The sequence below is a fragment of the Lipophrys pholis genome (assembly GCF_963383615.2).
Source record: "Lipophrys pholis genome assembly, chromosome: 12".
NCBI lineage: Eukaryota > Metazoa > Chordata > Actinopteri > Blenniiformes > Blenniidae > Lipophrys > Lipophrys pholis.
Window position 1 is genome coordinate 12,067,072 of NC_137641.1, and position 118,743 is coordinate 12,185,814.

General features: G+C 40.4%; 1 protein-coding gene across 1 annotated transcript; it reads left to right on the top strand.

Moving 5' to 3' along the window:
- Positions 1 to 10,300: 10,300 nt before the first annotated feature.
- On the top strand, positions 10,301 to 96,080 carry ank1b (ankyrin 1, erythrocytic b; the record flags this gene model as incomplete). The annotated part of the gene is made up of 43 exons (XM_080477709.1): positions 10,301 to 10,426; positions 52,257 to 52,358; positions 56,655 to 56,753; positions 57,035 to 57,133; positions 58,172 to 58,270; positions 59,752 to 59,937; positions 60,297 to 60,395; positions 60,562 to 60,660; positions 60,894 to 60,992; positions 61,457 to 61,654; positions 62,176 to 62,274; positions 62,883 to 62,981; positions 63,296 to 63,394; positions 63,607 to 63,804; positions 64,346 to 64,444; positions 64,658 to 64,756; positions 65,054 to 65,251; positions 66,121 to 66,219; positions 67,022 to 67,120; positions 67,235 to 67,333; positions 68,400 to 68,492; positions 68,696 to 68,768; positions 68,956 to 68,976; positions 71,526 to 71,649; positions 71,830 to 71,893; positions 72,947 to 73,059; positions 73,920 to 74,144; positions 75,158 to 75,312; positions 75,581 to 75,792; positions 77,783 to 77,987; positions 78,121 to 78,217; positions 78,350 to 78,578; positions 80,115 to 80,243; positions 81,521 to 81,640; positions 83,286 to 83,370; positions 84,456 to 84,530; positions 85,434 to 85,565; positions 86,473 to 86,631; positions 87,152 to 87,223; positions 92,751 to 93,405; positions 94,922 to 95,192; positions 95,567 to 95,638; positions 96,012 to 96,080. 43 exons carry the CDS (start codon positions 10,301 to 10,303, stop codon positions 96,078 to 96,080), a joined length of 5,844 nt encoding a protein of 1,947 aa, XP_080333835.1.
- Between the last annotated feature and the right edge of the window lie 22,663 nt (positions 96,081 to 118,743).

Genomic DNA, 118,743 nt, shown 5'->3' on the forward strand with positions numbered 1-118,743 from the left:
AATCACAAGTATAACATTTGCAAGAATTCTCAGACATTTCAAATGTATGATTCCAAAAAGGCATTAACAATGATATGCATCCATCCATCCATCTTCTATACCGCTTGATGTGCAGTCCTTAGAGGCATGGGAGAGATAAAATGTACAATATAAACAATGAAATGTAAAAGTTAGATTTATCCAATAGTTTGAACCGTGAATTTATTTTCAGTTTGACCTAAATATTTTGATTGCTTTTTAAATTAAAAATTGCTAATTTTGCAAATTTCATTTTCAACTATGGGGAAGAGACCCGGGGTACGTCCGAATTGTCCCTCCTAACTCCTTAACTATCGACTTTACCTTAACCCCGTGGATGATGTCACGGGGTTAAGGAAAGGTGTTAGAGGGCTTCCTAAAGTAGTTAGTGAAAGGCAATCACGTTTGTGTGGCAGTTGGACAGCGCCTTCACTTAGTGACGTCATAATAATGCGACGGCGTCGCAAGTTAGTGACGTCCACCATGCTAGGGAAAGAACTACAAGTTTCCAAAAATGGACTACAAAAAGCGCATTTGGGTTTTATATGGTTTAAAGTTGTTCAAGGCCAATTATTGCGTTGGTAAGTTACATGATCTGCTCCCTTTTTCCGACATCGTGAGTTTCCCTGAACGCTCGGATGAGCGGGTCCCTTTAAATGCTGTCGCCGCAAGGAATTGTGGGGCAGCATGATCTCGCCTCCTTTGCGAAAGGATGCATCAGTAGTTCCTAAGCTAAAGGAGGCTCTAAAGGAAGCAACGAGCCTCCTTTCCTTACCTTATTGAGAATTCAGACAGCACTTATCATGGCCGCCACACAAAACACTTCTGGGGCAACGGAAAAGTCGATAGATAAGGAGTTAGGAGGGACAATTCGGACATACCCCAGTGTTAAATTTAAATTTAATTTTCTTAAATTAGCACGTAACGAGGTAGCAGGTGAGGCTAGCAGTTCTTCTGCCTCACGGTAGGGGGCGGTCGTGAGTCCATACACTCATGTCCTACAGCTGCAGAGGAAGAAACCGAAGCTAAATCCTGTCAAACGAGCAGATCTACTTTTTACCAAAGGAGGATTATACATTCAACATAAAACTATTTTCTAAACTAGATTTTCAGTTGAAGCATGAGGAGATAATTCAAGTGATTTTTGTCCAGAATGACCTGCGGATGAACTTCATTTCTAAGTAAAGGTAAGACCACAATAAAAAAAAAAAATATGGCATGTGCATCACATGGTCTACGATTTGCACATGCTACCTGTTTTCGTTCACTCTTTTTACTATCTTAAAACTTTTTTCATCACTTTTGCTTTCTTTCTTCCTGGTGTGTTGGTGAGTTTTAATCTGCTCCGTCCAACATGTAGTTTCTTTCCCGCCTCCAGACTTGCTGGATTGTTACAGTGATCAGATGATCACTTCTTTGTAATTATTATTTTTTCACTGTCCAGCCTTTCACTGTTTTCATATATATTTACCATTTGACAAGTAAATACTAATCTTTCCTTGTGCATATTAATATTTACTTATTTAATATTTAATTGTTACTTATTTGACCATACTTATTGACAATATCCTATTCTGTGCGGAGCAACTGTAAAGAATTTCCCTCTGGGTTTGTTAAAGTTGTGGAGCAGTGGTTTGTGCTCTTGCCTCACAGTGAGATGTTTTGGGTTCAAATGCTGACCTGGTCCTTTCTGTGTGGAGTTTACATGTTCTTCCTGTGTGCGTGCAGTTTTTATTCTTGGTTCCTCCCACAGTCCAGAAACATGCACATGAGAATAGTTCAAACTATAGACAAAGATACATTTCAAATCATTTTAAAGGTAAGTTTGATTGATTGTGTGATACAATTTGACTCATTCTGTGTCCTAGTTTCTGTTGACACCCTGATGATGTCTTTATCATGATATGTTTTGCTCACAATAATAAGCACAAAATAAAAAATTGATATCTTGACAGCCCTGATTTGGACAATTAAAAACTTTTATCAGTTTTATTTGCTCTTTTGAGTTTGTTTAGTTAGTTTCACTTAATCTGAGTGTGAAGCCTGCCTAGACTCGAATGCCTGCTTACTTTTAGTAGCTTTTGCCAAACTGGATTTTTGAACTGTGTGGTTTGTATAAAGTATATACTGTATACAGTGTGTTTGCTTGGAGTGTGCTTGGTGGTCAGCGTTCCAGAACATGGGACGAGGACAAGTAGATCACGGGTTACCTGTCGTCCGGTATTTCTCCACCTGCGCCTATAATCAAGACACTTTACCAGGCCACCACTTGGGAGGTAAGTAGTTTTCTTATGACATATGCATGTCCTATTTGGGTATATTTTGTAAAACGTTAGCTTCAGTGGAAGATCCTGAACAGACATTGAAATTAGACACAATCCTCCTTTCGCCTTACTCTTCTAAAACTATAAGTCATTTCAATATTGCCTCCGTAAATATGGCTAGTAGCTGCTCTGATATGAATGAGTTCAGTACAGGAAACCTTTAAGTTACAGTATTAATCTAAAAGTGACAAATGTACAAGTTACTTTTACTTGTTTCTTCTTCACAAAGTATTTAAAAAAAATGCAATCCCAATAGAAAATCAAAACAAAAAACAGACTTATATTATAGCTCTATCATTGTGTAATAAAAACTGTAATATAAGTTGTAGCTGTTGTTTGTAGGATGGCTGTTGATTTCACAGTGTATTATCATTTTCTATTATCTTACCTGAAAAAATATATCATTTAAGGTTTGATTTAGAGCCTTATTGCCAAATGCTTTAAAGCTACTATTAGAGTTATTATCAAGAAAGTAAACCACATCATGTCATTGTGCCATAGTGCAGTGTCATAACTGCAGAGCAAACGAAAAGGCCTTTGTTTTAGTTGTTGCGCTGTGAATCTGCATTGGGACCCTTTTAACATCTAAGCATGCTCTTTCTTTCCTGCTGTGCATCACTGATTAGAGCCGGCAGTGCAGATCTTTAAGCAGCTTTTGTGTTGTTTATTTCTATGCTTAGGCTCCTTAATAAGTCTCAGTACCATTATATTTATATTTTAGTGTAACTCCATGGCAGTTAATCTGCGTGATACTGAAGAAATAAGAAGAAAAATAGGAAAAATATTCTATTTTGACATTTTCTTTACATGTTGGATAAGACTAAGTTCGTTGCTACTCTATTACATACTGTGTACTTTATTTCACCTTGAGAGTGCTTTCTGTTCCTCTGTGGTATACCACATGTTGAAACTTTGCTGACACCTACAGTTATCAGTGTGTCAGTGTGTAGAGTACTATGCATAGCGGCAATGAAAGAAACAACTATGAGATGCGACTAAAGAGTAACACTAGTGGAGGCAATGAAGAAAAAGAAACCACATTTATTTCTTCATATAAAATGTCACTATATGGAGAAACTAAACCTTGTATTAAACCATTACATGAAATAACTCCCACAGTGTATGCCAAGTAGTCATTTTTGGCTGAATTCTGGACTTTCCAATTACTAAAAGGTATTTTTGTCAACAAATGTGTGTATTCCTTTTATTGATTCCTTATTCCTCAAAAACTGGAGAAGAAAGATTCCTGATGGAGAAAAGGCATTCCCATGACCCTGAGATCTGTCCTGCCGCTGTGCCTGCTCCCCTTGAAGCTCTCTGGTGCCCCCCAGAGGCCAGTTGCACACCATCGGGTACACTGTTCTGTGATTTTACCATACATCCACTTCCTGAGTAATAGGTGTAACGTGTCCGCATATAAAGGTTGCATTTACCATCACTGTGTTTACATCATCCTAGATGCATACTAAAGTAGTGTAAAAATACTCTGATCTTTTTTTAAAACCACTTAAGAAAGAAACCTAATTAATAAATAATGTCATAGAGGCAGAGTGTAGAAGCTGTTGTTGTCCTTTAGGACAGCAGGTATGGAATCATTACATGAAGGTGAAACAAGAGACGTGTCCTTCGTTCGAGCCTCTTCTGGTTTTAGAAATGGCCGTAGACTTGATATCGGACGCAGCAGCACTGGCTGAGCCCCAAAATGCTTTCCCTCTTTTTTTTCTTTTTTTATTTCTGCTGAGGGAAGTGCAAGTCATTGTCAAGGGCATAGACCAGCAGATTCACAGAGTCCGCTTTGGAGTTGGGCCAGATGGCGTGTGACACACCGGAGAAAGACACTGCGAAACAGTGGGTTCATTTCAGGGACGTTGAAGACACATCACCACAACACTGATTGGTACTTGTGTGGGCCAGTGTGCGGCAAAATATGGATTCCAATATGCTATCTCACCGCGAGTATATCTGCAGGTTAATTTTGAGTGAGGGGGCTTCTCCCTGTGCCTGTTTTCACTGTTTACTGCAGTTTCATCCCACGTTCCACAAATATGCGATTGAGGTTGAAGAGTGACAGCTGGATGTTGGTAATGTTTCCCCTGAGATGGAGTCACCAGCTATCCAGTTTTCTTGCCTTAACCGATTGACAGATTAAGATATGCAATTGAGAATGGATTGATTGATTGATTGATGGACTCAAGGTCATATTTTATCTTTGTATCTCAATGACAACACTCAGTTGATGCACAGAATATAAATAAATATCTATCCACAAACCTTTCCATGACCTTGTATATACAGTATGGAAGCAGATATTTTCTATTTTCAGATCATTACAAGTCTACAGCAGAATTAGTGTTGTAGACCTGCAATATGAAGTTAATCCTATTTTTCAAACTCTACAAGTATTCTTATCAGGAGGCGTCAACATAAAACCCGTGGGCCAAAAACTGGCTTGTAAGAGGTTCCAATGCAGCCCGCCAAACCACCACACAAATTGAAAAATTTTCAAAGAAAACTGATATTTTTACAACTTTCTTAAGAGTAACAGACACAAAAAAACATAATGATGCATAATGCAACAGCTGTAAGAGACAGCTTTTGGAACTTTCACTCTATTTTGCACCAGAAGATATCCTTAAAATTTGATTTATGTTGAGGTTGTAGTATGTTTCTGTCGCAAATATTTGTTTTTAACAAAAATATATTGTCATTTTTTGTATTCTGCGCCACGACAAAGAAAAACTTTAAAGCCCCCAAATTAAAATGTGTTTAACACATCTGATCCACATAGTAAAAATCCCTTGATTTAACAACAACAAAAAAACAACCTCTGATAGCAGTAACATCTGGTCACCACCCGATGGCGCAACAACACAGTGAATCCGGGGTGTCCTGAAGACGCGGTTGTAGTTTGGGGCTTTAAATAGCATCGATCCACTTGTGAATCTCAGGACTGTAAAATCATGAATCACCATCCTCGAGAAACCATTTAATCTACTCAGTAATGTAGAGCGTGACATTCTGGCAATAAATATTACACTTTCCCGCTGCACCGTATAGATGGATGAACCATGACTTCACTGTTGCTGCTGAAAATGAGGATCATGTATAAAATCACTCTTGGAGTTTCTGGTTTAGTTTGCTTGTCCATGCATACAAAAAAACTTCACCCATAAATGTTTAAATTGTGTGAGCGTGCTCATCATGGGGAACTTGAATTTTCCCAAAAGCACCTGGAGGATATTTAGGAGCATATTTCTATTTTGCTCATTAAATTTGCAACATGTCGTCTGGAGATATTAGAGCAGCTTACGCAGCAGAGAGTTTTACTGTGTTTGCTTCAAGGTTTTCAGTGTAATCTTCAAAGAAGGTTGGGGTAAAAAACCGTTTACCTGGGACTTCATCCAACTATGTAAGTCAAAGCAAGGTGGAGTTGAAGGTTATGCCTGTCGACTGCAAGACGCGTGTGTTGAATTATCTGGCTCTCTTCCAAATCGCAGCCAAGAAAAACCATGAGAGATCAGCAGAGGGGTGTTGGGGGGAAAATGGCGGCTCACAAAGTGTAGCAGGATGATACCTTTTTACAGGTCCAACCAGAAGGAATCCCAGATTGTTGCAGAAGCGTTGGAAATCAGAGGAATATGTTACCCCGTTTTTATTCAGCATGTTTCATATCAGTTGTCAGGTTCATTATTTTTCAAAAGATAAATACAATCAGTGGACGTGTCCTCAGGCTAAAACATTTATTATTAACATCTCATCCTTCTTTAATCAAGTCATTAAATTCCAGTCTTTTATTTTAAGCTTGTGGTTACATTTCAAAACTAGAATTTGGACATTTCAAGTTACCGTTTGAGAAATATACAATACAACAATGTAGTGAAGGTGGACATATAGTGCATAATGTAGTGATGACACGGTGTTCTTGGAATCTGTAAGAGGGAATGGTTCTCACATTTAAAATTAAAATGATTATTTCAACTACTGATAATGTTATTCAACTTGAACTTAGATACTGACAAGACAACAGTTATTTAGTTATATTGATGATCTTGGACATAGCAGTTATTCTTTATAAAAAAAATAGAAATTATTCCATATCTTTGATGGTGTTTTCAGAAATGTCTTTATATTTAGCTGACTAGTTCGCTTGTGTAGCTTTATTATTATTATTTCCTAAAATCTGAACGTCTTTCAGAGATCAACATTAAAAGAAACAAGATAATATTAAGGAAGTGATAAATGTTTGCACTGTACGATAGTGTTTTTAACAATGGTGTAATAGTGTAGATTTTTTTTTATATGGTGTATTTAAAGTTACCGTCTAAGCAACCGTTTTTTATTGAACTGGCTTGAATTTACCGTTGCGGGTGTGGAGTATTTCTTGTTGGCTGACTTTAGATGTTTTGCCATATAACACATTTGAAATAGCACGAGAACTGCACCGTCGGTTCAGCGTTAATGTGAAATATAAGTGTAAAATGAGTCTGCCTATGTATGAGCTAGGCATTATTTGATACGGGTGTCACTTGAAGCCACATGAGCCACTAGCAGATACTGTTTAGATCAGCTCAATTACCGTGGCCTCCTTTTTTTCTTCATTTCATATCTCAGCAGCATATAAAATGTCATCACAGTTGACAATATTTCTCAGGTCACACAGATTATTTGCAGCATCATCATTATCTATATTTAACACAGCAGTTTGGCTGAAGAGCTAATGGACCCAGGACTTGCATTGCTATTGTTTTCCTGCCTGATAGAACTGAGTACCATCTGCTCCGTTTTATTGTCATTCTTTTATAATGCGCGTGACGTCAGTGTTGGACCGATCCACTATGTCCTGATAATAATTGCAGGCAAATACAGTCCGAGTTTTATCTGCAAAGCAAACCCAAACAAGTTTTACAGGGTTGCAAAACCCCATTTGTGTATATACGATGGATTTCCTAGAGATCAGGTGTTGCTATTGAATTTTACTAAAGACGTATGAGGCTGGAGTTTGAGGGCGTTTCAAGCCGACAAAGATTTATAAGATGTCTCAGATTGACTTATGCTTTTATTATCTAAGCCAACAGCCACTGACAATAACAGCTTATAGTGTGACAAACATGAGGAAGTTAAATCAAAAAATACAACTTACTGTGTGACAAAAGGATGTGCGGTGTTAAGACGTTCATCTTCCAACTCTCTGAAAAACCTAATTTAGAGTAAATTTAAGTAACTTGATGAGGTGTCATTTTCATATTTCACATATTGGACTCATTTAAAGCCTGAAATAACGTCTGTATTTCTTACTGGATCAACGAAACTTTAGCATTTTATTCTGTGACATAGAATAGGTGATTTAATATCCCACGGGTCGGTTAAGAATACAGAGGATGTCTGGGAATGTATGTAATTACACTGAACCTGGACTTTGGTACTCCCACCAACAGTTTTTACTCAAACCTTAAAGATTTTTCAATTACATTTTTTGTTTAAAGCAAAGCTCAAAGGAAGAACTTTTTTTGTGGCGTTACATGTTGAAATATAAATTAAAGCTTAGAGGGTTATCAGAAGTATCTGTGTGGGTGATTGCAGTGATTCCTCTAGATCTATTAAAGTGTTTGAAACTTACTTTATTGAAGTGATTGAAAAGAGTTTGTAATTAAACAAGCATGATACCGACAGAAAAATACAACATTTGGTGCTTTATGCGATAACACACGATCCACCCATTTGTTGTCATTGAGGCATGTGCTATTTCTGATGATAACATGTCAGTGAGTCTGCACTTGATTTGAATTATAGATAACCTCCAACAAATGTGACGCTCCTCAGTTCAGTGGCTGGTAAGCTGAGAGCGCCTCGTCACAAACTATTATCTCAAAAGAATTGGGTTAGCTTGCACCAGTTCACTGTCTTCGAGTGCCTATGACTGGTCATCTAAATTATTTCTGCCTGCCAGCAACCGTTTGACACGTTGCAGAGGGAAACCCTGTGGGAACATCAATCCAAGGCTCAGAAACCTTTTATCTATTCAGTCTTCATGATCCGCACGTAGCCCTCAGTGGGTGCGTGCACCTCCTCGTGGGTAATTCTTATGTGGAGTTTCCAATAATTAGTCTGGTTACCCTGACAGCTGTTCCAGGAAAGGCTACGGCATATGCTTTACGACCTCGAGTTTAACGGCACGAGGCAGAAGGAAATTCAGTGTTGTCACTGAAACTATTGCAGTAAATCCAACAAACAAACAAAGACCTAAGTTGCGTCGAGGTGCACAGGCAGCAGAAACAGTTATATATGGCAATCATTAGGTTATCTGTTTTTGAATATGGACACGTCGCCTTGCAATTGATTTTTAAGTCCCGCCTTTTGGCTTGACACGATTGAATAGATGGTGGTGTTAATACGCTGGCAGGTGGCATCCATGAATATGAAATGGAGCAATTCCTAGTCCGGTCACATGCTCTCTTTGTTCAAAGCTGTGTTGCTACATCGTTTTGCAGAAAGATGATGTTGCAGTGGCAGAGAGAGGGAGAGAGCGAGAGAGAGAGAGAGAGAGAGAGATGTCAGTTCCCTCTGGTGATGAATTGTGGGCAACAGGAGGCAAATACACGATATGACTGGAATAAGAATGAATCAGGATGTAGCGTGCGGACAATAACATGTAACTGTTAAGATGTCACCCATTGATATGATAAATTCTAAACATTTCACATACAGCCAAGGATTTGTTTCAAATAATGAATTATATTTTGAATGTTTCCATGTGGTTGGATAGCGAGACAAAACCTATTAGAATTAAGTGTAAATGGTAATTAAGAGTATTGACTTGAGCATAATTGGTGTCTCAGACATGACACTGTTCATTGATCAGTGTTGAAACTCTTGTTTGCTACTAAAGTGCTGCATCAAATATCCCAGCATCCTCTCCTGAAGTGAATGGACAAGCAGGAATGCAAGGTGGAAGGCGGGAGAGGATATGCAGTTTTCATGAACCATTCATGTCGCCGTGTTTTCCTCCTCCTCTGCCCCTGACACCACAGCGTAGGAGAAGTAGGCTGGTGATGGGTGTTGTGTTCCGGCGCTGTGCTTCAGTGTTTCAACGCCACCTTAACGTCGCCTCTTGATGGCCAACAGATGACCGAGCTGAGCTGACATGGTGTATATCAGAAACCCATTTTCATTCTACAGGCTTCCATTTCTCTCACCCCTCTCTCTCTCTCTCTCTCTCTCTCTCTCTCTCTCTCTCTCTCCAGGAGGGAGGTGCCGCGGCCGAAGAGAGAGACGATGTGAGAAGAAAATAATTTGAAGAGGCATTCCGCTTCAGCTTTGGCACCCCTTGTCTTTTGTGCCCCACTTATGCAAGGTGCCAGCTCCTGTGAGGAGAGGATCCTCGAGCCGAGAGCAAAGCAGGAGAAAGACGTGCAGCGGCGAGGAGAGGAGGACATTTGACAGATAAGAAGGGAGAGCTCTGCAGCAGGAGCCCCACTGTGCTCAACACAGAACTGCGTGACTGGGCTCTGCAAGCAGAGGGAGAGGGAGGAGAGAAGGGTGGAAGGTAGGAAAAAGAAAGAAGGGGGAGGGGAGGCGGTTCAGTGCAGTGCTAGCTGACTGGATGAGTAGCAGCCGCGGTGCAGGCAGCAGCATCAGCACCACTTTAGCTGTAGCATCTTCCCTTCGTGGCTGCCGGAGGCTGCCTGGCAGGGTGGCTGCCGTGGCACCAGCGTCACCCACACGCGAATATCTGCTCACAGGCGTCTTCCGCCGCTCGCCTCACTCACACGCATGTCGTGGTGGCCACCAGAGAGGAGGAGGTTGTAAGTGACGGGGGCGGGGGTGCTCGGGGGACAGAGGGACACGGGAAGAGGAAACTGGGGGGGGGGGGGGGGGGCACCGGCGCTTAGTGCAAACGAGAGGAGGGCTGGAGTGGCGACGGTGACTGGAGCAGCAGTGGCAGCAGTAGCAGTGGCACCATGGCGCAAGCCGCCAAGCAGCTCCGCAAGACCAAGGACCTCGCGGAGGCCGCCGCCCAGGAGCAGAGGGAGAAGGAGGAGGAGAAGTTAAAAAAAAGGAATCGATCCAGGGACCGCAGGCGCAAGGTATGGCTCAGCCGTCTCCAGACACAGGGGAGAGGACAGTTATTCCTACATCCATCTTTCTGACTGCCTTTATTACAGCTTCTCTCACCCACTGAATCTGTTGTGCTTGATTGGTTAGGATGCAATTACACACGTATAATTACACAGTTGGTCCTACAGCCTCAGCTGGTGCATGCGCCTGTGTGTGTGTGTGCGCTCGTTATGTGTGCGCGCGTGTGTGCAGGCTAACCAGTCAAGCACATATGCTCTGGTACAGGTTGTGTTTGCTCGCTCAGCTATAGGGGAGAGGAAAAGGGCTGTTGTGCCATTGGAGGTGTGCCAACAGTTAACGTTGTTGGTTAAATAACAGCAGGTGTCTTGTTTTTCTGCTTGACATGGGTGCTGCTTATTCATATTAATGAAGTGCAAGTTCTCTGTTCTCCACATACGTGTGTTTTGCTGCCTTCAGATTTGCGCTGGAGTTAGATGTGGTGTCTTCCCCCCCATATACCAGGTTTTATTCTTTTCATTTGGGGAGCTGTAAAATGGAGGGGGAAGATGGAGGTACACTCTAATAATAGAGGCAGTTATAATGCACCTTTTGTAGCGTGTTTGTGCTACGTGCATTGCTCTTGGACAGATCAGTGGTCACATTCGTGTTGACAGAAACATTTTAAAATAGCGTCATGCACCAGGCATGCTAAACATCCTGTAGATACTTCTCTCCTGCACTCTCCCACTCTTCCTTTACCATTAGACGCAGAATAAATTGAGGTTTTACCGCCTTGTTCTCGGTGTCACCAAAGTGATGTATGAAATACCGATTTTTTTCAGGAAAGGTGCTCAATGAACAGATTGTAAAACCAATCCCTCACTGAAATTTACAGCATTGCTCTGTGTTTAGAGGCTATGGCCAGCTCTCAGCTGTTTCCTCTTCCTCTTGCAATGCGTCTGTGATGTGGAGTGGCAATAGAGAACATACAGGGCTTTATGTGTTTGATGTGTGTGTGTGTGTGTGTGTGTGTGTGTGTGTGTGTGTGTGTGTGTGTGTGTGTGTGTGTGTGTGTGTGTGTGTGTGTGTGTGTGTGTGTGTGTGTGTGTGTGTGTGTGTGTGTGTGTGTGTCTATCACAAGAGAGGATACAATAGGAGGACAGAAGCAAAAAGCGACATGCTGGTACAAATGGATTCAGCTAAAAGAGCTTGATGGCTCATGGAGTGGGATCCCTCTCTTCAAGTTATTTCATGTCCTTTTGGGTGTAAAACAATGTAAAGCTGAATTGTTTTCTGTGTTTTAACAAGGCTGTACGGAAGCTTGTTGCAGCATGTTTTACTGGTTTAGTCTCGTTAAAGAACCTATATAAATGATAAAACTCTGGTGCTGGTCTTTCAGGTGTCAAGTTGAGGCGCGATCTTTTTCAAAACAACTGACGAGAACAAAGACCACTAGTTCAATAAAGTTTTGTGGACAATATTAATATTTAGATTTTTCTGGATTGTTGCTACGATGAGGAAGTAAAACCATTGTTGATAAGCTCATGTGTGATGGACACAGGTGTGAACGCTCTCTACAGGTCACTGACGGCGGATGCAGAAGATAGAAAATAGGTCACGTTTATAAAAGTGACAGCCAGACAATGAATGTGGAGGTTGGTGGTGCAAACAAGCAGGTGGGAAAAATCGCAGTTTGACACACTTCACATGATGAGAGTTTCCACCCCCGGTGGTGCGTTGGGTTCTTGCGGGCATTCTTGATCTAACGTTTGAGGGACCTGCATTGAAATCCGGGCTGCAACAGGGAGGGAGTTCCACTCAGCCCTGTGAAAGAGAGCATTGAAATAGAGACTACGATATGATGAGATGAATGAATGACTGACTAAAACTCTGCTATGAATATTGGAAAACATGTTGACATGCAAGTCACTGAACTCAATGTAAAAATATTTTGGGAATTTTATTATAAGCAAGAATACTTTGTAGCTATGTTAGATTGATATTTTTCTTTAATGTGATATTATAGAACATTTTTTAAACATTGTGCATATATGTTACCAATGTTAAACAATTACTCTGTAAAAAAAAATACTACAGAGCAAGACACTGTAGCGAGAAGTCACTATAACTAATTATTCCAGAGATTTAAGTGAGGAATATTAAGTGAGGAATATTAAAGCAGTATGGGACTGGGGCAAGTCATCACATCAGCTTGGAAAAGCTCTGTTCAATTTGATTGTAGTCCCTGCTTAGGTTTTTTGTTTGTTTTTTACATTGCTGTTATCTGACTTCTGACATTATGATGCGTCTGACTATTGTTTGCAACATGCTATGAACAAAATGGTACTAAATAAGTCATTAGATGGTTCAGCTTGAGGTTTTTATTACCACCGGTCAGAAAGTGAAAAGGGAGCTCACTGAGTGTAAAGTGAATCACTGCTGCTTTTCCTTGGATATAATTTTAACTTTGAAAGACGGTGAACGTTGGCTACATGATACCAAACTTATCAAACTACTGACTGATTCTCAGGTCATTAACCTGTGTAACTATTTCTATAATACTGCCAGTGTTGGTTATTTTATCGATTATAATTTCCTTACCATCATACCTGACCATTTTCAGTCCAACATCTTGATTATAAAAGTAACACATTGCTCAAAGCCATAGGCAAAAAGTTAAAATATTTTTACCTCCTGAACTTAATTTTAACATAGTTGACGTGTGTGAGAGCGAGCTTGTTCGTCTCTTTGCTATACTCTGACAGCAGTAATAAAGCAGCGCTGCAGGTGGCAGTCATGTTTTCATTTGTTAGTGTCATGTGAAAACTCGGAACTTGCACAGTCCCAGCTGGTAACTATGTCAGTTTCCCACTGCATTAAGGCACAATCATTTCATATTCAAACAGATTGGAGTTAGAATAGTTGAGATATGGCGTGTCCCCTTTTCAAATCACATGACAACAACAAAGATGCAACATCACAACATCTCCAAACCCTGCAGAAAAGAGAGCAACACCCTCTTCATGTTATTATAAAATGAGTGTCTTGGAGTAATGCTTCTCAAAGCTCAAACATTCAGCAGGAGTTTAAATGTATTCTATTCCAATGTTTTGCAACATATTGAAAATTAGTAGTGATTTGAAGGTGAGTTAATGTCAGTTTACTACTGCTATTGTTATATTGCATTGATGCCATTGTTACATATTATCTGATATATAAGAAGTCCCGTTATTAATTGAGGAGATTGATATCAGGACTTCTGTTATAATGAAAGGGAGTTTAGTGAAGTAGTAACAAAGCTGGTCTGAAGTGGAGGACATTATTATTGTTAATGCTGCTGGAGCAGAACCAAGTAATTATTTGGAGGTTTTATGCAGTTTTTTTGTTTTTGTTTTGTTTTCGTGTGCAACAAACATTTCTATCCAAACGTAGGACTATGAAATGAATAAAATGAAAATATATTTTACTCGTCACTACCACGATACTTCAATAACAGCATATTGTTTTCTTACTCAGCAGTCAGAACAGTCTGTTTGCCATGTAGTCATATAAACTTCAATATACCCGTCAATATATTTAAGCATTATTGTTCCTAATTGTATCCACCACAGCATTATATTCAGGCTAAGTGAATAACACCGGCCATTTCTTTATCATTGGCACATGTGGGATTTATTTGGCAGTAAGTGAACATTTTATCTTCAAAGTTGATGTGTTTGAAGTGGAAAAAACTTGGCAACTTTAAGGATTTAGTGAGTCTGACACAGGCGAAGTTGCGAATGGTAGGCAGCCGGTTCAGGACATCAACAAAAACAGCAGCACTTGTGGGAAGTTCTCTGTCTGCCATGGTTTGGTTCTATTAAAAGTGGACCAATCAAGGAAAATCACGTTTGCCAGTAACAGGGGGAAAGACACCAGTCCAGCTGGCCCAGGCAGTGTGATCCTAGCAAATATTAGTAGCCGATATTGATGTATAGCACAATTTGCTGCAGAAGTAAATTCTGATTTGGATAGAAGGTAGTGGAGTTTGTGCTTTGATATGTTAAGGCAGTAAGAGGTGTGTATGAAGTGTGTATGAAGCATATAACAACAAAAATTGCAAGATACCAGTTCCTTTTTATCATTATTATGAAGGATATCTTTCTCCAGGAACTGTAAACCACTTGCAAAGCCATGTTCTTTTAGTTAAACTTCTGATTCCAATCATGTTTACTGTTTGCCTGCCAGACAAATTAATTATAAAGTATATTTTTGAACAAGAAAACCAGCATATCTGTGGAATGTGTTGAAATGACAGATTGAATGAGGTCACTTATATCTAAGCCTGTGTTTGCTTCCAACTTAGAAAGGGACAGAAAGTCACAGTGAGCATCAGCATTATTGTCATCTGCTGCATGTTACAAGCTGCAGGCACATTTCATTCTGGCAGACTTTATAGCGAAAACCCATCTCTCCTTTACTGCCTCTGGCTGCCTGGCCTTTATCCCTCATGTTCACCTCAATCACCGACCAAGGCTCCTCTCATCTCTATCTTTCTTTCTTCCTTTCAGTAGATTGTTGCGACACACCTACAAGAAGTGCAGAGGCAAGTCACACGGGACTAAGAGGGGAAGAGAAGACGTAGGCAGGGCTTAATGTTCAGGGAATCTTAATTGGCTCCACTCGATGTAAATCAAACTTGGCATCATGGGATTGCGCTTCCTTACCCCTCCCTACACCCAAAGGTCATCCACCACCGTGCCAACAGAGATCCGATCACAGCTCAGGGCAGACTGGACAGTAATGCAGTTAGAAACCCCGAAAAGAAAGTTGCTCTGCTGGTTAAAGCTAATGCTACATCTGTGGAATGGCTCTGTTATCTTCTTCTCAGTGTCCTAATTCTTAAAACCCAAAGCCAGAGGTAGAGGAAAGCTACTTAAAAAGCAGATGTAATTGGTAAGGTGAGCAAGTGCTATTAGAAAAAATGAGATATGGAGATAGTAAAGATGACCCAACTGAGGGCTGGAACACAAAACCAAAAGAAAATAATAATAATATCAATAATGATAGACTGAGGTTGTTTTTTTAAAGTGTATGCTACTTATATCCACCCCAAATTACAATACTCTGTCTATTCTACTCCCTTTTGAAACAAGGATATCACAACTTCTGTCTTCACAACTTGCATCAGAGACTTGACAAGTTTTTACACTGAAGTGTTCCTGCTACACCCACGATTCAAACACATTTTATCAGTTTCCATAGTATTATTCTCCTTGCCTGTTAGATCCAATACATATAAAAAACATAGCCACAACTAATCGGCCTTAATGCCAAGGTTCATTCACTGGATAAATAGGCCATTGGCAAACTACTGCCTCAGAATTGGTGTCATTGGTTATATATACCCATATTACTTCTTCAAGTTGCATTTAATAAACCTCTTAGCAAAAGTTTGACAATAGGTCCTTCTCACTCAAGATCTAAACCAATGCTAATGTTGACATAAATTGACTATACTCTCCAATCAAACCTCAATCTGCAGCAGCAGCACCCCAGTTGTTAACATTTTATAGAACAAAACTAAACCCTGACCGAGTTCACAGGTTAAACCAATCACAAATACCAGTGCTACAGATCTCAGTTTTAATCACGTATGGAACGGATGACAATACAGGCCAGAGGCGCAGTGATGAGCTGCCCAGTTTGAATCACATTTGTGCCAAATTACAGCTTAACTGAATTTAGGCAAGCCGGCCCTGAGGGTAGCAGTTGTTTTGGAAAACTGAATGGACACTCCTTGAATTATGTTCAACCCGGCTCGTGAATCATATGGCCACGACCTCCAAACATCAGCAGACGGAGCGGCAGAGACGGGGAAGACAAATCTGCATAATAAGAGAAGCAAGGCAAGCAAAGGGAGGACTGATGTAGAATCTACACTATGTTCACCCTTATCTGAATAATAAGGAAACATAACCTTTGAAATAAACTGCAGAAATGTCCTTTCCTTAACATTTTGCATTTCTTGATAACATTTACACCACACACATTCACATAACAGTACATTCAGTTATTTGCCTGATAAACTAAAACAAAGCTGTGGACTATAAATGAAAAAAAGTCTTTGCAGGCTCCTCTATGCACATACCAAAGGCTTGGGTTCAAAATTATTAACTCAATCATTGTAAATTATTAATATGATATGAATGAAGGTTTTACTGGTGGATGTGTGCTCTGAAATTGATGTGATAAAACAGCTTGAGAAAAGATTTATCTTTCCGATAAGAGTTTTAGTGCAATGGAAACATTCACTTCAGGTACTCAGGGTTGTGCAATATTGTAAGATTCACATCTTCATCTCTCGCTCAATAATCGAGTGTCATCAGACAACAGAGAGCACATGATCTGGACAAAATGCTAAATATGGTGAACGCATTTCACTTATGTAGGGCTTTTTTCAGCTTTGGCAATACAAAACTTAACATTGTTAATCACATCCGCCCCTAAAAACACATGCTCACACACCAGTAGTGACAAATACAGAGCAAGGCACTCAACCTACACTTTCAGGTTTAGTGTGTTGCTCAAGAACACTTCATTATATGGATGGGATGGATGATCTAACCCACAAACTTGCAATTGAAAGACTAGAATCTGGACCACCTTTGGCGTGACCCGTTTTCTCGTGCATAGAAATAAAATACAAGAAGTTTTGCATGATGTGTAAGATATGTGTACAGTATATGTAAGAGTAGGATGCAACGCAAGGTTCAGGGTTCTAACTGTAAAGTATAATTTGGAAGTTTGTGCTTGTAATGGTCTAACCACTTGATTGTAGTGTGGTTTTAGCAAATCGAATTAAGGCTGGAAAAGTTACGAGTTGTGACGACTACCTTGTTTATTTTTGGTCGTGTCACAATAGTACAGAGAATAGTGGAAATATTCTATCGGCTTTTTGGAATGGAAACCAGGATTATGCTGACTTACACGTTGGCCCACAAAAATTCAACCTGCGACATTGTGAATTGTGAATAATCAGATCAGCTCAACAAAAGTAAACTGAAATGCCTGAAAGTTGATGACAAATCCAATCCAGCAGCATTAATCCCTAAGATGCACTTGAAGCAACTCCACCATGACAATAAAATCAATTGTAATTTCAAAATGGTTTATTAGAAAAGACATTCTATAATTCCTGCTTATTAGTGAACTAATTTGGTTGGAAACAAAGCTTCACTTCGATGATAATGAGCAGATCTGTTGTGCCGACCATTTTGCCTTCTTTAACTGGGGTATAGATGCTTGGCTATGTCAGAATAACAACGTGTGCTAGGCGTGGAGCTACGTCACTGCAGGAGCAAATGAAACTGCTTGGTCATCTTCAAATTGCACTTGTGATTGTGTGCTCCATTTTTCCGTTCTCTGTAACCAATGGGATAAACCGATCTGGGACGTGAAACCTTTTATCGTAGTAGCCCGGGCTGCATCTCCTCGGGGCCACGCAGTTCCCCTTTTCCTGCAGGCTTGCACTTAATACAATGGATCCGAAGATCTGTTAATGGATGGTGTGTGCTCTTTGCGTCTGTGTGTGCCTGCTCGCGTTTTCAAAGGAGCCGCATGTGCGTGCACTCCCACTTTTATGTGTGCGTGCATGCGTGCATGTGTGTGAAATGGCAGGCCTTCCGGATATCTCATTACATTTTCATGTAACCTTATGGATACCCAGCGGTAATTAGCCCAAACTCTCTTCTATCCCTTTTCTTTTCTTTGCCTGTCAGCCCACTTTTGTTCTCATACAAAACAACACATGTGATTAAGGACGTCAGAAATATTTTTCAGTGATGCCTAACTTAGTTAATTAAAAGTTGTGTTTATTATATATATATATATTTATATATTTTTTTTAAAAACTTACCTCCTGGTCATAAAGCTCTATATCCGGAATGGGAATTAATTTGTTATTTTTGTAAGTCTGACCATTGCATTTCACAACACAACATTTCTCCTTGAATCATTACACCTCTGATCAATGAGACCCACATAAATGTTTAACATTGAACCAATTGACCTCACAACAGACCTTTTAAACCTTCAAAATGCTCAAAGCATAATACATAATTGACAGTTTGTACAAGGGTTATGTTTTATTTGTCTTAAAAACTGCCTAAATCTCTTGGCATATTGCAGCAGTAAAAAAAAAAAAAATTTAAAATTCTTCTTGCTTGTTTCTTGCGTGATTTGGGTAAGATAACAGTAATCTGAGGCACATTGTGTGGGCTGCTGCCTTTTCATCCCCTCTGAGGAAAGGGAGGGCAGGATGAGCCAAGGTCGAGCAGAGCAGAGAGCAGCTCTCCGCCCAGCCCCAAGCAGCCAGCCACAGGCTATATTTACCTGGCAGCCTAGGATTACACTGCATCTGAGGCCAGCACCACCCATCTATCTACACACCACTACCATGTGCGAGCTTGAACACCGGCTCCGATACGATATCTGATGTTGCTCTGGATCTGTACCTGCTCAAGCAACACGCAGCAATTCAGAACAGAAGCATGATGGCTGATATTTATCAGACCTCTCTGAGGGCTTATCTGTGACCTGGCTGTGTCGCATTCAGTATTTTGATCTGGAGATCAGCATGCCGTGTCAGACGAGCCGATGATCATCAGAGAAGTAATATTGCTTCATTAATATGGAAAACTTTTCGATTTATTGTTCGCTGTCTGGAAGTGTATTCCTATGATCTAGATTTTGTTCTTTACAACAAGATGACGCACCTTTGTACAAAGTCAAGTCAAGTTTGTGAGCATCAGAGAGAGCAGTTAAACTTTCCTTTAATTGCCTGAAAGACCACAACCTTTATTTGATTGACTGAAATGAAGGTTGCCATAGTGATGGCAACACACAGATTTCAATGACATTTTGCTGAGCACATCCTGCTTTGTCTGTCAGAGAGCTAACTTCTATTTCCAAACATGTTCCCCATGAGTATCCTGAGGTAGCTCGCCACATTTTCACTTGAAATACAACTTTTCTGAAATGCTGCTTCTGTACATGCCCACCACAGCTTTCGCAAATGGTTCTTCTGCACATGCACGAGTAGATGGACAATAACAACAATGGTGGCCTCCAGAGTGTCATGACTCCCAGTCCATACTCTCCTGGGACTTTGTAGCTTTATAGTTGACAGTCAGCCATAATAGCAACCAACATACGGATGTCCATGTACATTCATTCATTCATACATACATGCATGTACATGCATACATGTACAAACATTGTTAATGTTTATAGGGTATTGTCCTCTGTGCACGTGTGTGTGTGTGGTTTCATTACAAAAACAACCAGGGCCAGCTCGTAGCCTGGCATGCTTACTACATTATTATCAGCGCTTCTGCCGTTTCCATGTTAACAGACATCATTTTTGAAAATTTGCAGTGTAAAAGTGAAACTTTTCTGAAACGAAAATGGAAAAAGCATGCGTTTTCACTGAAATGTCATTGTTTGAATGGTGCCTGCAACCGCCATAAATGTTACATATGGCTTTGCAAAACAATTAATTTTTTATTTGAAAGTGGGCACCTTACATGTACAATATAATCCATTTTGAGAAAAATATAGTTTGGCCCTGTATTCATTATAGTTCCTCTAAAATTAAAAGGAGAGACGCTTGCCAAGAAAAGGCCTCTGTATGACCGGCCATCCATTTTCTGGTGCCCCCAAGGGGAAACCTGTCTGCCACTTTAAAAACGAATGTTTTAGAGTAAAAGCTGCATGTGGCAGCCACTAAAAAAGAGATGGGTTCACGATGAACTGGGATTTGTTCATTTTCATGAAAAATAACATCCATTAATGATGTATCCGGAGACTCGAGGCTTTGCTCGCTCTGAGCTGGTTAATATTAGAATTGCAGATGTCAAAATGAACCATGACGAAACACTTTCTACAATCTAAAACCGATCTGGGAAACTACCAGGTGTTGATGTGTCACCCCAGGGGTTTGGCTTCACTTTAATAAGATGGCAAATTGTAAATCGGAGATGGTTTGCAGCCTTTCCTTAAGGCAATCGAATGGTTTGCTACAAAAATATTTACAAATATGTTGAAGTGAAGTCAATAATATTGACTTTACATATCATTTCATTGCTTTGTGGGCCTACCTCCTCCATTGAGGCTTAATTGCACTAGTCTGAAAATGCTGTTGAACTGGATCCCATGGGATTGTACCTAAAAAGCTGTTAACCCAAATCAAATCTCGGATTTGGGACGACTTTTCTAATTTGAGGTATACGTGGTGTACTCATGCTGTTGTATGAATGTTATTCGATTGATTGGATTGATCTGTAGTCTGGCTCCCTGTGAGCTCCTCAGGAGTCACAGCTCATCTGCCAGCCTGTACCTGGTAATCAGAGCATCCATCATCATTGTAAGCAAGGCCAACCAATGTGAAGTACTGGCATCCAGAGGGAGGGGTGACAGCTGTAAATCTTTTGGCAAAGTTTATTGCGACCCTGAGGTCAGCCCGCAGGTGGTCTCAAGTGACGGATGTTGCCATGGTGATTACACGTTGACGCCACACGTTGCGGGATGATGAAGAGGCGAGACAGATGAGGGGAGGCCTCCCGATTGGCGATGACATATCGGGACATCCACAGATTACCCGCCGTACCTAAAATGCTGGAGGCAGGACAGCTTGTTTCTTCCTTGTCATTCTCCTACAGATCTGTTTGCGGCAAGATTTATATGGATGCTGAGTGTAATTTCAGCTCACAGTACATCTGTTACAACTGAGCTAAATTAATAGCAAAACAGAGTTAAGAGTTAAACAGTTATAGAACACGTTGGGCTTCAGTGATTGACCGACACAGAATAAAAGTGTAACTCTGACAAAGGATCATTGGCACAATCACGCGATTGCATTTAATTACAAAGAGTCATTAGAGGGACAGTGAAAGTGATGCAGACTGGCACAATGCCACACACACACACCGATATGCAGACAAAGGACACACACACACACACACACACACACACACACACACACACACACACACACACGCACGCACACACACTGACTAAGAGCCGAAGCTGGGCATTATGTAATGGAATTAGAGCTCCTCAAGGTCCACATGGATCATGTGGCTAGCAGGAGTGCACTAATGCACTGAAGTAGCCATTCTCAGTCACGCCCAGACTCCATCACTTTCTTTTGCTGGCCTAAACACATTTCACAGTACATGTGCTGGCTAATGGACACAATGCTGGAAAAATTAACAATTCCATGTACTGGAGTGAGATATATTCATTATTACTTAAACAGTATTTGTTCGTGCTGGTAGACATTGTGAAAATGTGTTGTGACTTTTGGTTTTTAGTCCAAATTGACTCAACGTTTAAGTAAAGGATTAGTTAAGGAAAGTAATAAATGCTATATTTCATAGTCTTGTCTTATCTTGCCTTGGATGGTACTGTTGACTTGTGCTGGGTTTTGGAAGCAAGTAGTTATCTTTTGAGGATAAAAAAAAACAACACACTAATAATAAAAAATGAATAAATAAATGTTTGTAAAGCCTGAGTGGACCAAGCCGATTAGCTTAAACCTTTTGAATAATTTATTATGGCGAGATATGCAATTTTGATTAAGTACAGACATTGACCATAACACTACTATTATATATTAATATAGTATTTGTATATATTCATATTAGGCAATCAGTTAACAGCTGCAGTGAAACCATGATTCAATGGCATCTTAAGTGTTTTCTATACATTTGTGTTGTCATTAGATTCACTAAAGGAACAGTTGTGAATTGTTCAAACAGGGTCTGTCAAATTTAGTTTTGTTTTCAACATTGTTTGGTGGCAGAGGTGGCTTGTAACAAAGTATTTGTACTAGACAAGCTATCAGAGCTGTCCAGTTTTTGTAACTGATTTAACCAGCATCCCCAAACAGCTGACTGATCACACCAATGACAGAATGCTGCCTATTTCTCTCATGTGTCTTAACAAACTGTGAGTAGACTCGTGACACCACCTGGTGTTACAGTGTGGTATTACACAATAAGGCATTTCTGGGCTACAACGTGAAGACTCAAGGCTGTTCATAATTATAATTTTTTTAAATTATTGTGTATAGTGTAACTGTAAACAATTAGATAAGTCTTCAATCAAGTCATACTGTTGTGCAACACTGCCCACAAATTTGTAAGTAAAGTTTTTGGGAGTTTAATATGTGATGATTTAAATTTTTTTGATCAAGTAGGAGTTGCGTCACTTTTATTACATCTACTGAAGCATGCAACTGCGCTGGTGGTTTAATTGGTTTTCTGTGCGTGCATGCGTGCGAGTGTGTGTGTGTGTGTCCTGTGTCACCAGGATTGCTGTCTCATAGCAGATGGAACGGATGGTCTCCCTTCTGGTTCATCACTCAATAAGTAATCTTTGCTGGTAGACAGCCCATTTGTCCACATGTGCACATCAAGGTGAAATTAAAGGGATTAGGTTGAAAACGAACGCGTACTGTGGGGAAAAATGGATTGGAACGGCACAAATTCTAACATCAGCAGCGGCCAGTCAGGCTGCCATTCATTTGCTCGTCCCACTCCTCACTCTCTGATGTAATGGAGCTAACATCAGCAGTGGCTGATGGCAGTGGGGCTAAGAGTGCGACAGCAGGGGGAGATGGCTACAAGTCAACTCAAAAGCAAGTGATTCTCCTCAGTTGACTCGAGATCTTCGTCATCTCTTTTCCACATTTCCTCTCGTGCTCTGATTCTTTCTTCTCTCTGAGTGTGCGTGATCTTGCGTTTCTCATCGGGAATATGTCATATTACCTCTAACATGTATGTTGGAGAAGAAGGAAAAAAGAGAAAAAGATGCCAATCAGCTGCGCTCTTTGTTTCTCTGCTCTTTCCTCCTCTGCTGTCTACTGTACAGAGGCATTGAAATGGAAAATCCACACTCCACTCATATAAATACTTCATCGCTAATTCAATTTTTAACTCAAGATGGAAGGAAGGAAAATGTAGCAACTGTTTGTTCATTCAACGCAACCTCATTGCTTCTTCCCGTCTTTGTGCTTATCCGAGCTGCTGGTCTCTTTTCTTTTTTTCCCCTCTGGGTTCTTCCATCTTGCTCTCCTTTTTCCTACTCCCCCTTTTTCTCATGTTCTCTTCTTGCTCAGTCTCCCTTAATCATTCTGTCTTAGTTTGTGTTTTATACATACTGACTTCTTGTGATTTTTATTGGTTATGATAAGTTTTGCTGGCTGAAAGTGATACGAATGCCTGTAAATATAATACTTTAAACAAGAATTATGTAGCTCTCCTAATTGCAGTAGATAGTGAGATCACTCTGACAGGAGTAGCTTAGACTAGTGCCTCCATTGTAACTCCATCTGATCTTTGAGAGTGGAGAAAATAATTGGGAAAGTTTATAAACTCCCACTGAAATCTTTCACATGTAGGTTAGAAAAGATGTTTTGTACACTGCGAATAATTCCTGCGAGCTGAGCCATTCTCTCAGCCTACTAACTCGGTCTGCTTAAAAAAAAAAACTAGTTTATTATATTCTATATTACTGCAACCTTGCCTTGAGCATTTCATGTGTAAAATTTGTAGAATAGTTCGTTGGGTTGATCACGGAGTAGCCCAGTTGAGTCAGTCACTAGTTACTTTGGCTCGGCAGTGAAATCAACAGCTCTGTACTTTAGAGTCCGCAGTCATGCTGCTGTCCTCCTCCAGAAAATCTGTCAAATGTCCGCGTGCTGAGTCTTTCTCCTTGGAATCCCCTGCAATGCTGACAGCAGCAAGTAAGAGAACAAAGCCCATTCGCGTCACTTCCGTAGTCCACGTCTCGGAGCCGGCGCGTGTCCCAGAGCCACCTACTGTCACCCTCCTGTCAAGACGAGACAACTTAGCCGAGACAGCAGGCGTCTGAAAATGTATTCAAAATTAGGGTGGCTTTTATTTGGCAATCACAAACTAACCTACTATTAATAAATTAGTTAATACAGACTTATATTCAGGAGCTTTCAGGAGTTTAACATTCAGCGAGGTTCTCAGCTCAGTTTGACCAGATTTAGCTGTCAACACAAATTCAAGTGTTAACAGACCACAATAAAGCTGAAAGTAAAACAGTTATAAACTGTTTTAAAGGCAAAGTACTCGGACTTTTAGCACAATTTATAACAAGGAGTATATAGTGTGTATGTATAAATTAAGCAAACAGCAATATGTGTTCATGGTTGGCCATCAATATTGATTTTATAGTGTGTTTTGTTTTCACTTCATTTGAATCAAATTGCCATATTTTCTGGACTATAAGTTACACTCTTTTCAGTTGTTTGGCTGGGTATAGGACTTTTATTCAAAAGCAACATGCATATCAATCTATGGCAGTACATAGAGGACCTATGACTCACTTGACTTTACTGTATATTGGTTTTTTTTTGTGTCCTCAAAGTATGACCGCTAGCAATTTAAACAAGAGTAAATATCCCATTAACATTTTTAACAAGTTTGCTTGGGTAAAATAGGTGACATTTACGAGGGGCTGGAGTATCTTTTTTAGTGTGCATTCAGATCCATTACCAGTGGGAAAATAAGAGGCTTCAGGGAGCATCACTCAAAGCTGAGACACAAACTCACTCCATGCGCAAATGAGTAATGTTTTATCTTATTTTTGCCTCAAAACCTCGATCTTGACTCGGTGTCCGCCCTTTTAGTCTTGGTCTTGTCTCGTTCTTGGAATGATTCCCTGGTCTTGGTCTTGACTTCGTCTCGGGTTAGATGGTGTTCACTACAATGCTACGATTCGGTGAAACAGCTCCGCCGCTCGTAACTGTAAATCGCCAGTTCTCACTATTGATAGATAGATTTGTTAACATAACAATTTGTCTCTTTTCTTCACTCTCACAGTAGCAATAAAGTGGCAGCAAGGCAGGCGGCCATGTTGCTTGTTTGTTATTGTCATGTGAATGCAGTAAACAGCTAAATGGGACTTATCTAACTGGTGAATTGGAATAGTTTTCAGGATTTTACATGGTCACTGCTTTGTCAGTGTTCCAGTTTTATTTTTCATCAGCCTTCTAAATTTGTAGCTTTATCAGTTTGACGACACACTGAGAGGAAAGTGTTTTCTTTTTATGTTAATCATTTTGCTCATCAGGCTGAAATTTTGAATGATCTGGTATTTTGAGTTGTGCAGATAAGTTTCCTGAGTAAATCATGCAAGTACTTTAAACTTTAGTTCTTAATTTACTTTCTTGTGCATCAATCCAGAAAAAAAATATATCTATTTTGTTTTTTAATTGAGGAATTGAGAATGTTGCTACAGTAGTACACCGTCCCTGCAGCTCTCCATAACTGACAACTAAAACTGCCAGGATTATTATTCATACATGGCCAGGATCAGAGCAAGATCACTATAAAGTAATGAATCTTCTCTGAGTGCATTACAGCTGTGTCGTATTGAGCTGTAAGAGTGTGTTGCTCATGCTTCACACTGTTAACATAATGCTAATTCACTGCTTAGTGTGCAGATTCAGCCTCATTAGCAGACATGGAAATTTCCCTCAGTGGAAAATCCGATGCAAACCATTTGCCCTTTTCCCCTCTCTTCTATCCATTTGCCTTTCTCCATCTATCCACCTCTCCATCCCTTCATCCTCCCTCCTGGCACTGTGAAGATATTGATCCAACATTGATACCTGTCACTTGACTAGCTGTTAAACACATGCAAAGATTCTGCATCACTTACAGCAATATTTCTCTCAAGCTCAATTCTCTTCTTTCCTGTGCCAGGTAGACCGAAATATCCATAGCACACTTGAGCGGATTAAATAAACCCCGTGTCTCCGCCAGAACAGCTTGTGAGTTATAAAATAGCTTTCGAAATAGCTTGTATTGTTTTGATGATGTTCAAGATTGCGGGAAACACAGAAATAAATGGAGAAGTGGTGTTGCTTTGAGGCCACACAGTATTGAAGAATGTATTCATTATTTCAACCCTTCATTTATACTGTTTCCATACCAACCTGAAACCCTGAGAAGGACTTAAGTATGAAATGGCACAAGGATGATACAGAGTCTTGATTTTAATATCTTCTCATTTCATTGTGTTTTTAACTTGTGCTTCTAAAGATTAAGAGTCGGGAAACTACAAACGGGGGGGGAAAAAACGATTCATCTATACATGAATTCATATAATATTGCATGATCCCTGCACAGCTGCACTGTTGTTTAAGAAAGAATGCCCTCAGACAGACTGTGGGACAGTAGCATGGTGGTGCTGATGCTGACAGCCTGAGGACAAGGTTTAGCAAGCTCACCGAACCACTGACTCTCACACTGTGATTCCATTTCCTCCCATTCCAATGCACATGGGCACATATATATTTCCACACTGCTGTTCTCTCGTGTCTGTGACTCACTCCAATGCAGCCATTCTAACACGTTTGTGGCTTGTGGCATGATTGTAATGAAGCTCCAAGTCTGACTCGGCAGTTCTTCAGGCCGTATGACTGAGTGACGGGGTGGAGGGGCGCGTGTCCTGCTGGCTCGGCAGCAGCGGTCCCATGGGGAAGGCCAAGGTGACAGGAAAAACACACAGGCTCTTAAAATGTGCACGCAGCAGCCATGAAAACCACCTCCATAATCCTGTAGTTTAACTGAGGCTTTATCAGTGACATTGCTATTCAGAGGCTGAGCTCACTGATGTAAATACAAGGTGTAAAGTAATCGATTACATTACAGTTTGCATCCTCATTTACACTTTATATCCAGGACATATCATTTATCTCAGTTTACAAACCCATCAGTATTTTTTATAGTTATAAATAATTTGACTGTATTTTATTCCATTACTTCTACCAGCAATGGCACCACACTCTTGGCTGATTGATAATAAAAGAGGTCAATCACAGGCATTAAGGGCTTGTAATGGCCCTGTAATATCGCTCTGATCTTCTGCTTTCACTGCACAAGTCAAATGCTGTTGCCAATTCATTATATAGAGCAATTTTTATTTGCTACAGATGTTTTCTGGATTGGTAGAAATAATGCAGTGGTATGTTTGCCATGGTTCTTACATGTTTTCAGGCTTACATTGAATATTATTCATGAAGACAGTGCCGAACCCCTAGATTGTCCTCAAAGCTGCGTGTCTCTGCGATAAACTTAACAGGTATGTGTGATAAAAATGTTTTGCATCACTTAGCTCTTGGTTTGAAACTTATTCTATTAGATTATTAAATTAAGAGACAGATTGGCATTTGCTTGTTTTGGAAAATTACATTCCACCTCTGAAATGTTTCATGAAGTATTCCTGTAACACAAACCTTTTTTCAGTGATTTTTAACATGCCTTTATCTGTCACACCAGAAGTCGTAGCTGTGTGTCTGGATTCTGACGGGAAAAAATATGAACCACAAAAAAAGTATAGATTAATGAAGATGGAATAGTATTTTCTCGATCGAGTCACAACACTAAACAAACAAAGTAAAACGTTATGAAGCCAAGCAAATTCAGGCCAACAAGAAAGCAGAGACAGAGAGTCAACAGTTTGTTTGTTTTTAATTCAAGAAGCAGTTTGTGCTTGACCCTGAGACCGCCTCAATAGTCCATTTGAAACTGGCCTGTTGACTCAAAATCAATTATATTATTTCAGCTTAGTCATTATAAAGAAAAAAAATGAAAATCCACAAAACATAATTACTGTACCCTGAATATAGGAAGAAAACTAAACTTACTAAAACTTAAACAGTTGTTGTTAACATTTTGAATTATTGAAAACATTACAAAGATGCACGCATGGGCACTTACCAATGAAATATACCAGCGTGGGAAATCTAACAAGTGCAACTTTGTCTAACATATAAGTTCTTGTAATCTACAATTTCTTTTAAACAATCTCCAGTGTAGTCAAACTATTGTTGCACCGATGTCCAGCACTGATGGTTTTGCTCCAGCCATCGTCGCTCCAATGCTGTGGTTCCACCTGCTCCTCCCACAGCACGTCATCCATTTGAGAAGTATTCAAGATGCAGCACTTTTAAAGCCGCTGACCAGCTTATTAACAGCCGTGTCCAGCACCTGCTGGATTCTTCATTTCGCCCGTAAGATCACAAAGTTGTTTGCGAGTTGTTGCGTCGGGTTCACAGCTCATCCATTTGTGCAAGGCACGGTCTGACCCAGTGCAAAATCCTACATCGAATTCACTTTCCTCAAGTCAGGCACTTAAAACTGTATGTACTATAATGATGTCGATCCTGCATGTGACAGATGTCATCAGGCTCCAGCTACCCATAGTCATACGTTTTGGTCGTGCCCATCGTTACTTTCTTATTTGTCGCAAATATTTGATTCCATTTCAATTTGTACCATGACACAATTTGAACCGACAGCCCTCACAGCAGTATTTGGGGTTTTGCTTCCAACTCTGTCTCCCCCTAAATACAAGGCAGACTTCGTAGCATTGGTTACCTCGTTAGCTCGACGCCTAATCTTACTAAAGTGGCAGTCTCCTGTTCCTCCGTCTTATTCTATGTGGATCAGGGATGTTCGTTATTTTCTTAAGATGAAGATCAAGTGCACGTTAAATGGTTCTCTGGTCAAATTTACCAAAAGCTGGTGCTTGTGTGTGCATGAGATGGCTATGGAATGTTTTAAATTTTTGGGATTTTTTTGCTGTGTGCATTTTATATTTGACTTGATCAATCTATGGTGACCGGAATTGGAGTGTACTTGGTTTCTCCCTTTCTTTTTATTTTGTTCTTTCTTTTGCTTTTGTTTTTCTGGGTGTTGTTTGTTTGTGTGTTTGTTTTGGCATATCCTGCTATATTTGACACAGCGTTGATGTTTGAAATGCCATTATTTGCAATAATTGTATATGTAAAAATTCAATAAACAAACTTGAGCAAAAAAAAAATATATATACTGTATATATATATAACATTATATTATTATTAGTTTTTGGTTGGACCAATATTTTACTACCACAAGTGCAATTTAGTCATGTACAGAGCTTTCAAGGGTATTGCATTTCTTCATGTAATTAGATTCTTCCACAAATTACATTTCGTTGTGAAATTTCTTTTCCTGTTTACAACTGACATCTCGAGCTCATGTGGGCGAATTGTTTTGGCGTCCTGCGGGACACTTATCACGTGTTTAATACACGGCACAGACAACAATAATCAGCAATGGATGATTGATGGTGCTCTGAATGAAGTGCAGCTTTCTGCAAATGCAGCATGTCAGCTTGTCTAGCCCTTATTTTTAGCTCTCCCTGGTGCACAGGGTTTATTATAGCAGGAGCTCCGGAAGGAGCTCAGTGGCTTCTCATTGTGGCGTCACGTGACAGCAGCCATTCTGCTGCCCACTTAGTGTCAATGTTCTCCAGCTTCATCAGGATGCAAGAAGATTTTGAGCTTTTAATGTGGAGTTTACTGTCGCATGTTGCCATTTGGGGTTGTAGGAACTCTCATATGCTTGAGTGTGAGGGTCCTATGAGTTCAAATAAAGTCATTCATGGCTATGTGGCCTGCATGGCTGTGTGGTGGTTAGCAACCTTGACTCACAGTGAGAATATTTCAGTCCAGGCTTGGGGTGATTTCTATAGAGATTTTGCATTTGCCTTTTGAGGTTCATTGGTGACCCTAAATTGCCAATTGGAGTGAATCTGATAACTATCTGTTTCTCTCTCTGCCCTGCCTTTAGCCATTGTCCCCTGGAATCCACTTCAGCAGGCTGTGACTCCCAAGTTGAATAAAACGATATAGTAGATTAAAATAAGGTGCTATGTATCTGTCTTATTCACTTTTCCTTAGAGGGTTCAGTCGTGTCACTTAAATATTGGGCCATGCATGCCCTTTTTTTCTTATTTCACATATGGTTCAGATTGGTAATCGTGAAGTATTCCACCTTCTCTCGTTTTCTCACTCTATTTCTTACCACTCTCACTGTCTTTCCTAATTTACATTTTATGAAAAAAATCAGCTTCTTCTCATAACACGTAGGCCATTCTGGTAACTTGAATGATGCTTCAACCTCTACCAGACCTTGTGCTGCGGGCCTGACCCTCCTATCAGGAGCTTGCCCCATTGATAAATAGCTATAATGCCGCTCATAAACTTGCACAGGATGCTGAATCATGTGCAGGTGGCTGTATTGAGTGGCCTCTGCGACAAGTCACAAACTCCTGAAGTCCATCACAACAGCAGGGGCAATTTGTGGCAGAGTCATTACTCTCCTCTGGAGGCACGTTGAAATGATTTGCCACTTTACTGAATCTTCCCCTGTACATTGTGATTACGTTTCATCTGGTTTATAAAGAAAATGAGAAGAATTATATGTCATCTTCATCTTACTTCATTTTGAGCACAATGGGGGATAAAAAGAATACACCAGATTAAATCATTTGTCTTCAAACCTCATGGAAAAGAGACTTGATCAAGGCTTGTGCTCAGTGCATGAAGACAGTGCTTTAAGTAATGGTTGATGTTATTGACGTACCATTGCTATCTTTAGAAGCCAACGTGGTCCTAATACTCATAGCATCTCTCTCTCAGCATGAGGGTGCCCTCCTGCAATCTTTTTCCTTTCTCTTCTCTCTTTCTCACGTTCGTCCTCTGTGCCGCCTCCTGCACCGACCTTCATCAGCCCCACCGCGCCCCCATCACTCTTCCATCATGCTGCTTACTGATACAAGTCTACTACACCCGCTGGGTGATTAGTGATGACCCGCTGTCAGTAACACAGAGATGCACAGTAGGGACGGCTTGCTGAGCTCAGACGCCACCCGGCAGCAGAAACATGGGTAGACACATATATTTGTAAACACTCAAATACAATTAAATGACATGTATATATCAAAAGTAATAAAAGTAGTTATTTTTTGCAGATGATACAAATATTTTCTGCGCAGGGTGTGATCTACAGTTAAAAATGAATACAGTCAGTGGTGAAATGGGCAAACTAAAAAAATGGCTTAACATAATAACATCATCAAACTTAAGCAAAACTAAATTCAGGGTATTTGGCTATGGTAAAAGGGATGTATATGCACAATTACAGGTAGATGGTGTGGAAATTGATGAGAGTTCATGAAAGTAAGTTTCTTGGTGTTATAAATGATGGTAAAATAAATTGGAAATCTCACATAAAACACATTCAAAACAAAATATCAAGAAGCATTTCAGTAATCGATTAAGTAAGACACATTCTGGACCACAAATCACTCCACATATTATTCTGTTTACGGGTGTTACCGTATCTAAATTACTGTGCAGAGGTGTGGGGCAACACTTATAAATGTTCGCTTCAGCCACTGTCAATTTTACAAAAAAGAGCAATATGGATAATTCATAATACTGGCTATAGAGATCATTCAAGTCCACTCTTCCTAAAAGCAAAATTACTAAAATTGTCTGACCTGGTAAATTTTCGAACAACACAAATAATGTATAAAGCAATACACAACAACTTCCTTCAAATATTCAAAATCCAATTGTAACTCCCATTTTTTAGCAGAAATGGGAGTTGCAATTGGAGAGGGGATTGAAAGTTAAAACGAATGTTTCGCACAACACTGAAGTCCTTTTGTCTTTCTATACGTGGAGTGAGGTTGTGGAATAGTTTGAGTGTAGAGCTCATTCAGTGTACAAAGCAATTGTGTTCACAAAGTACAAGGAGGACGGGCTGTAGACATAGGTGTAAGGATGATTTATTATTTATCTATATTTCTATTGACTAGTTTGTTTTTGTTGGGTTAGGGTTAGGCTTCTTCCTACCCCTTTTCGGATATGTTGTTATGTTTGTTGTTTGTTTGTGTTAGTTTATCTTTCTTTTGTTATGTACCCACATGTCCGAAATAAACTACAAAGAAAAATATTACTGCACATATCACTCCACTTGAATGGCCCAACTGGTAGCATGACAAGTTGACAGAAGGATGAAGAATTCGATTTGTTCTGTTCTGTTTTCTTTTACCTCTTTAATGCACACATACCCCAGATTTTTGGGGTAAATGTTCTGCGTACGATCCATCCTTTCACCCCATCTCCTCCAAATGCCCATTCTCTCGCTCATTGGAGCAAGAAATGACACGCCCTGATATTTTATCTCCTCCAGTTTATCTTTCTGTCACAATTAGCACCACCAAAGGAGGTCATATGTAGGATGTTTTCGTAGCTTGTTGCTTAGATTTATCAGGCCAATTTCACACTAGGATGGCCTGGTATTGTCTTCTTCTACCCTTTATTGTCCTTGGAGTGGTGGATTGCAAGATGTTGATTTCTCGAGGTTTGTTTTTCCTTCAGTTTGTCATAGTATATGATTTAAATAAAGTTTTTTGAGCAAGCAAGAGAGATAAAGAGCAAAACAAAGGAACAACTCAAGCTTATCCATATTGCTTAATTTATCCATAAATAATGACATGATAAAAAAAAAAGTCTGCTCTCTGTTTATGCTGTTGGCTCATTTCCCGCTCACGCGTCATTTGTTCTACTTTGGGGATCTGTCTGGCCAGAAGCAACTCTGCTTACCACCATCATATGTACCGCACTCAAAGTTTCACATCTTGGTGTATTTTGTGGCTTTCAATTTGTCCACCCCACCTTAAATGTGAACGTTTCCTCACTGGCAAAACCTTTTGGCAAGTTTTCTTCTAGAATAATAAAGTATCATTCTTCAAACAGTGGGGGTGAACTATAGATGTCCAGTGGTTCCTCTTTATGGCAGTAGTACTCTTTTGATTAAAAGTTAATCCCGTATTCTGGATGTCATGTTTCTCTTCATCACATGACAAACTTTTGCGTCATTAACCTATTCTGAACTGAAATCACGATAAGCTTGTGTGTTCTTAACTGACTTCTGGAGAGGGATACTGGATGAGGTAGATATAAATTTCAAGCGAGCCTCTTTGCAGTTGGCAGTTCTAAAATAAATAAAGTATATAAAGGTCAATGTTGATATAGATTTATTTTTTGTCCGTTAAGTCTGTGACTTTCACTGCACCAGAACAGGTAAATGGTGCCGCGGTCCTAAATAAGGCAGCTGTAATGAAAAAGCCCTGGTACTAAGGCTCTGTTGACATGATGTTTTTAAATAAACATAAAAAACTTTTGTTGTGTTTTTGGTGTCTGTTTACATGACAAATGTGCTAAAGGCCACTTTTTGAAAAACGGCTCCCAAGGTGGAAGTTTTCGAAAACCCTCCGGCTCCATCTCTATGTAAACAGGAGAAAACTCACCTTTTCTGAAATGCTGCTACTGTGCATGTGCTCCACGGCTTTAGTAAATAGTACTTCTGCACTTGCGCCAGTAGATCAAAAATAACAGTAATGGGGGCCTCCAGAATGGCATGACTCCAAGTTCATTTTCTCCTTGGTCTTGGTAGTCTTATAGTTAGTTAGTCACCAATCACATAACATTGTTTGCTTAAGCTGCCGAACATGACATGGGTTAAAAAGAAACGTTGTCATCCAGACAGGGCCTAAAAACCTTGAATAGCCTTCTAAAAATAAGGATGAAGTTGGTCATTTCAAGTAGACTTTATTTTGACAACTTTTAATTCTTTTTCAAAAAGCAACAATAAATGAACATATGATATGATGAGAGATCCTGAGTTGAGCCACTCCGACCAGCAGGATATCTTAAACACTACTCTTGAGAGCGCTTCATCACCTGGCAGGACCATTTTCGACTGGAAGATAATCAGTCAGTGAGGCCAACTACTCTCTCTATCTGAACTATGATGTTTGTGAGACAGGTGTACGTATTTTTACCCAGTCACACTTTTCATCACCTCATAAGTTATACTTTATTAAATTTTAGGCATAGAAGAAAACAAAAAGAACCAGTTAAAAGAAAATGTTTTAAATGGTAAATATCTTTTAAATTACCTTCAGAAGATCTTTCAGGCATTGAATTGAGCACTGGGTACTATCTATATGACCAGTGTCACCTGTTGACCGATGAGAGGTTTGATTCAATTTATTCAAGACGTAGAGGACAATAGACATAAAGAAATATATATATAATACACAGTGTTAAAGTATATTTTGGAAAATACACACAAGAGTGTTGTTGTGCATGATGCCTTCAAGCTAAAAAAAAGCCCTGACATGTTGATAAAGATCTTAGATATAGCATCCTTCAAACATATAATTAAATAAAAAGGATGTTATTAGTCATTTGAAAGAAAATGTTGTTGTACTCTAAACATTTTTTAATCGTTAGATGTTTATCTAATGTTTATCTCCGTATATGGCGAGGTTCATGTTACCAAGAAGTAATAGATGTGAGGTCATCATGTCTTCTGACTGACAAGACATCTTGATGACCCAAATGCACTTTGTGAGATTTTAAGTTTACTCTGCATATATCATGGTCGGCACAGCGCAGTAGTGATTTGCATTGTAAATTCACAAGAATATTTCCTGCTTCAAATGTTTTTTCATATTCTAAATACTCAGTGCGGTTGGATAGCAAAACAAAACCTATTAGAATTATGTGTAAATACTAATTAAAAGTATTGACTTGAAGATCATTAGTGTCTCAGATGTGACAGTTTATTGATCACTCTTAATACTGTTTAATACTCATCTGCTACTAAAGTCAAACATCCCAGCATCCTCTCCTGAATTGATGGGAAAAGGAAAAATGCAGAGAAGAAAACAGCATTTGACAAGATGGTGTTCAGAGGTTACCTGGACATTAGCACCACAAAGGTCAAATAATTAAATGCTTGACTTCAGAAGGTGAATGCATACTGAACACATATTTATTAGAATTACTCTTTTGTCTGTTTGATGCACTGATACATTTCCACATGCCGCGTACACTACAATGTATCTGATATTAGCTCTTATTGTCTTTTGTGGAATCCTACACCACAGTGGAGTCCGTCAGCCTCTCCACATAAGTATACTGTAGTGTTTGTGTTCCAGCCTCAGAAACGAAGTGATGGTACTAAAAGTTTTTATACCTCCTGTGGTTTCGCAAAAGCCGTCAACCAGATGAGCTTTTAGGGTCCGGTGCGGTTGACACGTGAGATATTGTTGGTTGGCATATGTAATTTAAGGAAGGCATGTTCGGAACATCGTGATTAAAGTGTGTGGGCCTAGAAAAGGCTGATGAAATTGACACTTTTGGGCGAGAGCCAAAACTCACAATTACTTTCATTGCAACAGTTTTTCAGTCCTTTGGAAATGCTACTTTTAATGTCTTGTTCTTTTCCCAACTATGAGATTCAAAGTGTATTATTATGGAGGACTAAAGCTACCTAAAAATAAAGTTGCTATTGCATTGATTCAACTGAATATTGCAGCTCTAGATTGTTCCACCGTTTCATCGAAGGCTGAGCCATGTGATTTGTTTGTGTTGTTTGCACAGCACATTGTGAGTGTGAGCAGACACGTGGAGGCTTTATGTGTGTTGGAGTGTGTACATCCTGCAGTGAGGAACATATGTCAACTTCTGTGACCGCCTGTTGGCAGCGGGACTGAAGATGATGGAGCATGTTGCATTGTGGGTGTGTTTGTGTGCTGTGACAGACATACTGTGTTTGCACAGTAACGTGTGTTTGTGTGTGTGTGTGTGTCTGTACGTGTGCCTTTGATTATTATTTGGGATCCACGTGCTTTCACATACAGATTGAGAGTGTGTGTATTTGTCTTGTGGCTGTCAGCACGCTTGTGTGAGTTAGTGTGCGTCAGCTCCACAGCCCTCCACCGTCCTGATTCATGACACGGGTGATTTGGTAGGCAGTCAGTCAACGTCCCGAGCGGCCGGCAGCGCCTGCCCCCCGCGCCGACCTCCCTCTGCCTCTCGGCACATCTACCGCCTCCTCCCAGGCCACAGTCACAGATACTCTGACATCGACCACCCAACAGCGCCTTAAAGTACTGAGTCATACTGCAATGACCTTATCCTGACTTTCCCGTTCAGTTTTGTGGTCAATTTAGTCGTACGGTCCGATGATCCAGTTGTGGTTTTGTTTACCGTGATGAACCTTTGTTTATGTGCTTTATTTCACTTGAGATTTACTTCTTTATTTGTGAGTCAGGCTTTTTTCTTCTTCTGTGTTTCGCTGCATGAAGAATAGCTTCTATTGTTTTTAAGATTCTGAATTTTGACAGGCATTTGTGTTCTTACCCATAATTATGAGTCAGGAAACATTAGCATATTTACTCCAGAGAGAAAGGAGCACTTGTATTATGTCGCAAAACATTAAGATACTTCAAAAGTGGAAAAAAAATTACTAAATAAATGTTGTCTTATTGCTTGATCTCATTGTGCTCCAGTTTTATGCCAATTCGTGAGTTACTGAGCACCACGAGGAGAATATACAATACTAATGCTCGCCAATTTTGCAAATTCACTTCTCACTTTCCAAAAAGACAATAGGAGTTCTTCACAAGTTTCGAGAGCTCTACATAACAAATGTTCATGCAGGATAATCTTCACAAGCCAATAAAAAGTTGTTAGAATTGAAAAGCGAACTCTGAGATCCTGTGACTTGGTAAATCTGCAAATTGAGCCGCTTGAGTTTGACAATTTTCATATAATCTTAACAAAGCTGTAGAATCAGGACAGTTTGTGTTCGAGGTGAGGGTGAACTTCCCTGGTCAGTATTTTTCCGAGTGCGTTTTGTTGTTATCCTTTTCTTGCTACCTTTAAAGCACTTTGAATTTCCCTGCTCCTGAGTACTTAACTTGACTGCATTCTCCTTAGGAAAGACAAATGAGCAGAACTGAGCCTATACATAGCACTGACCTAATCTGGTGTGGATTCAGTGGTAACGTTAACTTTTCTCAGAAAAATTGCAAAGGTAAGACCAAAAAAATTAAATCACTTACTCTTATATAAAGAAAACTTCTCCTTTTGCCCTTTTACTGACATCCTGTTCATGCTTTGAGCTACAGTAATGGGGTTTATATTTTCATAATCTGCAGAGTCTCTGCTTTCATTGGTTGTATGCTATGTGAGTTTGGCATAAAGTGGCAGAGAATTGACTCTATGGATTTTGGGTTTTAGTACTTCCATGGATTAGTATTTGTATATTTGTATATGTGAAATGCCGTATATATTCCTGTAATCAGGGTTCTCCTGTTTTATCGGATGTGTGACATCACTTTCATGATATTTGTAGCTTTCTTCGATTTGAAACGGTAAAGTACCAAAGAGCCGTAAGTGAAATATTTAAGAAATCATTGATATGACAGTCTTTTGTGCCTTTCTTGAATACTCAGTTCATTTCTATTCAAAATGTAAGCTTTGTCACTAGTTTTGGACTCATCGACAGAGCAAGCATGATTCTTTTCAGGACTTCGTCTCGATAAATAGTATGATTAATAATTCTTTATGTGTATTTCACCACATTGTTCACTGGGGGCACATGTATGAATATTGTGTTATTATGCAAATAAGAACAAGTGTCACTTTCAACTTTTTGTGTTCATGCAGATATACCATCAGTCACACTGATTTGTTTTACACCAAAGTGGCAAAGGCAACTCCACATTACAACTGATGATTGAATAACTGTCTTCAACAAACGGTTTTTGGTGTGTTTAACATTACACACAATTTGACCGTCACTCATTTCATACAATGATGCATAAACATAAATAATTAACACTGCATCAAATATTAACCACTGAACTCGGCCCATGATGCTTTATGGGTTTGAAGTAAGTATCGAAATCTTCCTGGGAAATTTGGGATTTTGTGCAATAAAGCTGCATGAATAAACAAAATTAGTACTTTCAGTCACTAAAATTCTAACTTATTCTTTACAGCTTCGGAGATAAAAATGATGGATGCTTTATGACAGGGAAGAGCTAGAGAATATAAAGCATTACATGCAGTAGAATGAAAGAACACGTTATTCCAATGTACTGTAGAATATCCTGAGACTGTACCAAAGCCCAAAGGCGATGGCATCGACCTCAGTGTTGGCCTGAGATCACCTCAAAAAGAACAGATGACAGATGGATGTGGGAGGATGGAGTGATAAACTGACAGAGCTGAAACGAGGAGTGCTACAAGAGTGTGTCATCTGCTGGGACGGCAGCACAGAGAAGCTTTTGTTTCCCCAAGTGTGTGATTACAACATAATGTGTGTATAACTGAGCGCGTGTGCTTGTAGAAGAACAGACTCGGAGGTTTTAGGTTTTAAAGTGTCTGGTGTGGTTTGTGTAATATTGTGTCCCTGTTGATAGATTGATTATTGACACAGACAAGCTGTATTCACTGAGTAAATATTTACACTTGCTGCTTTAATTCACTTGGAAACTACTGGGTTGGTGTGTGTGTGTGTGTGTGTGTGTGTGTGTGTGTGTGTGTGTGTGTGTGTGTGTGTGTGTGTGTGTGTGTGTGTGTGTGTGTGTGTGTGTGTGTGTGTGTGTGTGTGTGTGTGTGTGTGTGTGTGTGTGTGTGTGTGTGTGTGTGTGTGTGTGTGTGTGTGTGTGTGTGTGTGTGTGTGTGTGTGTGTGTGTGTGTGTGTGTGTGTGCAAATCTTCAGCTTACCACACCAGGAAATCTTTGACCTTGCTTCATTGTCTTTAAGCAACAGATCACATCCACACCAGCCCCCAAAGGTGCTGTGCAGCATGACCTCTGACTTCCCCCCGTCGAGGGACCCCGAGTTGCAAACAAAATCCCAGTGTGATTCCGTTGTTCCCAGACCTCTGTCCATCTCCCCATCACACACTGAGGTTGAGACATGTGACATCTCTCACATCCTCCTTCTTTCCCTGTTTATTTCCTGCATCTGAGCTCCATTTCTCAACGTCCACACCACTTTTCCAGAGCATTTGTTAGCGTTTCAGCCTTTCACTTCTACTGAGGCAGCCTTTTCATCCACTGAATGCAGGTCTTTTAGAGCTGTACTCTACTGTGTACACAAAGGTTTGTGACGCTATTCAGCATTCTCCTTTTGAAAAAAAAAAAACGTGAAAAAAAGTGCAGTCACGCAGAGAGAAACACTGTCACGGTGTACACGAGCAAAGATAAATGGCATAAACAGAGACCTTTGGGGCAAGGAATCAACATTGTGAACAGCGACATGTGCAAACTTTTCTCCAGACCCTTTGAGCTCTTTCAATCTGCCTTTTCTGCACTTCCTCTCTCGTCAATCCCTTTTTTCCTCTCACTATTGCCCCATTGCTCTTTCCCAACCTCATATGCCTTCCTTTACTTAACCGTCCACCTCTTGTGCACTACATGTCCTTCCCATCGTCCTCCTTTTTCTTTCCCATCATTCCTGCTCCTCCCTTTGCCGTCTTCTCCCTCCTGTCATAGTGATTGTATACTGGCCTTATGGGAGGTATAGAGCAGCCGATGGTCATGTGCAGCTGAGTGCTTTGCATTAGTTATGCACACATGACTTTCAGACATAGTGGCTCCCAGGTACTCTGTGTCTCGCCATCTTTTCTCAGCATCTTTTTTTATTTTATTTTATTTTTTGCCTCTTCCCTTTTGGAGTTTTTTTTTTTTTTTGGTCGTAATGCACCATTTATGAGCTGCAGGGTTTGCTTCTTCCCTTTTTCTATTCATGAAGAGCTTTTGTCCATTAAAAATGCAGCTTGAGTCACGTTGAACACTTCAAATGTATTCGTTTTGAATCATACTGTTTATTTGGCATTGTTCTGGGCCTGTGGCATATTTGTCAAAAACTGAGCATATGTTTATAGAACTCCATATGTTTACTTCCTCACCAAGGGTTGTTATCCATGGCTAGCTTAGCTTTCCATAAAGATGTGAAGCTGGAACCATTTATTGCGATCTCGCAATGTATTAGGTTTGAGCATTTAGAATAATACAAAAAACAAACATCCTAGTGTATCTGTTCATTATTTGGCATATAATCTGAGTAGAGAAATAATCCACATTTCTAAAGACATGCAAGCTTTTACCAATTTTCAGATTTTGCCACAATAACAAAACCAACTGTTCACTAATACTAAACTTTATAAATTCATGTGTAACTATGGTCAGATGCGGTGTGTGTGTGTGTGTGTGTGTGTGTGTGTGTGAGTGCCGGAGACTAATGTGGTGGTGACGGGCCAGAGTGGTGATATGTAATAATACAGGTTTTCTTTTTTTTGCTTTAATACTTTTGATTTACACTAGTAAATTTACTAGTAAAACTAGTAAAGTCATTTACACTAGTAGGCAAGATGATGAGTCTGGTGTCAATTTACATCCAACTTCTGCTTCATTTACAGTTTCTGGATGTATTTCTCTGTGTTTTTCACTACTAGAATAAAAATAGGGATGAAAATGAATACATTAAACCTCCACGACATCTTTCGTTGTTCCAATATAGTACATGAGAATCAAACTAAATCAATATCTGGACATTAGTACGAGCCTTTTTGTTTCTGAATGGTGTTTCGAAATGAGATTAAACAGTGCAAGAAGCATACCACCCCTGCTTATTTCTATTGAGACATTTCAAGTCAATTAATGAGCAGATCCACCCACCCCTGAAAGCTTACTGAGCAATTACCGATGTCTTTGCACACATGGAGTGTGAAACTTACAAATAAGACCCATTTTTAAAGCTGTGCTTCCTCTAAATGTGCTTCTTGAGTAAAATGTGATGCAGCTGTGTTTTTATTGTGTCTCCCTGAAAAATTGTATTTTACCATGAACGTATTGGAATGGAGATGTATTTAAACGAAAAAATCCAGGTCATCACGGCCACCTGGATTTTCTCAGCACTATTTCCATTGTGCCATTTTTATAGACCTGGCTTCTGGCCTTTGGCTGAAGTTTCTCTCATATGCGTTTCATTTTGAGGTATAGTGACCCACAGCCAACGCTCATTCACCATACTCAGCAGTGGCAGAGTAGGTTTTAATTGAGCTACTCTGTGTACTTAAAAGTCCTGTTCGCTTGAACTCCTTGATGCTCCACTCCTTCGTGTGTGCTATTATAATGTCTGTTGTGCTGACAGGGAGCTCGTCTTTGGTTCGGGTACTGAGACGGGGCAGAGAGCCCAGAATGTCAACACGGAGTGATGACGTCAGGAGCAGACTCTCAGGGATGGCTCTACCCAGCATGCTTTGCTTGTAGCATTTCTGCAGTGCTCATAAATATTGAAAAGGTTATGAAAAGAGAGATTGAGAAGAGAGAGAGAGAGAGAGAGAGAGAGAGAGAGAGAGAGAGAGAGAGAGAGAGAGAGAGAGAGAGAGAGAGAGAGAGAGAGAGAGAGAGAGAGAGAGAGAGAGAGAGAGAGAGAGAGAGAGAGAGAGAGAGAGAGAGAGAGAGAGAGAGAGAGAGAGAGAGAGAGAGAGAGAGAGAGAGGCTTATTGAGAGGGAACAGGAGGCTTCAGAGAGCTGATCGAGGGTAAAGGAGTGAGACAAACGAGCTAAAGGAATAATGACAAGAAGTGAGTTGATGGGATGCATGGCAGAGCAAATGAAGTGTTCGTGAACTGAGGAGTTCAGGACTGCCTTGCCCTGTCATTTTATAGTCCCTTACTGTCTCTATTTTTTGTGCTTTAGGTAGAAATACAATGAATAACAATAAAAACATTTTTTAAATGGATGAGAGGGAGAAAGAGGCAAGTAGAAGTGCAAGTAAAGTGCAGAATATACTCACATGTTCAGTCCTAATATAAGGTCCACCTAAACCCTAGAAGTGCACAGTGTTGTAGCAAAAAAAAAACTGTAAAAATATTCTGTCGTTGCATATTACACTTTGATATGTATTCCTGACTCACAATCGCCACAGCAGGCGAGGCATGTATTATTAATGGCATACACATGGACAGAACGTCTGTATACATGCAGTTAGGGCCTGTTTCTCCCTTTGTCTCCATTGTTTCCATTTTCACCATTCGTATTCTGCTGCCCATGCTGTCCAGTGTCAATGCACAGTACATGGGCATACCTATGCAGTTACACACAACTGTACTGTATTTGTATATATTGATTTGAAAAGAAGAAACGCTATGATTGCAATGCTTTGCAGAAGCAGAGGCCGGACTGATGCTATAAATATTTCAGAGGCTCTGTTTTAGCACAGCGATGTAGGAGACAACAGGAAGATCCTCGTTTTGATCTGTCACATCATCCCAGTGAGAAAGAATAATATTAGACGCCGCAAAACATTTTCATCCCAGCAAATCATTTAATCTACTATGCACTGTAGGAGTGAGCTGATTCTTTCTTAGGAGAAATGGAGCAAAGCTTCCCATAGGCGGCCTCTTTGTGGACATGAAGTTGCGAGGCAAATAGACCTATGTTAGGTTTACTCTTAGACTTTGGTGTTCTTCATTTTACAATAATATATCCCAGTGCTGTTTGTTGGGAATGTGACCGTGAAGCCTGCATTGCATTCCTGCTGAATTATAATGAGCATTTGGAGTAAGCGACAATTGCTTATTTCAAACATGTTCATGAATATTTCTCATTAGTAAGCTTTGTGCAAGATAATTTACTTGCAAGTGAAGTAATCTGATGTTCCAGTATTTGTCCGCTTTATGTCAAAAGCAAACGGTCTTTCTTTTTGCAGCTTAGAGCTTCAAAAATAATAATAAACAATGAAAAGAAGAGATGTGGCTTTCTTGAGTGGCCGTTTCTTTTGAAATGGAAATTTAATGAGAATTTTTATCGAAATGTGTTTGTGACAATCAGATTAGATGACAATGAATTGCACGTGCAGACTTTTACACACATTTAGCCGGGCAATAATTTAATGTGCAAGCAGATGCAGGCCTGTGTTAGTTTGCATTAAAACCTGTTTCATGTTGCACGATCCATCTATCTGTCCGTCCATCACTTCCACCCATCCATCAATACTGAATCAACTGTTATCCCGTAGAGGCTGCAGGACTCTACTCATTTTTATTGTCTGGGCTGGCACTTCACCTTCCCAGGCTAACGCATGCTCTTAAATTGATATCCAATGGGATTTTAGATTATTCACAATTAAACCCTTTTATTTTCAATATACTGCAACACCTTTCTTTCTTGATTTTGTGGTGACTGTAGCTACAGCATCTTTTACTGGCTACAGCCTATCAATGAACTTTGTGGAGAAGCGAATATAAAGTTCATTAAAATAGGTAGCAATGTACAAAGAAGTATCATTTCAGCATCCTTTAAAGACAGGAAATGCCTTTGTATGCCAGCATATCAAGAAAGCTAAACAACACTGTTAATACATGAGGTAAAACTCAGTAGGAATCAATAGTCACATTGAAGTTTTTCAACCCATTTTCTGGAACAAAACTTGTGTTTCACAAAAATCTGTTCGAATCAATAACGTATTATTCGATTGTCTATTTTCTTTTCATTTGAAAACATTTTCACTTGTAACTGTTTGACAATGAAGACATATTCTAACAGGAGACTGAGTGCAGATGGAGCGACAGATAAATACAGTTATGTGTCATCTGCATAAAGGTGATGATGAGTTTTATTGGTTATCTTTTCAAGTGTTAACTGGAAAAGAAAAGAAAATCACAAGGACCCCTGAGTATAACCACAGTGTATACTGTATGTTGGTTCAACTACATATCCCACCTTCCTCCCTGGTTTCATATGGATTGTGTTTGATTCCACATTACACAGTTTTTTTCTTGTATTATAACCCATATATATGATTGGATTCCACATGAGGTTGACTGTAGTCATCCACATAATGAAGTGTTTAATTTTTCAGAAAACACTTATCAGGAGGTTGCAATCATACACTAGCTCTGATTGGTTAAATCGTTACAAATAAGATTAAGTTGACTTCATTTTGTTTTTAATTAATATACAAATTTATGCAGGCAGAGACAGGGAAGGAATAGAAAAGACAATATTGTGACTCTAAGACTAAAGCCCCTGTCAGTTACGTCACATTTGGTAACAACATTATGCTGATCAGCAATTTTCTGGTGCTCTTGGCTCTTTGTGGCGACGACGACACTTTACACTTGCAGCCTTGTGATGAGAGAATTAGAGACGATTTTTAAGAGCTGTGTGGGAAAGGAAAAATAGTGCCAGTAATGTTGTAAGTGATAAATTAGGTGGCTGGTTATTAATTGTGCCCATGTGTGTCACGTTACGGCTCTCACCAGAGATTCTGGCTGCTGCGAAGGTTCCTTTTTTGATGTGTGGTGAGGAACTCATTAACACTTTGCATCATAACCAATGTTCGGGGTTGATTTCTCAGAAGAGCAACTACTGATATTGAGATAAACACTTTTTGGGCACAATGTTGTGTTGTTATGCAATATCTATCACGAATCAGTTAACACTCTCACACACACACACACACACACACACACACACACACACACACACACACACACACACACACACACACACACACACACACACACACACACACACACACACACCCACCCACCCCATGTGCATATATATATATGTGTATTTTAAAAAAATTTTTAGAGCTTCTGACTTTGGTTACTGTAGTCAACAACAAGGTCCTGCTATCATAGCCTTAAACAAATCATATATGCTTTGTGTATAAATCCATCTGTGTGTGTGTGTGTGTGTGTGTGTGTGTGTGCGTGTGTGCGTGCGTGCGTGCGTGCGTGCGTGCGTGCGTGCGTGCGTGCGTGCGTGCGTGCGTGCGTGCGTGCGTGCGTGTGTGTGCTTGCATGAGATTCAGTCTTCTGTGGTGAAAGTGGGTCTTTGTTTTAAACCCATGAGGGTTCATTACTGTGATCCATCTCCCTCCCTGTTGGTGCCAACGCTAACATACTGTGGCATCAATGCAGCTATTTTTAGTTTTGGTGCGCGTGCTCAGAGGTAATTTGTCTTCATATGTATTTTTTTCATTATGTGAATGAGTTAGGTTTTTTTATGCTCACAGTGACAAAGAGCCCTTATTCTTTTTCCTCAACTCCATCTAGTAAGTGCTTTACTGTCTACAAGCATTCATCCCAGTAGACTCAGAATGTGCTGTCTCAGCTAATATATCATGGGTTTGGATCTCTTTTCTCAGTTCTCGAGCTCTTTGAATACTGTGATACCTTATGCTTTAACATACTTGATTATCTTTAGCAAATTTTTTTTCTTCCTTCTATTCAATCCCCTTCATTAGAATATTTTGAAAGTCCTCACTATTAATAGTCAAAATTATCTCCATGTTTACATCTTAGTCCCCTTAGACGAAAGCTATTGCAACATTTGTTATATTAAAAACAGGTGTATTGTGTTTCATGTGATAATTCCTTTTTCAAACAATTTTCAAAGTGTACTTTGACAATAAAACTTTAAATATCTGACAATTCTTTATTTGTAGTCTTCAACCATCAGAACTGTTCAACAGTTTACCTGAAACTTAATTATTCAAAAACCGTGCTGGGAAAAAGCCCCCCCCCCAGGGAAAGCTACCCCATTTAGAAAACTGCTGTTCTTTATGGTTTTGGAAAGGTCATGAAAATCAATCTAAATGAGAGCCAACAACTAAAGCAGGAAAGTACCAGCTGCAATCAGTAAAAAAAATATTGGTGTTGCAGTTCGTAATGCATCCAAACCATCCAGTGGATCTGCATGTACTGTACATACTACCTCAAGTTAAGGAGTGAGTGAGTATGCTGAAGAATCCCACAGTCCAGATGATTTTTGGTATCCCTCACAAATTATTTGTCATGGGAGTTCACCATAGACCCAAATCATCCAGCAAAAATCTACCAGTTGAATGGGTGTTAAAGCAATCTTTGAGGCCCAGCCTTAAGCTTTTCGGCCAGCATGGAGACATTCATGCTTGTTACTGCGCTGTCATCTTTTACACTCTTCCTTGTGTTCTTTTTAACTGGTGAGTACTGCTGACCCAGTCAGTCACAGTAATCTACTGTGTATTCTTGCAGTATAAACAGAGACTAATCACGTTTATGGCAGATTGAACTGACTGCAGAACTGTGAAATATCTGAATATTTGTGGATAAACAGGCCCTGCGATGTATGTTTGCAATACAAGTTTGCTATCATTCTGTAGAGATCTACTGTGATTCCTTAATGCACCAATCATATTGTACCAAGCACCGTCATCCAAGCATAGAAAGCTGGTCTATTTCTGCCAATTTATTATTTTCCAAAAGATCTCACTGCACAGTATTTCAACATGCGCCTACTGAATTAGATGCATGTTGAACTGTAGGATGAAGTATTATCTTCAAGTAACATGAAGCCTCATTTCAAAATCAGAAGTGACATGAGCTGTCGCCACAATAAGTACACATATCCAATGTGCTACCAAGGACTCCTGTCAGAGAAGGCCCGCAGTTAAGAAACTCATCTAATCCTTCTTGGAAAGCTTCGGGATATTCATGGCTGAGCACGTATTCTCACTCACACAGGTCTTGATTACCTATAGACACAGAAAGTTATTGTAGGAAAAGAAACTGTAGTGCTTAATGCAGAGATGTTTAATTGAAGCGATTAACAGCTTCTGTAGCAGACTGTATTTTGTTACAATCAACCTCTCTCCGGCATGAGTCGTATGGTTTTTTTTTTTGCCAATCTTTTTTTTTTTTTTTTTAAATGAGGTGTTACTCATCTTGTTTCTGTCAGTTGTGACAGACTGTGTGTTTCCCAGCATGTGTGTTTGTATTTGTGTGAGTGTGCATATTTGTGTTGTGTGTGCAGCTTCTTTTTTTTTTTTGTTTGCCTCTGTAGTAATATCCTAAGCCTTTTGTCACATCTACATGTTAGAAGAACTAATCTCCTTGTGTCACAGCATATGCAAGGCTACGTGTCGCTGGGAAAAACAGGAAATCACGTCTCATTTTCTGCGGGTTGCACACAAGCACACAGATGGAATTGTAAAGGGGAAAAGACATCCTCAGATGAATTGCTGTCAGTCTACCACATTAATTATTCAGCAGAAATGAGGCATGTAGCACAACATTAAAGCAACTTCTTCTTTAGAGATACAACAAGACTGGAGCATGTAAGCAGGTCACAATTGCACCTAATAGTATGTTTGGGCTTACAACTGCTAATTGTGGGACTTTGTTTAGGTTTATTTTTATTTCTCATGAATATATCATGTGTCATATGAAAAAAGATGTGGATTGATAAAATCTGCTTAGTCGTCTTAATGTGTTTTTATTGTTATTGGGTGTCTCACTTGCAGAAAGTGTTTATTATTAAAGGTGTCATTAAACAGCATCAGTATACGTAATTAAATGTCCATATTATTATAAAACAATGCTACTTACACCTATGTTTATACTACAGCACAAAATAAAATAAAAAGCATAACGAGATTTTTTTCCTTTTTTTGTTTTCTTAAATTTTTATAACAAAATATAAAAGAAATGTGTTGTTGAAGTGTGAATGTAGGACAAAAGCAGATACTCGACTTGCCTGCTTTGTATGGTAGCCCTGGAGGGACATGGAAAAGTAAAAGATTGTAAGATCCTGAGAATATTCGCAGATTCACACAAAATCCTTAACTGGGTCTCACGCAAATCTGTAAATCTTTTCTCCAGTGTTGGTTGCGTAACTTTAAAAAAGACAAAAACGTGTGAGTCATGTGTCTTTGTTTCTCACCGTGATGTCTGACTTGCCTTTGGTTAAAATGGAATTGGATATTTTTTTTCATCTTTCAATAACTTTTAAATGTTTTGCACCAAGTCTTAGTGTTAAGAGATGCACTTCGTTAGCCACTTGGCGTGTGGTTATGCTTTTATTGTGTCACGATTTAGATTGTTTCTTGAAAATTCCGGTATACATGTTTAGACGCTGGGAAGCCCCGAGTCACCTGTTGCATCTGTGTCACTACCATTTCCAGAATCATGTTATGAAACAACATGCTGCTTTATCTGTCTGTCTCTGCCATTAACCGTCTGGTCTTGTGTTGGTGTTTTTTTTCTGGGCCCCACTGTGTGTTGTTTTTTTAGGCTCATGTGGTTCAGCGCTGACTTCTCCATCAGGTCAGTATGTTGGCCTCTGAGAGCTTCAGACCAGAAGTTAGAATCATGTCTCTTTACCAACTCAGTAAACATAATGCTTGCAGTCGACGTTGTGTACACTTTTGTTTCCTCCGTGCTTTGTTTGTGTTTGGCCATCAGCTGCAGTGAGGCTGCAAATATGTCCACTTGTCTTACATGACTGTTGAATAATTCCACACACATGATATGTCGGGAACTGCTGAATATTTTTCGTTTATCAAATAAAGTGAATGAGCTGCCAGATAGATTTTCTTCATTGATAAAAGTTAGACTTTAGAACTTTGTCGAGAGTTAGGAAAGCTGGTTTGACTGTTTGTGCTCTGTGGCGTCTGTGTGGTTTTCGTGACTCTCTTCTTGTGCGTGTTGTTACTGTGCTCTGGAAAGCTGTCGTGCTGTGACCTTTAACTTCTGATCTTTGTTGTGGTTTAGATTTGTAGAGTGTGCCTCTTATTTTTGACAGATCAGTGTTTTTTTGCCTCTTTTTTTTTTTTGCTCTTTCGTATCTATAAAAAACGCTTCTGCTTTGATTTTTTTTTTATTGTCTCCTGTGTGTATTCTAATGATCTTCATGTACATATTGTTCCTTTATTCTCCTATTGAATGAGTCATTATAAAGTTCTTGATTACTCATGAAAGGACCATGAATAAGGCCTGTGCTATAAAACACTGTTTGGCTCACAAATATTTCACATCTATAACTTACACCACCATACATTTAATTTATCCCCAGTTACACTGTCACGCTTCATTAGTTTAGTAATGAGTATCAATGGATGTGGGTTTTTGTGTGTGTGTGTGTGTGTGTGGGGGGGGGTGTTAGATGACGTCACTTGAGGTGCCATTTCTCTCTATGTGGATTCACTTTGTACTTAGTGACAAAACTCATTTTAGTCAAATGGAAGCAAATACAACTTAAAAATTATGACAAAGACATCACATTAGCCTCTAAAACAGATGGAAGGAAGCAGCAGAAGAGGGAAAATCAGATTTAGGCTCAGGTAGGTTAAAGGCAGGGGGTATTTGTCCAGTACTGCAAAGCAAGGGCTTTGAGTAATCTGATTATATGCTGGAACTGACAGGATGATTGCAAATAAAGCACACGACCAGAAAGTGAAAAGGTGGCTGGAGCAGTTAAGAAAAAAAGGAAAAGAAAAATGAATTTAATCCCGACCAAGAAAGCAAAGTGTTACAGGATGAGGTTCAGCTGCATGGTGAAGCAAGATTTTAAAATTTTCTGCTGAATACACTCTGCTACACATACAAATAAACACACACACACATACAGCTTTGTTTTCACTACCTCAAGAGACAGTACATTGAACTTTATTGAACTTTTTAAAAAATATGCTAGTATAAGGACAAGACCCTCAATTGCCTTACCTTAGAAAAAGTGCACACAGTGTATATTATATACACACACACACACACACACACACACACACAGTGCAGATGATGAATGCACAAGGAAAACTGGTTCATGAGGCTGAGTTGTGGCGCCATGGGGAGGAAGGAGAGGGATGCAGGTGCAGACTGTGAGCTGTAAATAACACACCACCGCGCAAAGAACAACATCAAAGGTGTTTAGCTGTGAAATTTGAAATTGCATTTCTTTCTAAAAATTAAAAAACAAAAAAACAACACACATCACAAAATGGATATAATCAGCAGAACACTTTCTAACACGGCAGTGTTACTAATACAAACCTCAACTATCCACAGAGTGTAAACATGTATACTAGCTGTGCCATATTGTAACTTTTTCTTAGTCATCACCCGTTTCCTAAATATGAAAAATTCTTAGGAGACAATGTGAGAGACACCTTCAATATTCACAGAAGCAACATACTGGATTAAGTGGAGAGGCTCATGCCACTGACATCGGCTGTTTGAAGTCCTGTTGTTATGGAGAGTAAAGTCTGGCTCTCATGTTCAAAGCAAAGACAAGAGATGCTGAATAGATGGTACTACTATTCAGACACTGTGTCAGGAACTAAGATGATGGATAAAAAAGGAGGGAAACAAATCAAAAGCTACTGAAGAGGATGCCAAATATATTTGTGTAATATCTGCTCAACAGTGGTTTTCAAAATGCCAGTCAACCAGGCCTACGGCCACAAGTGTATATCTGAGCTGGGTTAAACGGTGAAGGATTGGATATTAAGGTAATGCCACTTTTGCCCATTATGTGGCAGTACTGAACCCCCAAATTTTATTCAGTAATTACTAACAACTTCATCCACTGCTTACTCAATCAGTCTGTTGTTTTTCTGACTGGACTAGACAGACCAGCTGCTTTATACACAACACTAAAGAGGCTGTGGCTGGCTGGTTACCTACCGCACAATGCAGAGTCATCACGGAGACATATAAAAACACTGTCGGGCATTAATTTGCTGTGTTCTGTATCAGATGTAGGTTGATGCTAAATTAAGACCATAATGTCTTGTTTCTTGATGCTCTTATATAAAATTAAAAAAAATTGTAACTTTAAGGGAGTAAAAACAGCCACCTAAGGCTCTATTTACACGACAACATTCTCAAGTGAAAATGTAAAACTTTCCTTGCATTTTGGTTATTCCTTTCAATGACAATAGTGCTCAGAGACACTGAAAAAGCACCCTTTTGAGAACCGCTCCCAAGGTGGAACCTTTTGAGAATGCTCCAACTCTTGTCTCCCCCCAGAGGGAAACGCCGCTACTGCGCATGCGCGCCACATACGCGAGTCGATCGACAATAACAACAGTGGCATGATTTCCAGTCCATATTCTTCTGGGACATTATTGTTTTATAGTTTAGAGTCACTCTGTCTATACTCGCCGTTGTTAATGTTTATAGCCTATTGTTCTCTGCGCGTATGTGTCGTTGCATTACAAAAAAGAAGCCACAGCGTTTCTGCCGTTTCCATGTAAACGGACGTTTCTAGAATGTTGACACATAAATGCAATAGTTTTCTGAAACTAAAAGGTTTTCTATATCAACGTATTTCGCAAAAAAGAAAAAGCATTCAATATGTGTCACACTGCCCTGCCAATCCAGAAGCTAAAGAGCCCCAGACCTGTTTTGTTTGTTGGATGAAATCTAATGCTCCACATGGCTCAAAAATAATACAGAACAATCTTCTCACATATGATTTGTGAGAATAGAGGAGAAAAGAAAAACAATGTTATTCAGTGGAAAAGGGCAGGCGCATCTTTCAGCAATGCAGCATAATTAAAGCACTTTGCAGTAACAGTTCAAAGTGATGTGTAATTTTTCTGGCGATGGGGTGGAGAGAGGGTCAGAGAGTCCAGCACGACCACGCAGCATCTCCTCCTCAGGGCGTCGGAAACATCTCATTGTGCGGGTCAGCTGTATTACACTATCGGCTGATGAATGAATTCAGAGGTGGGCGTACAAATGCTGACACTCACCGAGACACAAACCGCAGGAGCTTTTTCCTGCCGGAGATCAGACAGGCAGACAGCGAAGCTCGTGGCAGAGTGTGCTGTGAATGTCTGCCAAGATGCAAGTGTGGGCCAAACTTGACTGTAAGCAGTCTGACATTTTAAGCCTCTTACTGGGGGAATGAGAACGAGTAAACGTATCATATTTCCCACATGTTGCCTTGTGACTTACCTAAACGTGGTGTGATTTCATTATGTTGAATTTAGATATGTAATCTGACTGGGATTTTGACTGTGACTACAACCTAATATTGACTTATGGATCATGTTTGATGAGTAATAGTGTCTAATTATAGCATTATTGCATATTTTAGGTCTATTTATGCTGGAGCAAAAGGTATATGAAGCTGGTAACCTTGGTAGTGAACAAGGACAGTACTGAATGTTTCTTTTATTTTTTCACCTGAACTACATTAATGTTCTGAAATATGCTTAATAAAGAGCCCTGAATTGTTTAAATATTTGCTTCCTTCTCAAAGTTCCGTCTTGCTTTTATTGATTTCAGGCGGACACAGCCACCAGCTTCTTGCGCGCGGCTCGTTCAGGGAACCTGGACAAAGCTCTGGATCACATCAAGAATGGGATCGACATCAACACAGCCAATCAGGTGAGAGGGTTTCACACAGCTGCTGTTCGTGCCTGTGTGTTTGTATGTGACTTTGGGGGTTAATAAAAAGAAAGAAAGAAAGAAAAAAAAAAAAACACCCACAGACTCCAATTAACAAAACACAAAATTACAGAGTGGCTCATATCAAAATCAATTACAATGGTTGTTTAGTGTTCACGGAGCCCAAAATAACAGCCGGCACAAAACCACCTGCATCAGCACAACAGTAAATCAAACAAGCCCTGATATGTTCTATTTTTGTCACACAATGGTTCAGTCAGAGTTGGAGAGAGTGCTGTTCAAGTAACAATAAGAAGACTCATCCCAAAAAAAAATTTTTATATCTTATTTTGTAACAGTTTTTAATGGCATTGATAAGATCGGAGGAGTCGATGAAATTGATCTGGATAAAATATCCACTTTCAAAACACATTTCCCAGACAAACAATAAAATATAAATATAACACAATGGCAATGAAATTTCTAGTCAAATGTATAAATAGAGCTTTTTTTTCTGTTATAAGAATAACTTATTGCCAATGTTTGAATATCAAAATATTTAAATGTTGGTCATTAATCGAGAAGTAACAATGTTGATGACATGGTACTAAATCAGAATCAGAATGACTTTATTGTCATTGCAACAAGTACAACGAAATTTCTTTAAAGCTTGGGGAAAGAGAGAGACCATGAGTGGTGAGTAGAGGAGAGAAAAAAAAGCAGATTTCAAACTGTGGTCTAAATCAGTTTTGAGACTTCAATTAACCTCATGCAAATATCTGACTGCTGAAGGAAACTAGAGTACATGTAGAGGAACATACATGCTCTATACAGAAAGACCGCAACACCCATAATCAAACTGATTATATTTTTGCTGCAAAGCCAGGTTTTAATCACTGCACCACTGTGCACGTCCGGATTTGATCCTAGTACCACAGTTTAATCACTGAACTAAAACAATGAATGAATTAGATTTCGTTCTACAAATAGAATGAATGAATTACTACACAGTGTAAGTATATGGACAGCAAACCAAGAAATAATTAACATCTTGTTGTCAAGGTTTAAGAATGTGGAATGTCACTCATTATAATAATAAACACTTTGCATTACAATATTATTCATCACACTTCATCACTAGCTTCCTTTTTCTCCCCCCAAAAACATACAGATGAAGAGTACCTGTTAATACAATTACTTGTAAAGACTTAAAAAGCTCTTAAATGAATGCCAAAAGCTTCTGCCTCTTTATGAAAATTCCATGTGGACGTCATAGTTACTGCACTGTGAGCAAGAAAGGGGCTTTCCCTTGGAAATAAGGTCCTGATTATAAAATGTGTTGAGTGAAAAATTATTTTCATTCCTCATACAAAGTGCAGGCTGTACGGAGTTCAGAGAGGAATACTGAAAAGCACCTTCTGCTCTAATTTCACAGTCATTTTCAATGGAAGGCAGGTGTCTTTGCAGAATCACAAATGGTGTAAAATAAAGGACCAATAATGAAATTAAATATTCATGACCACGAGATCCCCTTATTATTAATCATTGTGTAAAGTGGTGCATATAAATAATTAAGCATATTAGATTATCGTGCCCTCGATCTGCAGCCCTGCAGTCTGCTCCCTTACACCTTGTTGCATCATAACCCAACAAATCCAGGCGATTTCTACCCTTCAGTTATAAATATGTGTATTAGCATACAGTTTCAACAGAGGGCAGCCCTATTCGGGATGATAGTAAAGTAGGAAGGTGTTCAAGTAAAGTATAAATGCACAAGTGCTGCGATATGTAGACCGAGTCGTGTCTGCGAATGGCTGTGGGGCTTTCTACAGGGACACATCTTGCTTTGACCCGACAACTAGTATCTGACATGCAGCAAAGTGTTCAGCTCATGGATTTAAGTATTTAGAATGGAAACTTCTTGTGGTGAAACTAATTTAGCACAAGCAGTGATACATATAATCCAGAAAGGAGGTTATACCTTATAGCACATCGAACTGTGTTTGTACCACTGACAGACAAAGAGAAGATGCGGTCAGATCTGATAACAATACAAGATATATACTGAAATAAAAAGGCCATTTATTCAACTACAATTTAAGGGAGTTAATATCTGTGCATTTAGATTGCAGTCAAAGAATCGACACTGATAAGATCTACTATAATTGCATTATAAACCCACAGTTTTATTTCCTCATGTGATTCGGTTCCCATTCATTTCTTGCTTTTTCTTTATTTGTACCATTTTTTTCTCTGAGATGATATTGATGGCTTTTTATTCAGGTTTGAGGCAAAGACAGAGATGGTATTTTTATATGTGATTGTGTTGCAATAACCTGTCCGTGCTATAGCTCCAAAGCTGCAGGCTGCTGGTGATGCTCTCACGTTCTCTTTCTCTCTTTCTACCTTTCTTCATTGAGATGCCCATCCACCAACCTCCGACTTGTTGCTCGGTATCACCTCAGCGATTCTGGACACATAATTGGATACTATTCACAAATGCTGCTGTTTTGCAGAAAGGGTGTTGTTATGCACTGTTGTTCATTTCTTTCCTCAATTTTAAAAAAAGGAAACTTGAGTCTGGCCGTGTTTCGTCTGCGCGACAGAACTCAACACTTTAAATCTAGCAGTGTGTGTAATTGCTCCTGATACACGCTTCACGCATGCCCACGCAGACACTGTGCTACCCATTTGAATTGAGTGACACTGCAGTATGATGAGAGGCTTTGGAGGAGAGTGCAGATCCCTGAGCCTCCTGCTGGTCGGATTGGTTACAGCAGGCAAATTGGAGTTAGGACTTTCATTCAATATGTAATCTGAGCCACAAACACAGAATCAGACAATAAATCCCCCAAACACACACACCCACACACACACACACACAGACACACACCCCACCCCAGTGTACCCAACCACCCATCTATCCCTCGACTCTTTCTTCTTCTCTCTTCTCATCAGCCCCATCATGCTGTTCATTGTGTCAGAATGGGAGTCCTCATGCCGTGGCTGTTGGTTTATCAGTTATTTTTAGAGATACAATAACGAGATGGGTGGTGTTCGGTGCAGCTGGAGATCATTGGCATATGTTGCAGTGCCCACAGAGGCATCACACTCCTTTTCTGATGCTCTTTACCTGTCAGGTAGTTTTGTACTTGTGAAACATGGAGTGAATTGACCACACAGGGGTGCAATATTTTATACTACGATATGATTCGTCATGAATTGGACGTCTTGTAATCTCTATAACATCATTTTTAATAAATTCATGTCAATACCTCAGGCAGAGAGTACTAATGATCACAGCCAAGGAGAGAACAAGGACAAAGGTGGTTGCCATGTCAGGGTGATTATAATCATCATTCATCATGATCACTTTCTAGTTACTTACACCTCAGCCTGCAAGGAAATTAAATATTGTTTGTAATGTTGCAGCATTTATTTAAATGGGGGGGGGGGGACTATTAAAAAGATAAAGGAAAACAAATACGATTAGGACAGCCATCAGAAACATTGCAGGTGCAGCAGTTTGTGAGGCCGACACCCACACAGTGCTGAGACAACTGAGGGTGTCACGTACATATTAGTTTGCTTTGTTGTGCGCTGACAAGTCAGGACTGCAGAGGAGCTTAGGATACTGGTAGTACAGGAAAAGGACGCACCCAGCAACCCTCTACATTTCAGAATATTTCTGTTTGGATTAGTAGAGATTGGGATTCCGCCAGAATGTGCGGTCGTTCTTGTTGCCATTATCCCAACATGAATACATTAAGCTCGCAGCCTCTCTGCTCTATGTCACGGTGTTTCTGGGGTTTCTGAGCACCAGCCGTGGAGAAGCTTAGATCTCTGCGCCTGGCCAAACCTAAAAGCTCTAAAACATCCGCTGGGATGCTTGTGCAGACACTGATGAGTGATACTTTAGTTTAAATAGAAATTGCCAACCATGTATATATCCAGCAGGTTCATGAGCACATATAAGAAGAATTGCAGCATTTACAAACATTTGCAAAAAAAAATAAAAAATAGACGCAAGGGACCTATTGTCTAGAACCTTTCTTTGAAAGTAATACAAAAGCTGATTTATTAAATATAAAACTGAACCCTTAAATTAAGATATTATTCTGTTTAGGCAAGAGTTCAGTGTATGGATTTCTATTATTTACCAAATATTTTGAATAAGTATGAGTCTTGTGATCTGTCAGATCTAACCTGCCCACTAATACACCTTATACTTTTTAATTTCATTTTTTGAATGACTCTGTCTTATGTCTAACTAAATTTCTCTATTTTGTCCCGAAGAATGGACTCAACGGGTTACACCTGGCCTCTAAAGAAGGTCATGTCAAAATGGTCTTGGAGCTTTTACATTCTGGCATCGAGTTGGAAGCAACGACCAAGGTAACATGTCATTTCTGCAATGAATAATTCCCTTGCTTGTGGCAACACTACTGTGTTTAGTTGTTGCTCCCCACTGTGAACCATGTCATCTGGGATGTAGATAGGAGCTACTGTGCTACTTCCTCCGTCATTTCTTATCCTAAATAGTACAAGACGCCGGACACATTTCAGTGTCCTGCTCTCAGTGCAGAGATCTAGGCCATTAGGCTCCCATAATTGTCTTCTCATTCATTTTAATTGTCTTTTCACACCTTCTCTGTGGTTTTGCATGTGACCTCCAGAAAGGGAACACGGCTCTCCATATCGCAGCGCTGGCGGGGCAGGAGAAAGTGGTGGCTGAGCTCGTCAACTATGGCGCCAACGTTAATGCCCAGTCACATGTGAGTCTGCACAGGCTGTGAGCAAGAACGTATATTGTGTATATAGCACATGAATTTGCGGGAGATTTCTTTCATATTGTGTGTGTGAGATAATTGGTTCCTCTACTACAAATACATTGCTTGTGTGCATACAGTTTATAATTAACTGTGTGTACATCTTTCTGATGAAATTCCAGTAATTATTTCTTTTTCTCATTGGCTGAGTCTCTTTTCGATTCACTACTTTGCAATTGTGAATGGCAACAGACTCTAAAAGTGAAGTTATGCTTTCAAAAAGAATAGTCTAAACCAGGGGTTTTCAAGGATTCACAGGATGAGCCTGGCTCACAGAGCTTGTTAATGGCTAGTTAGGATCCAAATGATGTATACAGATGTATTAAATTTGAAATGTGTGGTAAATCTATTACCTGGACTTTGGACTTTGCACAAAGACACAAAGGGTGTTATTTAAGAGATGTTTAAGGACATCTGACTGGAGGTCAGAAAAACACTGTTAGAAATGTTATTAAAGGAGTTATGTTCAATCGAATTACATTGCAGAGCCTAAACTTTTATACTTTTACTTGATTTGGGTTAAATCAATACTTATACGTATCTGTACTTTTACTTAAGAGAAGAATGTGCATATTGTTTGCCCCATTAGGTTCCCTGAGGATTTCTATTTCCAGACTGACTTCATATCAGGGACATCAAGACTCTGCTACGACCATAAGAATACTTTTTCCTATGACTCTAGATTCCTGATATTGATTTTTAGATTTGTCTACTCTACATCTTACAGTACCAACAGGGATGTGTTTCACAAAAATCTCCTTTGCCCTGGTGTAAAGAAAGACGTGGGTTTGTGTTTCTCAAGTCACTATTTGTAAATATGAGAACTATGGTTTGAGGGGTCAGGGTGATTATGCCTTTTCCCAGCATTATTTGATAGAAAGAAAACGTGTTGAATGAGTTCCAAGCTGTGGGGCTCATCTTCCAACACCCCTGGTTAAGGCAAATGTGGACGTAACTTTACATTATGTGTTTATGCCACAACAGAAAGGATTCAGCCCACTATACATGGCAGCACAGGAGAATCATTTAGAAGTGGTGAAGTTCCTGCTGGAGAACGGTGCCAATCAGAGTCTGCCAACTGAGGTACGTGTCTCTTCATACAAAATGTTAAACTGTTCACATTGTCTGACACTGCAAAGACCCGCTGCACTGTTGAAGGCAAGTTACCTTTCTGAAACATCAGCGATGTTAAAAAAAATATATTTATCGGAGTTTGAGTACTCTGAAGGTGTTTAGATTATCATCGGCCTTTTCTATGTGTGCAATGATATGCAAAGATTTTTAATGCATGCGTAGTTGTTGGAGGACAGATTTGTATGTGCATACGGTATCAGAATTGTGTTCATACACAGATTTGATTGTGAGTATTAACATGCGTGCATAATGAAATATGTGCACATCGGCAGAGACCTGTAAAAGTCTTCTACCATATCTCAGCCGAGTCTCTCAATCATCTGGATTTTTATTCTGTGTAGACGCAAAGATTACAATCCTAGGCAGCCGCTTTAAAAATGGATATTTTTCATCGGTGTGTAATGAGCTCTCAATGTTGGAAGCATATACACATAAAGTACATCAAAATGTGTGGAAAATTCAGCAATAGTGTGATGTGACTTTTGTTAATGATTCGGCAAACCATTTCCGCAAAAAAAACTCAAAACATTTCCCATTCAAAGTGGATGGGATGTTGGTGATAAACAAAAAACACCCGCGAACAACAGGCACACACAAAAACTTCATCTGACATTTTCTAGGTTACTTGATTTTGCTGTGTCAGAGATTCATCTGTATCTCAAGAGTTTTTTTTCCCTTGAATCCCACCAAAATGCTCACGGTTGTCAGGCCTTTTGGTCTAAACAGTGTCTCTTTAGTCAGCCTTCATAATACAAAGTAGAAATGTATTATTCTGAATTCAAACATATTGTTACATTGAATTGCTAGGCTGCCAACTTGACAAAAAGGAGCCTGCCAGTCCACACTGAGGGCAGTTCAAACCGATAAAGGAATCTCTGTTGAGGCAGGAGAGCAAAATCCACCCTGCTGAGAGGTGTGAGGCGGAGATAATGAAAAGACACACACACACTTTCTAACCTACTAATATATCCACATACATTATTTTCAAATACAATTCCACAGAAGTTGGGGAGCGAATAACCAGACAGGAGAAAATTACAACTCCCTCTATTTCCACTTAAAGGATGTAATATCACACGCTTTCTCCATTAGCCCTCCATTTCTTCCGTCCCTGTATTGTTCAATTCTCGTTCAATCACTTAACAACTACCTGTCTCAGTGCACATTTTTGGGATTTTATTAAGTTTTAGTTGATTGACTCTTAGCTATTTGATATAGTTGGGGTATTATTTTTATTCAAAATCATGATTTCTTGTTTTGTAAGAGAGCACACACCAAAACAGTAGGCTCTTACCATTAACATTACCTATAGACGCTCGTGCTTAATTCAGTATGTACAACATGTATAATAAGGGAGTTTAGCAACATGCTTTCATCTAGTATTTTACCTGCCACAGATATCACAACATTAACTTGTTTTTGTGTCTCAGGATGGCTTCACCCCCCTTGCAGTGGCTCTCCAACAGGGTCACGAGAACGTCGTGGCTCTGCTCATCAACTATGGCACCAAAGGCAAGGTCCGCCTCCCCGCACTGCACATCGCTGCGCGAAACGACGACACGCGCACCGCTGCAGTCCTCCTGCAGAACGACCCCAACCCTGACGTACTCAGCAAGGTACTCACTGTCAGAAACACGCTGTTGGTTTGAATGAATCACGGCAATACAGCAAAGACATATATTGAACACAGCAACAGTGTCATGAATTAATGAAGTACATGTTTCAGGTGATCCAGTTTTCTTGACGCACATGGTTGTTCAAAGGAAAATGTGTTTTTCTAAAAGAATAAACGCTGAAAGTAGTAATGCTATTATTCAGTTCTGACTGCTCATCCCTCTTCTCTTTTCCTTTATGTTCAGAACTGTGGTGAAATCTCTATCGCGCACTTTGTAACCTTGTTTTAAACAGTGATATAAATAGATTCTAATTGTCCTTACTGACGTTGTGTGTCCCCGTTGTGTGTTTTTCTCTGTAGACTGGCTTCACACCTCTCCATATTGCAGCACACTATGAAAATATGAGTGTCGCTCAGCTGCTGCTGAACAGAGGAGCCAATGTAAACTTCACCCCCAAGGTCAGTTCATCTCAGACATTGTAGTTTGAATGAATTAGAAATCAGAGATCTTGAAAGATATTTTCAAAAAGATTTATATTCATGGCTCCGCTTTAATTATGATAGGGACACTTGAGAGATGAAATAATTACAGATTACACTTATTTGTTGCCCCCTGCTTGTCCAGAATGGCATCACACCCCTTCATATAGCCTCCAGGAGGGGCAATGTGATGATGGTCAGACTACTGCTGGACAGAGGAGCACAAATTGATGCCAAAACAAAGGTAAGTTTGCCAGTAGAGTCACTCTGCTCTTTGTTTGCTTCGAGTGACGGTCTGTCTCAGACCAAAGACATTCTGGGATTGTGCTGCTTTTGCATGCTTAATCCCCTCCCGATATTTACCAGATTGGTGTATTTCCCAGCTGACCTGCTCGTTCTGTGTCTTATCTGGCTTAAAGCCTTTGCAATTATGCTGTTGGTTTCTCTCTTCCTCTCTTTGGTTTGTCTGTTTGGTAGGATGAGCTGACTCCTCTCCACTGTGCAGCCAGGAATGGTCACGTTCGCATTATTGAGCTCCTGCTAGAACACGGGGCTCCCATCCAGGCCAAAACAAAGGTAAGACGAATTTGATAAAGCACAGCAATCCATGCAGGATTCTTTTTATGTCCTAATTTTGACTTTGAGTTATTTTTATTAAAAAATATTGGTCAGTCAGAGAATGATAGCAGATGACCAACTTGCAAGTAATTTTGATGCAACTCGGGGAAATAAGATGAACTCTGAATGACACATTGTTGTATTGACTTAGCTGCTCGATCTGAGCTTCCTCAGCTATGGACAAGCATATCAAGCGGAACTTATTGCTGCAAGATTATCCTCAAGTAATTTTAGCATAGTGTGTTGATTTAATTCAGTCTGCACTCTGAAACTGAATCTTATTGACTCTGTGCTGCCTACAGGTTGATACGTGCACGGCTCTTTACTGGCAACCGAAGGAAATATGTCTCCATTGTTTCTCCGTTTACGCCTGCCTTCTATTTCTACTTCATCTTTTCGATATTGTTATTTCTGCCCTCCAGAACGGACTGTCCCCCATCCACATGGCAGCTCAGGGGGATCACATGGACTGCGTTAGGCAGCTACTGCAATACAATGCTGAGATCGATGATATCACTCTGGACCATTTAACCCCTCTTCATGTAGCAGCCCACTGTGGTCACCACCGCATGGCCAAAGTTCTGCTGGACAAGGGAGCCAAAGCTAATGCACGGGCTCTGGTGAGAAACAGCTTGTTGCTTTTGAGACCTCATGACGGTGTAGTGGGTGGTGCGTGGGTTTTCCCCACTGTTCAAAAACATGCATGGTGTGTGTGGAGATGTTCAGTGTTGATCTGTGTTTGGCCAGTGATGGATTGGCTTCGTGTTCAGGGTGCAACCTGCTTTCAGTCATAGTCTGCTGAGGTCAGCGCCAATCTCCAGTGACCTGAGGTTGGATGGAGCAATGTGGAAGATAAATGAACAGTTGAACTGATCTTTTTAAACCCACTGAATGTCTTGCAGTATGTCTTTAGTGATGATAAAAGTGTTTGGCACTAACTGCAGCGGTGATTTGAATATTTTGAATGCTGTGTGATGTGTCTGAAAGTTAAAACAGATCAAGTCAATTAGCATTGCCCCCCTTTCCTCGATTTCTTCTTTGAGAATACTGCTGCATCCTTTGCTATCGAATCGACTAGTTATAAAATATTCCACACGTGTTGTCTCGTCATGAACTGTTTCCTGTTTTCATTTTTTTTCAGAATGGCTTCACACCTCTACATATTGCTTGCAAGAAAAACCACATGCGGTCAATGGACCTGCTGCTCAAGCACTCTGCTTCCTTAGAAGCTGTCACAGAGGTGAGACCATGTCCATGTGACCACGGGGACTCAAGTCTGAACGCAAACAATCATCCACTCTGATGGAAATGTTTTCACCCTTGGTAGATCCATAAAGTGAGCAATGTTTTGTAACTCGTAAATAAAATGACAAAGGTGAAACATAAATAGAAAGTTTCAAAATTGACGAGACAGACATTGCTCTTAAAAATATTATTTACTCTTTGTGATCAGAATTTGAGCAAAGGAAATGTTCACATAGCACTGCAGTTTCAAACTAAACCAAAAAAGAAAACAGTGCGGTGGATCAGCCGTGCTGAAAAATGCATTGTCAATACTGGCAGGCTTCAAGGTGAAGGTAAAAGTGGCCACAGGTGGCTAATGTCACAATGCAAAGCATTGTGGGATTGATCTACTTGGATGTAATGTTCGGGGCTTATAAACCTGCAGATCAGTCTGATTACTTTATTCAGTGTTCATTGAAATCTGATCCCGTAATTAGAATTTACTGACAAAGTCAAATCCACATAGTCCTGCCACATGGAATTAATGAGCACAAACATCTCAGCTTATTTGTGATGCATTTATTTTGAGTGTTGATGACCTTTGTTGTGTGTTTGTGTGCCCAGTCCGGTCTCACTCCTCTTCATGTAGCATCATTCATGGGCCATCTGAACATAGTGAAGAACCTGCTCCAAAGAGGGGCTTCACCGAATGCTTCCAATGTGGTGAGAACATAACCTGTTCACTCGTTTATTTTCATTTTGATTTCAAACTACTTTTTAATTCACACATAGACTTTGAATATATCAATCTGACAAATAATTCTCAATATGATCAGCTACTTTACAGATAAGAATGATGATTTCACTCATAAAGTTGTATTTGAACAGACATTAATATGCACTAAGGTGCTTTATGAGCAAATGTTAAGCATTGTGAAGTTGTTGATGACTGGCTTAAAAAGCTCAGTTTGATTTCTGTCATTATTCTGACATACTGTGCTCTCTAAGTGACTACTCCATCCTTCCCTCTACATTAGAAAGTGGAGACTCCTCTCCATATGGCCTCCAGAGCAGGACACTGTGAGGTCGCTCAGTTCTTGCTACAAAATGCAGCACAAGTGGATGCCAAGGCTAAGGTACAAGTTTTACCATCCAAAATAAGCTCATGGTTTCTATGTTTGTATTTTTATTAGAAGGTTACTTTGCAAATTGCCAAATGAATTGCATTAAAAAAAAAGCTGCAAACACATAACATATGGCATGTTTCTTTGAGTGACTGCCTCAATATTTCACTCTGCTCTGTGGAAATCTCTTTATTATTATTATATATATTGTTTTCCTCCTCCAGGATGACCAGACGCCCCTACACTGTGCCGCCCGCATGGGCCACAAGGAGCTTGTCAAGCTGCTCCTGGAGCACAAGGCCAACCCCGACTCGGCCACAACTGCAGGTCACACACCGTTACACATCGCAGCGCGTGAAGGACACGTCCACACAATCCGGATATTGCTGGATGCTGGAGCACAACAAATAAAGATGACAAAGGTGGATATTTTCAGTCATTTGCAAAGCTAAATATGAAGTTTGTTTTGAATGTGTGTTTTAAAAATAATTGTATTTTCCCTGAATAATTTTTTCTTTCCTTTTAATTATGGAAAAGAGGTCCCTATTAAGTGAATTAAGTATATTGTAAAACTACTAATTATTTGAACTAAACAGTTCACAGTTGTTCTTTCCTCTGGGAGGGAAGTTGTGCAGCAGAGACATCTGCCAAAGATAGAAAACACAGACGCCACCTTCAGGCAGCCATCAGCCATGTCTTTAGAAGACTGCCGTGCCACATTGTCTTGTCGTGAGGATCATTTACATCCAGTCTCTCTGCAGTCAACCCAGAGAAAAGGAAGCACCAGATAGTTTAAAATTGTACTCAACAGTGTCTGAGGCTTTCAGCAAATCAGTGTTGCTGTAATGATATAGTTTATAGCTTCATGTTGGCGTCGGTTCATCTGGGGATGAAATACCTGTCTCACAGTTCCAGCTGAATGTACAGAAAACCAATCTCCATTTGTTCTTTTCTTCTGAGCAGAAAGGTTTCACTCCCCTCCACGTGGCCTCTAAATATGGAAAGGTGGATGTAGCAGAACTCCTTCTGGAGAGAGGAGCTAACCCAAATGCAGCCGGGAAGGTGAGCCAATCAGACAATGAGGCACTCTTTGTGAGCCTGTGAAGAGCAGGTCAGCATATAAGCTCGGTGTTGCTGAAGTAGGTGTTTTTATCAGCTTTATTGACAGATTACCATGCTCTGTGTTTCATATATACATGTTTCTGTGTATTTGTGTGTGCGTGTTTCTGTGTGGGTTTATATCTGTCTACATGTGTCTGTGCGTGTGGTTAACAGAACGGTCTGACACCCCTTCATGTGGCCGTTCATCACAACAACCTGGATGTTGTTAAACTCCTGGTCAGCAAGGGAGGATCTGCACACAGCACTGCCCGAGTAAGATGCTCACATGTTTGTGTGTGTGTGTGTGTGTGTGTGTGTGTGTGTGTGTGTGTGTGTGTGTGTGTGTGTGTGTGTGTGTGTGTGTGTGTGTGTGTGTGTGTGTGTGTGTGTGTGTGTGTGTGTGTGTGTGTGTGTGTGAAAACTCACACAAGGAGCCCAACGCAACATGTCACGATATTGCTCATAAAACATTTTTTTTTTAAAAAGGCCAAATGAGATTGAGATGCACCAGAATTAAGTTGAGCTGCTTCCACTTGTTTGTGTGCTGTATGTCCTTGTTTCTCTGTACAGAATGGCTACACTCCCCTTCACATAGCAGCCAAGCAGAACCAGATGGAGGTGGCCAGTTGTCTGCTTCAGAATGGGGCATCGCCGAATTCGGAGTCCCTCCAAGGCATCACGCCCCTACACCTGGCTTCACAGGAGGGACGGCCAGATATGGTGGCCCTCCTCATCTCCAAGCAGGCCAACGTGAATCTAGGAAACAAGGTAGAATATTACAATACAAGAAAACATGCGCCTCTCTTTTATCTATTTAGCTTATCTGAACGTAGGAATGCGTTCGCAGATAAATGTTACAATGTAAGGCTCAGTGTCAGGAAGATAGAGAAACTGTAAGGGGCAAACACACACTGTTGCTGAGCAACAGCGTATTTTTGGTAAATTGCATCATGTACAGGTTGGGCTGAAAAACAGTACCTGAATCTAGTAAACATTTAACATTAAGGAAATTACTTTACCAGCTACTTAAACAAAAATTAACAAATGACTTGTGTCTCTTATTTATGTTGTACTTATAGTTTAGTGTCACCGACATGTCATGAGGCTTTGACACTTAACCTGAGCTGTCAGCACAGTGTGGGTTAGTCTGATGGCTGATTTACTCATTAAGGTCAGCTGAAGTGACATCAGGTCAATTCATCAAGTGGTGCAAACACATCACTTGGATTGTTTGATCTGTCAGTCGTTACAAAAATCTGATATTTTTACCTGTAAGCTCTCCTGCAAGGGGGTTACAATATTTGAAAGTCATGAAGAACTTTTTGCATGACACCCATTCTTGGAAAAACTATATTATTGAATATATGATGCAGCAACAAAATAGGTAAACTCTCAACATGAAGACGCAGTATTTAGCGTTTACCAATACATCTGAGGCATGGAGGGAGAGTAATGTTGGCATTTGTGTCAGGGCTCAGAATCACCAGCACAATTTGGAAACTCACAGAAACTTTTGTCATTGTAATAGATTACTACTGCACGAGATGAAATATTGAAATATGGCGAAAACTAGACTTTAGATTTTTATCTTTTTCTTTTTTTTTGTGTTTGTGTTTGTGTGTTTTTTTGTTTTTCAGAACGGTCTGACCCCTTTGCACCTTGTGGCTCAGGAGGGTCATGTTGGCATCGCAGATACGTTAGTCAAACAAGGAGCCTCCGTTTACGCTGCGTCCAGGGTAAGTTACTACACCAAGCGTGGTACATAGAACGATCAAACAGGTAATATTGATCGGTGGCTCATTATATTTTGCTGATGAAAACGGTGTCATGTTCAGGGAACAATTCAATTTAAGTGCATATTCCCGGTAGACATTCATGCTGCCTTCTTTGTGGTACAGACCGTTCCAAAGATTAAGTTACTTAATGATCCACTTGCAGAGATTCTGTTATCCCTCTGCATTTGAGTCATCCTATTCATAGTTGACTACACATCCTAAAAGCAATGACTTGGTACAGTGCTGAGATTTGGGAGCCTCGCTCAAGGTCCCACAGTGGTGGTGAAGGGGTGGGAGCGACTTTTCATGTACCCCACCTAAACCTGTTGATGGTGCAGGGATTCGAAGTAGTAGTCAAAAGCTTTTAGTCACCACTATTGTTCTAGATTGTTGCAGATGGCTTTAATTTTCATTGCAAATTATTATGTGCATATATTTTAGATGTTTTGTATGGTTTGCCTGTGATGTAGCCTTGGTTTGTATTCGGTACCATTGATTCTGCCCATCCTCTAATGTTAAACATAATATATCAGAGGGTGATATGTACACCAGAGGGAGGAGGATTTTAATATGCACATAATAAATTCAGCATTTTAATTATCCTAAGTACCAGAGAAATTATAAACCTTGGTATTTTCAATTTCCCCATAAAACTTGAAAAACCGCTCGGCCTCTGAACAGCCCCTCTCTCTCTCTCTCTCTCTCTCTCTCTCTCTCTCTCTCTCTCTCTCTCTCTCTCTCTCTCTCTCTCTCTCTCTCACAGATGGGCTACACACCCCTTCATGTGGCTTGTCACTATGGCAACATCAAAATGGTGAAGTTCCTTCTGCAGCAGCAGGCTCATGTGAACAGCAAGACGAGGGTAAAAAAAATATAAATCAATATCGTCTCCGTTTATTTGGCCTCTCAGAACAGCACCTTTTTTTCTTCTTTTTTTTGGTTTCTTGTTGTGCGTGACTCTGTTTCTCCTGTTCAGATGGGCTACACGCCTCTGCACCAGGCGGCTCAGCAGGGCCACACCGATATCGTCACCCTGTTGTTGAAACATGGAGCCCTGCCCAACGAGATTACCACGGTGAGACACTTTTAGGAATACCCTGTTACAGCCTGGTAGTGCCTGCATACAGATTTCTCCACGGAAACATTCACAGGTATTCATCAAAATTCATGAAGATGAGAAAAAATATATTTTTCACATGCTGATTTAAAAAAAAAATGCCTAAAAATATGAGTTAAAAAAATATATTTTGATCACAGAATACAGCACATATAAAAGCATATCCTTTAGTTCTGTACTCTCAACCGAGGTAATACAATACTGCAGTAATAATGACAAAATGACTGTTATTTGAAAGGAATGGTAAATGGACTTTACTTATAGTAATAGTGCATTATACCACTTTAGCAGTCTCTTTACACAGTCAGTGACATTCAAAGTTTTACTCCCCCACAACCTGAACAACGGTAACTGAGACAGATTCCATAAGAAATGGCCACTTCCTATCAAGTTTCCCAACATTCTAACCTTACATAGAGATCATCAGAATGCTTTGAGAAGCGAGAAGAGTGTGAAGAGTGTGTTGGTGGTTCGATCCCTCATCTCACGTACCCACGTGTCAAAGTGTCATTGGATTACTCATCGATACTCCTGAAACAGTGAAACTCTATAAAAGGGAAGTCCCATTCACCTACAGTATGGAGAGAGGCACTGTGTTGAAGAGGTTTACAGAATGCACTTTTTAAAAATGAACTTCAGGGTGTCAGTATTCTATGTAATAAAATCATTTAATCTCATGGGGTTTACTGCACCCCAAGAGATTAAATGAGGCTTCTTGTATCTGTTGAACTAAAATGAGTTACTCGCTTTGATGTACACAATGTACCTCCTCTCACACAAAGTTTTGTTTAGATTTGTTGGAAATATCATTGAATGTTTGATGAATCAAAAAGAGAACATTTCCATGTGACATCTAATGCCAATATCAGTCGGTGTATTATAAAAGGTTCAGTTCAGTTCTCATGAATATAAAGTTATTCTGCATAAAGTGATGTGTACTGCTTTCTTTTTTTTTATGATTTCAAAACAAGATAAAGCTCTATAGAAACAATTATACTGAAGCTTCTGAATTCTCCCTGTACAGAATGGGACGTCTCCTCTGGGCATAGCTAAGCGGCTGGGTTACATCTCTGTCATCGATGTGCTGAAGCTGGTTACCGAGGAGTCTGTCTCTGCGGTGAGCAACACATCACGCACGGTTCACATGGTTACACTGAGTGGCCTTGACGCGCCATGACTCAGATGTTCAGTCAAATAACCATCCTGTCGTAATCGCACTGCGCTCCCTCACCTGCCCGGTGATTAATGTGTCACTTGGCCGTATTTTCTGTTGTTCTCCCATCTCCATACTCACACCTTTTCACTCCCGATTCTTCACAGATCACCACAGAGAAACATCGGATGAGTTTCCCCGAGACGGTAGATGAGATTCTGGACGTTTCGGAGGATGAAGGTGAGGCTACCTGACCTGAATGTCTGACTGTGACTCTGTGTATTCATTTTCAGCTCTCAATTTGTGATAGAAGAAAACTCTGAAGGGGTGGGGCGCGCTGACATTTCAAAGTGCTACAGTGAATATGAATGAATAAATATGTATGCGATTGTTGTCTTTATAACACCGTTTTCCGTTTGTTTTGTAGGGGTTGCCCAGCTAACCTTAGGTAGGATTGTGTGTGTTTCTCTGCCTTGTCCGGTCGGGTGGCTCGTGAACTTGTGCCTTCATTGCAGTCTCATTTCCTCCGTGTGTCACTAATTGTCCTTCTAATCAGTTCAACTCTCAAACTCCAGCACTGTTCACCGCTCTTTCTCCTCATCTTATCTCCTGTATCTTGAGTCTCTCCTCGGTCTTGTTCAGAGGTTGATTTCATATAAAACAGTTTTTCCATCAGCATGAAAGTATTTTTTATTTCTTTTCTTTTCTTACCAGCCTTCAGTGCACATCTGTTCGTGGGCTTCTCGTCGACAGAGCTCCCCATATTTCTGCTTTCAGACAACAAAACAGCACCATTTTCCAATTCAGCTGTTACTTTTCCCTTTTACAGACTTAATCGATCCATAAGCTGATTATAAACACATGCTGAGCCGCAGCTGTGACACGCTCCTGCAAACAGTTGCTGTTTACGCAGTCGTCTCTCTGCTTCAAAGATCCTCAGAATTAAAAACCTAATCAGTCATTTCTGCTCAACATATTTTCAAGCTTTTGTTATTTTTGCAGTCCTATTATCTTTGTTGAATTTTTATTTATTTATTTTTTTCCTTCTTTAACATTTTGGTTGTTTTTCTGAACAGCTTGTTACTACTGGATGTTCAACTGTCTCTGTCTCCGTCCTGTGAAGTGTTTCATAGTTTTCTCCTAGAGTTGTAACGGTTGTGAACCAAACCCCAAAACCTCGGTTGAAATTATTCCTGTTTTAAAAACTCATTCTGCACTCACAAAATCTGATTTTAAAACTCCCAATTGGGACCCACAGTCAACAAGTGTTGCATATTTTTGTTATCAGCTTGTCTTCATTGCATTTACACTTGGCGTTCCTCAAGGTTCTCTGATAGGACGTGTAAATAAATAAAATCTAAAATCATTATTTATTTATTTTTAAACCCTACTTATAATGACTTTTCATAATATATTACAGAAATCAAAGCATTCTTGGAAAGAATATTTATTTAATTTTATTCATATTTGTTGTATATTTGAATGACTAACCCTTTATGTGCCAAGTGACTATACTTGCTATCTTATCTTTTTATGCTTTCTTCCAAATTAACAATGGAAATCTAAAGTAAATAATAGAACATGGAAAACATTAATTGTGCTAATTATTTTACTCATTGTAATATAAACACCATTGTGCTCTGTTGCATCTCATATCTCCTTTCAGTGCAGCCGATTTATCTTTGAAATAAGTCAAGAAAAATAAAAGTGGGAGTGTTTATTTCTAAAGGTTTGTTGTTGTTATTATTATTGTCTAAATTCCACATTATATCATAGTCTCCTTTGGTGGTGCACTGGGTTAACTCCTCACCTTTGAAGGACACTAGTTCAAATCCCCAGTTGTAACAAGTTTATCTAGTGTGAAACTTTGCTGAGAACAAACTGAGAGTTTCCAGTGCAGCTGGATAGACATTTATTCTATTGTATTACAATTGTACTTGATCGGGTTCAGGAGGGAAATGCATTTAGAGGCTTTCAAGAGAGGACAAGAAATTAGATAGAGATAGATAGATACTTTATTCTTCCACATGGGGAAATTCACAGTTCCGGGTGTATCAACACACGATAGGTAAAAGAGTAACATAACATATTTCTGATTTTGGTCACTTTCATACCACTTTGTAAGAGATGTGATTCTGTAATTTTAATGTTATAGTGTACAGAAATATTCATTAAGAGAGAGATTATTTAAATCAGTGCACTATGAAGTGTTAACAGAAGTTGGGTTTTTTTTGTCCACTGTTATTAAAAACAAGATAATGTCAACACTACTTTGGTCAAATCCCAATGTTTGTCCCCAAAATGTATTGGTCATTTATTGAAATCCCAAACCTGAACCGGACTGTGGGTTCGGTGAACCGTTACTCCTCTACTTATTACTGTTGTTATGATTATCATCTTATCAGTGTCATTGCTATTTATTAATCGAGGTGTTTTCTCCTACACAGAAACAACCATCACCCCATGTGATTTCATCTTTAATGGGCATGCTCACTTAAAAAGCTGTCACCAGGTGCCTTGCAGTGTCCCTTCAAACCGTGTTGATGCTCACTGTCTTATCAATCCTCTTCTTTCTTTGGTTTCCATCAGCTCTGGTTGTTGTTGGTTTGACTCCATCGCTTGGACTAAAATGTTTAAAACTGCTTTGTGGCCATTATTTTTTTCTTCTGCGGGTTCATAGAAGTGAAGGGATGGGAGGGATGGTTTGAGGCTGCTGTTGCTCATAAAAGAAAATGTCAAAACACCTCAAGATACTTTGACACTATTGGCAGATATATATGTTTAAGGAAGCTGTGTGAATTGATTGTGACGGTTAAAATCAGCATCATTTTGCCCCTTACTTCCCCCTGTGTCCTCCTTTTCTCCCCCTAATCCCTTATGTCTTTTTTGTAACCTCGTTTGTGCATTTTTTAATTGAATTGATTTTTGCTTCCTTTTTACCCATTTTCGTAGATTTTATTCATTGATTTATTTTTTATTTTTTATATATTTTAACAGGAGACGAGTTGCTCGGGATGGACGGGGCACGCTATTTGAAGCTGGATGACTTCAAGGATCAAGACGACGACTTTCTCTCACCAAAGAAGACCCTCAGAGACTTTGAGGGTGGCATGGGCACCACGTAAGTCACGTGTGCAGCGTAATATGTGAGGAGGTGGTCTGAAGGTGGCAGAAGATCAATTCCCCCCCCCCCCCCCCCAATTTTCATTCATTTTCAGGAGCACCTGACATAAATACTCAAATACAAAATTATTCAGCCACTGTGTCTTGTCCTACATTATTATCTTCTCCTTCACCACAGGCCATATTCACCTGCTATTCCCAGGATCCCCTGTGTGTCACCAGAGACAGTCCTTCTGGATCAGGTACACTTTAAAGTTCAGTTTATATCAGACATTTATTCACCTTTCACTTTTTTCCTTCTATCACTTTTTTAAATTTCTCTTCTCTTTTTAAAGCACCATCATTTATAGATTCCTCTATTTGAGAATAGAATAGAATAGAATAACTTTATTGTCATTATGTGTCACAACTAATGAAATTGAAAGGTGGTGCTCCCTTTGTACATCAATAGAAAGTGTAAAAAAAGAAGTACACAAATTGAACACATGAGACAAACGAGAGGTTTGCATTTCCAGAAGAAAATGCAAGTGTGAATGCTGAAAGCTGAATCTCTTTTGATCTGCTGCCTCTCGCCCCTGCGTCTCCATGTCAAGGGACACTGATCTCCTTTGTTTAATTGTTAAAGACATACCTTCCACACGAAAACTTATAGACACCAACATGTATGAATCACTTTTTTTTTTTACATACAAGTTGTGCAGGAAACAACAAGAAACAAGACCATGTTTCAAAGGATGCTTTAGTCCACATTCTTGAAAAATGGCTTTTGGATTTGCTACCACACAATGAATGTAGCGACGCAGGTAGTAGGAAGGGGCTGGAAAAAGCCTAAGTCCCTAAAAAGATGAATAATTTAAAATTAGAAGCTAAATTTAGAACAGAGCAACGTCTAAACCACCAAAACAAGACAGAAGAACAACTGTTCTTTAACCCTTTAAAAACTTGAGCCTCTCAGATGGAAAGCTCAATTACAAACAGCAGAAATATTAGTTATGTTACACAAACTTGGAAATTCTATGCATTTTAATATGCACCTAACACCAAATTAATTATTAAATACTAAAATCTATATAATGTCCTTTCAGTGTCAACCGAGTTGAATCTCCTAATTAAATATTTTAAAAGACTTTTAATGTCCATTTTTTATTTGCTCTCCTTTCTCTTTCTATTCATTACTTTTGTCTTTACTCTTCGCTCTCATTTCTTTCACTCCTGTCATAATCTTTTCATGTATGGTTATTTCACCCCTTCTGAATTCTTCACGGCCTGTCATTTTTCTCCCTCTCCGACTTCAGCACACTCCCATCCCTTTGCCAAAAGAGTACGACGAGGACTCCCTTATCCCGAGCAGTCCGGCCACAGAAACCTCCGACAATGTCAGCCCTGTGGCCAGCCCTATTCACACCGGGTGAGTTCATTAATCTGCTTTTTTTGTGTTCATGCTAAAGCATGTCATTGACAGCTTTATTTTATGAAGGGACTTGGACTGATACATTAGTGTTACACATGGTAAAGTTTAGCATGGATTACAGGATGGTTGTCATGGAGGAAAAAGTCAAAAACAGATTTCCAAGTCTTAAAAATAGCAGATATATAAATCAAAGGCCTCACTGGGGTGTTTCTGATCAGTCACCGAACATGAATAATAGATAATCTACTTGCTGGCATACTACTGCAAGCAATATTATAAACGTGCGTGTGTTTTGTAATGAATTTGTGACTTAAAAATGTATAAAAGGCAGGTTGAATACTGTAATGTTCATACAACTTTATCTGCTTGCAACATAGGGAGTCTTTAAGTTGATGGAGGGAAAAGATGAGCGATGAGAGGAGTCATCCTACCACACACACACACACATACACACACACACACATACACACACACATACACATACACACACATGCACACACCAGCTTGGAGCTCTGTTTGAAATCTCTTCATGTCAGTCTTGGTGAACTTGTGGAGTGGTCACTCCAGATGGCCTTTGGTCCGCCACCATATTGAAACAATCAAATGAAAAGGGCGCCGGCGCATTAGATTGATTTCTGCTTTTTGACACAGAGATAAAGCACGAACAGGCAGACACCAGATCAATTCAAACTAGTGTTCAAAAGAATTCCTCTCTCATTCGCTGGAAGCAGTTCTGCTGAGTGTTGGATTTTGAGTGTTCTGTTGTTCTTTAATGCTAAATGCATGTTTATTAATATCACCTTTCAAGACATCCAAGCTCTTTTCATTAACTCACCAAATGCTGGTGTGACTCTCAGCTTCCTGGTGAGTTTCATGGTGGACGCTCGAGGAGGCTCGATGCGAGGCAGCAGACACCACGGCCTGCGGGTGATCATCCCTCCTCGGACCTGCGCCGCACCCACACGCATCACCTGTCGCCTCGTCAAGCCCCAGAAACTGACCACGCCCCCACCGCTGGTGGAGGGGGAGGGTCTGGCCAGCAGGATTATCTCGCTAGGACCATCCAGTATGCAGTTTCTTGGGTAAGTCAAACTTGTTCAGTGCTCAGGGACAATTTACTGGACTTGTCTTTGTTATGGAAGTATGTTTGTATTACCACTCCAAATTCTTAACATCTCACTCTCTTATGTTTGTCATTTTTCTCGATGAGTAATATTAATGCACCCCAGTACTAGTGTGAGAACCAGTCTGCTAGTATGGCTTTTTTTAAGCTCACAGAATAGATTTGGAGCATTTTTGTGTTGCAAACTCGTTGGATGTATAGACATCATCCAGATTAGAGTTGAAAGGAATCTAAGATGGTCATTTTAAGTCCAAAGGAGGCAGAGTTTTTTTTTTTTTTACATGGAGAATTTGTCACAGCATGGTAACCAAAGAACGAAAAACAGAACAATAACTTGACAAACATGGAACAAAAGAAAGCTGTGGTGTACGTGGGCACGTGCGTACATAAACATAAACATTAGACACAATATGAAATAAACACAACTAAATTTCACCTTTCAATTAAAATACAACAAAGGACAAGACAAGAACATGAGCAGATGTGAAACACAAAGAATCATGAGGGAATTAAACATGGAGCACACTGGGAAAACAAACCACCAAGACTGCGAATAAAGTGACGAGAAAGATCTCAACACCCAAATGTTTCTTGGTTTGTCGTTCACTAGATGATCATTAGAAACAAAAAGTTTGGTATTTAGTTTTAGTACATGAAAAATAGACCAGCTGCTTCAAACAAATGTTAATAGTAAAAAATAACTTGCCGTGGATATGAGCTATTGATAATACTGTGAAAAATTGTCAAATAATGTTTAAGTTACTGTTTAGCAGACTGTTACATTAAATGACCTTACAATTTGGTGGGATTAACAAATGTAATTATAGTGCAATGCCAATATAAATGAAGATAATTGTAATTTAATTGCAAATCTGTTCATTTAAACCAAAAGCGTATTAAATGCTTTTGATGAAGTGGTAAATTCATTATAGAGAAGATTTTCATCATTGTGGTTGCTGTTATCTCCCACAGGCCTGTGATAGTGGAAATCCCTCACTTTGCCTCACTGGGCCGAGGGGATCGGGAGCTGGTGGTCCTCCGCAGTGAAAACGGCTCGGTATGGAAGGAGCATCGCAATCGCTATGGCGACGAAGTGCTGGAAACTATTCTGAATGGCATGGATGAAGGTCAGTGTGATGGTTATGGATGTCGCTGTCTGTGAGACCTTGCACGGTCGCAGATAAGCCGGTCTTAATCTTGATGTATGACCCCGGAGTTACAGAGCAGGAACACCGGGGGAGGGGACCTTTTTAATGGTACACCTGTCTCTGCAGCGTCACATTAAACGGACTTTCTCTCATTTCCACTCAACGACTGAAAACCCTGACTACATACTCTTTGCGTGTGCTTCTGTGTCTCTTATCGCCATTCCTGTCCTCTTTCTTTTCATTACAGACTTGGAGAGTCAAGAGGAGCTGGAGAAGAAGCGAATCCGCCGGATCATCTCCACCGACTTCCCCCTCTACTTTGCTGTCGTCTCCCGCATTCAGCAGGAGAGCGATCTCATTGGTCCGGAGGGCGGCCGGCTGACCAGTAAGCTGGTGCCACATGTTGAGGCCATCTTCCCCGAGACAGCGGTCACCAAAAGAGTGAGGCTAGGTCTGCAGGTAAGAAAATGAGTCTTGTAGAAGGTGGAAAAGTGCCTGAGAAAGCGTGGGAGTTACAGCAAGGAGGACAGCGGACAACTATTTGACAGAGTCTGTGAACATTCTCACCCTTCGTAATTGCTCGGGTGTTTGCTATGTTGTTTATACAACAAGCACAAGCCTGTTGTGTCGCTGAAATTACTGGGAGCAGATGTTTGAATCACAGAACGGAGTGCAGTCTGTTACTCCATCGTCTGTGCCAACGTGATTACCTGCAGCCTCCATCTCTGGTTGTGCTGCGTTCAGTCAGCCTCATTCCGACTTGACTGGTTTGATGTCCTGAAGTTGATGTTTGATCTAGTGGCCTTTAATTTTTACAAGAGTCAAGGAGGTGCTGTACAGCGTTGCAGATACATCTTTTGTTCTCTCTAAAAGTTTTGAAGTTTCAAAAGGAAATCTTTTGATTAAAATGAAAAAAAATTTTTTTTATCTAATTTACGTCACATTTTGCAAATGTGTTACTTGCTTTGCATTTCCTGTCATCTCAATACTTTTGTTGATGTATTTTACACTTACAAGCCCTAAAAAGTACATTACCTAACATTGCGTTGAGTTCTTTCATGTTGTCTAATGTGCTATCTGCATAATGGTCGCTTGCTTTACAGTTTATTGCCATTTTGTTTTTGCATTATTGTTGACCACTATAGTTTTCCTAACATTCAAGATGACACTTGTGTTTTGATATACTTTTTGATATATATTTATTTATGACTGCTCAACCACATCAAAGCTAATACTAACAGGCACAACAAGCTGATTAAGACAGCCAGTTATAACCACTGGTTTAAATTGTGAATAAATTTTTTCGATGGAAGAGAATCACAGCATTCTGTCTTCTGCCAGCTTGAACAGTTAGTCACATTTTACAATGAGAGAATTATCATTACAAGCAGTTTAATGGGTCGTTGCGGCCGCTCCCTTTGACAGGGGTCACAACAGAAAGTCACTGCAACATGCATCAAAGCTTCGGCTAGTTTTTATGCCTGATGCCCTTTGAATAATACATTTTGGTTTTATTGTTTGCTTGCCAAGAGCTTAATTATCACTCTTCACAGTTATGATTAACCAGGGTCTATAATGGCAACCAAGGGTCAGTACTTGCAAGGACTTTGATTGCTGTTACATAAAGTAGAGACTAAGTTTACATCACCATCTAGTGGTACAATGTGGTATTACAAGACCAGCCGTCAGGCTGGTTGTTTTGCTTGGTAGCATCTTCAAGTGCTGTTATTTGAGAATGTTAAAAACAATAAATATTGCATATTGTATCTTCAAACTGCACAGTGTAATACATCTTAAAAATACCATTCTAAATCCTTTTCTGAATTGTAACACATAATAATTGTCCTGCAAAAAAATGAGGTCTTGGCTAAAGTGTTTCACTCTCCCAGACTTAAACATTTACATAAATTCATGCTGGCCACCTCATTTCAAACACCTCCACTTGGTTTTGTGTCTCCTTGACACCAACATTACAACAGATTACTGTTTTTTCTTTTGTTTTGTTTTGGGAACATCAGTGTACATTATTTACATCATCTATCATGGTACTGATGCTGTTAAAAAAAAAAAAAGGGGAATTGCATGGGTTTTGCTTTGCCTTATGCTGGTCTGTTTATGTTTTTCTTTTATCCAGCCATCTGTCACTCCTCAGTTCCCTGATTTAAGTTGTGAGCCACACTGAACGAGCTGATGCACTGATCTGAGTGCGATCAGGTGTGAAATATGAATTGGTTGCATGTGTGAGTATGGCTGTGGGCTTGACGTTTCACTTTTATTTGCACATGTGCTTTCTTATTTTCCTTCTATGACAACGCCATGTGGTTACTTACTTACGTTACAATGTGATTACACTTCACATATTTTAGGTTTTCTTCCTTTTTCTACTCCATGTGCTTCCATTTTTCTGGCATCTTTTCAAAGCGCTTCTTTCTGACCACTTTCACCTCAGGCGCAGCCGATCCCTGATGAGCTGCTGACTCGGCAGCTTGGTAATCAAGCGACCTTCAGCCCGGTGGTTACCATCGAACCACGCCGACGCAAATTCCACCGCCCAATCGGATTGCGCATTCCGTTGCCGCCATCCTGGAGGGAGAGTGTCCGTGATGCTGGCGAGGGCGATACCACCAGCTTGCGCCTTCTCTGCAGCGTCATTGGTAGGAATGAACTTGAAGCCTATGAGGAACAACAAAAAGTTTAAAGAGCCTTGAATGCCTGGAATGTTTATGTAAGGGGTTCTGTTACCTTGTTTAATTTTGTCAGTGACACAGTGTGATTGTTTATTCTCAGGTGGAACGGCACCAGCTCAGTGGGAGGACATCACTGGGACCACCAAACTCATGTACGCTAATAACTGTGCCAATTTTACCACCAATGTCTCTGCAAGGTGAGACCCGAGACACATTCGTCACCTCTCAGCTTTCCTCCGCCGCTGTCTTTTTGCCCGCTTCTGAATATCAATCAAGTTGCAGACAGTTAATGTATGTCCTTCCTTCTTCTTTTATCCTCCCGTATTTAGATTCTGGTTGGCAGACTGTCCGCGTACAGCAGAAGCAGTCACCTTTTCCAATCTGCTGTACCGGGAGCTGATGGCTGTCCCGTACATGGCCAAATTTGTTATCTTTGCCAAGATGAATGAGGCCCGTGAGGGACGTTTGCGTTGTTACTGCATGACAGACGACAAGATGGACAAAACTCTGGAGCTGCATGAAAACTTCACTGAAGTGGCGCGCAGTCGAGATATTGAGGTCAGCCCTGAGTGAAAAGGAGCGTGGTGACCAAAGACATAAAAATCAAAGATGTAAACCAGAGCAAGAAACCTTTTTCATAAAAATCCTATATCACTTTTGAAGATCAATCCAAAGGAGTGTCAAAGTCAGCAGTGCAGCAGGCTCAGTTTATTAAAAATGAAGAATCAAAGTCAAAAATGCCATCAAAATCAACTGCACCACACTTGAATGACTTAATCACCCACCATTAAGTTCTCAATTTGTTTGACTAAATATTCTCACCTCCAATAAAAACGGTTTACTCTCATCGAAATGAAAATGAATACTGTAATACAACAAAAACTGTAATCTGCAAAAAGAACAGGTTTTCAACAGGAAATTCCCGAGGGGAGACTAGCTGATGTTCAACAGGAGGATATACAGTCCATGGCTTCTGAAATCTTTATGCCAAGGCCAACACGTACACAAAAATATACAAATGTAAAAGGTCTATTCCACATCTGTGTCAAAATATGGTCAAGAGCTTGCCAAGCCAGCAACTTCATGAACGTCGTCATGTTTGAGTGCAGCAACTCATCAAAAACAACAACATTGCCACGGCTAGGGAAATTTATCTCTGCAGCACCACGCAGACAATTCAGAGTATTTTACAATTAAATTAGGAGAGTCTCTCTATTGAGTGTGTGAATTTGACAGAGCGATGACATCCACTGCGATACCTCTACTTCTGTGTTAGGACTCCTCACAGTGAAAACATCTGTATTTCAAACCCGCGCTCTGCTCAGGAGCTTTTCTGTTTCTCATTCACGCATGACTTTTTTCTGAGTACTCTCTGTTCTCAGTGTACTCTCTGTTCTCAGTGTACTCTCTGTTCTCTGTGTACTCTCTGTTCTCTGTGTACTCTGTTTCCTCCCACAATCCAAAAACACGCTAAACTGACCATAGTGTGTGAGTGTGATTGAGGTGAAGCAAGGTTAAAGTCGATCCTTTATAACAAAGTCAAAGTGTAAATCGGAATTGATTAAAAAAAAAAAAGTACTTGTTGATGATGGATGAGGATGATTTGTATCATTGAACACGTAAACTTATGTGGCAATACCTTAAAAAGTACGAAGATGTACACGTCTCTGTACAAACTCCACTTTCTGCGAAAACCTTTTGTTTTCTTCCTATTACCCCACAGGTTTACAGGGTCATGATCGTTAAGCGCTACAGCCAAGGTGCCTTTAAAAGAATAAACAATCCACCTTGAAAATTAAAGCCAAAGAAATCGTATAGATATTCGATGATGTGTTTTAGTAAATACAATGAAATCCAATGATCCTGTATTAAGCACAGACGTCACCCACCAAACGTTAGAGAGGTCAGATTGTAAAGAAAAGGTAACTTATTTCCACATAGATGAACTCACACCAGTAACTTAAAGAAAAAAAAAAAAAGGGAAATGAAATGTAGAACAAGCCCAAATAACAAATCAATTTTTTCTTTTTTCTTTTTTTTTGATGAAAAGGAAAACAAGGCAATTCCTCCTGACATTTGTTGCCATTTCCCCAGCTAATGGAGGGCATGCCGCTGCACCTGGAGTGTTCTGGGAACCTGGTGCCCATCCGGAAGGCCACCCAGCAGCCTCGCAGCTTCAGCTTCCAGGCCTTCAGAGATAACAGACTGCCCGTCTCCGTTAAGGTCTGTCTCCGTTTGACCACATCACTTGCCTGCTTCTCTGTCACTCGCTACGTGTTTCACACGGTATTGTGGGGTGCTTTTGGTTTTGTTCAGCTGTTGTGTTCAGTGTGTCGAGGGGTCCTCTCACCAGTGAGTTGGTTTTCCTTCCTGAGCACCTGCGTGTCGCCCCAACAACATCTCCATATGGTGGTTTTTGTGCGTCTGTTTTGCTTGCACTGTTGTATCGGGCAGGCAGAGTCATGTACTTCTCTTAGCGGTCTGCTAAACACCGCAGCAACACCAGAAATCTGCAAATGCATTATATATTGAGTGTGAAGGACATCTGTCTGTCGTTCAGTCCATTCTTTCTTGTTGATGTGAAATTGCTATATTGTCAAGTTGTTGTTGTCTTACCTTTGGTCATTTTCTTTGTTTCTTTTATCTTTCATTGAGATGAGCATGTATTAATAGATACACATTTGAATACAAATGATTTTGTATTGTTGCCTCACAGTGAAACGAGTCCTTTTCTTTTCCACCACTTCAAATATTATTTTTTTTTTTGCACTTTCTCTTGCACACACGACGTGTGTACATTTTCATCCTGTGCATATACATGTCCCGGGCCTTTCCATGTCTGTCCTGTGACCATGTCAACTGTATGTACATTTCATATGTTTGTCTATTTCTTTTCTCATGTACTATCAGTGTCTTTCCATTCACGTGTGTCTGCCCTTGACATACAGTGCTGTTTAGTAGTGTTCAGCTAGATGAATACTCGTAGCCACGCTAAAAACAAACAACTTACCTACCCACTTGTCGACTCTCTTGGGTAATTGTTTGCATGACACCCTCACTTTCTTTGCCTGCCTTCCTATCTCGCGGCCTTGCCTGTCTGTACGTGTCTGTCTCACTGTCTCTCTTTCTCTCTCTCACGGTCACTCTGTAACTGTCTGGTCTGACAGACGTCCAGGTAAAATGTGCAGGTAAATCTCTCCCTCTCGCCTGCCTGTGGACTGCTTCCATCCCTGTTTCCCCCCTGCTTCTCGTCCCGTTACTGCGCCACATGCTCGAGACTTAGCGGAGGGATCTAATACCCTGCTTTGGTCTCTTTTCTCTCCTCCTCCTGCTCCACCTCTGTTCCATTCTTCTCTTTTCATCTCTCCTCGCTACCTTTATCTACTCGTCCTTTTCTTTCCTACCTGGTGTCTGTCTCTCCCCCCTCTTTTTTGGCTCTCTCTATTTTCTTCTCTTCCTTTTCTCTCTTTCCTTTTATTTCCGTCCTCTCTCCCTCCCAGGTCAGAGATAGTAACAAAGACTCCACCGGGTTTTTGTCCTTTCTGCGGAAGTGCACCAAATACGAAGACACACAGCACGTACTGTGTAACCTTAACATAGCCATGCCACCTTGTGTCAAGGTAAGAAATTGCATCACCCTCACAAGCAGTTTGTACTTCATGTTCTCTCGAAATCCATCAAATGAGAAGCTAGTTTTTCTAAACTTTAGGACAACATCTGGAAAATTCTGAAAAGGTTACATATTGTGTGCCTGTGGGGTGTTTCTTTTTTTTCCAGGGTGCAATGTTGCCAGGTGGATGTTAATTCTCATATTTTTACATTAATGTTTCACAATGCTAATGTGTGGTTGTAATCAAGGGCATGTTTCCAGCTACGTTGTTACATAAATCTATTCCTTACTGACACCACGAAGCCACAAGTGCCTATAATTCACTTTAAGAGGAACATAGAACGTAGAGTCACTGCCCCCGGCTAGCTCAGTTGGTAGACCATGAGACTCACAATCTCAAGGTAGTGGGTTCATGTCCCACGCCGGACGCCACCTTCCTGTGGGCTCACCACCCACAGGAAAGGTTCTGAATCGGTGCAATGTGATCTGGGTGACAGTGCTCAGGCTGCCACCCCCGTGACCCGGAAACGGATAAGTGGGAGAAAATGGATGGATAGAGTCACTGCATTAGACTGCCATGCAACTGTTATTTTGCTTATAAAAGGTGTATGTGACCCCCACACACCCCCACACCCCCCCACAAAGTTGTCAGGGTTTGATGAAAATACAAATATCAAGTCATTCTTGTTTCGGTTTATGTCTGCATTCTGTCTGTTGATGAATGAAATACATTACAGACACAACATGAAATACTTGGAACAGGAGCAGTACAAATAATATAGATGATTATTTGGTAATACATTCTTTTTTTTTTAAATGGCAACCCAAAACTCGGAAGAAAAAGTTTGCTGTTAGCAATAGGGTAATTGTTTCTTCAGTTCGCCATCGTTGGCTTCCTCAACGCTGACATACTAAGACAACATTCATTATTCATATATACTTGGCAAAGTCACAGTGAGACTCCGTAGATGAAAAAGAGTTGGCTATGGTTATCGATATGAACATAAGATCTGTTTGAAATGTAATGAGATGGCTGATTAATGCATGAAGCTGGGAAACTTACAGTTTTATAATATCTTAAACAGTTTTTTGTATTTCATTAGGACCAGAGCCTTAAGTTGTAATCTTAGACGTCCCATTATTTCTTGTGATTTGATTAATGTGTTCATCTTTCAAAAAAATTGTGTTGGGTTGTTTTTTTTAAAGATACTAACGAGACAAAAACCCAATGTTTCCTTGCTTCCAATATCAAATTGAACACATTTCGAAACAGAAAGCACCACTTTACTTTTAACACTCATCTCTTTTCTAGTGGTGTACCATCTCATTGGCAACAGATGTACTATTTTTGAACGTCAGAAAATGATAAAAAAAAAAAAAAAAAGTGTGTATAATTAGCTCCTACGGATTTATAACACTTTTAGACTGCCAGACTGCTTTCAAGGTATGAAGACTTCACTTGTGTTTGCACTTTGTCAGACCTGACTCTTTCTTAAAACAAGTCACTATCCAATCAAGAACATCTTTTCATTCTGCCGGCAGTTTCTTCAAACATCTTGAATCATCCACTTTGCTAATGTTAATTGAACCACACAGTGTTAGGTAAAACTTTAAAGTGATTGATATAAGTTAATATTTTTGAATCTTTTTCCCAGGTCGTCGGCAGTGAGGAGCGCAGGCGAACTCTAACCCCTCTGGCCCTGAGAGAGCGCTACAGCGCGCTGAACGAGCCCGGTTTGGGTAAGTCCTCCACTGCCTGACCCTCAGCCCTCTCCTCTTATATACACTGTGGAGACGGGCACTGAATGTTGCACTGCCATTTTACCCACAACCCTGCTTCCCTCTCTATTTACCCTGATCTGTCTCTATCGGTGCACGCATGGCACAAAGACCGAGCCTTGAATGCAATGCACCGCTCTACTGTATGCCCCCCAGAGTTTACCGCAGTGCAGTTAGAGAACATGTTGAATGTGCGACCATAAGTCAAGCAGCAGATCCCAAAACGACCCAAATGGCTCCATGGCACATGGCGAATTAGCTTTTTCTTTTTGTCCCAAGTGTCTTGGTAGCTATGACGAACAAGGAATGACTTCTGTGATTGGTTTTGCATGGCGCTGGTGTCTCCACTGCGATTTCCGACAGCATGGCAGCAGATGCTGTTAGCATTAGCACCGTAGCTTAGCAATGAGAATGGGCAGGACCTCGCAGTGGAGCTAGACAGACGAGCCCTTATACTGGCTTGTGGTAAAGGAATACAGTCAATCCGATCATTGTGGCTGGGTTGAGGGTGAAGGGGAAAGGCCTTTTCTGTCTATCACATAGCCAGCGCTGCTACATTGCACCTCAGTCCCTCTGTAATGATTATTGAATGCTCCTGTGGTTAGTGGGACTAGCACCTGAATGAACCCTAAATTCTAACCTCCCCTGTCCATATGATGTCTTAACTCTGAGGTTATATATACTATGTTCCGGGTGTTGCTTATTTCCTTCAACAGAGCAGTGATTAATCAAGGTAAGTATTGCTATTAACAATTTTAATAGCAACTCAAGTCAGTGTCAACTTGTTAGGTCACAGCCAACAAAACTGAAATAGAAATAAAACAAGAAAACAGCACATTTTGAATTATAGTATTTGTATAACATACCTGGCAATTATATTATTATTTACCTATTAAAGAAATAGTGGCATTATCAGAATAAACAGTGGGCTTAGTAAGCACAGGCACATACACACACAAATACACAGTATTTTACCAAAGTGACACTGACTTTGCATGCCATGTTGTGTGTTTATAAACTGCGTGTTTTCTTTCTTTCTTCTTCAGCAACAGTGAACGCAATGGAGAGGACTGAGATCAAGATCAATATCATATCTGAACAGCTGGGTTTGAGCTGGGCAGGTCAGTCACTTCATCTACAGTGTTTACCAACACACGTCTTTTTGTAAAAACGGCAAATTGTGAAATATCTGATTAGAAGTTGTAACTAAAACGTGCTGCCACGATGACTATTCCTCACAAACAAGGAAGGAATCCTTAAACAAAAGAGCAGGCTGTTTGATGTTAGTGTGTCATTTAAGGCCTTCACAACATATGAAGGTGCACAGCTTAACAAAACTGGCTTAAAGGGACAATGCAAAATTGAAATCATGCCTCTGAGATACACTTTGGTGGCAGTGTGGAGTCACTTCACTCCTCTTTTTGGTTTCAGTGGACCAGACTTGGTCTACAAACTGTCTACTTACTTATCAAGTGGGCTAGAGTCCTGTGTAGGAACCAAACACTGTGTAGTAACTGTTCTCCCTTCTTTGAGTGACTCAATACACCCCCCCCCCTGTGGCATACATTTGTATTGCAAGACTAAACCGGCTTAGGTAAACCTATGTAAATACCAAGAACACTGAACAAAACTGTCATTGAGATGGCACCAGGAGTATTTTTTTTTTATCAGTCTGTTTATATGAGGTTATATTCATTTCACATGCAGCAAAAATAATACATACAGTACATGTGGGACGATACAGTAGGACCAGGTGAATCTGCTGATTGGTTGCTGTTGACTAGTTTGCATACAGTTTTGTGAAATCATTGCAATATACTTTTTCTTGTACAGGATGATAGTATTCATATCCGCAATATACTTTAAAATATTATGTACAAGAAGATGATTTGTTTATAGTTTTCTTCAGTATAGCTGCTGCCTAGAAGAATGGGTTGTTTTCATAAGTAGTATAAATTTTGCTAATCTTTTTGTCGTTTGTTTTTAACAATCTTTTCATCGTGTTTGTTTGTCCTTTTGATCAGAGTTGGCACGAGAGCTTCAGTTTGGCGTGGACGACATCAATAGGATCCGTGTGGAGAATCCAAACTCCCTGCTGGACCAGAGCTCAGCTCTGCTCAACTTGTGGGCCAGCAGAGAAGGCAAAAGGGCCAAGAGTAAGCTCAACACTGCATAACTTAAGAGATGAACTAACTGATTTCAACCAAACGTTAACAGCACTCTGAATTTTTAGCCTAAGGACCCATTTAACTAATGAAAATGCAACTTTTAGAAAATGTATCTCAAGGCGGAACTTTTTTGAAAACTCTCCAACAGAGACGGTCTCTGTGGCAAAAGGGGGAAACGCCAGCTTTTCTGAAACGCTGCTACTGTACCAGACCACAGCTGTCGTAAATCTTTTTTGTGCACTTGAGAGAGTAGATGGACGTTACTAGAACGTTTGCCTCCAGAGAGTCATGACTCCCAGTTCAGATCCTCTGGGGCTTGGTAGTTTTATAGTTGAGAGTCGCCTGTAATAGCAATCTAACTTTGTTTTCTGTCCATACGAATGTCTGTGTGCCCGCCATTGTTAAGGTTTATAACAAATTGTTCTACTAGTGGCCTTACTTGAAAACTACAGCGTTTTCTGCGTTTCTGCCATTTTCACGGAACAGGATTGTTTTCAGAGCGTTTGGTGTGAAGGCAAAATATTTTTGATATGAAAACACAGAAACGATGCGTAAGCGGGGCTAAAAATATCTTCAGGCATTATTCAAATTTAAAATGCTAATAAGGTTGGTTCACCTCAGCACAAACACTTTGTCAAAACAGCAGAGCCAAACTGTCTCGTTGACAAAAAGCAGTTGATAATGAATGTCCATTAGTCCACTTTGCATAATCGTAGGACGCTATCATTCAGGTGAGAATCCCCACGATTTGACATTTTGCAAATCTAATAGCTGAATTACCACAAACATAGTGAATCCAATAGAATTCAATTAAAAATAATAATGTGAAATCTCCACGTTTAGGTACGTCTTTTGAGTCTTGACTGTTCCAACACATTGTGTGTGTTCCTCTCAGTGGAGAGCCTGTACACTGCGCTGAAGAACATCGATCGCGCCGACATTGTGACCTCTCTGGAGGGTCAGGCCCCTCAGCCGGGACCCGGCTCGGTGGAGGAGGGCGCCTGTCGACTCAGTGACCGCGACTCCACGTTTCTGTCCCCGAGTGTAATTAATGGTAAGAGACGCAAACACATCTGACGTGGCACACAGGAGTCCCAATTCAAGGCTTATTGAACAGTTAACACTGAACCCCTCTCTGATCAGACAACAAAAACCTCCAACTCAGCAAATACGTTTTGAATTTGATGATGTACTTTTTCTTGGGTAAGTCACAAATACTTGAACTTGAAGGAATCTCTTTCAGTAGAACGGTTGAGTAGCAGCTTTCAGACGTTCTGTTACTCTAGTCAATTGTTTCACATACTGTACTTCCGGTTCCACATGGATAAATAAACTTATCACGACATGGAAGTTGAGAGTTAAATATAGATATATTGTGCTGCTCCATCATGCTTAGTTAAAAAGGCGTATTGATCATCAGAGTTTGTGTAGTCATCTACTGAAAATCTGAGACCAAATTCATCCACACACGGGGGTGAGCTGTTGTTCTTGTTCACTTCCCGCCCCTGAAAGCCGCCTTGTTTCCTCTGAGTGTGGGTAACAGTAACTGTACCTTGTCTCTGTTGCCCCACAAGAGATCACGGACACAAGGCTATCGCGCCTAGTGCACAAGCCGCGAGTTATTAGACCCCCGTTTTTCAGAAGGGGTAAGTTGAAGGGAACTCGGGCTGCATGGTGGTTTGCTGCTCATGATGATGATGATGATGATGATAAGGATGATCAGAGGATGTTTTAGAGGTCTGAGGAATGGTGTCATTCTTCCACCATGAGCCCAGCCTTTTTGCAGCATGCATCAACACCGCCTCTGTGCATTCCTCACCGGGGCACAAGTCATTTTTATTTCTCTTTCTCTTGTTTTCAGTCACACTTTTCACTTTTTCATACTTGAGCCCTGAACATGATGGTTCTTATTCTTCCACCTGAATATGAGCAATGAGAGTAACGCATACTTACTGTTCGTGACAGGCCTTAAAAGAGTAAATGAGACATTTGGGCCAAACCAGCCTGATCTGTTCTACTTTTTAATATATGGGTAATGTTAATTCTTTTATCACGGGTGTTGGTTTACTCATAGGTGAGATTGTGAGTGCGCATTGCCATTGTGGGGAAATATATTTCAGTTTGCAGTGATATATGTGTCAAGGTAAGGTTTAGTTTTAGGTAAGTGGTAGTTGTGGTTGAATTTAGAGAGGAAGGGAATGAAAGTCAAATGTCTCGGTAAGACATGGAATCACAAGTGCGTGCGTGCGTGTCTGGGATGGATGCACTAGTGGTGCGGGTGCACAGATGATAGTGCTCTGGGCCTTCATACCTTGTCAATCCTTTTTCTTTCTCTCCGTCTCTTTCTTCCTCTCTTTCCTGAGAACAAGACAAAATTTCACCCAACAGATTTCCCCCGACGGACTGCAGACAACATTGTCGCCGCAATGTTGTGGCAGTCTTGAAATTTTGCCTTTTCCTCGGGACTTTCTCCAGCTCTCCGTTTCCTCTCAACCTGTGACATGTCATATCTGCTGCCCAGTCGCCTCCCCTCTTCCTCCTCCCTCCTCGCTCCTCTTCTTCCTCCTCACAGCTCTTCCTGTCCGACCTCTGACCTCATATGACCTCATGTTGACCTCTGGGCCTCCTCTACTCTTGTCATCTTATTTTCCCGCACTCCTCCCTCGCTCAGTCGAGTGGGGACCCTCTCCTCCTCCTCCTCCTCCTCCTCCTCCTCCTCCTCCTCCTTACAATCCAGCTCTGTGTGTGTACTACAGTTTGTGCATGAGCACGCTGCATGCTTCGCTGTTAATGAGTTTGCGTGTGTGTGTGAATGAGTGTGTGTGCGTGTGTGTTGCAGACCTGGGATTTGCTTAACAGCTGCTAGTTTCTTAGTTTTTTTAAAACAGTCAAGTAAATGTTTGAGCTCGCAAGAAATTTGTGAATATTGTGTCTTGTTTTTGCACAAAAAGATGTCGAAATACCTTGCAGGACAATTCTAGTAATTTAGCTACGTAAAACTTAGCTTATATAATACATTTTGTTCCCCAGGTCTGCTTTAGAGCTTTTTAATCTGTTCATTGACGGGCGTGTGTGAGGAGATTCTTGAAAGAAATAACGTCTGCCGTCCGCTGTGTTTGATTATATGTGCATGGCATGCTTTCAGTGTACAAACTTTTCTTCACAGTGTAAAATGTTTTCTCTGTTCAGTGGGTGTATTGTTTTTAATTGCTATATTAACAACTGTTTTGTTTTGTTTTTTATGTAAAAAAAAAAAACTGGTGTTTTGTTTTTGTTTTTTTTAATGCTACGCTGTAACACATGATCATCTGTGTAGCACATAATGTTCGATGCACAGTGTTGCCGTGGCGACGTCTATCATTCCTGGGCAAACTAACATACTATGAATCTAATTTTCCCTCAAGAACAGTTTTGTGTAACTTCGGCACAGATTTTGAGAGAAAGTGATATTTCCACGTTCATGCATTAGGTGGCAGTGTTGAGTCTATTTACATGCACACTAATCATTATCGGACTGCTGGAGTTATCAGATCATTCAAGTGTAATAAGCTTTATCTGATGATGGCAGTTGTCTGATTATGAGAAATACAATTAGCATGTTTTGATTTCTGCTCAATACTATAGTTGTGCATGTAATAATAACGATAATCTGATTTAGTTTTGTTTTACCTCTAAATGTGTAAAAACTACAGAGCCCCAGACATGACATCTGAATTAAAACTTTAAATTGCAGCCACTAACTAATATTTAAAGGCCACAAATTATTATTCCGTGGCTACAATATAGTATTTCCAGACCACAAATAAATATCTTTTGGTCTCGAGATAGTATTTTGTGGTCATAAAATACTATTTCATGGCCACGTTTAGTGAGTACCATATTTATTTATTTGTCTTATAAATATCAGTCTGTACTGACTCAGTTTTATACGTCACATTTTGCCCAAGTCTGACAGACTCAGTGTCAACATTGCCTGAACATTATCTGCCAGCAGGGGTATTTCTGTGAGGTGTGTGTGTGTGTTTGTGTACTGGTGTGAGTGTGTGTGAAATCTTCTGTACATTTAATCCTCACCTGTGTGTCTTCATCTGTTTTAATGAAAATATTGAGTGCAGTAGTGTGTGTTCATGTGTGTGGGTGTGTGTCTGAGTAAAGTGAGTAGTGTGTTGTGTGGTGTGTTGTTTCGTTTCATTTTGTTCTTGTGCCATGTAACCTGTGCGGAGTGTTCTGTGCTTCACCTCCATGTTGTGGCTCCGACACTGTGTGTGCGTGTGCGTGTGTGTGTGCGCGTGCGTGTGTGTGCTTGTGTCTAAACAGCAGGAGTGAAGGGAAGGGCCGACCCACATTCATCGAACCCATCCTAACGCTCATTCTGATTCTGACTCATTCTCCCTGTTCATCTCATTCTGACGCCACCTCTGACCATCCTGGCCCTCGACCATCCCAGAAACACACACACACACACACACACACACACTCAGACATACACACACCAATACCATGGCTCATAACTGCATACACTCTGAGAGATGGTTATTACTGCAGTAAAGAGGTATTTCACCCATGAACCCATTCACTGAACAAAACTTTTTATACTGCAAGAAGTGGTTTAGCGTTCTTGTAAAAATTTAAATCACTGTTACTATGCATTTAAATATATTAAAGTATATTAGAAGAAAACACATTTTATATACAATTTTTACTGAAAGTTGTCTCCCCATCATATATGTCGATAGCCAGGTCGTAATATCTTATTAAATATTAATGCATTATGTTTTTATTTTATATTCCACCCATGTAAAAACAATCAATCTTTAAAAGTTTAATTCAAAAGAATGCTTTCGTTATTTCTTTTTCCATAGTGCTTAATTTCTTGTGGGTTTTTTCTGTTTTGCATTAAGTCATTATTATAAATGGAAATATGTGGGATTTAAAACTGATATTTAATTCATGCAAACACATTTTCAGAATGTAATGAAGCTGTGGTGCAAAACTGTAACTGTAACAAGTAAGTTGGTTGCACCAAAATTAAAAGTCAAAGACAAACATCATATAATGACTTTCAAAACATTTTGATCTCAACAGGAAACAAAAACGACAAAACCTTCCCAAAGAAGTCTATCAACTGTACTGCTTTTACTCCTCATCTGTGAGAGCTGGCAGCCCTACTTGAATTTTAAAATAAATGTATTTGATGTGATTTATACTGGCTCCGAGGGAAGTAGCTTTAATCACCATGAACGAGAGACAGATGAAAATAATTCAAATCACATCCTAAATATGAGAGGTCTAACTTCATGATGAGCATTGTTATAAATATAGAGCCAGTCCCAGCTTAGACCTTCAAATTTGAAATACCGACTCTGGGTGAAATACTCCTGTACTGTTCTGTTTTGCTTTATATCATTCAAAATCCATTCTGTAAAAATCCATCAAAGGCATTTTTACATTACAGTGCTGCTTATTTAAATGCCCCCCACCGCCACCCCAATCCAAACCTGTCACTTGTACTAGAGTGTGAGAGTATTATTGTCTCCCAGTATCAACGCAGAGTTTTATGTCTGTCGATAAACAGTAATTAACATAAATAGAATAAAACAAACAAATCATTTTTTTAGGTATTTACATATAATTCATGTTCATTTATTTTGATATTTGGAATAACATAAGTGCATGTGAGTCATAGAAAAATAAAAAGAAATTAGCTTTTCCATTACAATCTATTCAATACATTTTCAAAAGAGTTCAAATTTGCTTATTACTGCACACAAATGTGTTTTCTTGACATTTTTCTGAAAGAAAAGTTTAGGTGTAAATGGGTAATTGTGTGTTGTATGTGTGTCTGTCTGTGTTTTTTCTGCCACAGTTAATAAATCCTTCCTCAAATAAATCAAAGTACAACAACAATATTTAACAGAAGCGGTTTGCAATGTGTAAAAAGTATTTTATATAATTTGTGTAGTTCAGAGTTAGTCTGACTTTTATGATTTGTCTGGTAAATATCAGTTAGATTTTTTTTTTAGGATCAATTAATAATTTAGATAGTATAAAATAGCATACTGCAATTAAGTAATGAATTTTATATTTCAAAAGAACTAAGTGGTCAGTGTTGATGTAAAATAACAGATTCACTTTAAAAGAAAAAAAGAAAAATACATCATGTTTTTAAATGTATCCGTTCTGTCCAAAATGTGTGTAAAACGATGTGTGTGAGTGCGTGTACAGTGACTTTTATTTGGATGCCTGGGGTTCAGACATACAAGTGCATGATCCTGACGTCCAATGGCGGCACGTGTTATCACAGGAGCAACAGTAACTTGCAGAACCTGCAAGCTGCCGCTGCCTCCCACTCAGAGACTTGTGACTGAAGGGTTGGAACGATAAGAGGAGTCTGTAATTGTGTTACAGCTGCGGCGGTATCACTGTAAACGGTTAACACCCTGATTGGACACCAGAAACATTTTATCTAAAAAGGAGCCAGTTACTCAAATACATACCCATATGTCTGACGATCATCCATTTTTCCGCGCCTCTTTTAGATTCCGATGTCGGAAGCGAATTGAATAAAAGTGAAAAAGGAATATCGTGCCAACCCCACAATCAATATTTAACTCTACCCTCACCCTTCTTTTTTTTTTTCTTATCAAGGAGCAGTGTTTGTTCTGCAAATTCACTTTCTTATCGTGGAAGCAGACTAGAACCCTGCATCGCTCACCCCACACACACACACACACAGCAGATAACACACAAAAACCTGTCTCTCCCCCACCTTACACACATTGCTATGTCCCAATAACAGTGATCCCAAATGCCTTTGGTTCAATCTAAAGTGAACAGAGATTTACAAACCAACCGTCCAAAATCACATGAAGCAGTAAAATCTGTTTCTAACCTTTAAAGAGAAAGTATAGAGTCATCAGTATGTTTCCCATATTACGTCGAATGAAATACAAATTGGGGCATCTTGATTCTAAATCAGCAGTTCAACCTCTGAGCGATTGTTCAAGGATTTTTGAGTCTTCCTCCTGGCATATTGGGACAGGGCTGAGCCCCACTGTTTTCTTTCCTCGGGCGGAGAAACAGTTGACCCGTCACCTCCCCTTCCTCCCCGTGGCTGCTGTGCCTGCTGGGTGTTAGTCTCTCTCTCTTGTCTCGCCCCTGTCTCCCCCCCAGGTTATGGGCTGGTGCAGGAGGAGCTCCTATCGCCGGCCTCCATGCAGTACAGCTTGCCTTCCCCGCTGGGCGCCGAGCCGTACTGGCAGGAAGTCTCCAGCCTGGAGTGCGCGCCCATCGCCACCACCGAGGAAGATACGCTCATGGAGATGTCGGACGTTCAGGTGTGGCCGGCGGGGGTCAGCCCCTCGCTGGTCACGGTGGAGGACTCGTCACTGGAGGGCAGCAGTCGGGCGGACGACTCGGAGGGCGCCACGCTGTCTTTGCCCTACAGCTTGGGACGTCCGAGCAGCGGAGCCAGCGGGGCGAGCGGTTCCATCATGGAGCTGGAGGAAGAGGAGGAGGACGAGGAGGAAGGGGAGGTTGAGGAGGAGGAGGCACCACAGGAGCCAGCAAGTGTGCTGGCGGAGAGGGACAGGGTGCGGGCCAGTGGCGCCGTCCCCAAGGTCAATCTGAACGGCCAGTTGGGAGGTCAGAGGTCGGACGCGAGGAGAGGGGAGGCCGTGGCGGTAGGAGGAGGCGCGAGAGGAGGAGGTGGAAGTGTTGGGCTGGGCTCAGTGGAAGGGGTTTCTGTTGTTGCAGGCCAACAGGTGTACGCCCAGCGGATCGAGGTGACGGGGCTGAGTCGGTCCTCAGAACACAACGGAGACAACCGGTACGTGAGCGACAAGTGTGCTGAGTCAGCTCACACACCACCAACCTCTCCAGAGACTGAACACAGAACGCTCGCTAGTAAAATGCTGGTCAGAATTTACTCTGGGGCTGATCCTAAGTATATAATCATCTTCTCAATTTAATGCAAAATACCCAGTTCTCTACGAGCAGGATATTTAATGAAATACCCAAAGTCTCTGAAGAACAACAAATAGAGTTCAAGTTGTTTAAGGTCTGCACAGGAAATGTTGCCTTCGCTTTATTGATACTTTTTCATATGATGACCAAAGAAATGACAAAGATACTGATGGAAGATGGTTTTGTTAAAAGTGCTTGTACTCTGTAATAATCTCCTACTACAACAAATGAAGAAAATTTGGGATTTGAACTCCCCAGTCGTTGGGACCTTTTGAAGTTTTTTATTTTCTGTAGACTTTTCTGGAAATGCTTTTTTTCCCTCTTTAAAACATTATATTCTGCTGGGCTGAAGATTCGGATACTTTTCTTTTTAAAAGCACAATACTTTTTTTTTTGTTTTGTTTTGTTTTTCAAACCTAGTTTTCTGACATTTGTCTGATTTCTTCTATATGGCCATCCTGTACCCGATTCATGGAGCTCTTCAGCATGCTGATACTACCACCATGTTTTACAGTCAGTAGGCTGTACATTGCCTCTTGTTTTGTTTGTTTGTTTTTTAAATGTTTCACACATCATCACACGCTTTTTAGAGTTATGGCTCATCTTCTATTTCTGGTCATCAGACTACTGTCAAAGCATGCTTTTTTTGGGGTTTTTTTTTCAGATGAACTTGAGTTTTTTTCTGTCCATAAAATGTTATCCAAGAGGGACTGTGAGTTTCTCTATGAAAGTATGTGCAGACACTCTGTCGCGGTGTCCTCTTTGGCCTCTGCCCGTAGAGTCATACTTAACTTAGTGTTTGATGGATGGTACAAGCTGAAAACACAGCCAGAGACTGCTCCAGCTCAGCACCGGCTCTTTTAGATGTCATCTGTGTCATGTCACGCTATGTTTCACACCAACTATCACACATTGCTCTTTTTTCAAGCTGCACATTTTGACGTTTTTAACAGGTTTTGTGTGTGTGTGTGTGTGTGTGTGTGTGTGTGTGTGTGTGTGTGTGTGTGTGTGTGTGTGTGTGTGTGTGTGTGTGTGTGTGTGTGTGTGTGTGTGTGTGTGTGTGTGTGTGTGTGTGTGTGAAACCTTTTAGAACATCGAAAACTGTTGGGCGGGGAAAAATCGATATTTTCTGTTTTTAAGCCTTTCAAATTGGTTTTTTTTTTCTTTCTTTTTTTAAACATATAATAGCACAACATGAGAATCCAGAGAAAACTTTTGTTTGAGGAACTACTTGAAACATAACTAAATCATAAATATTGTGAGTTCAGAGAATTGGTGCATTTGAGCTCAGATAGCGTCCTTAGAGTGAATTGGCTGGTTCTGCACTGCATTTGCCTTACAATTGTTCCTGTCTTTGCTTTAACTGCATGTCTTCTCAGGGTGGTGGGGGGCGGAGCGTTTCAACCTTACTTGCCAGACAAGGATTCCCTGCAGAGCTGGGTGGGCTCGGTGTCGTCGGGACGTGACGGCGGCGTGCAGGGCTTGCACGTGGCCCAGGAGGCTCTGCTGACCCCGGTGTGTGACACGGGTTACTCTCATGTGCTGCGTGGGCGGCTCCTGCAGGGCACGCAGCCCTTTGACAAGGGGCTAGGCTTCTCTCATCAGCAGGCAGGCCAACGAGCTTGGGAGCAGGAGCAGAGGCGGGGCCAGGTCAGCTTTCCGCGCCGACCACCCGCCGCTTCCTGCGCCCCAAGGGGGAACAATCTTAATTTTTTTTTGAATCAGTCAAACAGAAGGGTGATCTTCAGTTTGATTCTTTTGATCGTGACCATCAGCAGGTTTGGCTTCACTTAACAGCAATCATCATAAAATAAAAATAAACCTGATGATTGAACATTTTAAACAATTCACAGAAGCAAACCAGTACAATGTGTTGCGTGGTGCAACACATGGGGGAAATCTGCCATGTCAGATATTTTTTGAGTTTGAATGAACATTTGATTGCAAAAAATAATAATAATAATAATAATAATTCATGAGTCGGTATTTCATTTTTATTTAACATTTCTACTGCTGTCATGCAGAGAGAAGAAAAGGAAGGCTACGCTGCCGAGGCTCAGTTTGTGGAAGAACATGGGAGTACCCTCACTCGGAAGGTGAGTCTGTAGTTTTCTCATGACTGTGAGTCATAGTGGCACACAAACGCCGTAAACCCCAAGAAGACGTTTTATCTTTAATGTGAACAAAACACATAACCTGACACACAGGGTGGGAAACTAACAGGAGCCACAAATAGCAGACGTGACCTCAAACTAATTGTGTCTCACAGATGATAATGACTGGAAGACAAATGATTAGAAAAAAGAAAAAAAACATCTCACTGCACAAACCTCCGATAATCTGGTTCCTCTGACTTGATGTAAACAGTGGCCCCGATTAGACGAGTTAGTTTCCTACTCTGCTTTCTTCAGACGTTTACTGAACCCCGAGTGTTGTTTCCTTCCCTCCTCCCTCCCTCCTTCGCTCCAGGTGGGGGTGGATGTGAGAAAGGGCGTTCAGTCAGTGCAGCGCACCAGTCTGCGGAGAGTTAAACACTGAAACACACACACTACCCAGTCCTCCAGGTACGGGACAAGCACTTGAGCCTCCCAGTGCTTGGATGTAGACGCCTGTAAGGCAACCTAGTGGCCTCTGTTAGAGCCTGATAGTCTCACATGCTGTTCTGTTTCACCCAGGTTTGGAATGCCAACACTTTTTTTTTTTTTCAGGGGAGAACATGGTAACTTTAGCTACTTTCTCAAATCTAATTTGTGGAGACGTATAAAACCCAGACAAAACCGACTGGCCACGCATGATCACTGTTTAAAAATACATTTTACCCACTTTTGAACTTAATTCAAATTGTACATACTCTGTATTCACTGTAATATTACAGATTAAAAAACAAAGTTGTTCCCCTGACACAAGTACAATGAGCATTAGATAGGGATGCATGACGCCTTCTACAGTAGAGTCAATTGTAAACTTATTTATTCTGACAGACAACATAGGTATACACCAATGTACAAAATATCAGCAACATAATAACCTCAATTTGCAATTTGGTGTCTATTTGTCCCATTGTTTGTTAGTGTTTACATCCTAAATCTTTTTGTTTATCGGTCAGTAACCAGCAGGTCTTCTGTATTAGTGCTCAGTAACTTAAAAATGACCCGTACTGTATAGTATATTAGCAGATGAAAATATTCTGTTCTTGCACAACAAACAGTTTGCAAAAGTATTCTCATCCTGTGGTTTTAGGTGAGAAAGATGACACTTGATGAAATCAGTTTCACATTTAAGGAGAACTTCATTTCATGAACCAGCTTAAATATTTCTAACAAAAAGATAAATAATTGTTAACAAGCTAAAAAATGTTTTCGAACTGATGACAAATTATATTTGGCTCTTTTGATGGCGTAGTTTGCAGAAACCTGCTTCTGGCTCCTTGCCCTGTTCTCCCCGACACTTTCACAGACCTATGTTGGATTGCTCGGTTCATTTAGCCCCAATTATGTGTATTACAAAGTGAGTCTTGTCTTTTTTCTTTTTTAGGATCGGAAAGCCACTGCCAAATCATCATCCTCCACGAAACCACGACCCGACCGCAGAGGAAAATGAGCAGTTAAAGGAGGAGGAGAAAAAGAACAAAAAAGAAAAACAAAACAAAACCCAACAAACTATGAAATGACAAACAGAATCATCCTCAACCTGCGACCCCGGAACATCTCACCAAGCAAAAGGAGAGCGGAGCGGATAAAAAAAAAAACATCAAAAAAACCAAACGAGGATATCAACTTGTAGTTTTATAACATTTGTAAAGAAAAAAAAAATATCAATTAGACTAAGGCATGACAAATCTCTTTTTTATATATAAAAAAAAAACCAAAACATAAATGTTAGTAAAACAACCAAGGAGAAAAAAAAACAAACAAAAAAAAGCAACAAAGTGCTTCCTGTGAACTGTAATCGCATGATGACTGCTGGTGCATGCCCTTTGACCTTTTGAACTGTCATTATCTACAAACTGAAGGGGTACAAGGGGCGGGGCTGGCCCACGCTTTGGCCACAGGCCTTTCTGAGGACCTAACACCCCCAAAACCCACCCCCCACCCCCCACATGGAATGGTTTGTGTCTGCAAGTTGAGTCCAGTAACACTACAGCCAAAAAAAAAAAAAAAAAAAAAACAAAGTCCCCTGATGGATGGTTCTGTATACAGCTACGCCTCTGCTGAGCCGACCGACGCTTGGTTCTCTGGACCCCTCCGCCCTGTTACTCTCAATGTGATAATATGCACTCTATGCTACGTGGACATGTGTCGGTGTGTGTATGTGTGCGCGTATTCTTCTCTTACCGCATGTGTGTTGCTCGCTTTCGGGCTTTGCCGTTGAGCTTCCCCCTCCCCTCTATGATTGGCTTGTTGTCTTCTGTGACGTCACGGCGGGCTCAGCGCTGGAATGACACAAGAGCCGCCGCCCTTCTGTTTGTGAGTTCCCGTCTGCGTGTGCCAGTATCTCTTTTTATTCTCTCTCTCTCTCTTTTTCATTCTGTCTCTACCTTTCTCTCTCTCTCTCTCTCTCTCTCTCTCTCTTTCGCTCTCTCCGTCTCTCTTGGTGGACGAGGCCCGCCTCCCGTTATCTGTTTCTTCTTTGGAGCTTGTCCACTTGGGTTTCTTTTCAGCACCGGTTGACTTCAGGAGAGCGGTGAACCTCTATCAGGCCTTTTTCAGGAGAAATGTGCTTTTCAGACAACGGGAATGTTCTCATTGGAAAAGTGTTTGGTGGTTTGATCGTATCGTGCAGTAGCTGTGCAGCACAGAGCTCTCCTCCTTTATGACCTTTTAAACGTTCTTCCATCGTTTTGTTCTGTTTTTCTAACCCAAGTAGTGTCCGTCATCTTGGTTCAGTCTATATGCAGTCTAAAAGAAAAAAAATCACCGACCTCTCCCATCGGCTTCCGTCGGTCCTCCGCCCAGTGTTTGAAACTTTCCCCTCTTTTATCCGCTTTGCAAACGGCTCACTGTCGAGCTTTCGGGGTCTTTGCTCCATGGAGGATGGGATTCGCGTGACGATGTGTTGAGGTGGGAAGTAGCGTCGCACTGCTCCGGCATGTGATTGTTCAAGGAAACTGCAGCGAGGACAGACAGGTAGCACTGTGATCGTCTTAACACTGACCCCAGACTCGTGAACTACCAGGACACTCATTCATACATCTTGAGAGCAAAAGCACACACACATTATAAAACATGTCCAGAAGCAGACACACACACACACACACACACACACACACACACACACACACACACTCAGAGCACACGCTTTGAATATTTATCTCCTGGTCAGATCATTTTGGGGAGTTTGCCACAGCAATAATACCCTACAAGTACAAGAGATGGAAGATTTGAAGCTGAAACGCTGGGTGAAGACAGAAACTCCATCTGGACGATGAGAGTCTGAGAAAGCAGCCGCGCTATAAATACGAACGCTTCCCTCGACCTTGAAGCGATGGCGTCGGAGAGGACGCGCTGATGCACCATGGGATGACTCAGCAGTAGCAGTGTGGGACCGTGAAGGCCTGACGGGCTTGCTTTTCTTTTTTCAGCACCTGACGTAGCAAAATATAAACCAGGATATGTTCATTTAATGCTTTGATGCCTGTTCTGATTCCTGACTCGTTTCAAGTTGGTTTTTTTTGCTCTCGCCGTAGACCATCTGATGCTCATTTGTGAAACACTTTTATGCAGAAATCTGGTGGCAGCACCATGATGGGGTAGCACACATTTCATAAAGGAACTCAAACGCACCTATTTATCCCATAAGTACTGTAAACGCTCCTGTAGCCTGACTGATTGAAACACTCTGTGAACGGATGAACACGCTGAGCTACACGTCACACAGACGCACCCACTTGCTATGCCCCGGTCCGAGCACGAGAACCCTATCAAATAGAGCACATGTTTTTGACATATCACATTTTTCCACTGTTACTCCACTCAGGTTTTCAGTTCTGCTCCGTCAGAAACTAAATGTTGTTGTTTTGGGATATTTTTTTTTTTTGTCCTCCTCTCTAAAGATGAATGCCGTACACAAAGTGAATGCTTCAGAAAAGGCCTTGTAGGGGTTGTTTGGGGACACATGTGGGTTTGTATTTGTTTTTTGTTTTTTTGAGGGTGAATGTATGACCCAGGTTGTTTGTTTGGTTTTTAGGTAGGGGAACATGTGAGAGTGTGTGTGTGTGTGTGTGTGTGTGTGTGTGTGTGTGTGTGTGTGTGTGTGTGTGTGTGTGTGTGTGTGTGTGTGTGTGTGTGTGTGTGTGTGTGTGTGTGTGTGTGTGTGTGTGTGTGTGTGTGTGTGTGTGTGTGTGTGTGTGTGTGTGTGTGTGTGTGTGTGCGCAGATAAGACCAAAAAAAAAAGACAAATATGTGTGTTCAGTACCCCACCGACATCCCTCTTTAACCTCAATGACATGATTGGCACCTCTGTTGGATGTTCCTATGAATCCGATTTCACCACTGAGGAGCGAAAAGGAAACATTTATGAGACCCCGACTTTTCATTTGATCAGTCCAAAACAATCAAAAACACGGGTCCTGCTGTCTTTTATTAATATTTTCTGAATCTATTCTGTGACCTGAACCTCAAAACACCCAACAGATGGCCACAGTCTTTACTAATCTCTTCAATCACTCGTGCAGCGAGTCTTATTTTCAGTCGAGAGAAACTATCTGACCCAATCCTGCGTCATTAAAAAGTTATAATTCTTAGGATTTGAATTTTACTCCAATTTGATGATTGTTTTGTTTTTATATACCCTGTAGCCGTTCAACAGGTTTGCATCATGTAATTGCCTCTCTGCGTTGTAGTTTTTTTTCTTATTGTTGAAGATTTCAGTTATGTAGCATGTAAATAAACATAAAGCAGTCAATGCATGCATTTCACCTTAATACAGTCTGTCAGGGGGTTAATAGTACTGATCTGGCTCGGTGGTTTAAACAAAGGGGCTTTTCTGCCCTATTTGAAGAGTAGTTGAGAGATGCTGTCAAAATTAGATTTATCAAAGAAAACAATGATAAGAAATGTAGAATCCAGCGCAGACCTTGAAAGTTGCTCGCCCCTTTTGTTTTGGCGAGTTCGTTCATTTGGACAATCATCGTTAAGATTAAGTTAAATGATAAGAAAGTCAAACAAATTGGGATTACAAGTCAAACACTGACCTAGTTTTCTGAGTCTTATTTGTGTGAGTTTGGACTCTTTGCCGTTGGTGACCAAGGGACTTTAGTCAACGGCCTCTAAGGTCGAGTTCACACAGTTTCACAGATGCCATTGTGTCGTTAATCCGTTCATGAAAGCATGAATGCGAACGCTCAAATTTTGTCGATCAAGCAGGCAGTGTGAATTTTAATCTGCTTCCCAACCGCTTCAGTGTGACTATAACAGAAACACAGCTAAGACTAAAGACAACTAAATGGGACAAACCGTCTACTGCCTGCAGACCTTTGTCATTGGTGGCTCTGTGGACACATTCTAAAATTACCCTCACAATAATTACAGATTCAACACTCAGTATTTTTGTGCAAGTTAATACGTTTCTATTGCAGCTTCCCATTGTTTGCTTCTTCGGATCTGAAGTTTAAACTGCCCGTGTAAAAGTGAACCAGGTAGTCGAATGTGATCTTGTTTCCTGCCTAACGGTGCATCTGAGAAGTAGGAAATATTCAACTCCTAACAGGGAAAAACGCATTTCGGTGCATTTACTGTGAAAGTGAAGGGCCTCGTCTATGTGGTTATCCAGCAACAACAAAAAACTGTTGTATTCCCATCGACGCCGACGCAACGTCTTTTCATAATATTAACTTCAAAAGCATCTTTTTGTCCTCGTTGGTTTATATCAGCAATGACATTATTATTTGTCACTGAACTGCAATGGGACTTTCCCAATTTATATCTATTCCAGTTCCCAGTGTGGTCAACTTACATTGGTTCTGACCACTCGCACCACAAGTTTAAAACATACTCGTTCTGCCAGAGGGTCGAATTAGTTGTTAGTAACATGAATGTGAACATTTTCCAGATGCTCTTAGACTTTTTTGCACTAAAACCAAAGGGGAAAATTTAGTTCGGAGTTCTGACTTGTTGTTATGGCTTAATATGTTAGTTTTATGCTGTTCCAGCCCAGTTGAGATCAGACAGGGCTGTTATACGTCGTCCCTGAACTAAAATGACTTTGACACAACCTATTTGTGGCCGCGAGGGGCCGCACATCCGAAGTGTGTAGTCCTGTATGTACTTGACATCTCAACGCTCCAACACACCAGATTGTAAAGAAAGATGTCTAAAGAAAAAGGTGAACTGGACCCTCCAGGAACAGGATTTCGCAATTGTGTCATCCATGGAGTCCTACTAGTAAATACACTCTAAAATCTTAAGAATTGTAACTTTCTGTTATCCTCTTCTTGTTTTGTCATCATTCAAAGAGCGATTGGATGCTGGGTGACATCTGAAAAAATTCAACTCCATCAAGTAACAATAGATCTTGAGTTGTTTTATGGTATCTAAGTAGGTTTCCACTCTTTTTACAAGTTTAATTCCAAAATTTACCACCAGAATCAAGCCAATCGCTAATCCTGTGCACTCTGATAAACTCAATTCCAACCGTGTGTGCGTGTGTGTGTGTGTGTGTGTGTGTGTGTGTGTGTGTGTGTGTGTGTGTGTGTGTGTGTGTGTGTGTGTGTGTGTGTGTGTGTGTGTGTGAGAGAGAGAGAGAGTGTGTGAGAGTGCAGTTTCAAACCAGATCAGAGGGAAGAAGAGTGAGCATTTTTACAGGGCATGTGACGTGAGAGGACGTGTAACCTGCGACAATGTATTAAGAAGAAGAAAAAAAAAAAAGTATTGTAAAATTTTAACTGTTGCAAAGAATAGAGATCACCTATACTCCTTTAGAATGGATACATGACAATGTACACGCAATATCATATTACTACTCTATCCTAAGGAATGCAACTGCGCACATGCACAAAAAAAAGATGTTTTTATGAAAATATATGTATAAATATATGACAAAATATATTTAATTAGAATGCTATGCACCCTCATAGAGTTGTTATGGATGTTCTTTAAGCATTATCTAGTCTAGGCCGACGCCCACATCATGTGGAATGTAGAGGCTTTGTAGCTATGACCACTTGTTTTCTTTTCTTTTGTATTGTCCTGGAGAGAGGATAAACAAACGTGAATATGTATACAGGCCTTTGATTCAGAATCGTTCTGACATGAAGATATGTATAGATCATCTTACCCTGTACACCAGCTCAAACCATTTACAAGAGTTAATAAACAAAGATGTGACATAAACAAAGTGTTTTCTCTTGGATTACTCTGAATTTGAATGTCACTTTTATCACGTGTGTCTGCCTTTCAGCCGTTTGTTATCTCACACATGCAGTGATTTCATATCACTTGTGTCTCTTTTTTTTTTTTTTTTTTTTTGACACAAGTAGTGTTTATTGCAAACAGACTTGAAGTGGTGGACTAGAGGTTAGAGAAGTGGATCGGGAGTTTGCACGTTCGAATCCCACAGCTGACGTGGATCCCTCAGCAAGACCTTTGACCCCCCCGCCATCATCTCCTTTGAGCAAAGTAATGTGACTGCTCCTCCACGTCCTAGAAATAAGATTTGTCAATGAAAAAAAAAAGAAATTTTCTCAATAAAGTATGATTATTTTGGTTTTACAGCAGCGACTTCTGATTTTTTTTTGTATCTTAACATCTCACTTAATTCTTTGATTAATTCATTTATTGTTGGGTTGATCAATCTGACAAAAATACTGATCAACAGGAAACTAACAATATTTATTCAACCGGTGAAAAAGACATTATAGGTAGGAAATCCAAAAACAACCTATTTTGTAATTATTTTCATTGGCTGAATAAGTTTTTTTGAAATGAATATACAGTAAGTAATTGATTCGCAATATTTCTTTATTCAGTACAGAATTGACAACTTCATATACATATACAATTATCAAATTGGGATTAGATTAACAGGAAACTATGGGTGTTCCACACAAAGCAGGAATACATGACAACACACACACACATTTTCCTGACTGTCACAAAGTGACAAGAGGTGTAGACTATTGGAAACATGTCACATTATCATGCAGTCCAGCTCTCCGTCTCTATTTCCATCTCTGGTTGCATCTAAATCAGCATTTGTACGGGTTCCCTTGTTAATTCTTTATCTTCCAATCACAAAAATAACCTTTGATACAGTTTCCTGCAGATGTTTCCTCTCGTTCCTCTTTCATTCTGATTTTGATGTCTCAATGGAATCCTTGTTGAATTTATCTGTCTGCCACTAGGATGGTAGTTTAGAGAATATTATTGGATGTCTCTTCATAATCCATGTACTTGTCTTGCTTCCTGTTGCAACCTACAACCAAGTTCGCCTACATTCAAGGTCAAGAAAACTTTACCTCCACCAGAGAACTCTGACATTGGAATAATCTGTGTGCCCTGAATGTGCTTGCCGCTGTAAAGAAAATGCAAATCAAACTAGACCACTAAATCTGGAGTTAAACTGTCATATTTTTTGACTGATGACCAAAGAACTGGATTATATGACTGTAGAGAAGAAATGTGAATGTCTACTTTGGCAATTAGGCATAGTTACCAATAGCACTGCCATTCTTTACTCGAGTAAAGATAAAACTGCATCACTAAATAAATAAATAGACTTTCATCAACATAAAAGTACAGTTTTAAATTCTTTGTTGGATTAAAAGTATTTGTCTGAAATATACTAGCATAAAAATCAAAAAAAAAAAAGGCCATCTTTAATTTCGTTGTCTGGAATGAATTTGGCTGCTTGTTCTGCATTTAACTTTATCCAGAAAACGAATGGTTATATTTTGTGGCGCTCAAATCTCCTATGTCCTCTAAACGCATCACAGCTCCTTTCCGCCTCTGCTCGAAGCTGGACGCTGCCATTGGGTTAAAATGTTGAGTGACAGTATCATCAGCCAATCAAATTTTGATGTGTTATTGACGGAAGGCCTAAAGAGTTTTTAAGCGCTGGTCTTGGCGTGTCATTGAATTGAGCTTCACTGATTGGCCTATTGGCAGGCGCGTGATGACGCACTGTTATTGTCTGCTATTCTGGAGGTAATGGCGGCTAATTTAACAGCAAGCTCGGGTGAAACAATAGCGGACCTTCTTCGGGGGCCTTTTTCAAGGCACTATTAGCTATTTTTGTTTAAGTCAGGCGGGGGAAAAAATGTTGTGTTGGAGATTAAAATTTGGGCTGCTTTTGTCCACATTTAGCGAGTTTTTAATATTGTGAAAACAGCTCTCTCTCGCTCTCTCTCTCTCTCTCTCTCTCTCTCTCTCTCTCTCTCTAATAAATAAATAGCCTAAATAAATAATTGAATATAGCTTAAATGATTTGATTCATCCATCTATTAGCCAGCTGATCTGGCTTCCAGTGACGAAATAGTTCTTCAAGTTCTCAACATTGTTGTAGTAAATTGAAAGACGCTGATACTTTATAAAAGTAAGACGATGTTTATGTCACATTATCTTATTTGCACTGGGACTGATTTTGGTAACTGTAGCTCACTTATTCTGTGGTATTCTGTCTGATTGCTGGTTGAATTAAAAACCCAATCAGCTGCTGTGAGACCAGGTCGTTGTGAGTCATTCAGCACCACATGTGTGGAAAGCGGCGAGGAGGAAAAACAGAGAGAAGGGAGGGAGGAGGGAGATGCGCTCTGTATGTGCGTAATTTAGTTTTGTTTTACATTGTTTTGAATGTAGTCCCCATACAGGTCATTTGTGACGGAAATAAATAAATATATATTTGAGGCCTTCACGGCTTAAAAGTGCACATTTTTATGTGCAGTTGGCGTTATTACTAATCAGGGCCTGGCGCGAGGATGCCAGAGGTTCATTTTGCAATTTGTGTAGCCTATGGTTGATTTACTGCACTGGTAACCAGCTGGTTGCAATTTGTAAAAACCGATTTATCTATCATTTGGATGTGTTTTCTCTGGGTGTGTTTTCTTTTGCATGTTAAGATTGTGCGAGTTTGCGCGGGTGTCTGGCAACTTCTTGGTTTGGGCTGGTTTTTATTGGAATCGGTGGGTTCTAAGATGTGACTGGGCTGGAAACTGTCAATCTGATCTGGCAACACTAGTTGGCGATAGGACTGATGGACATTATACACATATTTCAGACAGCTTTGAGCAACCCGTCCGCTATTTTTTCAGTCGTCTTTTCCGAAAAATGACGGCTGGACGGCTCGCGGTTTAAAACTATGAGGAGAAGTGAGCCAAAAACACACACAGAAAACTGCAAAGTAATTGTGCGATTTATTTCAGCATTCAAACAATTCTGTGTAAAATGTCTGCAAAGAGCCTGAAAAGGAGACGACAATAATATGATGTTCTTGCTGGGTCTGGTTTCTGCAAAGGCTTTTTCCTGTTCGAGGGAGTTTTTCCTTTCCACAGTCGCAAATAAATCTGCTTGCTCATGTGGATTTGTTGGGTTTTTGTCTTTTTTCTGTTAAAAGCACCTAGAAATGACTGTGTTGCATTTGGTGCGATATAAATAAAGTTGAATTGAATTGAATTTAATTGAATTGAATTGGGGGCGTGGTGTAATTTGCATATGGCATCACAAAGGTGCCCAATTTTATATGATGATCCTTAGTTGAAAGGCATCAGCCTTTCAACTTCACAAAGAGAACTTTGTCTTTGATGGAAAAATTGTATGTCCTCAGCCTTTTGTCACATTAGTCATTCCTAGTGTTTTTCTTCGTTCTGCTTCGTACATTGAATCCAAAGAAAACGACCATGTCTTACTACTTCCCACTGTCAGGATCGAACTCGCAGGACTTTGTCCAGCAACTTCGCCACTGGGGGAATGAGTATTGGGTATTTGTCCCACACCCTGTTTTGGACTGGGGCACCCACTACTGGGCACCCCACCCTGTTCCGGACTGGGGCACCCACTACTGGGCACCCCACCCTGTTCCGGACTGGGGCACCCACTACTGGGCACCCCACCCTGTTCCGGACTGGGGCACCCACTATTGGGCACCACAGGATCAAGACTCTGTCCAACAACCAGCTCACCACTGGGTAAGTAGCGTTTAAAATTTGAATAATTACCTGGAAATACAACTTATGACAAGTACGTTAGGTCGAGGCAGAATTTAGACCAGTATTATTAATGCTTAAATGAACATTTCATACCACCTAAAATAAACAATGGGGTATTTCTGAACTCCTGCTGGAACAGTGCCATCCACTATAGCACTGTCTTTTACAGTAGGTTGCACATGTACATTCTACATACCTCTACTCCTTCTACAGTATCCTGAACTTATCCTCTGATTTGGCTTAACAAAATAAATACAATTCATTTGGTGCGCTTCTGATAATAAGTATGGAAATGTGGCCTGAGACTTGAGTCCAGAAATAATAATACTGGGATAGTGTCTATAAAGTAAAGTGCCTTGATTTTGTGAAAGAAATTGAATCCAAAATCTGCTGCACTAATTCGAACTTTATAAGATAAATGAAACAAAAGAAGTCTAAAGTAGAAGTTTTCTTGATTTTCAAGAAGAGCGCTGTATCCTTCTGTGGACATTAACAGTGTCTTTCCTCTCTTTCTCTGTCTCTTTGTGCCATCGGCAGCAGGACGAGCAACAGCTGGAGCAGCAGGCCGAGTCGCCTGGAGTGTCCAGTCATCTGGATGTTCTGAAGTCGACTCTCTCTGCGACCGCTCCAGAGTTCATCCCTTCTGGAAACAGTCTGAATAATGTAAGACTATATGTATAATATATATATACATACTGTTTTTATATATTTTCTTTTCTTTTACACGTGTACATTCTACATACCTCTACTCCTTCTCCAGTATCCTGAACTTATCCTCTGATTTGGCTTAACAAAATAAATACAATTCATTTGGTGCGCTTCTGATAATAAGTTTGGAAATGTGGCCTGAGACTTTAGTCCAGAAATAATAATACTGGGATTGTGTCTATAAAGTAAAGTGCCTTGATTTTGTGAAAGAAATTGAAACTAAGATCTGCTGCACTAATTCGAACTTTACAAAAAGTGAAACAAAAGAAGTCTAAAGTAGAAGTTTTCTTTATTTTGAAGAAGAGCGCTGTGACTTCTTCCTCCCTGTGTCCTTCTGTGGACATTAACAGTGTCTTTCGTCTCTTTCTCTGTCTCTTTGTTCCATATTGTATTAATTTCTTGATTTATTTACTCTCCCTTTCTCTGACCTTTCTCTGCATTGTCCTGAGCCTTTCCATTCCTCTTCCTTCATTTACTTTCACATTGATCCTCCATCCTCTGCTTGTTTCCTCCAGTCGTCTCCTCCATTGCTGTCCTCTCTATCTGACCACACCTCATTGGGCTCCTTGTTTCTGCTTAATCCAGCATTTTGTCCTTGTTTATTTGTTGATGTGCAGCAGACTGAGCAGCAGCCAGAGCAACTGGCTGAGCAGCAGCCAGAGCAACAGGCTGAGCAGCAGCCAGAGCAACAGGCTGAGCAGCAGCCAGAACAACAGGCCGAGGAACAGCCGGCCAAGGAGCAACCAGAGCTGCAGGCCGACGAGCAGCCGGCCGAAGAGCAGCCAGAGCTGCAGGTCGAGGAGCAGCCGGCCGAAGAGCAGCCAGAGCTGCAGGTCGAGGAGCAGCCGGCCGAGGAGCAGGCCGAGCTGCAGGTCAAGGAGCAGCCGGCCGAAGAGCAGCCAGAGCTGCAGGTCGAGGAGCAGCCGGCCGAAGAGCAGCCAGAGCTGCAGGTCGAGGAGCAGCAGGAAGAGGAGCAGCCGGCCGAAGAGCAGCCAGAGCTGCAGGTCGAGGAGCAGCCGGCCGAAGAGCAGCCAGAGCTGCAGGTCGAGGAGCAGCAGGAAGAGGAGCAGCCGGCCGAAGCGCAGCAGGAAGAGGAGCAGCCGGCCGAGGAGCAGCCAGAGCTGCAGGCCGAGGAGCAGCAGGAAGAGGAGCAGCCGGCCGAGGAGCAGCCAGAGCTGCAGGCCGAGGAGCAGCAGGAAGAGGAGCAGCCGGCCGAGGAGCAGCCAGAGCTGCAGGCCGAGGAGCAGCAGGAAGAGGAGCAGCAGGAAGAGGAGCAGTCAGAGCTTGTCCCCTCTGAAGAGAGTCTGAATAATGTAAGAATATATATATATATATATATATATATATATATATATATATATATATATATATATATATATATATACTGTTTTTATATATTTTTTCCTTTTACACTTGTACAAAAGTCATTTCTGTTGTTAATGCTGTATTTTTATTTTTATTTTGTGTGTTAGGAATCGTCTCATCCTGTCGAAGACGACGATGATAAGACGACACTCGCTGGGCTGGTGAAGTGCTCCCTGAGGGACCTGAGCTCCTCACCGGCCTCCTTTGACTCAGCAGTTGGGTGCATGACATCTGTGCTCAACTGCTGGGTCACCACAGAGGAGCTGTTGATGGAGCTGGTGGAGGAAATCTACATACAGGTTGGGAGACACTTGCTCCTCGTTTAAAACAATTTTTGACCACTATACAGAAACACATAACTATATGAGGTGCCATAGTTGTTTATTAAAGTTTTGTTTTTTTTGTAATTGCAGTCAATTTCCAATTCCAAATTCTCCACCACTGGGGCCAGGATATGTAACCACCTGGCCCAGCACCTGACGATCAGACCGCCCAGCGGGTCTTTCCGCCAGCTGCTCCTGAAAAGGTACGTTCAATTTAATGATTTGATCTGTGCTTATCTTGAATTCAGAGAAAAGCTTTTGACTGATGACACCCCTCATTAGCATGATCTGTTTAAATTTAGATTGCCATCTTTTTATTGTTTTGATATAGATGCCAAAAGGAATTTGAGCAAAAGGATGTGGCGGTCCGAAGTGACATCGACACTCAGACTCGGTTCCATTCTTTCGTCCACTTCCTTGGACAGCTTTATCTGCGCCTGGAGGTAATAATACACCTGTGTTGCCCCGTGTCTGTGAGGTTCTCTTTTGAAATGCTCTCAGGATTTTTGTCATCATCTTTCACCTCTACAAGAGGTGTGGCTGCATTAGAGCATTGCCTGAAATACAAAACACAAGTTTCTACAAATGTTTCATGATAATATTTGAGATTGTATAAAATCTTAAGAGTGTCTAAAAACCTTTTTCCACCACTGTAAATACATAGCCGTTCCTATTACATTTATTCAGATTAGAGGAAAAAGTCCCAAAAAGATTTATTTTTTTTTCACCATAATAAACACATGTATTGATGTTATTTTAAGGTTAAGAGCGCAATAGGACCGGTAACCCGAGCAAACATCCTCCTCAATGCTCTGAAGGAGCTCCTAAACAGCCTGCTGTCCAACCCCGAGAAAACCAACATCGCATGTGCTGCGGAACTGCTCCAGGTACGAAAACTGATTCAAATATGTCTTTAAAATGTTTGTATAACTGTTGAAATTTGGGCTGGCATTCATGCAGTAAAACACTATGTGTTTGAAACTTATAGTGTACAGGAGCAGTTCTCGAAGATGCCTGGACAGCAGCCAAAAAGCCATACATGGATGAGCTTATCCAGCACATAGAAAACGTCCTCCTGGAGGCTGAATGCAGCAGGTGTGTATGACACTATGGTCATCTGTGTGGATTGTCTGCCGAAGCTCATCATTAATCTTTTATATGGTCTTCACAATAAGTCAATTTGAGACATGAACATAAAAACATCTTTAGATGATCGTTTATCATCAAAAAACATTATAATATATATCAAAGAGTTTAAATAGAAATGAGGATTCTATTTAATATATCTACTGAAAGTGGTCATACAAATCAGCAGGTTGGTCACAAATTGAATGTCTGTTTTTTTTTCTCCTCAGTGACGCAAAACGGATCCTTCTGCAGGTCATCAAACTAAGGTCCCAAGACTGGGGCAGAGTCTGTGCAGCTTCCAGCAACACCACGCCAGACAACGACTCCAACTGCTTCAGGGTCAGTGTCAACTTTGGTTCACTGTGTTTTTTTTTTTTTATGCCTTCTTCTGCCGAGCTCACATGCATTTCAGAAACTTTTTGTGTACGAACAAAGGGACTTGTTGAATGACAAATGAGAAACAGTCTCGACAAGAGAACAGTATGAACTGATGAAGCCACCTGAATAAGAGGGAAACATCTTCCAGAACAAATGACCAAGTCCAGTTAACCTGATTAAATTAGCTTGGAGACGCCTCCTGCCTGGACCAATGACAATATGTACAGACTTCATAGTCTTCTGAACTCAGCGACACGCCACAGAAATGTTTTCAGTGATGTTTCCGCTCAGCACTGAGTAAGTGGCATTTAGAATTTGAATATTGACTTGGAAATACAACTTATGACAAGTACGTTAGGTCGAGGCAGAATTTAGACCAGTATTATTAATGCTTAAATGAACATTTCATACCACCTAAAATAAACAATGGGGTATTTCTGAACTCCTGCTGGAACAGTGCCATCCACTATAGCACTGTCTTTTACAGTAGGTTGCACATGTACATTCTACATACCTCTACTCCTTCTACAGTATCCTGAACTTATCCTCTGATTTGGCTTAACAAAATAAATACAATTCATTTGGTGCGCTTCTGATAATAAGTATGGAAATGTGGCCTGAGACTTGAGTCCAGAAATAATAATACTGGGATAGTGTCTATAAAGTAAAGTGCCTTGATTTTGTGAAAGAAATTGAATCCAAAATCTGCTGCACTAATTCGAACTTTACAAAAAAACAATGAAACAAAAGAAGTCCAAAGTAGAAGTTTTCTTTATTTTGAAGAAGAGCGCTGTGACTTCTTCCTCCCTGTGTCCTTCTGTGGACATTAACAGTGTCTTTCCTCTCTTTCTCTGTCTCTTTGTTCCATATTGTATTAATTTCTTGATTTATTTACTCTCCCTTTCTCTGAACTTTCTCTGCATTGTCCTGAGCCTTTCCATTCCTCTTCCTTCATTTACTTTCACATTGATCCTCCATCCTCTGCTTGTTTCCTCCAGTCGTCTCCTCCATTGCTGTCCTCTCTATCTGACCACACCTCATTGGGCTCCTTCTTTCTGCTTAATCCAACATTTTGTCCTTGTTTATTTGTTGATGTGCAGCAGGCCGATTTATTTTTATCTTTAATTTGTATGATCTTGTCCTTCTTGTGTGTTAGAAATCGCCTCATGTTGATGAGGAACAGGACAAAGCAGTACTTGCGAACCTCCTGGTCCACTTCCTGGGGAAGCTGGATGCGTCACCAAAGTCATTTGCAGCTGAGATCGAGAGCATGACCACCGCGCTCAACTCCTGGGTCACCACTGAGGAGCGGCTGCAGGAGCTGGTGGAGCAGCTCTTCACAGAGGTTGGGAGACACTAGCTCCTCATTTAAACAATTTTTGACCACTATCACCTCCGACAGAAACACGTAACTATATGAGGTGCCATTGTTATTTATTAAAGTTTTTTGTTTTTGTAATTGCAGTCAATTGGCATTCCAAAATTCGCGAACACCGCAGCCAGGATGTGTAACCACCTGGCCCAGCACCTGACGATCAAACCGCCCAGCGGGTCGTTCCGCCAGCTGCTCCTCAAAAGGTACGTTCAATTTAATGATTTGATCTGTGCTTATCTTGAATTCAGAGAAAAGCTTTTGACTGATGACACCCCTCATCAGCATGATCTGTTTAAATTTAGATTGCCATCTTTTTATTGTTTTGATATAGATGCCGTCTGGAGTATGACCAAAGGGATGTGGCGGTCCGAGGAGACGCAGAAGTGCGCAACAAGTTCCACCTGTTTGTCCACTTCATTGGACAGCTTTATCTGCACCTGGAGGTAATAATACACCTGTGTTGCCCCGTGTCTGTGAGGTTCTCTTTTGAAATGCTCTCAGGATTTTTGTCATCATCTTTCACCTCTACAAGAGGTGTGGCTGCATTAGAGCATTGCCTGAAATACAAAACACGTTTCTACAAATGCTTCATGATAATATTTGAGATTGTATAAAATCTTAAGAGTGTCTAAAAACCTTTTTCCACCACTGTAAATACATAGCCGTTCCTATTACATTTATTCAGATTAGAGGAAAAAGTCACAAAAAGATTGGTTTTTTTTCACCATAATAAACACATGTATTGATGTTATTTTAAGGTTATGAGTGCCAAAGGACCGGCAACCAAAGCCAACATCTTTTGCAAAGGTTTAAAAAACATTGTGATAAGCTTATTATCGCACCCAGTGAGAGCCAACATCAAATGTGCTGCGGAACTGCTCCAGGTACGAAAACTGATTCAAATATGTCTTTAAAATGTTTGTATGACTGTTGAAGTTTGGGCTGGCATTCATGCAGTAAAACACAATGTGTTTGAAACTTATAGTGTACAGGAGCAGTTCTTGAAGACGCCTGGACAGCAGCCAAAAAGCCACACATGGATGAGCTTATCCAGCACATAGAAAACGTCCTCCTGGAGGCTGAATGCAGCAGGTGTGTATGACACTATGGTCATCTGTGTGGATTGTCTGCCGAAGCTCATCATTAATCTTTTATATGGTCTTCACAATAAGTCAATTTGAGACATGAACATAAAAACATCTTGAGATGATCGTTTATCATCAAAAAACATTATAATATATATCAAAGAGTTTAAATAGAAATGAGGATTCTATTTAATATATCCACTGAAAGTGGTCATACAAATCAGCAGGTTGGTCACAAATTGAATGTCTGTTTTTTTTTTCTCCTCAGAAACGTAAAACTGATGCTTCTGGAGCTGGTAAAGTTGAGGACCAAGAACTGGGGCAGAGTGTGTGCTCCCGCACCTGCCTTCACAGAGGTCCTCTGATGCCTCCATATTCTGAGCGTGATGCTCGAGAATAAAGCCTTTAAACAAAGTCTTTCTGTCAGGAGTATTTTATTGAGGCCTCAAGACACACCAACAACACAGTCCCAGCTGAGTCTGCCTTAGAGTGTGTCCTGTGCAGAGTTTGCTCTGAGCATTTTAAGGAAAACAGAAGGGAGCATAGATAATAGACCGTAGATAAGGTTTGTACAAGGACAGCACAGGTACAAGAAACATTTCAGGATCCTGAGAAAAAGCTGAATTCTTCAGTGGCAGATAATAATTTTCCATAACAATTGTTCAGAGCTCCCAAAATACCACGATTCCTTTTTAACAGACCAAGTACAGATCATATCGTGTGTACCGTGAGTATTTATGGAGGACTGAGAAGGTAGAAGAACAGTTTGTCTTATAATTGCAAGGTTGCAGGTTCACTCCCATCTCCCCCTCTTTATATGTGCCCTTGAGCAAGACATTTTACCCCAAACTTCTCCAGATAGTTGGATTGAGTGTGCATGTTGACCATAGCATGAAACAAAACCCATATCCTATTTCTTTGTACAACAAGGGCCAATGGACCTCGATGTTGCAGAAGAAAAGGTTGTGATGGAAATAAGAGCTCAGGATCGATCACAGCCTCTATTGAACCATTGGACCTTAAATGAAAAGCAAAACACAATATCATCTGCTGTCAGATATTCACCCATCACTCTCTCATGTTGGTGATAAAATAACTGGATTACTGTGTGTAAATACACATCCTCTCTCTAAAAACACAACTGAACATCTGGTTTGAGGTATTTACAGGAAGGCCTTATGGGAAGGTCACTGCAGAGCATCAGAGAAACGCCATGCAACCCTCTGGGCTTCCTGAGCTGATGAATAATCTCTGGGAGGCTAAAAGGGCGAAGGTCCAACACACAATAAAATAAAATGTGTTTTATCTAGATGTGGCACCAATTTAAGATCAGTAAGTTTCATTGAAAGTTAGAATTTAAAGCGCCGGGAAGCTCAAAGCTTAACAAAGAACTTCATCAATGATGTAATTGATAGTTTGACATTCCAGTCACTCTACAATTTGGACTTATTCCAACCTGTGATTAGATACTAATGAGATGTGTTCATACTTATTTAAAAACAATAAAGGTTTAACTGCAAATCAATTCAAACAAATGTTTTGTTACAATTCAATGAAAGTGAAAAAGTCAAAGTTTATGACCCTCTACACATTGTAGAACAGTTTTACTTTGTTTTCCTATTCACACAACAAAAACACATCAGTTTCCAACCGAGAGGCGCCTTTCTTAGCCTCGCATGTTATGAATTACATCATTTCTACTGTTTCAAAAGAAAACAGCAAGAGCTCACATCCATTTCAGAAACATTTTGTGTGCGTCCAAAGAGACTTGTTGAATGACAAATGAGAAACAGTCTCGACAAGAGAACAGTATGAACTGATGAAGCCACCTGAATAAGAGGGAAAACATCTTCCAGAACAAATGACCAAGTCCAGTTAACCTGATTAAATGAGCTTGGAGACGCCTCCTGCCTGGACCAATGACAATATGTACAGACTTCATAGTCTTCTGAACTCAGTGACACGCCACAGAAACGTTTTCAGTGATGTTTGGTAACTCTTAGCATCAGTAAGATGTCATGCTCGTGAGATTGTTGAGATTTATATTTTTCATCTGTGCTCACTCCACATGTCTCAACGGTACCAGCATTTGAGTGACAAATACATGCCAACTATTGAAGAGTGGCTCACACTCCCATTCACATCTCCAGGCACTTGAAAGTAATCAATTATTGAATCCAAATGTTATTGGATCCAATCTGCATGTTTGCAGAATGAGAGGAAACTCTTACACACAGGGAGAACATGCTGATTGCACACAAAGGCTCCAAGGCCAACCCGGAGCGAGTTTGTTGTCAAAAAACTAAGAATACACAGTAAAATCGCCTCATCAGTGAATTTCTTACATATAATCTCTTTTGAAATAGCCTGCAATTACATGGAATGATCATTTGTACTGAATAGGCTTTAACAGAAGACAAAGCATTATTGAGGTGGTCTAAAGCTTTTTAATGACTGACAGCTTCCCTTCTTGGTTGCTTGACAGCGGCCTACACCTCCACAGTGGCTCATTGATGGTGTGACCACTACATCCACTCAAGGGAAAACACAATAGGTGATCATTTGACACCTCCATGGAGACGGCCCATGTAGAGAGTAGAATAATAGTCAACACAGCGAGGACCTCTCGCTGGCTGAGCAAACGGTCGGTGATTGTTTCTTCAAGTGGCTCATTATGAAAGCAGCATGTGGATGGGAGAGTTTTGTTATAGCTCCGAGCACGTGACTCACTTTAAAGCAGAGCTGCAAGGACCGAATTATAAACTTGATCTGTTTCAAAATTTCGGGTACAGGAGGGCTCCATGTGACTGAATCTATATGAAGTCTGTCTGCTGTGTGAGCAAATCACTTCTCAAATTGTACATTCCAAAATGTTAATTTTTTTTTTTTTTAATCAAAATTACTAAATCAAACACTTAAATTGCTCTCATCAGTTGTGCATATATGTGAGAGAAATGCCCCATTGATCTGGGAAGGAGGAGCACTTGCTGTCAGAAACGTACACCGACCTACTGCTGTTGGTATTTTCATCTTTTTTGGAAGTACACTTAGTTCCTGCTTCACAAACTCAAGTTTTTTTTTTCTTGACGTGTTATATCACTCTCTCACATCAAAATAGAAGTTTGCATGAAAACGTGGTCCCTTATTTTCCATAATTTCTTGGAAATGCATGACATTCCACCAATCAAGAGATTGTGTGACACTATTCTAAATCTCAATATCTAAACATGTTTCTGACAGTGTAACTGCTTTTTTTAAATGTTTCTCTGTTGCATGAAGACACTAACCTTGAAGATCCTTCACACTTCTGCTCCAGTGAGATTTTCTGAAGATCTGCAATTGATGTAACAGTGTGTTTACTTGTCAAACTACTGCTGGTTTTAATCAGGTTTCATTCAACCATATTTAAAGATGTGTGAATAATGTGCTATTTTATTCATTATACAGTCAATTTGCGATTTCTGCCCACAGTCCCAAAACCTCCCTGTGAGGTTAGTTGGTAACCCTAAATTACCGGACTGGTGACCTGGGTGTACTCTGCCCTCGTTCATAGTTCGCCCTGTGCGCCTGAACAGAAAAAAGCCGTATAGAAGATGAATGGATGGATGGATGTTTATATATGTTATTATACTTTGTTTTTAGTGGTCTGGCCCAGTTCAATTCAATTTGGGGCTGAATGTGACCCCAGAATTGTTGTTGTTTGGGGTAATAAGCACCTCATTACTGGCTTACCTGACGTTTGTACAGTTTTATAATCGGACTCATTTTAAATGGTTCCCCTACCAATGTTATTTTCCACCAGGGGCATGAGCCGCTGGAGCATTAGCTTGCCAGGGGGAGCGCTCTGAGCCCAGATGCCACGGGTTGGTTCGAGAGATGGCAGAGGGAAGTGACGAACGAGGAAGTGAGATGGTAGGAAGGGGGAAGGATGTTTGAATGTGAAGGGAAGGATTGGAGTACGGCAGGTGGGAAGAGAAAAAAAAAACGTAAAAAAGAAGAGGCGACCAAAGATGGAAGAAGTGAGGATAATTACTGGAATTCAAATAGTGAAAGGGAAGAAGACAGAACAAAGCAAAAAGATGAATACAAAGTAATTATAAAGCTAAATCAGCAAGAAGTGTCATTCTGAGATTGGAATCCGATCAAACTGACAAAAGTAATAAAAAAATGGAGGAACCCCCAGCTCTCAGGCATGGCCTGGAGAAACCTGATGGTACTAAGCATACTACAATGGAATGCTCGATGGTTGCTAGTGAAAGGACAAGAATTTAAAACTTTTGTAACAGAAATATCAGAAAAGCCACAGGTTCTATGTATCCAGGAAACTTGGTTAAAACCACAGTGGGACTTTAAAATAGATGATTATGTTGGACCAAGAAATGAAGGGGATAATAGAATGGGGGGAGGGGTAGCCACATCTGTAAAGAAGGGGATTAATTATAAAATGGAGAAAATAAGTCAGGAATATGAGTTAATAATTACAAAAATATGGATAGATAGGAATAATACATAAATGTTCCTTATTAATTCTATTACCTGGATTAAAATAATTAATTATTCATATAAGGCAAGTGGGAAATAAAAGGAAAGGTAATATGGTGTGGGGATTTTAATGCTCATAGTACATTATGGGGAAGTAAAGGGACTGATACAAATGGTTTAGCAATAGAAGAGTTCGAAGAAGAAAATCAAATGGTTTGCATCAATGATGGAAATGGTACAAGATATAACAGCCCACCTAATTCTGAAAGTGCCATAGATTTGACACTTATGTTATGAAACACTGATATGGGGAAAATTCCAGATCAGTGGAAGGAAGCAATAATAATACCAAAAGCAAAGCCGGTGAAGGATCCATCAAATCAGCAAACTATAGACCGATAGCATCGGCATCGTAGTTGGGGAAAACTATGGAGGAAATGGTGATGGAAAGATTGAATTATTTCTTAGAAAGGAAGAATCGAATATCTGAATATTAAAGTGGTTTTCGGAAAGAGCGGAGAACAATGGATTATATCCTGATCTTAGAATCGGAGATTAGGAAAGCTCAGGTTAATAAAGAAATGGTGTAACATTTCTGGGCACATGGCTCAATGAAAAACTAACATGGAACCATCCTATTGATAAAATGACAGAAAAATGTAAAAAAGTGAATAATCTATTGCGATGCCTTTCAGGAAGAGACTAGGGAGCATCAAGAGCATCACTCTTTAATATCTAACAGGCTATGATGAGAGCAACAATAGATTATGGATTATACATTATATAATCTTTATACATGTCAGCAGCAGAAACATCTTAAAGAATTAGATGTTCAACAAGGTCAAGGACTGAGAATATGTAGTGGATGTGGACCGTCGGTGCTGCTGCATTGGCTGTATTGGCATGGGCAACAATAATTGTATTTAATCAATTTTGTTTTTGGGGGGGGGGGGGGGGGGGGGTGTTACTGCTGGCCCTGACTGAAACTCCACCGCACGCTACTGCTTATAACCATGCATTATATTGTACGGAGCCCTTGAAGTGAAATGACGGAGCGGAGCTCCGTACTGTTCTAATTTTGTGAAATAATATTTAAAAAAATTTTAAAAAGGAGATTGACTCAGCGTTTGTCAAGTGGATCGGTCACGTGTACATTTATGAAGGAGAAAAATAGTATAAGATTATACCATTTTGTAAAAGAACGTAAACCCAATGAAAA